This window comes from Melopsittacus undulatus, chromosome 5, assembly GCF_012275295.1.
Source record: "Melopsittacus undulatus isolate bMelUnd1 chromosome 5, bMelUnd1.mat.Z, whole genome shotgun sequence".
NCBI lineage: Eukaryota > Metazoa > Chordata > Aves > Psittaciformes > Psittaculidae > Melopsittacus > Melopsittacus undulatus.
In genome coordinates, this window is record NC_047531.1 from 45,990,988 (window position 1) to 46,112,883 (window position 121,896).

The 121,896-nt window shown below is 49.4% G+C and overlaps 7 protein-coding genes across 10 annotated transcripts; 5 read left to right on the top strand and 2 right to left on the bottom strand.

The window, feature by feature from the left end:
* The first annotated feature begins 3,016 nt into the window (after nucleotides 1-3,016).
* Nucleotides 3,017-25,304, top strand: CSNK1E (casein kinase 1 epsilon). The gene is made up of 11 exons (XM_034062758.1): nucleotides 3,017-3,218; nucleotides 7,285-7,372; nucleotides 13,305-13,415; nucleotides 13,569-13,717; nucleotides 14,410-14,638; nucleotides 20,910-21,080; nucleotides 23,161-23,309; nucleotides 23,821-24,013; nucleotides 24,107-24,246; nucleotides 24,628-24,693; nucleotides 25,246-25,304. Exons 2-10 carry the CDS (start codon nucleotides 7,297-7,299, stop codon nucleotides 24,658-24,660), a joined length of 1,251 nt encoding a protein of 416 aa, XP_033918649.1. The 5' UTR covers nucleotides 3,017-3,218; nucleotides 7,285-7,296; the 3' UTR covers nucleotides 24,661-24,693; nucleotides 25,246-25,304.
* Nucleotides 25,305-28,248: 2,944 nt separating this feature from the next.
* Nucleotides 28,249-58,717, top strand: TMEM184B (transmembrane protein 184B). The gene is made up of 9 exons (XM_034062973.1): nucleotides 28,249-28,389; nucleotides 41,667-41,926; nucleotides 44,365-44,530; nucleotides 48,101-48,191; nucleotides 48,716-48,791; nucleotides 51,596-51,687; nucleotides 51,987-52,156; nucleotides 53,321-53,515; nucleotides 55,437-58,717. The coding sequence occupies exons 2-9, from the start codon at nucleotides 41,726-41,728 to the stop codon at nucleotides 55,676-55,678; spliced, it is 1,233 nt and encodes a 410-aa protein (XP_033918864.1). The 5' UTR covers nucleotides 28,249-28,389; nucleotides 41,667-41,725; the 3' UTR covers nucleotides 55,679-58,717.
* Nucleotides 58,718-60,023: 1,306 nt separating this feature from the next.
* On the bottom strand, nucleotides 60,024-63,570 carry MAFF (MAF bZIP transcription factor F). 3 transcript variants are annotated; one of them, XM_034062753.1, is made up of 3 exons: nucleotides 63,260-63,570; nucleotides 62,065-62,118; nucleotides 60,024-61,983 (listed from the first exon to the last, which is right to left on the bottom strand). In XM_034062753.1, exons 1-3 carry the CDS (start codon nucleotides 63,278-63,280, stop codon nucleotides 61,570-61,572), a joined length of 489 nt encoding a protein of 162 aa, XP_033918644.1. In that variant the 5' UTR covers nucleotides 63,281-63,570; the 3' UTR covers nucleotides 60,024-61,569. The 3 variants fall into 3 exon arrangements, with proteins under 3 accessions (XP_033918644.1, XP_033918645.1, XP_030906033.1); XM_034062754.1 differs by having other exon boundaries at nucleotides 63,174-63,272; XM_031050173.2 differs by lacking the exon at nucleotides 63,260-63,570 and adding an exon at nucleotides 62,545-63,068.
* A 78-nt stretch (nucleotides 63,571-63,648) lies between these two features.
* On the top strand, nucleotides 63,649-78,740 carry PLA2G6 (phospholipase A2 group VI). 2 transcript variants are annotated; one of them, XM_031049997.2, is made up of 17 exons: nucleotides 63,649-64,231; nucleotides 64,594-64,809; nucleotides 65,597-65,777; nucleotides 67,249-67,436; nucleotides 68,597-68,693; nucleotides 69,648-69,830; nucleotides 70,041-70,149; nucleotides 70,730-70,882; nucleotides 72,527-72,617; nucleotides 72,813-72,845; nucleotides 73,320-73,483; nucleotides 73,954-74,104; nucleotides 74,284-74,420; nucleotides 74,948-75,102; nucleotides 75,324-75,491; nucleotides 76,581-76,654; nucleotides 77,484-78,740. In XM_031049997.2, the coding sequence occupies exons 1-17, from the start codon at nucleotides 64,023-64,025 to the stop codon at nucleotides 77,623-77,625; spliced, it is 2,451 nt and encodes an 816-aa protein (XP_030905857.1). In that variant the 5' UTR covers nucleotides 63,649-64,022; the 3' UTR covers nucleotides 77,626-78,740. The 2 variants fall into 2 exon arrangements, with proteins under 2 accessions (XP_030905857.1, XP_005150582.1); XM_005150525.3 differs by lacking the exon at nucleotides 72,813-72,845 and having other exon boundaries at nucleotides 63,651-64,231.
* A 1,387-nt stretch (nucleotides 78,741-80,127) lies between these two features.
* Nucleotides 80,128-91,467, top strand: BAIAP2L2 (BAR/IMD domain containing adaptor protein 2 like 2). The gene is made up of 14 exons (XM_031050203.2): nucleotides 80,128-80,166; nucleotides 81,066-81,177; nucleotides 81,472-81,558; nucleotides 82,642-82,703; nucleotides 83,291-83,362; nucleotides 83,926-84,042; nucleotides 84,449-84,595; nucleotides 84,993-85,145; nucleotides 85,617-85,755; nucleotides 86,517-86,745; nucleotides 87,636-87,707; nucleotides 88,050-88,230; nucleotides 89,900-89,940; nucleotides 90,742-91,467. Exons 1-14 carry the CDS (start codon nucleotides 80,128-80,130, stop codon nucleotides 90,815-90,817), a joined length of 1,527 nt encoding a protein of 508 aa, XP_030906063.1. The 3' UTR covers nucleotides 90,818-91,467.
* Nucleotides 91,468-92,668: 1,201 nt separating this feature from the next.
* SLC16A8 (solute carrier family 16 member 8) lies at nucleotides 92,669-100,918 on the top strand. Its single transcript, XM_005150357.4, has 5 exons — nucleotides 92,669-92,800; nucleotides 96,069-96,305; nucleotides 96,797-96,940; nucleotides 97,436-98,299; nucleotides 100,070-100,918. Exons 2-5 carry the CDS (start codon nucleotides 96,077-96,079, stop codon nucleotides 100,462-100,464), a joined length of 1,632 nt encoding a protein of 543 aa, XP_005150414.1. The 5' UTR covers nucleotides 92,669-92,800; nucleotides 96,069-96,076; the 3' UTR covers nucleotides 100,465-100,918.
* A 2,143-nt stretch (nucleotides 100,919-103,061) lies between these two features.
* PICK1 (protein interacting with PRKCA 1) lies at nucleotides 103,062-118,204 on the bottom strand. Its single transcript, XM_034063182.1, has 13 exons — nucleotides 118,145-118,204; nucleotides 116,837-116,928; nucleotides 111,749-111,860; nucleotides 111,151-111,279; nucleotides 110,961-111,027; nucleotides 109,584-109,673; nucleotides 109,109-109,162; nucleotides 108,946-109,008; nucleotides 108,549-108,682; nucleotides 107,677-107,769; nucleotides 106,880-106,930; nucleotides 105,131-105,275; nucleotides 103,062-104,862 (listed from the first exon to the last, which is right to left on the bottom strand). Exons 2-13 carry the CDS (start codon nucleotides 116,875-116,877, stop codon nucleotides 104,618-104,620), a joined length of 1,224 nt encoding a protein of 407 aa, XP_033919073.1. The 5' UTR covers nucleotides 116,878-116,928; nucleotides 118,145-118,204; the 3' UTR covers nucleotides 103,062-104,617.
* Nucleotides 118,205-121,896: the final 3,692 nt, after the last annotated feature.

The following is a 121,896-nucleotide window of genomic DNA, read 5'->3' on the forward strand; positions in this document are numbered from 1 at the left end:
TGAAAGGCCACCCCCCCAGCAGAGACACTGTGAATAAACAGGGCAATTCCAGCCCTTCTTTTCCTTTCCTACCCACGAAATGACAGGGCGGGCAGCAGTGAGGGTGGCTGGGTGTCCAGTGAGATACAGCCCCCTTGGATACACCAGCACACAAGACTCAGCTGAAGACACATTGCCGCAGGTTCCCTCTACAGGGCTGCAGTGTGAGCACTGCCCAAGGATCTTCCACACAAACAGGAGCCAAAGATCCTGCAGGCAGGGCCGCTCCATGTAACCCATCTTCTGCTTTCCTGGCTTCAGCAGCAGCACTCAATGGATAATCTAGGGATGCCTTGGCCACGTCTGAGCCGCATGAAAGGTAAATATGAGGTGTCCCAGCTTCAGGTCCCCCGGTTGTTCAGCTAACGGGCTTGGCTGGAACCTCGACTCCCATGCTCTGCATCCAGAGATCCTTTCCAGCCAAAACAGGGCAAAGAGATGAGGTGAGGCCTCCTGGGGTTTCAATCTGGCATGGGGTTAGGGGTGCAGCTGTGGCTCAGTGCTGGGTCTGGGAGGTTAGACAGCCTTCTAGATGTTTAAACAAAGTTTTAGTGGGTCTTTGTTATTGTATTCTGGTGCCTAATGCACGGCTAGACTGGAGGGAATGTTCATTTTTGAAGGTACACAGAAAGGAAAAGAAGCTTGTGGCTACTGTTGCACACCAGTTTGGTAACTGGAAAGGCATGGAGATGACCCAGACTGTGAGCGTGGATTTGGCCTGTCCTTCAAGTATCTTCCGTTCTCTTTCCAACCTAACCCCAAATCCTCTCTGGTCGGGGTCCTGCTGCTTGTGTAACATGTAGCACTTAGCTTTTTTAGACACTGCGTCAGGAGTTACTTGTTTACCACTGGAGCACAGACAGTCCTGATGGAGGTGGGGTCCCTGCAGTACTGGCTGCTACACAGCAGCCCCTGGCTCAGGTTCCCTAATATAAATCACTCCATTGGAAGAGGTGTAACTAGGCAGTGCTTGGAGAGAAGGAGGTGGGTGTTATTGGATCACATGACTAGCCAGGCTAACAGCACTAAAAGCTTGATTACAATTCAATTAAGGAAATGTTTCTAATTAAAGAGTTCTTATTTTAAGTTCTAAATGATTAAAATAAAGGTAGCTGAAGTGTCCGTACACACATTTCGATTTCATCCCCAAGGGCTGTGTCTACATTCAGGATTTCTTCAGTTCTGTCCTGCTGCCTCAGCCAGCATCATGGGGAGAGCTGATGTGACCACCATCCCCACAGACCCTGCACCCTCCTGCCATGCAGCATCACCTCAACCCTGCTCCCACCAGCCAGGCCAAGAGCTGCCTCTCCTGGGATGTGATTCAGATCCATCCTTCCGGGAGCCCTCTCTGCCAGATCTGCCCTGCTCGGTGCCTGTACAGGCCTGCCGCTCACAGCCAAGTCATGAGCTGTGTTGGGCTCTAGCAAATTCCCTCTTGGCTGATGTGCACCCTGCACCCAGGGCAGGGGGTCAAGCCCTCCGCTAGATTCAGCAGCGGCTGCGTATTGCACTACCTACCTTCCCATCTCTTCACCTTTACATAAGCTGTTAATGACAGAGGTTCAATGGAGCATGTGTAAGGAAATGTCATTACTGCGAAAAACTCAATTAAAATTTAACTTCTTAAAACGGAGACAAAGTCCAGCAATGAAACTGGCCCAGTAGTGAGAAAGGGAAACAGTGCTGGTTCCCAAAGGCTTGCATAAAACAGGAACTATTCCCAGGTCTCAGTAGCCCATCAGCTCAGTGTGGGCGCTGACTGGCAGTGCCATGGCTCACCATCTTGGTACAACCTGAAGCAGTGATGGCTTTCTGCACTGCACAGTGCCTGCCTCTTGGTGTCAACGCTCTGCTCTTATGTTGTGTATGTGGAAGCTGACATATGGGTCCCGGGCTAGATGCACTCTGGGACTGGCCTGGTATGGGGGCTCTTGAGCTCACCCCCATCACACTTATCTCCTCTAGCCTCAGCCCAAATGCATGAACTGCAGGTCTTGGTTTTGGGATGACTGTGCCAAAGCAGCTCCTCCCTGATGAAGCATCGAGGTGCAGGTGAAGCTTGTCAGTGTCTTGTTTTTGCTCCGCAGGACCTCCTGCTGTTCCCTTCCCTCTCACCTTAGGCTGGTCCTCATCACCCCCCATGCTCCCGCTCCCAGAGTTCACAGTGGCACCTCCATCCTCCTCTGCCCATCCAGCCTCATCTCCCACCTCCTAAGATCTCCAAAACACCTCCCCAAGCCTGGGCTTTGCTCCCTCACTGTCATGAGGGTCTGATACACCCTGGCGATCTCCCCTGACCCAGCTGGCTCTCTCTGAGCTGTGCCTGGGCTTGCATGGTGGCCTTCTGGCCCTCAAGCACCCCAGAGTGTTCAAGGTACCCCTGGCTCTGCTGGTGGGTGGCCCATGGACCTCTGTCTGTCCACATTACAGTTCATGTGTGCATGACGATCCTCATGTTGATTTACAGCTGCTTCACCCAAGGGGTCCCCCTGCTCCCAAGGGATGCGGGGTGGGGAGACCTCTGAGGGCTTGAAGCAGCTATGATGCCTCATCAGCCTTCCTGCTTGGCATCTGCCACCACCACGATGGGACCCATTGCCCTTGTGTGAGGATCCCCATAGAACACCTGGGGCCCATGACCCTGCTGTGGTGGCAATAGCACCATAGTGGGGCTGCCCCACCGCAGTAGGGTGCCACGGGTGCGTTGTTGCCCCATTCTCCCCCTCAGTGCCCTGCTGAGGAGAAACCTTCAACGGGGGGCCGCTGTGGAGAAGCGTCCCCCCAAACCCACCTCCTGTACAGCGTAAGCCTCCCCCTCGCCGGCGCTAAGGGAAGGCAGCGGGAACGGCGGCGGGCTGTTGCGCCTTTAACGACGGGCGGAGGAGGAGGAGGGCCGGGGCTGCGCTGGGTGACATCAGTGGGTTTGGCTCCGGGGCTCAATGGAAACTGGGTGAGCGCCGGGCTGTGCCGAGCACACGCCGGCTGGAGGGACGGCGAGCGGGCGGGAGGCGGCAGGCAGCGCCGCGCCGAGCCGAGCCGAGCCGAGCGAAGGAGGGACGCGCCGGGCACAGCCGCCAGCCGCCCTCCCCAATCCTCCGTCATCCTCCCCGCCGCGGCCGCCTGGCCCCCTGACAGCCGGCGGAGCAGCAGCCCCACACGGCCCCCTTCCCGTCAGGGTGGGTATGGGGGGCGCCCGCCTCCATCTTGGGGCGCAAACCCCGGGGGAAAGGCGGCCCCTCCGGCTCTTTGTGTGCGCGGAGGGAGGGGGAGGGGGCGGGGAGCGGAGGGCAGGGCGCGATGCGCTGGGCTCGGGGGGGGGGGGCAGCGGGGGACAAAAGCCCCTTTGTGGGGACGTGGGGAGTGGGTAACCCCCTCCGGTAGCGGCGAATTTGGGGAGGGGGTTCCCCCTTTCTCCCCTTTCTTCCTGTGCTCCCCCTGCCGGGGCCCTGCCGGCGGGGCCGGGATGAGCAGGGAGGGGGTTCGGTGCCGTTCTCTGCTGGGGACAGTGGGGGTCCCCGTGGGGGGCTGCCCCATGGGTGGTTTAATCCCCCCACCCTCCTGCTCACTGATGCTCCTTGTCTCCCTCCCCAGTGCCTCTCAACGCCTGTTTCGGGGGGTGGGATGGTCCCTTTGTGCTGGGGGTCGGGGGTCGGTGGCCGCGGGGTGGGGGGAGCACGGCGAGAAGTTCAGCGCCGTTCCCTGGGGTGGCTGCTTTTTGTTACCTACCCGGAAAAATAACAGCCCGGGTAAGGCTGCCTTCGCGTAGTGTTTTGCCTGTAGGGGGTGGGGGTGTAAGGGATATATTTATTATCGTGATCATCTTTTTGTCCCCTTCTCCTGTTTTCCTGTTGTGGCTCTTTCTCCCGCGGATGTAGTGGTCCAAATGCCCTGTACATAGGGTTTGCACCCCCTCTTCTCCTCTCCTCACCATCTAATTTGCTGCTCTCCTTTTTGTAAGTGGGAAAGGATCTGGAGGGGTTTGGGGTTTTGCCCTGCAATCAAAACGTATTTTTTCTTCTTTTCCTTCCCGTTTTTTATTTTGGCCGGTTAAAATTATTGCTTTGCCAGCCTCTTCCTTTATTCCCTTCGCACACATACACACACACACAAAAAGCCATGTAAAGTCTTTATGGTCTATGAGCAAAGCAGCCCCCACTCCCCACACTTCCACTGAACGCTGGAGAGGTGCTGGGCTCGGCAGCCTCCATTATGGAGCTGTGGGTTTGGTTTTGTGTAGCTTTTGCTAGCCAGGGCATCTTCTCACTCCTGACCCCCTCAAATGGCATTGAGGTGGCCCTCCTGTCGTGTATGTGTCCCCTGTACCCCCATCTCCTCCGATGGTCCCTGTGTCTTTGGTCGCCATCAGCGCTGGCACAGCAGTGCGAGATCAACTCTTACCGTGTGTTTATATAATGGCCTTTGTGCCTGTATGTGGGTATTTTATGTTATATAAAAGGGGATTGGTGCAAAATGGTGTGTGTGGGGAAGCAGTGCTGGTGGCTGGATAGTAGGGTTGGTTTTTTTGTGGGTTTTTTTGAGGCTGTGTAGTATATTGTAGGTGTCTGTGTAATGTTGGCTATTCACGTATGCAAACGCTCATGCAGAGCACACACTCGCTTTGAGGTTGTATGTGTGTTAATCCCATATGGAAAACTAAATGGTTTAACTAAATGATTGCCCTGAAGCCCCTGGGAATACTGCTTTGGCTGGAGAGTGCAGGAAGGGTGGCAGGTCAGGGGGGGTTAAACCTGCGGGGGGAGGGAGAGCTTGAGCGAGGGATGACTTTATTTTACAAGTATAAATAATGTAGGAAGAGTACTGTAAATTTTATATATAATAATATAAATTTTAGATGTAAATTTTTCTTCTCGTAATAGTAGACCTGAAGATCAGATGATAAGGGCGGAAGCTGTAGCTGGTGGGTGTATCTCCGCCAAGTAAAAGCAAGTGTGATCGATGTTTGAACTCATGGAGCAGTTGTGGGGGGGTGGGATGTGTGCCCTGCCCCCTTACCATAAATCCAGGCTGTTGCTCTCTGTCCTACTCCACCCTGGTTTTCTAAGCACACTTGTGTGTTGGGGGGGGAGATAAGGCAAAATGACAGCTGTGCTCGACCACGATTTTTCACTCCATTATCCTGCTTCCCACTTCTACCACCTCACCCCGGAGCATTTTTTAGATTCCCATTTGGAGCCTGTTGCTTAATCAGCTAGAATTCTGGGCTGCTGCCTCCTTGCGCCAGTAACCCTTCCTAACCTGCCTCCTGCCTGTCCCAGAAGGGTGGGACCAGCTTTAGGCTTGGGACTGTGGTGTTGCAGGGCAGTAATTGCTGTGCCTTGGTGCGCAGAAGGCCCCACCAGGGCTTACTGCCTGGTCTCCTGGGTCTCTGCAGCTTGTAGAGACTCACCCGGCTGGGAATTGGACTGGAGTGGAAGCGCTCAGGGTTCACAGGCCATGACGGAAGGAGATTGGAGAGCTGTCTTCCTGACAGTGGTGTGACGGGTTCCTGGGGACACAGACCTTTGATCGTTTATTGGAGCAGGAGTGTAAGCAAGTCATATGGATGTTAATGTGGTTATACAGAACAGCAGGCAGCGGATAAAAATCATGTCTGTTTGCTGCACCCTCACCCAGGTACGCCTGCCTCCTGGTTTGGTTCCCAAGGTTCTGCCTACATTCCTTGTAGTAAGAAAGTCAGAAATAGCCACAGGGTTTTGTAGACTTTAGGCGCACAGAAACCCACATGCATAAGTAAATACTAGGTGAAGGGACTCCACCTCTTAAGTGTTTTGTGTGTGGTTTCTGGTGACTGGAGCTCTGCTTTCAGGGTTCACAATGTCCCCTGAATGCCTTGATAGGATTATTTCCCTGTATGTCTCTGCAGCCTGTCCATTCCTCTTTCTGTAATCCCATCTCCTGGGGCAGGAGAAGCAGCTCTGGGTTTACAGTGTGTCCAGAATCCTATAGCTGGGATTATTTTTTTTGTGCTTGTGTCTCACAAGGCTGTTCCTCCCTCCCTTCTTTCTTTCCTTCCTTCCTTCCTTCCCACCAGCTCCAGCAAGGGAAAGTTCCTCTCACCTACTTGTGAAAACATGAATCATTCCTCACCTTTCCTGTCCCCAACAGGCTCTGTGTCTGCATTTTGTACGCTAATAATGTGGCATTGCATAAATTAGGAGTGTAGCAAATCCCTCTAAGAGGAGACGTGTTTGCTGTCTTGGGAAGAGCTGTGGTTCCTAGAACAAGCTGGTGGCCATGGAAGGCATGAGGGAATGGGGGCTGTTATGGGGGAAACTGCTGGACCTGTTTGGCTGAGGTGGTGCAGCAGAAGTTGAGGTTGGCAGGGAGAACTCTGTGGCTGTTGTCCTTCCTCCTAGTTGGTTTTACGTGGAAGGTGAGTAAACTAAGCCTGGGCATGTTGATGGGGTATAGGAGGTCAAAGGGTTAGCTAATCACCTTGGGTGAAGGGATGAGGAAAGGCCTGAGCTGCTGAAAACAAACTGCTAGCAGACCTAGGTAGGCAACAGAGATGGAGCAGCTCAGGTAGACCAAAGGAGGCAGCGATCCCATCAGCAGAAGTGTTTGGAGATAAGCAAGTGACATTCTTAGTCAGTGCATGCCTCGAAGGGTTCAGTTCAGTGAGATGTCTCCTCCCTGTCCCATGTGCTGGCTCCCACCTAAGAGCAATGGAGTCGCTTGCTCCTGGCAGTCTGTCTCATAGCCCTTGGATCCTGTGCTTCACTACCACCGAGGTGCTGATCTGGGGCTGGGCCAGAGAGCACTCCTTCTCATAGGGTTTATTATGCCTGTTCGTTTTGGTGTCTCAGGAGGTTAACACTGTCCTGGTGCCAGGTACTGTAGATTACAAGGAGCATCTCTCTTCACAGTTGTATCACCTGCTGAAACCTTCTTAGGAGGGATTTCCTGGGCCCTCCCTTTCCCCTTCCCCCAAGTCTCTGAACAAAATGGTGGGGAAGAGATTCAACCCTCCTTTATTCCCATAATGAGAACATGGAAAACATGCTTGAAGGGAGCATGTTCCTATAGCATTTCTAGCTCATGCTGTCCCTGGACATACAGGAGGTCAGGAGAGGTGATAGAGGCCATGTAGAAGGTGAAGTATTTCAAGATTAAAAACCGTACCCAGCCTCTGGGTGAAGTGGGGAGGTCTCTTCTCTAGTCTTACATGATTCACTTCCTGTTTCTGCTCTGACACCGCAATTTCTGTGCTTCTTTTCTCAGCACGACCAAACCATGGAGCTTCGAGTGGGGAACAAATACCGGCTGGGCAGAAAGATTGGCAGCGGCTCCTTTGGGGACATTTACCTAGGTGAGTGTGAGTGAGTCTGTCCGTCCACCTGCAAGGTTGTTTTTCTCAACTACATCATTGTTTAGGGGTTGTTTTTCTTGCCTGTTGGTATTTGTGGGCACCATGTAAGGTTGGAGGTGGTGCAGAGTAAAATAGCTTCCAGGAATACCTGCTAGTTGCTGCTGGTTTCTGGTGGCAAGGAAAGTGGGATGAGCTCAGCTTTGCCTTGCAAGTACTGGATACACTGTGGTGTTTGGTCAGACTGATTTAGATTTGAACTATTCAGGGCATATTTGTCATACACCCAATTTCAGCTCTCTTCCTTTTCTTGAGCTTCGGTGTGTGCGAATATAAACTCTGTAAAGAGTGGGTGGTGGAAGGGGAGGAGATGGCTGTTCTTTCAGGGTAAAAGGGGTAAAATTTTGGGAACACTGGTAGTGGAAGAGGTGGTCCAGCACCTGTGAGAAAATGGTTTGAGACCAGGAGGTACAAAACAGGTCAGAGAGGCTGGCCTGGTTAAAGTGCTGAGGTCCAGATCAGTTGTGTCTGTAATGGGATTTAGTTAATGTCTGGAATGACTTGAGCTGGGAGCTCCATGGACGGAGCCCAGGAGGTGCTGGGTTTCCTGTTACAATGGCAGGTCACTTGGGGAGAAGTTCTCCCAAGCCAGCATGCTGATGTGTATATATGTGCCCTGATGCTTTGCCTACTTGTGTTTCTATTGGCTCAGACCATGTGGGGCCAGACTGGAGAGACTACCCGATAGCCTGATCAATCACTTAATGAGAGGTGGTGTGGCTCTATCTGTCACTAGTTCTCACCACTACCTGTTCAGCTGTAGTCCTGCAGGCCAGCAGAGTGATGGCCCTCTTCCTTCTTGGTGTTTGCACCCTTTGAGTACTTACAGGTGCTCGTTGTGTGCTCCTTGACGAATAATTTCTCAGTTAAGTTGTATTTTGCTTCCCAGTACATCCACTCCTCCTCACTCTTGCTGGTCCTTCAATTTTTCCCTATTTATTCATCTGCTGAGCAGCTTGGAGCCTAGACAGCATTTGAAGTGTAGCATTCCCAGTGCCTGGCATTGAAGGGCTACCCTTGGGTGATCTGTAATGTGATGCTTCTGTATAGACTGCTTTGGGTCTCCTTGGCTTCCCCCATCACCAACACTGTATCAGGTTGCAGAATTGGCCTTAGTGCACTGTCAGCTGTATTGTAGGACGTCTCTTCCAGTATCTGCAACATTTTCCCAACCTTCCCCAAGTTCCTTTCACTGAATACCTCTAGATCATATTACTTTTCCCTGTGTTTGTAAATCACCTTCTGTTTTCTACCTCTGGCTTTTATCTCCAGCTCCCTCTTGTTTTATTATTCTCTCTTGATTGGTGTTGGCAGCCTCTCTTGATTAAGTATCCTGTGGGAATCATCAGTAATGGGCTTTGTTGCCACCTTTATCCGGAGTGTGAACAAAGATGATAAATAATGGATCCGAGATCCCAATTCCACTGTGTGCTGCTTTTGCTGCAGCCTACTCCTGTATGCCACTCCTCTGTGGCCCTCCAGCCAGTCAGTGACTTGGGTGACAGTGCTTTTAATAACCAAAGGGCTAGGGATTGAGGAATGATAGCCCAGACACAGCATTTTCCACCTATGCTAATGCTTGAAGCCTTCCAGACCCTTTAGGGACCTAGGAGTCTCCCAGGCCCTGTACTGTCCTATACTAGAACAGTGGATCTTGCCAAAACCTCTGGGATACATGTGGAGAAAAAAGAGGTATTAAATGAGGCCTGAGATTGTATTCCTTTCTATCATGTAACAGATCTTCCACCTGTGCAGAGGGGGGCATGGAAATGAAGTGGAAGGGGTTGTGCCTGCCTTGCTTGTAACCAAACAACATGAGAGGCAGAGGAAGCCCCAGTGCTTTCCTGGCTTGGTGAGCACAGTGGGATGCCTCCAACTGCCAAGTTCAACCAAGTTACTTAAATGCAGTATCAAAGCCCTTGTGATCTTCATTGAGGTGCAAGCCACTGTGTTTTGAAGCAGTGATAGCGAGACTTGTTGGAGCCTGGGTGACTCCCCAGCCTGGAGGGATCGCGCATGGAGTCTCTGATGGTGTGTCTGGAGGACGCTTGTGCTCTTGCTATCCTCTCACGGTCTGCTCTGAGACAGAGGGACTCATTCATGAGGACTTCTCTCCCACACCAAATACACCTCACAGTTGTCTCAGTATTAGTGCAGTGTCAGAGCAGGGATAGACAAGCCTTGTCCCTGTAGATGAGCGTGGGCTGTGCAGTTAATCCCCAGCTTCTTTCTTTCAGGATGTTAGTACCTTCACCTCTGTGACCAGTGGGTACTGTTTGCTATGTTCTTTGGCATTTGTTTTGGGGTTTCCTGACAGAAGAAAATGTGAAATTCTGCATGGGCAGACACAAAGGATGGGCTCCTGCTGATTCTCAGCTTGGGCTTAAAGCACAGTGCTTTACTTCCATGCCCTACCTTGTGGGGATGGATGTGCTGGGGGGATATCCTCCCCATGCTGGTGTGAGAAGGTGGGAAATGAGATTGGCCCTTGGCTAGCCCATTTGTCTGTAAAAATGCTCATTTGGAAGAGCAAAACCCGATTTGCAGAGGAATTGCTGAGACCTTTGGGCCATCAGAGAAGTGCTTTGTTGGAGGTATTGGCCATGAGGCAGGGGAGGGTTGCTGGACATGGTGAGAATTGTCAGGTCAGGATGCACTGGTGGTGGAGAAAAGCTGGGCAGACAAAGCATGCTGGGACCTGCGCTGACTGGGGACAGTTCCTGGTGGCAGGCTCCTCCCTTGCTGGGAGGGGAGTGCCTTCCCTTTGTTTCCTGGCCTGTTAACTCTCTCTTGCCCTATCTGACTTCTTCCATCTGTTCCCAGCCCTCCATTCTTCCTTCTCAGAGCTGTAGGGAGTAGAGGGAGCAATGGGGAGAGCAGAGGGGCTGTGCCTTTTGGCTCGCCGGATGTGCGGGGAGGGCGGTGTTTATTGTATCAGACATGCAGCAAGGCTTCCACGCTGAAAAGATCCTGTTTAGCCGGTGACATCCTCTGTCCCCGGGGCTCCGTTTCAAACAGCTTGTGATGAATGAGTTGAATTTGTGCAGCCCCCACAGCGGAGCGAGACTGGGGGTGGATGTAAGGAATTATCCCCAATCCTACATGCGTCTCTCGAGTGGCTGAAGCTAGGCAGGCTCTGCTGCATTTGTCTGAAACGTGATGCTTGCCACTCTGGAAAGGGAACAGAGAACTGTTGCTTTTGTACTTGTATCTTTAAAAAAGATGGTGGTTAGAGCATGGAACAAAGGATCTGAGAGACTCCTTCACTTGAATTCCCTCCTCACTTGTGGCAGCCTCTGTCTGGGTAGATCTCTAGCCAAGAAATGATAGAGGGAGCAACCTGAAGCCATAGTGGGGTTCCAGTGTTCATTTAGTGACCCCCTCAGCAAAGAACAGTTCCTCATTGGTCCTGCTTTCGCCATTCCTGGTCATGGGGTTGTTGTTTTTCTTCCTAGGACACTAACACCTGTGTTTGGGCTATGGGGAGTGTGGGGCTGAAGGCCATGTTGATCATTTGAATGGCATATTCACATTTTGTAGAATCTTAAGGTGATGCTTACCCCTCCTGTCCCTTTTCCTGCTTTACATGCTCACAGATAACACTCCCCACCTGCAGACAACCTAGTAGATGGATGTATCATCATCTTCCTAAACACACAGGATAATGTGGAGATGAGAACTCATTCATCTTTCTACTGTTCACCTTCTGGGGTGGGGTACGGTTCATTCAAAATGCTAATGCTACTGCTCTTGAAAGACTCATCATTGCTTGTGTGTCAGCAGATGGATTAGGAGAGGGAAGAATCCCTTCAGGGAGTGGACAAGGGAGCTGCTGCAGGGGATTTGGAGGAAAGTCTTCACAAAGTCAGGGGAAAGAGAGATGTGAAGGAAGTGCTATTATTTTTTATATCTTGGCTATTGCCATGTTGAATGAGGACTGGTGACTGAACACTGATTTTAAAGGTAGATACTAGTGCAGGGTAACATTCTTACTGTGATCTGAGACCCTTTTTCTGCTCTTTTCCTCCTTGCACTCCTGATGCTTGTAAGAAGGGTCCTGTGATGGAGTGAAGGGAATGTACAGACTTGTTTTGCTGGCCAGCAGTTTCTAAGTGGGAAATGCCAGCATCTTTCCTAAAGTTGTAATTGGAAAAATGGCTCTATCTCTCAGGATGGCCTTTTCCCTTTCCCTGCTTCTGGATCTTGAGAAAAAAAAACCTTTATTAAATTCATCCCATTGCTTCTCCTTCCCTCCCTCAGAACACCCTAAATAATTCCTCTCCCTCCTTAGTGTTTACAGCCTTCAAATATTTGTAGACTGTTGTCATGTCCCATTCTTCCTCCCCACCCTTCTTAGTTGTATGTCTTGTCTATGTTACATATTTAGCTCTTTTAATCTTTCTTAGTAAATCAATCCCTCTAGGCCCTGATGGTTTTTGTTCCTCTCTTACAAATTCCTAACAGCTTGTCTGTCTCGACCCGGCGCTGTACTATCTAGATGACGTCTTTTTTGCTAGCAGGCAGCTCTTGGCTAACTTTGTTTACAAGCCAGAACAGTTTAACAGGTGATGGATCTCCTTAGGATCCAGAGGGGAAAATGGATCCAGTTGTATGAACATTCCCTTTTTCGCTTTGGTCCCTGGCTCGAGGCAATGGGTGGAGAGATCTATCTGCAGCTGTCCTTGTGTACTGCGAAAGTCTTTATCACAGGGATCAGGAGCACATATTAACCCGACCTACTAAACTAGCTATGGGTTATCTGCAAAACATCACCTTTAACTCCATCTTGTGTTTGGCATGTATGTTCTGGAATAGTTTATTTCATGAGTGTTCATAAGCTCATCGTGATCAGAGGTGCTCTCTGATTTGTGTTTGAGTGCAACTTTCACCAGTTCCAGGTAGGAGGAAAGGCTTCTCTGTGTGTTCGAGGCAAGCATGGAGAGGGAGAGAGAAGCAAGTCCTGAGTATCATTCCTGTGACCCATGTACAGATCTTCATTCTTTCCATTTTAGGATGATGTGAAACATCTGGGATACTCTCAGCTACTACAAGAGAAAGACCAGCCTGTTCCTCCTTTGACAGTGCACTTTGGGACTAGAGTGCTAGTTTTCATGGCTGACAGCTCAGTTCTTTTCAGAAAGACAGTGGTTTTGTGTCATTGCAAACTATTTAGCAGATGTCTTCAACAAAGGTGTCTGAGTAGCTTGATTTGGTATCAGATTCAGTTTACTTTTCATGCTTCTAACTTAAGGTATAGCAAATGTGTCTGTGTTGGCAAAGGATAAAGTTAATATTAAAGCCCTCGGGAGAGGGAAGAAGCTGGAGGTACAGGAATTGTTTGTATTGATCAAGTCAGGGCTGTGGGAAAAAAAGAGGTAGCTGGGAATATTAGCAGTGTTTCCTGAACTAATTGTGTCTGTTGACATGATGTACCTAAGGAAACCAGTAATTTTGGTGGGCAAAAGGTATTCCATATCACTGCCTGGGGGCTTGCTTGGATTCAGGTGATAGGTATGTGATCAAAGACAGCTAAAACTTCCACTCAGTTGAGGTACTGCTGACATGTAGAGACTGACCTCCCAAAGCCTGGCACTTTTTGAGACAGTGAGGCAGTTAACACATTGCAGGACATTGTTCTAGCCCGGCTGCAGGATCAGAACTGGTTTCTCATTCATGTGCCATCCTCTGGGCTTGCCTTTGCAAATGGCAGTGCTGAAAACACTGTATGAAGCTGAAGAGGCTGATTCTCATTTCTGTCACAGAATAAATTTCAGGGCAAGTCTTAAGATTTTTGGCATCTGTACAGGCCTTGTTAAAAGTGTTTAGCTTCAGTGGAAGCTTGCACAATCTTTATTTTACCCTCATTTCTATGCAGGAGCCAATATTGCAACTGGTGAAGAGGTGGCCATCAAACTGGAATGTGTCAAAACCAAGCATCCCCAGCTCCACATTGAAAGCAAGTTCTACAAGATGATGCAGGGAGGAGGTGAGATGGGGAGAAAAGGATGGAGCTGGGGGAGTGGTTGAAGAAGGAAATTATTCTGGAGGGTCTTGGAAAGGAAATGATTCGGTGTTACATACAATGTTCTTAGCAGGGGATGCAGCAGTTCTGTGGGCTTAATATTCCTCTTTTCCCCAGTGGGTATCCCCTCCATTAAGTGGTGTGGAGCAGAGGGGGACTATAATGTGATGGTGATGGAGCTCTTGGGGCCCAGCCTGGAAGATCTCTTCAACTTCTGTTCCCGCAAATTTAGTCTCAAGACAGTTCTGCTCCTGGCAGACCAGATGGTGAGTTTCCTCTGAAGCATTTGTGCCTACTCTCCTTTTCCATGCCTTTTTGTTTTTTTCTCCTCCCATCCCCTCTGCTCAAGAACTGCTATATCCTAGGCTTTTTTCATTTAGCAGTAACCAGCTGCCAGGTTTTTATTTCTTGATGAAGCTGGGGGCATGGAACCTAGAGACTGCTGGCTTTTCCTGATCTCCATCCCTCCTTCCATCCCCTGCTGCTCACCCTGTGTTAGCTTTGAATGCATAGATGCTTTTCTCTGGGTGATGAATGATTGGCATTGCTACCTACCTCAACTCAACTGCCTATGGCCTGGGCTTAAGACTCTTAACTGTTTGGACCCTCTCCCTTTCCTGTTGTTTGAAAGTTGACTGGTGTCAGTGTTGAAGCTTAGAGTTTTTGTCCATACAGACCTGCTTCCCATCCTTCCTTGTGGTGCTAATGGTGACCTCCCCAGGTTGAGGACTGGTGTGCAGGGTTGAATTCTGTCTCCATTTCCAGATCCTTCTGCCCCAGAGGGTGTCTTCTCCTGGGCTATCATCTCTGATATTCTCTGCAAAGTATCCCTTTTCCTGCTCTGACAGGCCAGTATCCTGGACCTGGACAGGGTGCTGCTTTTAACAGACACAGTTATGATATAAGTTTCCTTCTTGCTTGTCTCATTATTTAAATATTTCTTTATTCTCCCCTCCAGATCAGCCGTATTGAGTACATTCATTCCAAGAACTTCATCCATCGGGATGTAAAGCCAGACAACTTCCTTATGGGCCTCGGCAAAAAAGGCAACCTAGTATACATCATTGATTTTGGTTTGGCCAAGAAGTACCGAGATGCCCGGACCCACCAGCACATCCCTTACCGGGAAAACAAGAATCTGACTGGCACAGCCCGTTATGCCTCTATCAACACCCACCTGGGAATTGGTGAGCCTGCTGTTGCCTCATGTGGGGCTCTTTGTGGGAGGTAGTGTGTCCCCAGAAGGAGGGGGTTTTGTTCTATGCCTGGCTCTGCTGCTGACCTGATTTGAGATGGTGGCCAAATAATTTGGCTGTCAGGCCTGTGTTACCTCTCCTGCCTTTTTTGGCACTCTGAGCTCTTGAAGACAGAAATTGTCTCCTGGTATGTGTCTATGCACAGCTTAGTACAGTGGGGTCCTATTTAGAATCAAGACTCTGACCTCCCCAGCTCTGTTGCTCCTAACTCTGCCTTGCACAAGTCCTGCAGGCTGATTAGGTATGTGAAAGAGACATTCACAGGCACCAAGTCTTTAGGGATATTTGCAATTGAAACCTTTCTTGTTGACTCCAAAGTGCCTTCATCAGTGATTGTTCTGTAGCTGTCAGTTGGAAGAATTCAGCCCCACTATAATATCCTGCTACCCACCACTGAGTATGGGGTAGCCATGTGCTGGAAATGTACAAGAAGTTGAAACAAGGAAGGGCTTCCTACTGCCTGGACATGCAGGTTTTGTGATTATTGAGGCTTGGCTGTCACAGGCCTTCAAAATACGGCTGTGTCTGTGAACCACACTGACCTGTTCACCACAAGAATGAGTGAGGCAGCTTTAGGGAGGTGGGGGTAGGGTTCTGCTTTTAGTGTCTATGATTAGTACTGAGGAGATAAAACTAGGCTGAGGAAAGTGCTGAGAGTTGAAACAGGTCTTACATTGGCAGTGGCTGTTGTCTCAGGTGCAGGTTAGTACCCACTGCCCTTAAATTTCCTGAAGTAGTCCAAACTCTTTTCTTGTGAATGAGCCCTTGATGCATAACACTTGGTAGCTGTGAGGAGCAGAGGTGAGAACCTGATGCAGTTTTCTCTTCTGTTCCCTGGCCAGAAACTTCTCTCTGGGGTGTGATGTCTTCCTTCTGCTAAACTTTATCCAAAGTGTGAGACTTTCATAGTTAACTGTAGGGCCTGTTCTGAGCAGGCTGACTTGGTTCTGCTACTGACTGGCAAATCCATAGAGCAGAAACACGGAAGCTGCCCTGCCTGTGGACCCAGGAAAGTAGCTACTGTGCTTGCAGCTCATTTTGCATCTTTGGGAGACCTTCTGAGATGAATAAGCTGGGAATTTCAAAAACAGAGCAAGAAACTCAAACCTTTTAAACTATCAGCTTCCACAAGATTCCATGTTCTCATTCTTCCTAGGGAAAACTCCCCTCGTGCAGATGGTTTCTTGGGAATCTGGAGTCAAGACTTGCCGTGTAGAAAATAAAGCAGTTTCTCAATCCCTTCCTTGCTTCGTCCTGTATGACTATAGACTGAAAATGCTTTATTTATATCGAAATGAGGAGTGTTGTGCATTGAGAGTGGGCTGTGATCCTGACCTCTTCCATATGGTAAAAATAGTTCTTGTAGAGCTTTTTGAGTTGGTCTTCTGTATTCTGGCTTGACCTGCTTATATATAACTGACTCTCCATTGAATTCTCAGTCAAAATTTCCACAGCCATAGTAACTGCCAAAGGAGACATGCACAAAATAAGTCTCACTACTATGTCTGTCGATTCTTTTGTGTGTGCCTGCTGTGTCTGAACTGATCACAGGAGGCTCAATGTCTGGTTGTGGGGTTGGGTTTTTTGGTTATTCCTTTTTTGTTTTTTAAGGACTTTTGTTATTCATTCCACCCCGACTTAGCCCTTTATTGCTGGTGCTTGGCTTGAACAAACAATGTCTGAACACTAATCCAAGGGCAAGTTCTATACACCACCAGTCTGAGCACAGGCATTGCTCTCTTCATGGCCTTTGCTTCAGGAAGGTCTGAGTGCGAGCTACTCCACGCAACAAGTCTTGGGTATATTGTCTGCATGTTGTAGATAGTTCCCCTGAAGGGCATAAAGGTCACATGGCTTGCCTGGAGGAAAGGGGATGGGGTGTTGGGGTTGCAGCTGGAGTTCCTGTTTCTCAAGACCTTGGCACAGGGTGTGTGACAAGCACGTTTGTGAGTTAGCAGCATTGCCATGGAAACCATCACTCTGAATTTTTTGACTTTTCAGAGACTAAATTCTCTGTCTTAATGCTACATTAACGTGGTTTAGGGAGAAGGAAGGAACCAGGTGCCAGGCTATTCATGTGACTGGAATAGCAAATGAATAAATGCCTTTATTTGAATGTGCAAGCTAAGGGTTGGGCATTCCGATGTCTGGAGGAAACGCATTCTTTTCGCAGTGACCAGGGGGAAAAGTAGGAGGCGAATCTGGGGAGGGCTTCCACAGCTGGAGACTTGCTGTGGTGGGAGTCATTAGACTGTACAGGCTTTGGTTCACGCATTCCAGTCAATTTTCACATGCTCTGGGGATGAGAGTCCCTTGCACCCTTTGGAGCTTGTAAAATCTGAAATAGATGCCCAGGGGTGCCTAGGAGACAGCCTTGAAAGAAGCCTGGTGGGCTCTGTCTGGATAACAGGGGATTGGGGGTGGGAAGTTTCTGCCCAAATGCAATCCTGCATGGTTTCAGTGTAGGCTGTGCAGATCATCAAGTTCTGCTCATCTTGCCCTGTGTCTCCCATTTTGGATTCTTGTGTGTTCTTAAAGGCTGTTGCCATGCCTGGGGAGAGAAAAGGGAAGTGTAGTTCCAGCCAGCATTTGCAAAATCAGATCTAAGTATATAGTCAGGAAAACATTGTTTGGTTAAGATGGCTTGCATTGGGCTGTCTCCAGCAAAGACAGCTAATTTCTAGGGAGTCCTGCATGGGTGGAACAGAATCCTTTTGGGTAGGATCAGAATGGAGGGAAGCATTGCCCTGGGGGACCAGGAGGCACTTTTGGCTGCAACAAAACAAGTTTTGTCATGAACTTTCTGTCCATGGCAGCCAGTCCTCAGTGTTCTGTCTTTGCCTAATCGCGCCTTTCTCAGGTATCTTGCTGTCTTGCTATTCACTCCTGATTCAGCTCTTTCTGAGGACCCTGCTTTGGGAAGGGAGTGAGGGTGTGGGCTGGCTGGGAACCTCCCTGGGAGTGGGAGGGAACTGGCAGGAGATGGCTTGTAGAGTGGGTTGGGTTTGAGGTTATGCTGGGTTGTGTGGAAAGGCAACCTCCTGTTTTTTATTGGAAGAGGTTTTGGGAGGGAGGGAGGAAAGCGTCTTATAAATGTAGCAGTTCCTCATGTACTGCAGGAGAACCAAGAAGCTGAACTAAAATGGAGAGAGGTGTGATGTGGAGTCACAGGTCAGGACTGTAATTATGCTTTTGGACTGACTTGCTCTGGGCAGGCATTCATGTCACTCGTGTTTTGCTTTCTCTTTTCAAACTGTAAAGTGAGATAGATAACTTCCCTGATCCCACCGCATCCCAGGGATGCTGTAAGGGTTAGTGAACGATTCTCAAGCCTTCTAAAAGTAGAAAACAGTGATATTAAATAATGTTTCTTTGGTGTGTAAAGGTTAAATTTTTTTGCTAACTTTAATTACTCCACTCTAATTACTCCACTTTTGCTGTCTAATGCTACCTAGTGTCTTGAAGATGTTCCCGTATGAGGCCAAGCCTATAAAAAATAAAAATGGAGTTGTGTAATAGTAACTGAAGATGAAACAAAAAAAAAAGGGGGTGTAATTCAGGATGTGGTAGTGTGGGTTACAGGTGAAAGATGGCTACAATGTTTTGAGGTAGCTTGACAACTGTAACCCATGAGCCCTGTGCTTCAGGTTCCTCATAGGTTTAATCTCACTGAAATTGTTTAAGTGGGCTACAGTGACCACATATACCTGAGGTATTGGACATTGGGGATGCAATTCAATCAGGCATTTATCATTCAGCGTTTTAATAATGAGATGTGCTTGCAGTTGTTTCCTCTCTATCATATTGCTGTGTTAAGTCACAGCTGGGGTGTGTTTGCATGCATGTAACAGATACTAGTAAGCCACCCAATTTGGTTTTGTAACCCCTCTCGTTGCATCTGGTAAGAGCTTGTAGTATCCCCCACTGACTTCAGGCTGCCTAACCTCAAGTCTCTGGTTCTAGCATTCCCCAAATCACTAGGACTGTGCCTAGGCATATATTTGCAGAACATATCCTGTTCTGGATGGGTTGGCAGCTGTGCTCAAAGCTGCTGTGATCCACACAAGTGAAGGTGTGTGGTCCAGCCTGCCCTAAGCAGTGGGGAGTTCAAGCACGATTTTGGAGGCAAGATCCTGTTTTATTCCTAAAAAGCTGATTTGCTTGTTCAATATGTTTCTTTGGTTCCTGCCCTGCCTTTCTCTGCTCCTGAGGGGCACAACCATGTGCTAGACAGGGAACCCATAGTTACAGGCTTTAAAGCTACAGCATGTATGTCAGGGGATGGCAAATGGCAAGATTGAGGTTACCTTCATCTCCTCTGCTTTCAGGCCCTGGGTGTGCATGCTGACTCCATTTCCACATGCCTTCTGTCTCAGAATGTAGGTTATTATCAAGTGTTGCCTAGTTTTATTTATTTGATATACATGGTGTGTAATTGCAGCCCTCTGAGACTACACATATCCCAGCCTTTGGCCAAATGCAAACCTGGGTTTCTTTTTCTCTGCTCCATCCATAGCATCTAAGCATTTCCCAGCCAGTCATGTAGTTATCTTTGGCAGCAGCCTGATAAGATTATGAAGTATTAGCCCCTTTAAAGTGGGTAACTTGAGGCAGTAAGGTCAAAAAATGCTGTTAGTTTGAGCATGCAGAAGTAAGACACTTCTTGGGCATCTGCAAGGCTGCTTTCTCCCCTACTCCTGTCTTGGAACGTGGCATTTTTATGGCATTTCATGTGCTTTGACCCAAAGCCCACAGAGTGATGAGCCCAGTTCTCAAAATTACTAGGAGATTGAGAGATGCAGGAGGAAGAAAGGCCCAAGGTGAGCCACAGCTTGTGTTGGTACACCTGGACATCTAGATCTGTGACATGATACAGCTACTCCTTCATTAGGGTTCAGCTCAGCTAGCAGAGTAAGGGGTAGCTGGAATAATCTACTGGCCTTTGAATGGGGAGGGTGGTGGCATGTAACTAATACTGACAACCCACAGACTAATACATAATCTGCAGCATCTTCCAGGCCATGGCACTGAATCCAGCAAAATGGGCTGTAGTAGTAAATTAATATAATAGATGCATCTCTCTAGTCTTTCCTCTCCCTCAAGCCACATTTTGCCTCTCTGTTACCTATGGAAGTTGTTGTTCTCCTTAAGATGTAAAGGACTTTCTCCAAAGTGGGTTTTCTTTTGGGCGGTGGGGGTGTGAGGAGAGAGGGGAAGAAGGGCAAAGAGCTTCTTGCTCCTTTTTATAGATGAATTTGTAAGCATGTTGGTGTTGCTGGGAGAAGTTTCACTAGTTAACCGGTCAACATTTCCAGTTGGTGAGGTTCTGCATCCACTCCGTCTTGAGCTAACTTGAAACTTAAAATGGCTTGGTCATTCCAGAGAATAAGTTCAATGTGCAGTGTTTTTGTTTACGAAATAAAACTGTTGTTTCCCAAATAAGTGTCTAAAAGTGGGCCCATAAAATGGTGTATTAAGGGCAACCCTTGCTCTAAGTAGAGTTGGCAGTGAAGGCAGTTAAAGTCATTCCTCACTTGGAGGGGAACCTTTGAAAATATACTTCTGTATTCATACCTGTTTCCTCCACAGCTTGAAAAATGCCATCTGTCTGGAAAAATCATTGCACAGGATTGCATGTTAGGCTTCTCTAAACTATCAACAGTTACTTACCACAAGAAGGGGTCATTAGTTCCCTATTTCTTCCCAGTGTAAAGAGTATCAGCAGGTTAATTAAAAGATGTCTTTGAAAGGGTTGTGTTGGGCTTACCTCTATTAGCTTTGGTTTTCTGTGACTACTTCAGTTGTGACTAATCCCCAGGGTGAAGTGGTGTAGTGTCATTCTGGGTGGAGAAGTGTAGATGCCCTTCCTCTGAGACTGGGAAGAGCAAAGCAGGCAGTGTTGCTGCAGTACTCCTTAAGCTGTTGAATTCTTGTGTGAATTAAGGCTTCTCTGAGGAGGTAGTCAGAGTAATTATTTATTTATGAAATGGGTTGGGCTCTATGGGGAGAGGAGCTCTTTAACTCTTGCAGGATGAACATTCTCACAGGAATTTGTACTGGAATGTCTTCTACAAATTTGTCTATAGGAATCTACCAGAGAAAAGGAGGCTGTTTCTTTTGTTCTGTGTTCACCTCCAAAGCTGTGATTGCCAAAGCAGTTTTGGTTGCTGCTCACTCCTTGCTCCTTTGTAACTTCTCGCAGAACAAAGTCGCCGCGATGACCTGGAGAGCCTGGGCTATGTGCTCATGTATTTCAACCTGGGCTCCCTGCCTTGGCAGGGCCTCAAGGCTGCCACCAAGCGCCAAAAGTACGAGAGGATCAGCGAGAAAAAGATGTCAACGCCCATAGAGGTGCTCTGCAAAGGGTACCCTTGTAAGTGCTCTGATCTTGATGGCTGTCTTGTCTGATGTATGGCTTGCTCTCCTGGTGAAACCCCTTAGAGTCTTGTACCTAGTAGAGCCTAGTACCCCAAGATCAGGATGTGCTGCTTACACCAGTGATGAGAAGAAGAGGTCAGTAGTGATACAATTCTGTTTCAGAAGTGGGAAACGTATTTTTGTGGAGACTCAAGCCTTGTGATATTAAGTGCAGAGAGTGATGAGAGGGATCTTTAGGTCCTTACCAAACGTTTGGAAGGGGGATGGACAGTGAAGTGAGAAGGTGTGCTAATGGTCCTCAGTTTTTACTGGGTAATGAGAATGAGGGCCAACTGATGAACCCCAGAAATAATCAGGCAATGAAGTGGCAAGGGAAGTTCTTTGTAGTTAAAAGTGGAGTGATACCTTGAGAGGCAAGAGAAGGCTTGGTCCTGATGTCATATGCAGAATAGTAGGCTCTGCGCTGACCAGTGCCCTCACCAGTGAGCTGTTGAAGTCAAAATAGGTGGTTCTGTGAAAGCGGTGACTCTGTACCTTGTGACTACTGGGTGCTAGGAATTACTTGGGAAGAGAAGGGACCTGAATAGTGTGTATAAACCCATGATCCACTTGCACCTTGAGTGCACTGTGCAGCTCTGAAAGGGTGCAATAGAACACACTTGGGGAAGAGGCTTGAAAGCTGCCTAGCAGAAAAGGCTTGTACCAGAAATAGCATAGCCAGCAGAGCCAGGGCAGTGATCGTCTCCCTGTGCTCTGCATTGGTGAGGCTGCCCCTCAAATCCTGTGTTCAGTTCTGGGCACCTCACTACAAGAGGGGTATTGAAGTGCTGGAGCGGATCCAGAGAAGAGCAGTGGAGCTGGTGAAGGGTCTGGAGCACAGGTGTGATGGGGAATGACTGAGGGACCTGGGGTGTTTAGTTTGGAGAAGAGAAGGCTCAAGGGGAACATTATCACTCTGCAGCTACCTGAAAGGAGGATGGAGACAGAAGGTGGCTGGTCTTTTCTCCCAAGTAACAAGTGACAAAGACAAGAGCTAACAGCCTCAAGCTGCACGAGGGCAGGTTTAGACTGGATATTGGGAACAATTTCTTCACCAAGAGGGTGCTCAGGCATTGGAACAGGCTGCCCAGGGCAGTGGTGTAATCACCATCCCTGGAAGTGTTCAGGAACTATAGATAAGGCCTTCAGTGATACAGTTTAGTGGTGGCCTTGGCAGTCCTGGGGTAAAGGTTGGACTTTATGGTCTTAAAGATCTTTTCCAACCTGGTTGATTCTATAATTCTAAGGTCTGGGAAGGGGCCAAAAGGGTGATCAGAGGTGAAGTGATTTTTGTACAAGCAGTGAGTTTGCTGGAACCTGGAGAACATGTGATTAGAGAGATGATAAAGTCTACACTCTTGCTATGCCTCCAGAAGTTTGGATGAGAGCTGATTATTTGGGGTGCCTGAGTTTTTGTATTGGACGAGAAATGGAGACCCTGCTAGCTTCAAAACAAAGCAGTGTGGTTCTTCATACAGCCAGTAATAGACCTGTGGAACTCTTTCCCAGAACATATTGTGGATACTTAAACCTTACAGGAATTCAGGGAGAGATTGGACAACCATGTGGAAGAGGGATCCACTGAGGGTTACTAAATCATTAATTAGAAACTGCATCCAGATGAGGAAGTTCCCTGAGCTGAAAGTAGATAGACATTGGGCTAATGTCAATGGAAGTGTCAGATGTGCTTGCCCATCCTAGCTGTCTACTGCTGGCCACTGCTTCAGACAGGCTACTGAACTAGAAGCTTTCCAAGCACACCTCCAACTATTCTTCAAGCCTGCATTCTTATTCTCCTTCAGCAGAGAGCAAGACTTGCTACCACTCGCTTGCAGAAGCAGCCAGAAAAAGAGAAGTGTGAGAATTTCTTCTGGTAAAAATAGGCATGGGGTCTTCTCAGTGGCCAAAGCACTGCAGTCAGCAGGTTCTGTGTTTATGTGGTTGCATATCACTTCTGAAAGGCTGCAGCAGCTCTGCAGTGGTACAAGGGGGGGCTGGATGGTGTTCGCGAACAAACTGTTCTCTGCTCCCTCCAGCTGAGTTCTCAACATACCTCAACTTCTGCCGTTCACTGAGGTTTGATGATAAACCTGACTACTCCTACCTGCGGCAGCTCTTCCGCAACCTCTTCCACCGCCAAGGCTTCTCCTATGACTATGTCTTTGACTGGAACATGCTTAAATTTGTAAGTGTGTGTGGTGAAAGGGCTGGAGGGACAGGGGTTGGTTTCTGTATCATGAAGATGAGGGAGGAAAGTTGGAAACTACCTGCCATTTGTACTTTACCCCTGGTGAGCAACTTGAGAAAGGGGATCAGGTAGAGTGAGAAGAGGCAGAGCTGTTTGGTGGTGCCAACTAGAGGGATACTGCTACTGTTGTATTAGTAAGCGTGTCTCATGGAGCACGTGTGTCAGTAGATCTATAACTGTAGGTAGGTAGAGATGATTTTCAGGAGAGAACTCTAGTTGGAGGTGGGACACAGGGGGATTGCAGTAACAGCTGAAGTACTATATGCTGTCTTCCCTGTTTCTTCATGGAAGAGAATGAGTCCCTCTCTTGGTGGACTGGAAGATGTGCTTTGGGGATGGAGCTCTGCTTTCTTGGTGTGATGGAGCACCATGTGTGTTCTGTCCAGGGCTGCAGCTATCTCTCCCAGGTGATAGCCCTGTGTGATGTGTGGGTTTCCCCTCTCCTCAGGGAGCAGCCCGGAACCCTGAGGACATGGATCGGGAGCGGCGAGAACACGAGCGCGAGGAGAGGATGGGTCAGCTCCGGGGGTCAGCCACACGAGCACTGCCTCCTGGCCCGCCTGCTGGAGCCACTGCCAACCGTCTTCGCAATGTCACTGAGCCCATGGCCTCCACCCCCACCTCCCGAATCCAGCAGTCTGGTGAGTGGGGTGGGAGAGCTGGGGAGGAAGTTGTTGGTTGGATACCAAAACTATTGAGCAATAACCTTGTCTCGCATCTCTTTGCCCCAACAGGAAACACATCCCCCAGAGCGATCTCAAGAGTGGACAGGGAGCGGAAGGTCAGTATGAGGTTACACCGAGGAGCTCCTGCCAATGTCTCTTCATCTGACCTCACAGGGCGGCAAGAAGTGTCACGGATTTCAGCGTCACAGGTGAGTCCCTGCTGCCATGTTTGTGACCCTGGTCTGCGTGTCCCAGAAAGACTGTGGGTCCACAGTGGTTTTCACCTGATTGATGGACCTGACGTGGGCCTGAAGCTTCTAGAGTGGCAAGGGGAGTGGTACTAAGTTATGCCTTCACTCTTCAGTTACCTATTTTCTGGAGGCCATGCTCATTACTGTCATCTTAGGTCTACATGGCTTGGAGTAAACCTTCATCTGGTTGTCTTCCAGCCTGCAGTGGCTGGGAGAACTGGAATCGTAAACTCTTGGGAGGGAGGATCTCCTGAAGGAAGTGTGCAGCCTCTGTTTTGGTGTCTTTGGTGCTTTTTCTTTCTCTTCATCCTTTCACCTGCTTTTCCTTTTCTCTTGTAGACAAGTGTGCCATTTGATCACCTTGGGAAGTGAAAAGCAATTGCCACTGGACCAGTGTTTGCTTAGGTGAGCCTGGCCTTGTGCCTGGGGACCCTCAAGGATGGAATTGATGACATAAAGGATTAAATCGAGGCTGTAATGTTGGTGCGGGAGGGTTGGTACATTTCCTTTTCCTCTGCCTTAGTTTGAGATCCCTCTTGGCTTCAGAGGGAAGAGTAAGGTTGGCTGCCAAGAACTTGAGGGGCTGGATTATCTTTGAGTGTAAAGATCATTTTTGTTTCTCCAGGGAGGGTAAAGGAGGGTGAAGAAGGTGCTGGGCCAGGAAGTGATTTCATTAGCTCCTAATGAAGGCTTTTCTAAGCAGTGTGATAGTGTTGGGGAGGAGGGTGCTGAGCATGTAATCAAGTGTGTGAGGCTTTGAGCGGCTCCTTGTAAAGGAAACAGCAGTAAGTGGACAAGGTAACTCCGAGGGGTGGCAGGAGTGTAGAAGAAAGGGCTGATTTGATTAGTTACACTCCAGCGGGCATTGGAAGTGCTGAGAAAAACCTTTTCATCTAATATCTCTTCCATTTTTCTCTTTTTCTTTTTTTATTTTTTTTAATTTTATTCCCTTTCTAGTGTCTTCTCTGTATTTTTCTTTTAAAAAACAAAAAAAACCCCAGAAAACAAACAAAAAAAATTAAAGACAAAAAAAAAACAAACAAAAAAATTAACCCAAAACCACCTGACAGAATTTCTTTTTTGCCAACGAGGAGGAGTCGAGCTGTGCCCCCTGCGCTGATGTGAGCCGCTTCCGAGGGGGCTGCCTCTGTCCCCCCAGCACCAGCGCCTCGAGGAGCTGACGACGTGGGAGCCGTGCCGGAATACCTCTGCTCCCACCCCAGCCCTGCAGGGCCCTATCCCCAATACCTTCTCCTGACCCTCTGCTCCTGGGTTTGGTTCCTCTCTTTTGTTTTATTATTTGTTTTGTCCTTCTTGGGGTGTCTTCTCATAATTTTTTAATTATCATTATTTTAAAATCATATGGTTTCTAGCCATATAAATTTTAACTTTGCTCTCCTGTTTTTCTGAGGGCAGGGGCTGGTGGGGGGTGTGGGGTTTTTTGTTTTGTTGTTCTGTTTTGTTTTGTTTTTTTTTCCCAGGAGCTTTGTGGGCCAGGAGGGAATCAGATTCCAGCCACACTTGATGGCAGAAGTCTGATTTTTATTATTATTATTTTTTAATTATTATTATAACAGAATTTATTTTCTCAAGCATTAAATGAATTTTAAGCTGTGAGGGGAATTGTGGCAACAGCCTAATCATTGACTTGGGCTTCCTTACCTTGGGTGGCTTCTCTGCGTCTTTGTTTCTTCGTCTCTTGGGAGAAGTGCCGGACTTCCCTGATCCGAGCGGTCCTCGTGCACCGAGGGATCTCGATGGAGAGGCACCTGGTCCCATGGAGGATGAGAAGGCTGGAGCTGAGATACAGGGAGAAACACACTTCCCATCCCTGCAGTGGGGTCTCTTTTTTTTTCTTTATTTTTTTTTCTTGTCTGGCTGTGTGTGGTTTTTCTATTTTATTTTTTATTTTTAATTAAAACCTGGTTTAATTCCCGCGGAAAGAGCGCGGGACTCGAGGAGAAGAGAGGGGCGCACAGAAACTGGAGTTGGGTGTTCTTTCAGAGCCGTGGCTCTTGCTCTCTCCTTCCCTCATGCGACCCCAAGTAAGATCCACCATACATGCACAATCCCTACCTGCCCTCTTCCACCCGTCTCCCTTTCCCTCTTCCCCCCCCACTTTAGTTGTTTTTTAAATATAATTTAGGAATATTCAAGCTGCTTTGTGGCACTTGGGGCTTTGAAACACAATGATCACCACTGCGACCTATGGCCTGTAGCAGACACACTGTCACTGTAGTGTGGAGCCGATGGGTTGTTGGCAGGGCGGGGAGGGAGGGGTTAGTCTTTGTTTTGTTTGTTTTTATCCTTTCTATTTAACACTTTATTTTTCCTCCCTATTTTTTTCCTAATTTATTTACCCCTCTTACTGTCTTTTTTTTTTAATTAAAGAGCAAAACTTTTTATTACTTTGTAATTTAAAAAAACAAAAAAAAACCTGAAGAACTTTGGGGGGGATTTTGTACTTTTTTCCTGTGTAAATATTGGACTTTTTTGAGCTTTATCGTGGTTGTTAATTTGAAGTAATAAAGTAGAAAATGATAAAGTGATGCCAGCATCTGTCATTTCTTCCTTCCCTGGCCTCCTTGCTGGGAGTGACATCTTACATGCAGGAAGTGCTGTCTTGGAGCTGAACCTGAGTTCCTGATTTCCAGGAACAAGTTTGATCATAATTACTGGAAAAAAGACACAGGGCTGGAAGTGCCTAAAAATAAATCTGGGCAGATCTCTGCCGCTGCAGCCTTGGAACAGTGAGAGCTATGTGAAACCTGATTCAGGATCTCTTGGTTCCTGGATTTGAGCCTCTGCCATCCCATGCGCCTGGCCTTCCGGAGGAGAGGGATGGGACCTTTCCATGCTGTTGACTTTCCATGTGCACCGAGTTTGACAGAGATGGATCCTGCATTTTGTGTTTCCTTGCTTCTTGGTATCCTCAGACTTGAATCATGGAGGAAGGGGAAAGGAGAAGGGTTGGAGCAGAAGCCCCAAGCACCAGACATCAACAGTGTAAAGTGGCAGGTGCTGCTTTGGTGTCTGCAGTGATGTGCTTTGGGTTTCTCTTCCTTTGGTTCCTTGATCTGTCTGGTAGTAAATTACTAAGTTTTAATACTGATTTATTTCTAATGTGCTGCCCCTGTTGTGCTTCCCTGGGGTACTGAGACAGGAGTCCTATTTCTTGTAGGCTAGATAACACTTGCATTGGGTTTTGATGTTTTTTCTCTAGAAACAGCTGCTGTGAATATATGATTGGATCTTGGTGACTCTGTGAGCTCTTCCAAGTCAGCTTGAGAGGAAGAGCTGGTCCTTTGGTTGCCTGCTGGAGATGGGAGAAGGAGGGTAGCTCAGGGCAGTGCAGGGTGTTGTCCTGTTGCCTCTAGTCCTGCCTCCATTTTGAGTGTGTTTTTGAGGGATCGAAAGTAAACGGGACTGGTTTGAGGCAGGAGGGAAGCGCACCCCCATTTTGGGTGCATCTCTTCGAAAAGAAGGGCAGCAGAAAGTCGGATCCTGCATGTTTTGGGTGGGATATTATTCTCTTGCTATCACAGTCCTCCATGCAAGCAATGTGCTTGTGTACTAAAGGTGTTAGAGCTTGTGTTTGGGGTTCTATTATTCATTTATGTTGAAACTCCCCTGTTCTGGTTTGAGCAAAGGTACACCTTTGGTTTCTAGCACCTACATGTATGTTTTTCCTTGGTACTTTGGGAAAAACGGTTCTGATGTAGAGGTAGAAAAGTCCTGTGTTGCTCTTTCTGAGGGCTGCGCTGCTCGTAGCCGGCCTGGAGGAGAACATCGCTGCTGGAGCGCTGGGCATCCCGAGAGAAGCTCTGCTCACGTTGAACAACAACTACTTCCCACTGCGGACTGCGAGGAGCTGCCCCTTTAAGAGCTGGGCGATTACGTCACCCTGTTCGGGGAGTGGGCGTGGCGCTCCGTGCGCAGGCGCGGAGGGCCGGGGTGGGCCCGGCGTCGCCATGGGCTCCTGAGGCCCGCAGCGCCCCCGCGCCGGTGCCGGCGCCCGCCCGCCCGCGGGGCAGCGGGGCAGGGCCCGACCCTACCCGACCCGACCGTTCCTCACCCCAGCGGGCTGGGACCCGCCGGCAGGTAAGATGTGGCGGGGGCTGAGGGACCGCGATGGCGGGGAGGGGTGCTCGGTAAGGCGCCCACAAACTCACCTCCCGCCCCGCATCGCCCGCTGCGGTCGCGACCTCCGCTCCCCACCACCCCACAGGCCCTCTTCCCTTTCCCCGGCGTGGCCCGCACGGTCCCCCCGATGCTGTCTCGCAGCCCCGTGCCCTCCCGGTGCGGCCCCCCCTCAGCCCTTCTCCCCATTCCTCCGGGCAGCCCGCGCACGTTCCCCTGTGCGTGTGCCCCGTCCCCTCCTCTTTCCCATGTGCGGTCCCCGATGTTCCCTCTCCATGTACACGGCCCCCACAGCCTGCCCCCGCCACGCACATTCCCCCTGTGTGGCCTTCATGCATACACACGTACGTCCCGTGCCTCCCCACAAGGTCCCAGTGCAGACCCTACAACACCCATCCCCTCATGTAGCCCACACAGTTCCCACTTCTCCCCAGCATGTCCCTGCTGCAGTACATCCCGTCTCCCCATGCATACACACGCTTACGGTGCTGACACTCTTCACAGCGGCATTAAGTGGGTGTCACTGTCTGCAAGAGTCGGGTTGGCTCCAGTGGGGTGCTGGGCACCAGGTTTGTGTTTGCTGTGCCTCTGCTGGTTCAGGCTGTATGGGGTGATGGACACCATGGGTAGGTGTGTGAGGAGGCTGTTACTGTGCTTGTGTATCGGCGCTGAATTATGATGGGTCTTGTTTGGATGATCATGGTGGCTTGAAATGTCAGTGGCTCCATGAGGACTAATTCAGTTTTGGCAACTGCAGCATGTAGTGGAAGGAGGGCTTTGGAAGAACATGTGTGTGCCTGGGTTCTGGTGAATTGTGATCCAGGAAAGGGACTGGAGTGGTTTCAGGCTATGAAAGCTGCCTGAAACACCACGAAGCTGTCAAGAGGAGGAGGAGGAGTGGGAGATCTAGAGGAAGTAGTGAAAATGGTTCCTGCTTACAGAAAGTTTGCAACTGTTCTTGCCACATAAGGAGCTTGAACAGGAGTAATTATTGAAGACCTAGACAGGCTTCCCCAGAGAGAAGACTGTTTACCTCCGCTGAAGAAAGAAATAGAAGGCATTGATCAATACTAGAGCGAAGAGTAATAGGATGAATAGAAAAACCTATTTCCTGTCCTGCGAGACAAAGACAACAATCGATGAAAATGTAATAAAGCATATCCCGCTAATAAATCCTTGTTTTTTTTCAACACAAGACTTAGCTGTTCCTTTGAACTTCTGCTGCTGGAAGTTACCCTTGAGTCAAAGAGCTTAGCAACCTCCCTAAAAGGGACCAGAGATTTCTCTAGAAACGATCATGTTACTCATGTTTCTAATACGGAAGGTTTGTATTTGGGTGTTACTTTGGGGAAAAAAAAAAAGTAAGCTCGCAGGCTTTTAGGATGTTGGCTAAGTACTAAACAATAGGGCTTCAGGGACAGCTTTTCTTATGGTGAAGGCGTTCCAGAAAGGCCTCCTTCAGGCTCATTTTTTCACCATTGTCCACAAGGAAATGCACTTTGAATCTGCTCTGGTCTAGTGGAGCAGTTTAAAAGTCCTGAATATAATCATTTTTATGGTTGTGCTGTAAACCTGAAGTGGCACGTATGCAGCAGGTGGCTCCCCCTGCATCTGGAGCAGGAGTGACTGCTGTAAAATGTTCTACTTGGGTCTCTACAATCAGCTCAGAGTGCTGAATGCGTTGTTTTGGAAACGTGGGGCAAGGGGAGGGATACCTCCCAGTCACTCGGGCATCTTTTGTACTACTCTTTGCCTGTCTCCTTGGGACAGGTGGCAGTTAGAAGGGGAAGGTTCTTAGACATGCACAAGCTGGTCAGAAAATAAAGTTCAGTGTGATTAGGTGGTGTGATGTAATGAAAGCGTTCTGAGCTGGCTGGTTTCTAATGGTGCAGCAGAATCCAGCTAGAAGTCTGCCTTGTTCTCTGTCAGCTTGCTGGCAGCAGGCTGGGAGATGAGCATTTGCAGCTGTGGGATTAAGGTTCTGTTCTCGTGAATAAAGGAAGGGTGGGTTGGATTTTTTCTTGATTTATAATTAAAATAACTTTTAAAACACTTCGCCTTCCCCCCGCCCCCTAATGTCAGTCCCTTTCTCTACCCAGTTCTACTGCTGAGTTAACTAAAACATCTAATAATCATATGTGACTGAAGACAGCAACCTTTTAATTTCCATGTGATGGAACTTACCTTTCATCCTTCTTTCACCTCATGTTTTGGGTCTGTATTTAATTGGCTTATGTTTGCAGTGATGGAGATGAGCTCTTGCCTGTTTCTCCTAGCAGAAGTGCCTGTTTCATTTTCCAGCAGCTCAAAGGGTATATGAACTCTTGCAGCTATGGCTGGTGGAGCAGTGAGTTCTTCAGATGTTATTTGGACCTAGCTGCTTCAAGAGCCCAGTCTTGCATTGTTCAAAGTATCAAAGGTAAAATATGGAAGTTGCAAATCATGGAATCACAGAATGGCTTGGATTGGAAGGGACCTTCAAGATCATCCAGTTCCAACCCCTCTGCTATGATCAGGGACACCTTCCGCTAGTCCAGCCTGAGCCACATCAACCTGGCTTTGACACTTCCAGGGATGGGGGCTCCCTGACTTGTTGATTCCGAAGAGCCAGTGCTATGACTAGTTTTCATGGGGTTTTCAGGCTAAAATTGAAGAACCCAAGGTTATAAAGCTGTGGTGAATGTACAGCTTGGATTATCTGCAGTATCAAGAGAATAGTACAGCCTCAGAGAAACTGCACTTAACCTTTGTACAGTAGAGCTTTCCTACTGCACACTGCTGCTCACTATCCGCATAACAAAGCTGCTGCTGTTATTGAGCATCCAGAGCTGTGGGCAGAAGCTTGTCTCTGTTTTAGAACTTGTGATTGATTGTGCTTGCCGAGGCCCTAGAAAATTGAGGTGTTGTGGACAACAGTGTCGGGTTTGAGTTTTGTGTGCTGACTTGCCCATCTGTTGGCTTGAAGCGGTGTGTGTGTTGTGTGCTGTTCTCACTTCTTCCCAAACTCTATGGGCTTTGCTTTCTTGTGGAAGGGTGGTTTCCTGCCAAGACATTACACCCTATCAGAACACTCGGGGCTCTGAAAGCGGTTTGAAACAGTGATAAGATGGATTAAAACACTTAGCTAAAATGACTGTAAAACATGATAGTACTTGGACTGGAAGCACCCTTTTGAAAATTATTTTGGTGTTGGTGGGTTTTTTTTATTTCTTTCCCTTCCCCTCCCCACCCCCCCTTTTAATTTTCCTCCCTTATGGACTACTGTGGAAGAGAGCAAGTGGATGTGTTGTTAGAGCAGCAATTCCCCAGGAAGGTTGTGGAGGTGAAATCATGCCAGCTGAAGCAGTGAGTTGCAGCCATCCTCCAGGAATCTTGCTTCAGAGTCTTCCTCCTCTAGGAAGAGGCAGGTGACTGGAGTACTTGCTGATAGCCAGATTCTCTCTAGTCTTTAAAAATCAGCCTAGCCTCCATGGGGTTTTTGTTTGTGATGGGGTAAGTACCATGTCTGGGATGGCAACATGAACAAGCTGTGTCCAGGGAAAATGCAGTGTATAGGCAAGCTGCCCAGGAACTGTGCTGTATCTGGGTGTGACCAGGTCTTGTAGCCCTCAAGAGGCATAATTTACAGGAAATCTGAAAAGGGAAATAACTTATGTGCTCTACCTGTAGCATTTAATAACTTTTAAGCCATGAAGTATGTGGATATTTGCCTCCCCACCCTCAAGTATGTCTCTGAATTTAAAGGATGGGAATACTGCTATTATTATCTTACAGTCACAGTGCCTGGGAGTCTGATGATACTGAAAGGATCAGCTATTTCAGGATATTGTATAATGGAGAGTGACCAAGAGCATAGAGAGATGGTGTCACAGCCTCAGTTTTTTGTGTGTAACCCAAAAACATTGCTCTCTGCCTGGGTATGTTGTACATCTGGCCCCCGATCAATTCTGTGGCAATAAGGTAAAAAAGGTCTCTCTGGTTAAGCAAAGAAAATGACTGCAACATGTTGTCTAGCACAGCGGTGAGGTTTATGAAAAGGAGAGGAGATGAAGTCATACCTTAAAAGCTGACCTTGCTGGCCCATTGTTCCTTTTGCAGGCTGTGAAACATGACATGGATGATACTGGATGCTGCTGAGCCAATTGCTTGAGAGCCTGCAGTTGCCTGGCTGTCTCCAGCACAGGCACAGCCCAGGCAGCAGGAGTGTAAGTAGCTGTGCCTCTCTCTGGCCAGGTTACTTAAAATGAACCTGGCCAAGCCAGTCACCTGAGGAGGCAGATTAGAGGAGAGTCAGTTTCTTTTCATGGCCCACCACATCTTGTCTCCTTCATGCCAGCTGTGCCAGGAAAGGTTGATTAGTGCTGTGTGTAGCTATTTGCAGCTGGTTGTCCCATGAGAGCTGGGGTGATCTCTCTCCTCCTCCAAACTCTCCTGACTTGAAGGCTTTCTTTCCCCTGTCCCAATGGCTTTATGATGGCACTGATTTCACAGCAGAGTTTTCAGCTTGAAGTTATTCATATAAATTCCCATTTAGGCAACTTCATTCACCTGAATAGTTTAATGACACAGTGTCTGGAGAAACTGGGTTGAAGTTTCATCTTTTTTTTAAGCACACCCCCTCTCATGTGGATGCTTAGCGTGCTCCTGTCTGTATAGAGAAAAGGCATTGCTGTTGCTGACTTCTGGGAAAGAGAGAGGAGATTCAGAATTGCCTCAATGGGGAGTTAGTAGTTGTTAGCATCTGTCAGCTTCTGACAGTATTGGTGACTTCTCTGCAAACGTCTGTGGTCAGCTTCAGTGTTGAGTCGGGAAAAGGTGAGCAACTTCCAGCCACTGCTGTGGTGTAAGTAGCCTTCAGGAGAGCATGCTGGGTACTGTTTTCCCCTCTGATGCTGTGCTTTAGCCAGCAAGTGTGAGAATGGTTTCCTCCCCCAGGCATTGCTCTCTGCCAGTGAGCTTCCAGAGAGCTTTTCTGTAAGGGAAGTGCTGTGTTTGGGCTCACTCTTTAACTAGCAAAGCTGTAATGTTGATGTATCTAGGGCTTGGCATTTTTTGTGTGGGGAGGAACTCTCCTCTCCCAGCAGTACTAGGCCAGGTTGGATGGGGCTTTGAGCAACCTGCTCTAGTGGAAAGTGTCCCTTGGCATGGGGTTGGAACTGGATGAGCTTTAAGGTGCCTTCAACTCAAGCTATGACTCTGTGAGTCCAGGAAAAGCAACAACCCACGAACAAAAGAAGTCCATATCAGATGTTATTTTAGCAATTTCGAATGGCGTCATAGTGAGTGCTTTGGGTGCTTTGTTGAGAATCACCATTTTTATTTCTGCAGTGCTCATCACTGATACATATTTACATCAGAGAATGATTGCCGGGGAAGTCAGATGTGCTATCTTCCTCATATGCATTGCTGCACAGCTCCCTAGGCTTATGATGTCTGGCTTCTTCCACCACATTTACTTGCTAAATTTACGTCTGGATCTGATCTGATAGATACTTTTCCACACAGAATATAACAGAGAGTATGCTCCGATATAAAAAAAAACCTCCCTTCATGTGTGACTGCTGGAAGTTCAGTGGCTTTCGATCCTGCTGTAGAGTTTGACTTCTGATTATTCCTTGAGTAACTATACCCTGTGGCAACTTCAAAACTGTTGCTTCCACTCGAAGGAGGGGAAGGATGTATGAGACGGTAGTGAAATAAGTCTTGATTTGACTTTGTTCTTGAGAATTTGGAAAATGAAATTAAGCTTCCTCTGTCCTGCCAGACACAAGTGTTTGCAACACATCCTTTTTCTTGAGTCTCATTCCCCTCTGCCAGTTGCAGAATGTCTTTGTAGTCTTTCTGTGTTTCTCCCCTGGGAGCAGAGGACTTGACTGGTTTGTATGGAGTGGGGCTGCTGGGAATATGGGAAAGGGACACAGCGCATAACCCAAGTGTGCTTGATCCTCCTCTCAAAGGAGCAGTTGGAAGGTTGGGGAACATCCTTTTCCTCCTCTTCTCTCTCCCCCTGTCTGTCTTTTTCCTGTCCTCTTCCAGAAAAGGGACTGGATTTTGGATGTTGACCTATCACAATGTGAGTCAGTCCACAAAGTAAAAAAAAAAAAGAGGAGGATGAGGAGGGCTGTGTGAGTACAGCGAGACAACAGAAATTAATAGAGCAGAAAAATGCTCTGGAAAAAAGATTGCATGGCTCAGGGTAAAAAGGTTTTATTGTTGATTTGGAGTTTTCAGATGGGTGCCTGGGGAGGGTAAGCTGCCCTCTCTTTGGATCACTGTGTGCATTAGCAAAATGAGTGGGGGCTCTGTGAACTGGAAGTGGAGATGGTTGTTTTGGTAGTCTCAGAGTTTAATTTCCTTAAAACGAGAAAAGAAATTGCATGGCCTTGTTGAAGGTTAAATTGTTTGTGTGTATGGTATGCTCTTAGGTGTGTGTACCTAGGCATCAGATCATGTCTTGAAAATGGCTTAGTGGGTGCGTACCATGCCCTGTGCTTTGGTCCTCCTGGGTGCTTGACTCCTCTGCCTTCTGCTTCTGAGGCTACTGGTCTTCCTGCTCCAATGATGCTGACACTGCTGGTTTTATGTCTCAGTGATACTTCTCTCATTTCACTGCCTGTTCTGACAGCTGCTTTGGAAATCGTGACTGGGCAAAACCTCTTCAGTGTTCAGCCTGCTCACTCCTCTGGAGAAACAACCCTGCATTTGCATCTGAATTTGGTGTGCAGAGGGAGAAGTGCATTACGCTGGTACAAAATGCAGTAACTGTAGATTCAACTGCTGTTCTGGTAAATCTTGACGAATGCCCATCTTCTAGCCGAGTGCAGTATTGCTCATGTGTGTCTGGAGTTTTGTGTATGTGCCTATGTATGAAATGTGTGCTATGGGGTGACTTTCACCCACATAACATCAAGAATGCTTTGCCCAGCATAAATAATAAAATGGAAATGAGTTACACTAGCAAAATTTGCATGCCAGGTCACATACTTAACTCACTGATTGTTTTGGGAGTGCTGCTGGAGAGCTTAAAAATGCACTGTTGGGACCTTTTTATATTTCATAGCTAAGTAAACTGGATGCCACTCCAGGGAGCAAAAGCAATTTAATAAGTAATAAATTTAAAAGCCTTTTATTTTCTTTTATTGCTACTACTGATTTGAGCTGCATCAGTGACTGTCTTACTGTGTAGTGTTATATTGTTTTGCCCTGGGTCTCTACCTCCTTCTTTTCCCACCTCCTGTCAGATCAGCTGGTGATGCCATCCCTTTGAGGGTTGAAAAGACCTTAAATCAATTACAAATTTGCAGTATATATCTAGCACAAAGGAAAGAGCTGATCCCAGTTGGCAAGTCTAGGCATTCTTATAGTTAAAATAGTCTAAAATCTGGAACCATTTTGTCCTGTGTTTTTGTAGTCCTTGTAAGTCTAGGGGACATTCTGAAAAACCATAAAGCTCCTCCTTTCACTAATGTAAAGCTCTTACTTGTGTCCTAATAGATGTAGAAAATTTAAACTTGAAATCATTCACTGCATGGTTCTTCTGCATTGGTCATTTTGTGTCCAGAGAGGAAAATTTAATGGAACAGCTCTTGGAGAAGTAAGAATTAAAGAGGGGAGTGGAAAATGGTTTTGTGGTGTCTTAATGGAAACTAAGTTCAGCGTGGTGGATATTTAAAACTCCAGGAAGTATGGAGTAGGTTTTAAGGACTTTTCTTGCCTTGTAGCTTTCCAGGAGAACCTTGCAGCCAGGTCATGCATGTGTTGTTGGATCGTGTCTTATACAGCAGAAGGAGGCTTAGCTGTTAAGACTCTTTCATGGGATAGCTTTGTGTATCATTCTTTGCTCTCTCAGCAGTTTAGAAATGAAATACTTTCAGCCTCAGAGGAGATGATCTATTTTAAAAACACAGATTGTGTTTGCAGATGGCAGAGAACGGCATCAGAGTCACGTCGTTTGGGGTTCTTTTCCTACTGACACCAGGGCAAAGCGAGTGCGCTGCTGCCAGCAGCATGACGGGTCAGGTCTTGCTCAGAGCAGTCAGCCCACTCCTCCTGTACTGCACTCTAGGGTTGAATATGTGTTCAGAAGTGCCCTGAAGAACTGAAGGGCTAAGCTTGAACATTTCTTCCCTCCTCTTGTTCTGCTTTTGTTGCATCAGAAATGGGGTTTGCATATTTATGTTTGTTTGTCCTTATGGAGAAATAGCTCCTCCTTTGTGGTTACATTTTCCATGCCTTTACGCAAGCCAAAAATGAAGGTTTTTTTTTGTTTTCACTTGTGCCACGTCCCATCTGTTTACTGTGCCGAGTTTATTTTTGGTGGAAGAAGCTGCCATGTTAATGTTAAAGACAGAAGACCTTGGTTTCCAGAAGACACAAGAATGGCAGTCTGCTCCTGATCAAGACTTAGTGTGCTGCTGGTTTGCTGTAGATGCAGGCTCTGTGGACATATCCCTGCTAGCTTTACGTAGGTGTGTTGTCTCTACCAGAACTGGTCCCCATGCAGGCTGGAGCCCCTTCCTTGTCAGGAATCTCAGTAACAGTGTTCTGTGTCTCTAGTTTTTCATCAGGATAGTTATCTTGATATAAATCTCCGATGGAGACAGGCTGAGAGAGCTGTGCTTGTTCAGCCTGGAAGAAAGAAGACTCCAGGGAGACTTTATAACAGCCTTCCAGTAACTAAAGGGGGCCTATAAGAAATCTGGAGGGGGACTTTTTGCAAGGGGAGGTAGTGTCAGGACAAGGGGGAATGGCTTTAAACTGAAGGAGGGTAGATTTAGATTGGATGTTAGGAAGAAGTTCTTCCTTGAGAAGGTGGTGAGGCACTGGCACAGGTTGCCCGGAGAAGCTGTGGCTGCTCCATCCCTGGCAGTGCTCAAGGCCAGGTTGGATGGGGCTTGGAGCAACCTGCAATAGTGGAAGGTGTCCCTGCCCATGGCAGGGGGTTGGAACTGGATGAGCTTTAAGGTCCCTTCCAACCCAAACTAGTCAGTAATTCTGTGAAGCAGCACACACTTGGCTTCATTTTCTTTTCTCCTTGCATTGAGAGCAGGCCCTAATACTGCTAAAGTGCTTTCAGAAAATCTGTTAGGTAAGTTTAAGCTATTGCCATGTAGCAGTACAGAGTCTTATCTTATCTAACATGCATAACTTGTAGTGGCATCTGGGTGAGAACACATAACATCTCATTGGGGATGGAGGTGTCATCTCTGCCCTCCAGGTTTGGGGTCGTTGGTATAGACCTCACACAGGCCTAAGCATTGCCTGAAGCTCATGTAGCCCACATAGAGGAATTGTACGAGCTGATCCGGGTTCCTCTAGCCATCTTGAAATACACCTAAGCCTGTATGTGAAAGCCCTGTGTGTTTACCCAGATGTGCTTTTCTGTACGCATGTTTCCAGTTTCCAGCTTGGTGCTTTTCCTGGCTATCCTTTCTCCTGGTCCCAGGTTACCTCCAGGGCCAACAAGGTCCTCAGTTGGAGATAAGAGTGATGTTGAAATGTTTTCATTTGATATATTTAGGCGAGCCCTCCAGAGAGGGAGACTAAGCGTGCAGGTAACTTTACTGTCCCTTGAAATGGAAGCAGTGAGATGGAGGTGAAAGTGATGGGTGGAGAAAACAGGATATGGCAAAAGAGTAAAGAACTCTTCAGAATTTGTTATGCATTACATTGTTTTGTATTGCATTGATAATTCAGGTTTCTAAATGCCCCTAATTTTCCATATGGTAATGTCAAGTGCCTTCCTCATGGTTTGGTGCCTCGCAGTGCTGGGAACTGTACGGGCAGAGAACAAAAAGATGGTTGTCCCGAGGAGCTTAAAATGTGCAAGAAACAGAGAAATACAGGCAGCTGGGGGGAGTACACAGAGAAGAGCTGACAGCTGTAACTGTTGTCAGGTTGTTGCACAGCTGGAGTAGCAAAATGGGAAAATGGAGAAAATTGAGGTGAATATGAAATAGCTTTGTGGCTGTTGGAAAGGACCCATTTTCCCAGGCATGAGAGGAAGCAGGAAGGTATGTGTTGACACTGACAGGGATTGTGATGCTGGTAGGTGTCCAAGAAACAAGCATCAAGAGACATTTGCTGTGTCAGGTAAGAAGGAACCTGCTTACACTGGGATGCTCAGTATGTAGCTTGTCAAGGCAGCATGTTAACTGTGACGTGCTTCCAGGCACCACCTCTGCTGGAAGCCTGTTCTAATGATGTGTTGGGCTTGTGTCCTGTGGGGAGGAGGCATCTTGGAAACAAGGCCTAATACGACAGTTGCCATAGTCTTCCTTTATGATGGTCTTTTTGAAAAGGAAAAAGAGGAGCAAGCAAACTCTGAGCTGCTGGTGGTGAATGGGTCAAAATCCACCCACCTGGTTAAGGCTCCAGGCATCTGCGCTATTGCCCGTTTTTGAAATATACTACAGAATTGCTCTTACAGCTTCAGCATCTTCCATTCAGTAATATTTCATAATAGCTTTGAGCACTGCCTATCCTTGTCACTGTAGCAATGGTGTGTGGGACTTTAGGAGATTAGAAGGGATAATTTGGAAGGTGTATGTTATTTTGCAGATTTGGGAGTTCAGTGTTCCTTCATGTTTCACTAGCAAGGAAAATGAACTGCAAGCTGATTCTTACAACCAGTAAAAAGTATCAAGCCATTAAAAACTTGTCCTCAGGGACAGCCCTGAGGAGTAGGGGCTGCTCATGGATGTGGTGGATTGGGGTTTGCGGTATGAGAAGTGGAGCCCTGGTTAACAGAGGTTGTATATTTTCTTTCAGAGCACAGTGCTGGAAAGAGTAACTGGTTTCAGTGACTGTGAGCAGGCAAAGAAAGATGCATAGTCATGGAATTGGTGACAGTCGATGTCTAATCACAAGGGGGCAGTGTTAAGGTTACACTTGTAAGTGTCCTTGCTTCTGAAAACAACCCTTGTCACATCAGAATGCTTGTTGATCACTTCTTGTTGTTTCAGCCTCTTTTAACATGAGTGCAGAGAAGCAGAGGAATTCAATTTCAGATCTTCAGCTCTGCTGATGTTACCAACCCTGCATTTGAGTCTGTGCTGTTGGTGTGGTTTGATTAGCTGGACCATGGAGCTTCAGGTCTGGTCCCTCCTGCCACTGGTGGGCTGCAGCAGTGATCCTCTCTGCTATGGGCTTTAGAAAGGGCATAGCAGCTTTCTGGCTTGCATAGCTCCCAAAGTGTAGTGGGATATGCAGGACTGCAGCTGGCTGGACTCTGATTAGAGCTAGGTTAACCACATGTGCATCAGCTCTGATTTCATTTTAAATGTGCCCTTTGTGAGGTCAGTGGGAGCACTCTCCACACTGTGAGTGTTCAGCCTCTTCAGAAGTGACTTGGGTAGAAATCTCGTTCTTCTCAAAGCAGTAAAACCCTTGCTACCTTGCAACATCTCCATCCATCCTTGAGCTTTCCGAATTTTTACATATAGTATGTAATGTATGTGCCTGTGCTTTGAAACTCAAAACTTAACAGTTACATTTCCTGTACTGATTAGGACTGTAACTGAATTACCCTTCAGTACGTGCAGTTATGGAAAGCTGTAACTGTGAGCAGAGATATTTTGGAAAAACAATGACTGGAAAGAACAAAGAAAAGCCAAGTTTGATTTTTTTTTGTAAATTAAAGCATAACAGTTGTGCAGCTCCCTCTATAGTAAGATAGTATCTGCTTAAGCAAATCTGGGTAATTCAGGGGATTTGTATTTGTTCTCTTTCCCCTGTGGGAGAAAGCAGAAATGAGATGGAACGTGGCCTAAGTAAAATCAGAATGCTGTGCACTGCTGGTGCAAGTGTGTGGCTTGGGACATGCTCTGGACGAGCATGTGCTGGAGGGGCCATTTGCACACCGTAGTGCACATGTGGAAATTATTTGCTCCTGGCCCTCTGCTTTTACTGGGTGTGTGTTCCCTGATTTGTGCTTTGGCTTCAGGTGAAGCGAGGCTGTGGCAGTTCATCTGTGCATGTATGTTTTCTTCCATGTTCTGATGAGACCTGTCAGTAAATGACAGACATGTCCTTCCCCATTGCAGCTGTAAACTGTGGCGATGGATCGTTGGCCTTTCTAAAACCCTTTCCATCTGCAGATCTGAAAGCCCTGTGTAAGAGCTACGTCTTGCACTTCTACAGAAAGGCTATCCCAAAAACTATTAGGAGGTTATCAGAAGGAGGCAATATTGCACTGTTCCCCTTGATAGCCATGTATTTACTAGAACTGAATCAGAAGCAGCTCTTCCAGTGGCTAGAACCAATGACTGCCTGCTTGTGATCTTGGTTTAAATGGATTATCTTCCTCCAGTCCAGAGGTCACATTAGAGCCTGCTTACAACCAAATTGAAAAGCATGGCTGCTTTAGATCTTAGGCCTTCAAGAATTTGTTCAATTGAAAGAAAATAGCTTTTCATCCAGGAAATGACCAAGGGTCATGTTACTTTGAAATCTTGTGTATCTTTGTGTTCTGGCTGTGTTTTCATGGGTCAGATGGCTTTTAAAGGCCAATCAGGTTAAATTCATTTCATGTAGAAAACCATGCTAAGTTAATAGAATTACTGACAGGCTGGCTAAGTTTACCATGCCGTACAGCGTTTGGTAAAAACATCACCTTTCATGTTCTTTTTTCTAGTGAGAAGAGCTTTCAGTACCTATCGTTCCAATGAAGGTGCTTTGGGCCAAGTTGGGTTTAAAAATGGCAGTAGGAGAGGTGGGGATTCCTTGCTGGAGGAATAAGGAGGTTCTTCTTTCCTCCTTGCTGCACAGTAACACTTTGTGGTGCCTGTTCTTATTGCCTGCTGCTGCTATTGCCTTCCAAATGAAGCTGTAAGACTGGCAGACTAACTAAACTAGAACACAGCAGAACAGCTAGTGCTTCTGTGGGAAGTAGAGCTGCTAAGTTAGGTGTGCCTGTCATCTTCCAGTACGGATGATTTAGATATTTCCTTCTGATCTTAGGTTAATGCTGTATTCATCTCTTTCTTAAATATTCTTATTGCAGAAGGGTGGTGGCAGTGTTCTATGGTCTTGGGGAAGCTGTGTTGTGAGAGATTTCTGAGGACCACATGATTTGTTGTATCACGAGGGGTGGCACTGGCAGACTTACCCAGGTCCTGTTTGTAAAGCATGTGAGCAGCCTGGTGAAAGGCATGTGAGAGATGCAAAGTACTGTTACTGTGAAGCTCCTGAGTCCTTTCAGCTGTGTTCAATTGCTTTTTGGTTCTCTTCCTTGACAGATCTTGGCTCGTGGGTGGCTTTTAGCAATCCCAACTGGAACCTCACACCAAAAAGCACCATGATAGTGATGACTGACGTCACTGCAGCCCCCAGATTGGGGTCAACTGCCACCACTCCAGCCGTGGCTCCCAACTTCTCCTGGATGCCGGAGGATGGCAGCCCCACAGCTGTGGAGCAGCCAGTATTCCTCATGACCACTGCTGCTCAGGCTATCTCAGGTTTCTTTGTATGGACAGCTTTGCTCATCACCTGCCATCAGGTAAAAGCCTGTCACTCATGCTTCTCATCCTTTTCCCCACACATATTGAAGAACACATATGATCCCATGGCATATCCCTCCCACATGCAGCTGTGTGATGGCGGTTTTCAGTCTCTGGAGTGGTACCAGGACCTCTTCTTTTGGGTCTAATATATTATCTGTGCTGATCAAGGTGGCAACTTTTATATGGGCCTTTTTCTGTCCAGGTTCAGACAGTTTGCTTCCTCTCCATGGTGTAAATAGAGAGGAAGCAAACTCTTTAAAACTAGTAAAACATTTGGCCATCTTTTGAGTGTTTGCAGAAAGGCGCATTATCTCAAGCCATCCTTTCCCAGGTCTGGTAGCTGAATCTAGCCATTTTGTTATTGTGTCAGCTGCTAGGTAAATGACTGTGGTCATCTGTTGTTTGACATACCTCCTTTGATCTCCTGTGCCAGTGGATTCCACAGGCTGAACTCTGCTGTGGAAAGGAGTAGCAGGAAATGTTTCATTTAACTTTTCTCCCCTCCCCTCTTTCTGGGGCAGGTGTCCTGGGAGCCAGAGCAAGTCAAACCCTGTATCCTGTTCCATACCACTCTTTTATGCAGTCGTCATGTGAACCGAAAAACACAGTGGGGAAATGCGAACCCTGTTATTTATCAACCTGTGTTTTGTACCTGTTGGTCCATAGATTCCAAAGTGATGACTAGAGTCTAGAAAACTACAGCTTATTCATGGAATACAGGGGCTAGTGAAGTTCAAAAATGAATTAGTCACTGATGAATAAGACACCTGCAGTTTCACCAGCTTGGGTACCAATTACAAGTACCATGTATCCTCCTGTCAAATCGACCACCTGCTGAGGGTAGGAAGAAATCTTTCCTCTGTGGTATAGCATTGCACAGTTAGGCATTAATGCCCTTCTCTGCAGAAACCAATGCAGGTCAGTGCCAGAGAGACACTGTTGATTGAAACGCACTGTTGTCCTCTTCCAAGGCAGCAATTCCTGTGCTTTCATAGGCACATGGATGACAGGGCTCTTGTGACATCCCAAGGGCAAAGCTCGGAGTCATCTGAACTCCGGTGTCAGCTATCCTTGTGCTGGGTCAGATGTGTCACTGGGATTGTCACAAGGAAAAAATACCCCTAAGGTCTGTTTATTTTCAACCTGTTATCCTCAGGAAACGAGACTTTTTTGAGCTCCTCGCGGGTTGGGGAGAGGAAACAGATGTATTTTGAGCCCTTCAGTTGATTTTGACCAAATCTGCCCAAGAAGCAAGGAGAGATGAGCAACAAGTAGCTAGGGAGAGAGAACTCCCTCTCCCTTTCCAAGGAAAGGTGAGATCATTAGTGTATGCTTTGTTTTAGACCCTGGAGAATCCTCACAGCACCCCCAGATGCAGGGTGAAGCTTCAAGCAAATGCTTATGCTTCTTCAGGCAGCGAAGTCAGTCAGTCATGAGGCACGTATGTCATACACTGGCTGTCGTTAAGTCCAGCAGTTGGGGCAGCAGCTTGGTGACAGTTGCATACGGAGGCCTTGCCTCTGGAGAACATGCACTCTGCTTCACTCTGTGATAGACAGAGTGTACCCACAACTCTGGCCACGTTACTAGGCCAGAGTAATGCTCATCTTCAGGTTATGCTTGTGGTCGATACCTTTTCCAGGAGGTGGGTAGTCTGTGAGAAAGCACCTTAGGTGTGGGTTTAATGATGGCTAACAAACTGTGAGCAGTGGTAGGGTGGGGACAGTGTGCTCCCCACAGCCAGTGACTTACAGGGATTGGCATGTATGCAGACTGTGGGACAGAACAAGCGGTGTGTCTGCATGGTTCTGTTGAGCACGCTGAGTGAGCTCGGTGCTCCTTTGTTGGCTGACACTTTGTGGCTGTGCTGTCACCAATGTGCAGAATGGCACTTTTGGAGCCAAGATGGGTTGTGGCTTATCAGCTCTTGGCAGTGCTGGGAAGGGCTCTCTTAGGCTGTTTCAGGTGAAAGTCTTGAAAGCATCCAAAGCTGCCAAGAGAGTGAGAGTGCTTAGAATGAGCATGCGCTTAAGTGCATGCAGCTTCCCTCTTCAGGGAAAACCAGCCTGCAGTGGTATCAATCTTTAGGTACTTCAAACAGATTAGCAGGAATATAGGCCTGATAACTGAGGAAAAAAAAGGTACAAACAAAAAAATATGGGCAAGCTGATGATAATAACCGTAAATTAATTCTGTATAAGTAACTAGATTAGAAATGCCTCCACTTCCTTTTCTTCTCTTTGCAAACTAAGGGATGCTGTATTAATATAATATGATAACAGTGATTTGTTTTTAATTTTATATTACTACTTTGAGGCCATCAAGAGGTGAGTTATTGAGTTCCTTTTTCCTTGCCCAGTTGACTCTGCAGTTTTACTTTCTGCTCTCTACTCCATATCCTGCTGATCCTGGTCTCCCCTCTCCCTTCTCTCAGATCTACATGCACCTTCGCTGCTACAGCTGCCCAAATGAACAGCGCTACATTGTTCGGATCCTCTTCATTGTGCCCATTTACGCCTTTGACTCATGGCTCAGTCTCCTGTTCTTCACCAATGACCAGTACTATGTTTACTTCGGCACAGTGCGGGACTGCTATGAAGGTAAAAAGACAGAAAATGGGGGAGGCAGGAAGTCTCTGCCCTGAGAGAATTTTGCTTCTGGTTGGGAACATTTAGAAGCATCACTGTCACCTATTGAGACAAAGTTTTACTGTGTGCCTCACTAGATGACCACGTCTTGCTCAGTGCCTGAAAGTCACAGAACCATAGGATGCTTTGGGTTGGGAAGGACCTTGAAAGATCATCTTAGTGCAACCCCCCTGCCATGGGCTGGGACATCTTTCACTAGACCAGGTTGTTCAAATCCCCATCTAACCTCATCTTCTCACTAGCCTATGAGCATTATAAGATGCATTGAGCCTTCTCTCCAGTGTTCTGTAGAGACAAAGTTTATGATTTTCCTTTTCTTCAGAAAGGTATAAAGCCAAAAATCTGATTCTTCATGCTATAAAGCAATTTATCAGTTAGCTTCTTCTAACAGCACTTATTCAGCAGTCAGACACTTCCTATCTTCTGTTTTCTTGGTGCAGTTTGTTAGCAATGTATTCTTCTGGTCCCATCCTGTGGCTGCTTGTGTGCTCATACAGGGTATCACAGCCACCACATGCTGGGGTTTGTGAGGTGTAAGGTGCTCTTGAGTCCTTCAGGAGAGAGGGTGCCATGTTCAGGATGAGTTACCAATTGCTCTGGTTTTGGTTATCTGCAGCAGATAATACAACTATTGTATGCAAGGGAAACGATTACTCTCCAATAAATGCTGTCTACATTTCCTTCCTGACGTCATCCAGAAAGAAGCCTCTGCCTACCCAGGAGGAGAAACTGTACTCTGGCAGTGTATTTTTGAGGACAGTTCATCACCCTACCCTCATTAAATCATGTCTCATTGGTGCAGTTGTTGTGGTGAGATCTGCATTGCAGAGAGGTGCCCCAGCCACGTGAACAAGTTAATCAGCTGAAGGGACCAGCAGGCCTTCCTTCACATCCATGACAGGGCTCTGAGATGCAGCAGCAGATGGCAAATGCACACACGTGATCCAGAAGACATCTTTGTTTGGCCCTGTGTTTTTTCTTTCCCTGGTCTGTGTGCATGTGCAGGTCTAGCAGGAAGCTGCTGCTCTGCCAAACTCCTCTCCTAGCAACAGCGAGTATCCCTCTCTGCCTCAGGGAGTTTGCAAACATCCAAGCATCTGCTCAGGAAGCAGCCGTTGTTCTGGAGTTCCCCTCAGCATGTTGGGCTGTGCAAGAAGGCTACAGGTGGAGGCAAAAGCACCTTTGGTCAGCAGGTTCTCTCCCTTCCTTTTTCTGGGGATTGCTTTAAAAGAGACTCTTTGTTCTCTTTCCTGTTTTGCCATCCACCTCATCCTTTCTTTTGTGGGGAAGATTTTAGGTTGTGAAGCGGGGAGAAGCTCTGTTAGGGAATGGGGCAGAAGACCCTACTAATACATTTTAAAACCTATCTTGAGCCATTTAGGGGCATTTCATAGCATGTATTAGGAGGAGCAGACTTTGGTGGTGTTCTTTCACATGACTGCTTCTGTACAAATGTGGGTGTCGGTAACACCAACACAAGTAGATTGGTTTTTTCTTATGTTGATGTCATGAACGCCATCTGATGAATGTGGATCATGAACTGGAGAAGAGTTCTTTTGCTGATGGGGTGAGCTTTGATAGTTAGCACTCATTTCTCTTGAAGATGAACGGACAAATAATTCTCCCTTTTTTTATGGAATGATATCTTCCTCTGATGTCATGTATTCCGTAGTGCTTGTGAAATGGGCAGCTGGTATTGTAGTGACTACATCAGAGGGCAGGGGTCACTGGAGGACAATAAGAAAAGCTCAGCTTTTCTTGCTCTGGGTACTGGGAGCTGTCAGCTAAGTTGCAGGAAAATGGCAGGCAAAAGGAGTTATCACAGTTATTTCAATGAGTTTTCCATGATTGGTGTTTTCTCTTCTAATTAGGGCTTTCACAAAATCATTGCTGTGTGAACATACCTAACTTTGTTCAATCACAAGGATTACAGATGCGTAACAATATCCCAATTACATAGACAGAAGCAGGTATACCACTGGCTTTTATGTGCTGTAGCATTCCTGCCAGCTGGGCACGTGTACAAGCTGTAAATACAAGAGTTTGAGATGATGAGTGTTTTGGGGAGTGTTGAGTACTTCTTTTCCAGGGCATAGTTTGGATGCTTGTAGAAGAATTAAAGTTGATGTCTGTCTCTGACTTTGGAAGTCCATCCACATGGGAAAATTTACCTTGGGTCTTATAACTTGGTGAGGTCAGCTTCTCAGCACTGTAATTTATTAGGCTTTTGTTCTTATATCCAAGTTCCTCGAGACTTCTGTTTCCATCCCAAGTTATTTTCTCTTTGTATTATGTCAGTGCTGGGGGGTAAACCCAGGAAGTTTAGACTGGAAATAAGGAAGAAATACTTTACTGTTAGGGTGGTGAGGTACTGGAATGGGTTGCCCAGGGAAGTTGTGAATGCTCCATCCCTGGTAGTGTTCAAGGCCAGGTTGGACAGAGCCCTGGGTGACATGGTTTAGTGTGAGGTGTCCCTGCCCATCTTAAGGTCCTTTCCAACCCTAACTATTCTATGATTCTATGATTTGGGTGTTGGCATTCCAGGGAATGTCCAGATACAGGCTGTCATAGAAAATTATGTTGAAAGAAGGCTCACCTGCTCTGCCGTTTTGGCCCAAGGCTGTATGTGGCAAACGTAAAGAGTACAGTCCTCGCCCTAAAAATCTCATGACTTTATGGTAGTCCAACAGCAATTATAGCAAATCAAGAGAGTGGCAGATGGGGCATGTACAATTACGTACAATTAAGTGGGTTTGGATCCTGTGAAATGAAAGCCTGTCTGTAGTTCTGATGAGAGTCCTCCCCGCTGTGTCTTCACCTCAATTTATATATATCAACAAAATTGAGCCTTGAAGAGAATTGAAATGGGGCAGGGTATTAGCAGTCAGTCTGAAAAGTCCTTCTTCATCTGTACCAGCTTGCTGGGGAAGGCAGAAAGGAGGTGGCCTGGAAGCCTGTTCAGTGCAAGGAATTTCAGTTTTCTGAGGAAATGAAGCATAGAGCCTGGTTTTCATGTCTCTGCCAGCCATAAACACAGTTTCACTGGTTGGTAGAACCCCTCTGTTTCTCCAGCTCTTAACGTCTACAGTCTGGTTACTTCAGAGAGAGAAACTATGTTCCTTGCCTAACAGGTTAAATATAGGAGATAAGGTCTGGCTGATGAATCAGAGAGAACTTTTCCACATTATTCAGTACCCATGTAATATCCTGGAATGGTGCACAGGAACCCTGTGAAGAATGGCATCTTACAGATGCCAAGTAAAACAGAGACTGACCAAAGTGTTAAATGGTCCTGTGACCCTTTTGCCATGAGTCATGGAACTGGCCTGGGACCTTGGCCACACTCCAGTTCAAATAGCCTTGTGAGTGCTGAGGTAGGGTGATAAATGAATCTGGAGTGCTTTGAAGGGAAAGATGCTGCATAAGCAGTCCCTGCTAAAGTTTGGTCTGTTGCCTGTACTCTTGGTCCTTGCACCTGTTTTGAAGTTGGTTGTCATTTTGCTCTGATTGATGTCTTTGCAGCCTTTGTAATATACAACTTTCTCAGCCTCTGCTATGAGTACTTGGGAGGGGAGAGCTCCATCATGTCTGAGATCAGAGGGAAACCAATTGAGTGAGTATTTATTGTGCTTTCAGTATGACACTCTCCTCCTTCTGTGCCTATCTAGCATGCCTCTCTCTCCTGAAAAACTGTGTCAGGTGGCAAATGTCTGCTGGGACTGGGCAGCATGGATGGTGATGATTTACCAGTGCCCTGGTCTGAAACAGATCAGGCTCATCACATCCTCTTAGGCAAGCTGAACTGATTCACAGCTTTTCTGGGCACCTGCCTACTCCTTTGTTTCTTTTCTTATGCCTGTCTCCTCCTTTAAATAGTTCTGTCTTCAGCTGGTTGTGTGTGCTTCCTCTAGGATCTGTAGTTAAATAAATAAATAAAATAGATTGGAGTGTGGAATTGGGATGTTGTTTTAAATTTGTTTCGGAAAGAGGGTATGGCTATAACTGTAATAATGGTTGGAGAAAGCACTAGTCCTGCAACTCCATTACAGGGTGGTAGACAAAGAGGGTAGGAGTCTTGCACTCTAGCCCAAATCTTGCTTCTGTATGTACCCTGTCATCTTGTGTTGGTCCTTTCAGGTCCAGCTGTGTATATGGGACTTGCTGCCTGTGGGGAAAGACCTATTCTATTGGATTCCTGAGGTTCTGCAAACAGGTATGGGCAGGAAGAACTGTGCCATCTTCCAGGAGTGAATGAAGTTTGGGGGTGGCAATGGTGCCTTTTGCTGCTGAACTTTTGAGATGAGTACTCCTTTGAGGGGAGTTGTAATAGCATTTTGAGAGACAGCTGAGGAGAGGTGCTGCTTTGTGGATGGATTTGTTTTGAATGATAATACTATTTTCTACTGAATCCTGCATCAGGAAGGCCTCAGTAAAAGACACAATTTATCTTCTGTATCTGATATTAGCCCTGGGAAGAAAATGTGATTTCCTCTTCCTTTACTGGATTGCAGAGGTCCCAACTTTGAGAAATAGATGGCTGTGTTGTGTTGCAGACACCCCACAGTTGTGTAACAGCCTCCTGAATTCCCAGTGCTGCTCTTGTGGTTTGGAGTTGAGGAGGGGGGGAGGTTAAGTGTGACACAGAGCTTTGTAGGAGGAACTGAGTATTGTTCACCATGTGTGTCTGCCTGTGCTGAATTGGGTATGTTGAGGAGGAGGGAATGGGGGAGATCTAAACCTCGATACAGCCCTTGTCTGCTCATCCCAGGTCAGTCACCTCTGTCTGCCATGAAACAGCAGGTGAGTTTCAAGGCTTTGCTCGCTTGCTGGAGTGAACACATGAGGTTTCTCTTGAGACAGCATGAAGCAGGTCTGGTTCTTTGAAAGGGCTCAGGTCATTGTAATTCCAGTCACTGGGTCTAGAGATCTGCCCTGGCTTCTCCTCCACATCAAGACCCTTCTTTTGTGTTTTAGCAATATGCAGGAACATCAAAGGTACAATGCAGCCTCACAGTAATACCTAGTGTTAACCTCTGCAGCACAATTGGCCTTTTTCAAAGGACCATATCTTTATTTTCCCTCTTCTGTTTGTCTTTGTCCCATCCTCTGTCTTCATGGCTTTCCTGTTTTCTTCCTTGATAATATTTTCTAATCTGCTTCCACTGTGCTGTTTCACCTGTTTCTCCTGGGCTTCACTTGTACACCCTTTGTTTGATTCAATGCATTTACCTGTTCTTTTTGCTTCTAATGTTAACTTTTGCCTTTTAAATATGTCATAAGCAGATCAAGGTTGAATGAGTGCTGGAGAAACGATTTCCCCAAGGCCTCTTCTTTCCCATTTCCCTCTGGCAGTTAACTCCACTGGGGTTGCACTGGCTGTGTTTGGAAAGTTTTTCTCACAACAGAGACTAGAAGCACCTGTGTCTTTGGTGAGGGGAGGTTCTGTTGGCCACCTGCAGTTCCTCAGCTTGTTTGGTAACTTGCTCAGGTGGATGTTTTGCTTTTCTTTTGCTGCTGTCTAGCAGCAATTCTTATTGTCAGGCCTGCCCTTTGCAAACTGCTGAGGAGGCTGTGAGGGAGGTGTCTTGCAAAGGGATGTTTAAATACTTCTGTCCTTCTTGACTCAAGCTTAAATATTACCTTGGTGAGAAATTTTTGACACCAAGACTCACTTTTCTAGTACTCCCAGAATTGCTGAGTAAGACCTATCAAGGCAAATTCCTGGCAAGGAGGGCAACAGAGCACATCTCGGTGTTGATGTGTGCAGTATCCCACCATCACTGTGGTCAGGCAGCAAAATGTACTGGAAGGAGCACCTTCCCCATTTTAACCATCCTCGGCATCTTCAGGACTCTTGTTGCCTCCGACTGCCACCTGCTCATTTTCTGCTCTTTCCAGCCCCTTTCATCCTGAAAGAATCTGTTATAACCATTCCTTCTTTCCACTTTCACTGTTACCCCAAGCTGTTCTGAGCTGTGGGTCAGAGTCTGGCTGCGTTGCCTGTGGCCCTCCAGCAGCTGGGTGGTGTAAAATTTGGACAGCTTGTGTCCTTCAAGATGTCTCTATCAAGATTCTTTGCTGGGCCTGTGTCTGGTGACCCGCACAGATGGGTCACGCACCATCCATGTGCTTCCTGCATGCTGTAGCATCTTCTAGGGAAGCAACTAAAAATAGGATGTAGTGGTTTGAATTACAGGGAAATGGTTAAAACATCCCCAGATTGGAAGGAGGGGAAGCTCAGAGGACAGAGTTGTTTACCAATTAGCTTGACCTTTTCCAGTTCACATATTTACAGTGACTCACTAACTGGCATGTGCTGGGGTTTTTAATCTCCTTGAAGTCTTATGACCACTAACAAATTGCATCGTATCCAAAGCAATTATTCCTGCTTGGTTTTGCCTTCTTTCCATGCACAGCCCTCCCCACATGTGCACAGGTCAGCACCTGCCCAGGCTGTCCAGCCTCCTTCAGGGAGATACAGGTGACATTTTTAGGGTCATAACTCTCTGCTCTCTTAGGACCTTGAAGTTCAATGTCTCCAGAAAGGTGAAGAATGGGGTGACTTTGGGAGAGGAGTCATCCCATTAGGAGCACTGATTTATACTGGCAGAATGGATAGAGCTGATCCCAAGTGCCATGGAGTCTTTGGGGAGATTCAGTAAAGGTTGTATTGGTGACAACAGAATAGCTCTTAACTTCTGTTGGCAACACATGTTGCTGTGTGTACAAATTCCTTAATATGGTAGCAGCTGTCAAAGTGCCTCCTCAAGAGAGCTGGATTCCCCTCCCTCCCATTCAGGGGACCTTTTTGCCTAGCTTTATGGCAGCTATGGATTGGAGTTTGCTTCCCTTCCCAGTATCCCATCAATCAGCAAGTGGTGGGATCAGACTCCTTGGTGAGGCTGGATTGTGTTGCCTTGCTGAGTTGTCCCAGTGGACACTCCATTGTGGTGCTGGCTTGGGAACTTTGCTTCTTGCACCTTCTGCTTTCTCATTTTTTCTCTCTCATTCCTGTAGGCTACCCTGCAGTTCTGTGTGGTGAAGCCCCTCATGGCAATCAGCACAGTCATCCTTCAGGCCTTTGGCAAGTACCAGGATGGTGACTTTGAGTAAGTTTGTTTGTCTAGCATGCAAGCCTTGGCTGGACCTCCTCTGTCTAGCTGGGCTTATTGTCCATGTGTGTGCTGGGCTCTGGGAAAAGACAGAGGGACAATACAGGCTGAATATTCACATGAGAAAAGAGGGCAGAAGTTAGCCTGTTGGCTTCAGGTTTTTCTTACCTGTGTTTGGGGAGGGAGTGGGACAGGGAAGCAGGAAGGAAATGGGAGTCTTAGAACTCCCCAGTGACAGTGGCATGGGGGAAAGCTCAGGCTGAAATCTCAGGAATTTGTCTGTCTTGTCTTTTCAGTGTAACCAGCGGCTACCTCTATGTGACGATCATCTACAACATCTCTGTCAGCCTGGCACTGTATGCCCTCTTCCTTTTCTACTTCGCCACACGTGAACTGCTTAGTCCCTATAGCCCAGTCCTCAAATTCTTCATGGTGAAGTCTGTAATCTTCCTGTCCTTCTGGCAAGGTGAGCTGCTTTTCCCTTCCTGTGGTAGGCACAAAGAGTTCTCTGCAGGAGCTCGGACACTAGGGTTGATAGAGCAGATGGTGATTAATAGCCAGAATGTCTTTCTGGTATTATTATTATGTTATTGTCTTTCATTGCTTTTCTCTGGGAAACCTGTTTTGCTCATTTTCCTCTTTGTTTCTGAATCTTCACTATCTCTGTGCATGTGCACACTTGTATCTGCCTGGCAAAATCAGCTGTTTGGATGAAGAGTCCTTTCCGTTCCTGGAACAATCATAAAACGCAAGCTGCTAGTGTTTTATCTGCATGGTGCCATTTGATTGATTAAAGTGGCACATCTAAAAATTTTTAGTACTTTTAGTCTCTAGAAATAAAATTTGAATGGTATGTCTGTGATTCATGGAAGTGCAGTGTGTGCTGCCACAGAACCATCACCGAGTGGAAGGGCATTCAGAATATATATGCGTGATGCAGAGGCACATTCAGAAAGCTGAAATTCCACCTGGGCTTAGTGCTTCCTACTAATTGGCTCTAAGCATTTCCCTGTTGAGTGCCCTACTTTGGTTTACTCAGTTGTACTTCAAAGACTAATTGAGTAGGAAATTAGGTGGAATTTAGGCTGTTGGAATATAGCCCATCATCCCTGTTTACAGAGAAACTAATAAGCTGTCTAGTTTATCATCTTGAGCTTTCTGGTCGCATGCTTTCTGCCTTCTCTGGAATTCTTCAGCCAGCTGGCTTATGGACAGGGAGAAACATCCTTCTTGCAGTGGTGTATCAAAAATGCTTATGCTTAGATGAAAAGCTCAGTCATTTTTCCACTCTAACTAGTGGAAGTGCTGAGATCACAGAAACATCTGACCATTTCTTACCCTTTTGGACTTGATTACATCCTGCTAATTCCACAGATCATGCGTCAGTTGAGAATAGTGTTTGAACATTCTTTACATGGAGCATCTGAACGTGCTTAAATATATTTGTCTCATTTATTCCTCCTTTCTCTGTTGTACAACTGAGTGCAGGTGGGAGTATCTAACATGCTTTGTAGCTCCTGTGTTAAATGGGTTTGATCTAGGGCATACAGCACAGACAGCTATTCCAATTCCTTACAGTTAGTATGCAGTCACATTTTCTGCATTTACATGAGCTTGTCGCTTTATTTAGGGATGCTGTTGGCCATCTTGGAAAAGTGTGGTGCCATCCCCAAAATCCACTCTGCCAATGTGTCTGTGGGTGAAGGCACAGTAGCTGCTGGATATCAGGACTTCATCATTTGCGTAGAGATGTTCTTTGCAGCCATTGCCCTGCGCCATGCCTTCACGTACAAGGTGTACGTGGACAAGAGACTTGATGCCCAAGGTAAGAAGTATGCCAGTGCATATGGCATGTCTGTTTGGTAGTAATACTGGGTGGAGACTGGTCTCTCTGACAGCCAACACACTGATATGACTCCCAACCTGAATGCTTGGAAAACATCACATCCTCTTCTATGGTGTCTGAACAGATTCATTGTGCAACAGCTCTGCAGGGCAGAAACCTTGTCTGAATTGCACTGTTCCCTTTTCAGTTCCCCAGTATGCCACCCACGACAGCTTGTTGCAGACCTGAGGGCTGCAAGAAGTTGCATCGTTTTCATAGAGTGTGCTTGTCCTTCTTCCTGTCTTCCCAAAGGGGAACTCCATTGCTTCAGATTGTGCAACAGACTGAAAGCAGGAGGGACAGGGCCTGAAACAGCCTCTGTTTTGAATCCGGCTCAGGAAGATGAGGCTGTGCTTTGGCAACATGTTTGGCTCAGAGGAGGAGGATGTTCCTGTAATGACTTTGTCTGGGCTGGGCTGCTGGAAGTCGTATTCTGGGGAACAGGGAGATATCTCTGGGAAAAGGGGGCTTGCATGCCCAGTGGTACAAGTACATTCAGTATTCTCTAAATAAAGGGATTCCATCCTGCTGGTAAGACTCTGCACTGAGCTGTGTGGAAACAGCAGCCCTTGAGCGGTGTTAATGTAGATGATCTCTTCATCCCAGCCAGCCCCAGAGGTTTTGGAAGGACAGTGGTCGCAGCTGTGGGAGATGATTTATGGGTGATGAAAGGGTAAAGTGCTGGACAGTAAAGTGGGAGATGTTTGATGGTGGGTCTTGTTCAGTTCTTGTTATTGCCTCTCTCTCTCTCTTTCTCTGTTTCTCCTCTCCCTTTTCTCTTTCCTTTGCTTTGGCTACTGGTCCCTGATGCAGCTGTTCCATCATATGGACCATACGGTAGGTACAGCATGCTCTATGTGTTTGTCTCTGTTGGTTTTTAACTGGATCCTGTTCTGCCCTGATTCCCAGCCTGCCTACTGCCTGCTCTGCCCCTTGTTTACCCTTCCTTGTAGGTCTGTAACTTGACTGTCTCACACAGCTGCTTCAGGGTTGTCTGGGCAGTGGCATAATGCCTGTTGAAAGCATTTCTGTCAGGACTGTGTGATTGTCTCTCCAGAGAGTCGCATGGGCTGTGAAGGGAGCTGGTTTGCTCTCTCACCCTGGCCTCCCTTCACTTTCATAATTGCCACGGATGATCAGCATGCTTTGGTCATCTGGGAAGCTCATTCCCAGCATGAGCAGAGCCAAAAGCCCGTGCTGGAAATGGAACCTAGAAGCCAAGAGAAATGGCAGCTCTTAGAAGGACACACAGCCTTCCTCTGTGCTCAGCACTTGGGTGGGACAGTCTCCAAGTGTTGGTTCCTTCATGGAACCCCTGTGACACCTTACACCTGTGGAGTGCCCCTAGTACTGCCTGTTCCCCTCCTTTCCCTCCTCCCTCCACTGTTTTCCACTTTCATGGTCAATTTCCTGTGGGCATCTCAAAACTGCCTATCAGTCTAATTTCCAGTGAGTGGGAATGGTGAATGCCATTTCTCCTTTGTTTGTAGAATTTCCTTAGTTTTTGTCTTCTGAAACTTTACATGAGCACCTCCCTACCTGACTGTCTTCACCCAAGCCAGCACAGGTAGTGTGCAGTGGAGGTTGTTGCTGTGGGTATATCCCATTCTCATGGCATGACCCCCATGTGGTTCTGAGGCAGATTCACTTGGCTAAAAGGGGCTGGATTTAGGAGCACTACTGGTAAAACTTGACAATTTGTGTGGCATTTCCTCAGCAGCTGCTTTAAGGAAGTCCAAAAAGTCTGGAAGTCTCCAGGATGTAGGATTGCATGTTCCCTGTTCTCCTCACCTTTATGTTACGGGGTGTGGGGGAAGGCAGCAGTGTTCTTCACTTGTCCCTCCCCATCTTGCCCCAACAGGTCGCTGTGCTCCCATGAAGAGCATCTCCAGCAGCCTCAAGGAGACCATGAACCCCCACGACATTGTCCAGGATGCGATCCACAACTTCTCCCCAGCCTACCAGCAGTACACCCAGCAGTCAACACTGGAGCATGGTCCCCCCTGGCGCAATAGCAGCCACGTTATCTCACGTTCCCACAGCTGCTCGGGTGCCCGTGACAACGAGAAGACCCTCTTGCTGAGCTCTGATGATGAATTCTAGGAGGGGAAGTTGCCAGCACAGGCTGTCATTTTCCTTCTTCTGTTGCTTTTGTGATTCCTTTTTAATTTATTGAAGCAGAAACACACAATTCATATCACTTCCTAGAGAATGCAGATTGCAGAAATGGGCACTTCCCATTAGCTTTTGTGGGCATGGACATGATGAGTGGTGCAGAGGTGGGGGAATGGCCATTCCTTGCATCAGCAATTGACTGGAATCTATTGAAGCAAAGCTCCAGGGTTTAGGGCTCTGGCGTCCCACACCTGCCCAGGTTGGTGTGGACTGTGACTGGCCAGAGCCTGGAGTTGTGGCCAAAAATGTTTTTGTGTTTTTTTCCAACTGGATAACCTGACTTGTATTCCTCTTCCTGAATGGTTGGTATAGGCACAGTTTTCTCCCCCACCTCTCTGGTACTAACATCTCTGTGATCTTTGGGAAATGGGATGAGTGATAAGCATTCCTGAGGACCAGACCAGAGACTGGTCTCTCTATAGCCATTTCCTTGAATGCTTAGAAAGGAACATCTGCCCTCACCCTCTACTCACCGAGTTGTGCAGTCCTGTACTTGAGTGAGCGGGGGGGGGAAATGGACTTTTGTCCTGTTCCTCTGCACCCTGCATCCCCCATGCTCCCTGTCAAAGCTGATGCTTGTTGAAGCTCAGCAGGGATGGAATTGCTTTCTCACAATGGCAGGGTTTTCTAATCACCAGGTGTCTGAGCTTTCCATCTCACCTGCATTCTATGATTCTGGTGGCAAGAAGCCTCCCTGGAGCATCTGTCTTCTACTGACAAGACTGAGGGTTGGCTGTGATAATTGGTGGAAGTTTGTAGAGCTCTGTCCCTTCCATCCCTCTTCAGGAAAGGAAGATATGTAAACACTAGAACCCTTTTTCTTCTTGTTTCCTGTCCCCCACTGACATAGCTGCCCCTCTTAAAGGTGTGGGTTGCACCAGGTAGCTGCCCAAGCAGGTCCTGGTCTTGCAAGTAGCTCTCCCTGCACTGGTCATCACTGACTTCCCCTTCGAGCTCCACAGGTTTTGCCCTTAGGCTGGAAGGGATGTTGTACGCTCATTTGCTTTTTATCTCCATAGCTGTTCCAGGCCAAACTGGAGCGGATGTGAAAACTGACATGGTCTGTCTGGTTCAAGTTGTCCCTCTTAAGTTTTCCAAGCAGCAGTTTCTACTTTTCTCCTGCACATCTCACAGGCCCTTCAGCATCTGCATTGTTACCAAGGATGGAGCCAGAATCCATGAGAGTGGGAAAAGAAGCTTCCCCTTGCTTCTGTTGGGTTTTTGGATTGGCCCCTAGGTATTTAGTGGAGCCAAAATAAAAATGATCCCTCTGTAGATCTGTCCAGGGACCAGGAAATGCCTCTTGCTTGCTTAAAATTGTCTAGGGTAGGAGCAGGGAAGCATGCTCAAGTACTGCGGATCAGATGTCTCGTACTCCCATGCAGGAAGCAAATGGAGGGGTTGGAGCAAGCTTCTGTGTTCTTGGCTGCAGTTTCTCTGTTCCTCTGCTGCTTGATGCCTACCGTGCTGTCAGCAGACCTGTGCATTCCCAGATTGCCCGTCATTGCTCTACTGAGAGAACAGGGGTCTGGAGTTCACCTTTCCTCTTGTATCCTAATCTATGTGCTTGATTGACTTTCTCAGAAGCAATTGTGAGCAAAGAGCACCTTGTTTCTTCAGTACTCCTGCCAGAAGCCTGTGATCAGGAGCGGGAGGAAAGAGGCTTGAGAGGCAGGTTTGCTCCCTGCCATGAGGGTAGGATAGTGGAAGGCTTAAGGACAGTGTCAGGGCAGTGCCCTGCACTCATGTCTGGGAGGGTGGTGAAGCAGGTGGGGGCAGCGGTGCTGACTCTTGAGGCAGGACCAGTGGATCCAGCAGCTTCTCTGCTGCTGGAGTTTGCCATTTGTGCACCTCCCTGTGATGCCATGCAGTTTGTTACTGCGTTTCCTAAACCTGTCACTGGTTTAATGGGCACACAAATGCTGGCTGCCAGGCTCCACGTTGGCTTGGTGTAAAACTCCCTTCTCCTCACACCTGGAAAGCAGAACTGAAGATTGAATGGGCTTGCCTTATATCTTCCATGGCTGTGATTAACAGTCCTTTAGGGTGAGTCTCTCTTAGGAAAGCAGGGCATGGGACACGATCCCTTCCTCCCTTTGCCTTGCATTTGCAGGCCTTGATGTCCCAGTGTCACTTCATTGGTGATTGTTCCCAGTCTTTGTTGCATGAGGTGGCTGAGTTCTGAACTCTCTGGGGTTACCCCTTTGAGTTTGAAGGTGATCCAGGCTTGGGGAAGCTTTTTATTGCTATTCTTTTTAGTGATTTTGAACTGTATGCTGCATACACATGCTGCGCAGAGGATCTGGGTATTTTCGAAGCTTCCTTTGTGTAGTGGTTTCAAGTAGAACCCTTTTGCACTAGCTGCCTTTGGAGAGACCTGATGAAAAACTAGTGCCCAAACAACAGCCAGCTGCCATGTGTTATAGTTTTATATACATAGGTATTTTTTGACACCACACAAAATCATCTCTGAGCTTCCTGCTCTTCCTCATCACAGGCACGTGCCAGAGCAAGGACTGTCTCCGATGCTGCTCTGACTTGGAGGAACAAGTAGAAGACCAAGAGCTTGAGACCATGGTGGCCAAGGCATCCATGGTCTTGCAGGTCTGCTTGCAGTAGCTCAGGGCCCCAACAAATCTGTTGGTTCCAGGAATAGGCCCTTGGAGCTGCTTTCCCTCACCTGCTTCCCCTCTCCTTCTTTCCTTCCTTTTTTGTTTACCATGTAACATAGCCATGGGATTTGTTTATTATTTTTCCATATAGAGTAGTTCTTTGTATATAAATGACTGAAAAAAAAAGAAGTATGATAAATAAGACAGAGTCACCTAGTTTTGTACCTATCGTGTTTAACTGATGTGAGCTCAGCGACAAGCCGCTCTCTCTATTTTGGTCTTTGTGACATTATACTCTGCAGAAATGAGCAAATATGATGACAAATAAAAATATAGAGATAATATAGATTGTACTTAAGCTGCCTCTGCGTGATGCTGTCTGGGTGGCTTCTCTGAAGTGAGCTTGAGCTTTTGCTTATTGCAGAGGCTGAGGCTCAATGGGTCTTGTCCTTTTAGTCTTCTTTTGAGGAGGGAACCTTCATGCCATGAGAAGCAGCACTCACACCAGCCTGGGGCTGGGATATCACTGATGGCCTAAGGCAGGAGCAAAACACATTTGTCAAAACCCTGGATGAAATACAGACAGATCCTGATCTTGGGATGCTCAGTGTGAAACACCTCTAGAAGAAAGGGGGCTGCTGTCTCTGACATAGGTTCCAGCAGGCAGCAGTGCTGTGTTCTATTTCTGTGAGCAGTGGTGGGCTGGGGCAGTTTGCAGTGGCAGAAGGAATGTGAACATAAAACCTGGAGCCACTGTGTGAGCACTCCAAGATGCTGGCAGGCTGGGACCCAGCATCAGGGAACATGCTCATCACTTCCACCTCAGTTCCAAGGAAAGGTGGGTTTTCCCCATGGGAGGATGTCACTCTTCACCTCAGGGTAAGGCACCTACCACACTTCCTTCCCATTCTCCTACCACCCACAGACATGAGCTCTCTGCTTTCCTCCTTGCTGTTGGGGTCATGCTGCAGGGGAGGTTTTGGGTAGAGCTGCCCTGATGTCACCTGCCTCTCCCCCTGCAGCAGGTACGAGGGCAGCCTGAAAGAATTTTTCTAATGAAGAGTATTATCTTTCTTAGGAAACAAGATTCAGTGCAGCCAAGCTGCTCCTGAGAGCAAAAGCTTTGGGGGATGATGGTCAATGTTCAGCTGGCTGCCTGAGCCGTTCCAGAGACTGTAAACTTGGAGAAAAGGCTCATGTGAGACCTTATAACAACCTTCCAAGACCTAAAGGGAGCCTATGAGAAACCTGGAGAGGGGCTTTTTACAAGGGCATGTAATGACAGGACAAGGGAGATTTAGGTTAGAAATTCTTCCCTGTGAGGGTGCTGAGGCCCTGGCACAGGGTGCCCAGAGAAGCCGTGGCTGCCCCATCCCTGGCAGTGTTCAAGGCCAGGTTGGATGGGGCTTGGAGCAACCTGGTCTGGTGAAAGGTGTCCCTGCCCATGGCAGGAGTTGGAACTGGGTGAGCTTTAAGGTCTCTTCCAACCCAATCCAGTCTGTGACTCTAATCTGTGTTTGCTCTAAAAAGTCACAAGCTGCCCCCCAGCCCCATCTTCTTTCAGGTGCGTTCTTGAGCACATCCCGCAGCAAAGCTAGAGGGAGCCAGAAAGCCGGGCTCAGAGACAGCTCTGTCAAGTTTCAGAATGACCAAACACACTCTTGCTGTGGAAAAAAAACCCAACGACAAAGAACTTGCTTTATTTGTAAAGTCTACAAAATACAGAGGAGTCGGGTAGGACACGTACTGTAAGTCAGAAAATAAATAAGTATATTTTTTTCTCTATATAAGATAAAATGTGATTTGTATATATAAAATATAAAGTACGGCTCTGTACCAACATCCTGGCTGTGCCGAGAGGCGGAATGGCAAAGAGGACGTGAAAATAACTTATGTTCGTGCAATAAATAAACCCAAGAGGAGTCGGGGTGGGGGGATGTGAACCACAGTGCCCCCTCCACCAGTGGTGGGCACCTCTCTCTGGGGAGGGGATGGAGGCTGCAGCCAAGGACTGCTGGCGTCAGCAGGACAGAAAGGGGGGGATCATCTACAGCAGCAGATGCCATCGAGGGTCTGCCTCCCCTGTGCTGCCTGTATTTAGCAAACCCAACTCTTCCACAGCATTTCAGCCTGTAGAAGAAGCTGGTTGTCCCGTACGGGTGTCCAAGCTGGAGGAAAACCAAGGGGAGGAGCCTACCTGCCTGCCAGGCAGCTCCCAGGAACATGGATGCTCTCCATGCCTGCTTCCTACCTCCTGTACCTCCACCTCCACAGCTCTGGCTCTCAGAGGCCAGGAGCACCTCTGCATGGGCTTTGTAGGCAGTGGGGCACTGGGGAGCGCTTGGTGGGGCAGTGCAAGCTGGCTTGTGCTGAGCAAAACAGTGTTTATCTCTGCTCCACCTGCCTCCACTTCCTTCCTGCCAGTGCTGCTGCATTTTGGAGACACCCAGCTGGGCTGAGCAACCCATAGGCAGGAAGAGGCATGAAGGATGATGGAGAAAGATAAACCAGTACCACTGCTTCTCCCACTCACGTCTCCCAGCCTTCCCCTGCCTTCCTTCATCACCATCACCTCTGCAGCACCTCAGGCTGCCACAGCACTTTCCTATCCTGCTTACCCTTACCAGCCACCAACCTGCAGCTACTTTCTCTCACGCTCTGACCTGCCACTTTCTCTCACTACCTCCATCCTTAGAGATTCCAACCATGTTGCCACCTCTAACCCTGCTCCAGCCATGGTCCAAATTCTGGGGCTAATGCTGATATCCTTTCTCCATCCTACTCCTTCTATCCCTTGCTCCCTCCTCTCCTTTCCCATCCTGGCACATGGTCCTGGGAGTTCCTGGCCCATGCTCAGCTTTCCCATGCCTTCCCCAAAGAAACGAGGCGCTTGGTGTTTTCCTGCCAGCTTGGAGCTGTGGGATGCTTCCCCACTGCTGCCTGCACAAGCTCACACTCTCCTGCGTGTGCCCCCAGAGGGGAAAGGGCTGCAGGGCTTTGGGGGTCACCGATGGGGTCCTGTCCTCCACCCTAGCACCCAAACTGTAGTAGCCCTCCCTGCATGGGGAGCTGGAGGTCAAGGGATGGGAAAAGGAGTATTTCAGGCACAGGTCCTGGCAAGGAGGAGGTTGGGGAAGGGGTGGGAGGCAATTGGTGTGGGAAGGCACCCCAGGAGGACTGTGCCAGGCTGGGGAATGGAGGCCAGCACTAGGAGTAGGCGGCCTGGTTGGCACCAGACTTGACGATGGTGATGACACTGGCGGTGGCCACCTTGGCAGAGGGACCATGGGCAGCCACAGTGCGGGCAAAGCCCTGCAGGGCCTCGTACTTGCCACGGAGGGTGTCGAGCTCCAGACGCATGGCAGCATTCTCCCTGGCCAGCTTGTCCACCTCCCACTCCAGCTCCATCTTCTGCTTCTGCAGCTCTTCCTTCTGACACACACGCTTCACCCGGCAGCTGGCGGCGTAACCCCGGTTCTTCAGTGTCCGCCGGCGCTGCTTCAGCCTCGCCACCTCCTCCTTGGAGAGGCCCCGCAGGTGGTGGTTGAGCTCCCGCACCGACAGCCCCATGAGCTCCTCATCTGACAGCAGCGGTGTGTTCTCCCCCAGCTCCCGCTTCACCTGCCAGAGAGAGGGGTGATCACCTGAGACTCCCAAAACCAACCCTCTTGTCCCTGAACCCTTCATTCCACTAGCGCTCACCTTTAGGGCCTTGCTGGCGAGTCCCTCTGCAGCCATCCTTGCCTCACACTGGCCCTGCAGAGCAAGCAGGAGAAAAGCCAGTTACTGCCAGCCCTGTGCCACTCACCTCGGCACAGAGGACACCAGCTCTGCTGCCCCCTGCCCGTGTCCCCACTGCCGGCCACGGAACTCATCCCTATTCCTTTAAAAGTACTTAACAATAACAATGATGATAGCAATAATGACTGCAAAACATAACAGTCACGGGGGAAGGGTGAACTATTCATCCCACCCCGAGGCAGTCGGGATGCTGCTTTGCCCGGGGGACCCGAAATGCCCCGGCCGGCTGTCGGGGGAAGGGGAGCGCCTGAGGCTTCCTCCCGGGGAGGAAATCCGGGTGAGATCCGCCCGGGGCTGAAAGGAAAGTAAAAGCAGCAGCCCCACGGTGCAAAACACTGGCTAAGGCACGCAGCCAGAGCCTGAGCCGAGGTGCCTCCCCACCTGCCGCGGGCTCTGTGGGCGCCGGCACTTCGGCTCCCACTCCCCATCCCAGTGGGCTCGGGGGGAGGCAAGGGGGGACCGCGGCCTCCCCGTGATTCAGCAGCCTGGGAGGGGGAAAATCAAGGAAGCGGCGCTTGTCCCCTCTCCGGCCGCCGGTCCCTCCGCTCCCTGGGTTTAGGAGAGCGGGGAGCGGGCCGGGAGCCCACGCTGCAGCCCGGCAGCCGCTCCCCGTCGCGGGGCGCCCCCTCCACGCTAGCAGACCCCCGGAGGGGCGATGGGGGCCGGGCCGGGGAGATGAGGGGCTGGAGGGGGCGGCGGGGAAGGTGGAGCCGGGCGGGCTGGAAGCTGATGCAATCCGGGCCGAGGAGCCACCGCCGGAGCCGCGGGAGCCGCGTCGGCTCCCTGCGGGGCGGTGGCCGGGAAGCGGGAGGGAAGCGCGGACGGACCCGAGCGCGGACACCCCTCATCCCATCCGATCCCATCCCTCCCCGTCCCGATGTGGGCGGCGGGGCAGCGGCCTCCAGCCGGTGCCAGACCCCGCGCGGTGGGAGGGGGGGGGGGGGGTGCAGCGGGACGCGGAGGGAGCGCCCTGGGGGTGTTTCTCCCCTCCGATCCCGTCCCGCAATTACCGAGGGGCTGCGCTGAGTGCCGCGGGGCCGCTGCCGGGTCGTGCCGTCGGGCGGCACCTCCAACCCCGCTCCCCACGATTACTCACCCGCGGATTCTTTTCATTCATAAAAACACAGTCATGCGGTGACGTCACCGACGCCCCACCCCTCCGCTCCCACCGCCCCGCTGCTCTTAAAGCGGCCGCCACTCCTTATAGCTCCCGTGGGTGCCACCAGCGTCTCGCACTCCGCCGGTGGGTCAGACACACCGGAGCACACGCAGACACGCACAAAAGTTCCTGTTTCTTCCCCATATTTAACGATGTCTTCCACCCGCCGAACTCCACAACCCAACCGCTGCGGAATGGGGCGCCGGCGCTTTAAGAAGAGCGCCCCCTGCCCCACACAAAGATGGAGTCCCCAGCCTTTCCGCCCATCTCCGGGTGTGACGCAGCCGCGGCCCCGCCCGGTCGCCCCTCCCCGGCCGTGGCGCCGCTGATTGGCCCGTCTCGAGGAGCGGGGCGGTGATTGGCTGGCTGCCGGCAGAGCGGGCGCCGCCGGGGGCCCGTCGTGCTTTGCGGGCGTCGCCGTGCTCCGGTTCTGCGCTGCCCCTTGCTGTGAGGTCGTGGGTTCGAGCCCAGTGCCGGGAGCCGGGCGGTTCCCGCCGGGGCGGAGCCGTAACGATCCTGAGAGAGGGAGTCGGGGGCCGTGGGGGGACGGAGGAAGGAAGGTGCCGGGGTCCCCTCACGCCAGCGGTTCTCGTTTCGCGTTCCCAGCTGTGTGTCGCTAGGTTGAGGCGAGGTCCGGGCGGAGCCTGTGGCCCGGTTTCCCTCAGGCCGCGGCCGGGAAGCCGCCTGAGGCTCTATAAAAATGCAGTTCTTTGGCCGGCTGGTGGATACCATCAACAGCGTCACGCAGATATTCACTAACCCGTACCGGGTGAAGGAGGTGCCGGCTGCGGAGTACGCGGCGCACACCTGCCTCCGGGAGGAAGGAAGGGTGGCTCTGTACAGGAACAACCTCGCTCGCTCCTGGGATTGCCTGCTGGTGAACCCCCAGAGCCCACAGGTCGCTTTCCGGTAAGTGATGGACCGGTATCAGCCACTGCTCAAGAGCGAAACTAAAGACATGAGCTCAGGACCATGGTGCTTGGTGGCTGTGGGGTGGTGGCTTCCATCAGGGGGGCTCCTGAGGAGGGGGAGGCCATCCAAAGTTGTCGTCGGAACAACTTGTGGAAGCAGCTCAGGAAGAATAGATGCTTTCTGCTAATGAAGTAGGCTCCTTTCTTTGCTTGGAAGAAGCGTAACACCACATGAGGAGGAAGGCACACTGCATGAGAAGGAATGCGGAAAGTCCCCAGCGCTAATGTTCGGAGACTAGCTGTTTGCGATGGAGGCTGTTTCTCTGAGCAGGACCAGCGCTGTGTTTACCTTTCCTCCAGGCTCTTCCAGCTCGACAACGAAGCAGATGCCCTGGTGCGTTTTGAGCAGTACTCCCGGCTGCTGCGCCCTTTCTATGAGACCTCGCGCCAGCCCCTGTCGCTGGAGGAGCTCCAGCAGCTCAGTGACTGCATCCGCAACCATCCCACCTGGTCCGCGGCACACGTCGCAGTGGAGATCGGCCATCGTGAGACCTTCCGGCACAACCATGTCATGAGGCAAGGGGCAGGAGGGGCCTCCGGTGGGCCTGGTGCTGGGAATGAGCTCGGGATGATGGGCTGGGCCTGATTAGGGTATCCCCACTTGATGTGCTAAAGCAATGGGAGCTCTTTCATGGAGGAGCTTAACATACCTGTGGTTACTGCAGAGGTCAAGTTTAAAAGCGTCAGTTTTGCTGTGTCTTGCTTGAGTGACGGATGTGGCACCAAGGGAATCCAGGGCTCACTGTATAAGGTTATAGGAGGGTTTTCAATGGACATTAAAGCCCAGAGCTCTGGTGTTTGAGATAAAGGATCACAGTGTTTGACCAGAAACACTGATTAGATTTTGCAACCCTTGTGGAACTGCTTTTTGGAGGGGATGGTGGCTAACTGTGAACCACGAGAGAGGAGGTGCAGTATAAGTGTCTTTCTGCAAATGGGTTTTGGCCACAAGCCCTTGGTCTCTTTCCATAGGAAAGTTCACTGAGGATAAAGGAGATTAGTGAAGAGTTAGGAGTCGGAGGCAGCACCAGATTGCTGACTGTAACCTGTCCCCTGCCTTCCTTTGGGCAGGGGGAGTTGCTCCCATGTAGGGGGCAGAGGAAGGAACAAAGATCAGGGTTTGTGACAAGGCTTTTTGGTTGCCCTTCCTGTGCTCCTTCCATGGCAGGAGGCCTGGCTTTTGGGAACCTTGTGGTTCACACCAGCTGGGCCTGTCGCAGACATGGGAGGTACCTTTGTATCAGCTTCCAGGGCAGCTGCACATCCTCCTCTCCTAGGCCTCACATTGACTCCTCTCTTGCAGCTGCGTGAACAGCGTAGACAGTGAGGATGGCTGCACCCCGCTGCACTTGGCATGCCGCAAGGGAGACATGGAGTGCCTGCTGGAGCTGCTGGAGTGCCACGCACGGGTGGACATCACTGACATACATGGGGAGACTGTGTTCCACTATGCTGTGCGAGGGAACAGCCCCCACATCATCGAGGTGTGAATGATTTCAAAGCTGGGAGGGAGCAAGTGGGAATAGAATGAGTCCTCTCTATTGTGGGGAGGGAGACAGGGAAATAGCTGCAGAATGTAGGAGAAATCAGCTCTCTTTGCTGCAGATCGAATTAATGCTTGAGGGTGATTTCAGCTCCTTTTTTCCCCTCCCTTTACTGGTGCTGTTTCCCATAAGCATGCTCCAGTTTCCACCCTGCAGTGAAAAGAAACAAGTTCCCTTAGAAGGTGTCCTTCACTGCTCTTTGCATCAGGCCTTGATCCTGCCTTTCTTCAGGTCCTTGCCTTTCCTTCTCCATCTCCTCAAAGCAGGGGGAGCATTAGTTTAGGCTACTGTGGGTGAGCATGTGTTGCTCACAGACTGAAGGACAGTTTGGAGCTGCCAGCGGCTCTCCTGAGCTGCAGAACCTGTTGTCTGAACTGAGTGGCTTTGCATGAGGTACAGCAATCAGAGCCTCGAGGCAGAGACAGTCTGAAGCCAGAGAGTTTGCAATTGCTGAGAAGCTTGGGCAGAGTGACAGTGTTCATAAGATGTGGGTGGCTTTCCATGTCTGTTCTCTGGGTCTATCAGCTCCCCAGCACCCAGTGGGAGTGTGAGATGGGCTTGCCCCTATGGAAGCACCCCCCATTTGCCCAATACCTATTGTGACAGCTCTCCCTCTGCCTGCCAGACTGCTGGGGTTTCCTAATTCGTGATGGGAGAGGGATGACAATCAGGGCTTGACATGTTGTGGAGCAGGATAGTTAAGACCTTTGTACTAAAAAGATAGCTTCTTCCTTTATTCTCTGATGGCAGCAGCTTGACTTGTTACCGAAATACTTCCAGGTCTGATCTGTCTCCTGTTAGTATTTTTCTCTTTCTTGCTAAACCAAAGAAAAGAAACTAACTTCTTGCCACAAGGGCTTGCAGGGTTCCACCAGAATGGCTGTGGGATATTTTTGGGTAACAGCTATAAAATTCAGGGGGAGAATAGGAAAATTCCTTGAAGTATGTTCTCACATGGCTATTTCAAACAGAATCCTGTTTGTGTCTGAAAGCAGTGGTAGAGTTGCAGGGGAGGTTGAGCTTCTGCCTGCTAAGTGGCTGTGGTAACGGATGGGGCTGCAGCAGGGGAGGAAACTACTGATTTCAGTTAGTGCTTCCATGTTGTTGGACTGAACTTGGCTCACATAGTGGGAGATGGTGGGAGTCTGCTCGGCTGCATCATTCAAGGTGGTGTGAGCCCTTTTTGGCTGAGAGCAACCAGGCCAGAGGAGAAGGGCATGGGCAGCTGCAATAAACCCTCTAGGGAGACAGAACAAGAAGCATTTCCATAGTTGCTCTGTTGGAAGCAGGGGTGGACGGGACAAATTGTAGCATCACGAGGAACCCAGCATTCCAGAGTCTGTCCTTAAGCAGTCAGGAAGAGATGGTATCTTCCATGTCTGTCTATTTATTTATTGTCTCCTGTTCCCAGCTTCTGGGCAAAACCCCAACTACTGGGTTGGACCACCTGAGCAATGAAGGGCTGACTGCTCTGCATCTCGCTTGTCAGCTGGGCAAAGAGGACATGGTTCGATCCCTGCTGAAATGCCGTGCTAGCTGCAGCATCATGGGCACACTGGGCTACCCCATCCACACAGCACTGAAGTTCTCCCACAAAGGGTAAGTAACTACTTGGGATGCCAGAACAGGGTTCTTTCTCCAGCCTGGGGACCTGTCTGCTTGCTCAGGGTTGTCCAAGAGTTGACCCTTTCAGGGAAGTGCTCAGTAGGAAGAGGTTTGTGAAATGCCTTTTCTCAGAATGACATGTGAGAGGATTATTTACTGATGCTTAAGTAGTGTTCCTAATTGCTCTACCTCTATTTTTGAGTGCTCTCATCCTAATAAGCTTTCATTTCAAAGCCTGGCTATTCCTGTCTCCTGTAGGCCAAAGGTACGCTTTACTCTTAATCGCAGAATCATAGAATGGTTTGGGTTGGAAAGGACCTTAAGGTCATCTAATTCCAACCCCTCTGCCTGGGCAGGGAAATAATAAACACATTGGAACTGAATTATAAAAGACACGATATTTACTCTCTGTTTTGTTTTCTCTGGACGAATTTGATTCTCTTTCGATGTGCCTTATAGTACTTAATTGTCACAGTGTCCAAGCTCTACAAATAGGGCTCTCAAGTCAACACTAGCTGCTGCTAGACAATTTTTCAGCAGTTTGAAAGTGCTTTCCAGCATCAGAGATACATTTACAGGGCAAAAATATGGTTAGGTCCCTTAGTTTGCAGTGGGGCTTCGTCTCGTCTACATGGTTTACTTGGTGTTCTTTCAAAGCAGAGAGCATAAGTCTACATACCCACGTTTTCTAGGTACTAGATACTGATCATGAGTGATGTGATTTTTCACTTATAGGGAAGTACACAGGTCCTTAATTTCAGCATTTAACTATTTCAGTTTTACCCTCACATTTCCATGGAGAGAGAGGGAGAAGAGAAAAATTTCCTGTTGGGTCTTGAGAGTTTCCAGAAACGCCATATTCCTGTATTGGAGAAGCAGATGTTGCTCCACAGCTTGGAGCTGGGAAAGGATTCTCCCACTTCCTCCAAACACTGTGCTGTTTTTGTGCTTCCTGTTGTGCCCTCTCTTTCTTTCTACAAAGAGCAGGCCAAAACTGCAGCTGAGAAACTTGCAGGTGTTGCAGAGAGCCTGCTGCTGCTGAAGGATTTCCTGAGAGGCTCTGAGTGGGAGGCTGGTGCTGATGTGAGTGGAGGTCTTGTGTCAAGGCAGCAGCCATTCACCCATCCATCCCTTCATCTTCTTGCCTTTGCCAGCTGTGCCCAGGCTATCCTGGAGGTGGATGCCAGCCAGGTTCGCTCCAAGGACCTGCGCCATGAAGCCACTCCGCTGCACTGGGCAAAGAAAGCAGAGGTAAATGGAGCCTGTGGTGAGAGCCTGTGCTGCCACCCAGCACCTGGTTAATTCCTCCTGCTGCTAACCTGACCCTTTCTGAGTGCACAGGCAGAGCCCTCAGGGTATCAGAGCCCAGCCAGCAGCCTGATGTGTGATTCTCTTTGCCTTGTGCTGATCAGTGCTGTTTGCTGTGAGGGACAGGACAGTGGGGCCTTGCAATGAAATCAGCTGGTGGGCTTGTCCCTAGTGTTTCATCCATGGCTGTGAAATTGCCAACTTCCTGGTCCCGTTTGCTGGAAAAACTGAGCACTGTCACTGAAGCCCAGTTGCCCGTGGGGGGAGCTCTCTTCTCATTACCTGCCATGGAGTTTCATGGGAGGAAACAGACTGATGCCTTAAAAACTGCAGGGGAAGAGTTGAAATAACACAGGAAGGTGGCACGTAGTTTATGATCTGTCTTCTGCCATGTGTGATATGCCATGCTCGAGCACCTGAATGGTGCTTGTTGCAAAGAAAGAACATTCCAATGATTGATTTGTTTCCCTCCTGTAGTATCATGTTCCTTTCAGAAATGTCCTGTGGAGTTTCAGAGCAGACATAAGTCTGCTTGGGAGAAGATGAAAAAGAAAACATTTTCCCTCCAGTCTGTAAGGATTTTGGCTTGAGTAGGAACTTTTTTCCCTCTGTTGATCTCAGCCAGACATTACACTTGTGCACAACTCCCAGACATTTGGAATCTCTAGCCAGATTGTAAAACCACCAGTTAGTTCTGTGGTAGAAGGCAGAGAAACCCCATCTCCAGTGCTTGGAACAATGCAGCTGGCATCTGACAACCGGCTGCGTCCGGACTAAGGCTCCTTACTCTTCCTCTGCTTTGCTTGCCATGAGACCTGGATCATTTGAGCATCCAGGCAGTTGTTCTCACGATGCTTTTCTCTCTTCTTGACCTGGCACATGCACACTTGGGCACAGATGACACGGCTGCTGCTTGAGTATGGCTCTGAGGTGAATGTGCCCAGCCGGACGGCTGACATGGCTTTGCACATTGCCGTCAAGAGGGGACGCTTTGACTGTGCCATGGTCCTGCTGACGCATGGGGCCAACACCAATGCCAGGGGTCAGGATGGTAACACACCGCTGCACCTGGCCATGAAGGTGAGTTTTTTGCAGAGGCTGCTGGGAAAAAGAAATGGGATTTTCTTGAAGGATTGTGGCAGGGACAGGCTCCTGTGAAATTCTGGCTGTTGTCTTTTATGGGGTGATCCCTTGTGGCTGCTTTGACTAATGAAAAGAGGAGGGAGGGAATGAGAAGTCAAGTAGCTAAGGGGAGCATGGCTCTTAACTGAGCTTTCTCTTGTGCCCTAGCATGACCACCTGGATATGATCAAAGCGATCATCGTGTTTGGAGGAGATATTGAGATCCCTAATGATTTCGGGGAGACACCAGGGTTGTTGGCAGCCAGGAGCAGCAAAGGTGAGGAGCACGTCAGCAACTTTACAGGTCGAACCCAGCCAGCAACTTGTCTCTCTTGGTGCCTGAAACAGTGTCTTGGGGAGAGGTGCAAGCATGTCAAGAGTGGGTGATGCTTCTCCAGCATGCTTTCCCAGCTTCTAGTTGCTCATAGGGTAGACACTTCCTGAGCTAACGGTGTAGGCTTTGTATTCATAGCCCTTGATGAATTTTTCTTCTATGAGACAGAGATGCAAGAGGACAAGCTGGCACGTACTCCCCCTCTTTCAAGCCATGATATCAGGCACTGCAGGCTCAAAACAGGATGACGCAGTGCTTCTGGAACTGCTCAGGCATAAGCAGATATGGGCAGTTCTTCCGTGGCAAGAAGTGTGTGGCACACACCCTCAAAGTACCCCTACTGTGCACAAATCCTGCTACCTTATGCTACAGGACAGATACCTGGGATGTGCTTTCCTCTCCCCCTGGGTCATCCCAGAAGCTGTATGAGGGTCAGGGCTGCTGTGAATTTGGCAGAGACCCCACCAGTGTGTGTGTGCACTGATTCTCTTTCTGATCTGTGACTTCCCCTTCGTCACCTAAGGTGCGAACCGGAAAGTGCTCTTAGACCTGCTGCAAACTGTAGGGACCGAGCGCTGCCACCCACCCAACCCCGACTCCCCAAGCCTGGCACCAGCTGCCACCTCCTTCTTCCTGGAAGGCCAACCTTCCTCGCGGAGCAGCTTCAAAAGCTTAGGTAAAGCCTTCCCTGGCTCTTCTGCGCTTTTCTCCCTTCTTTCTTCACAGCACTCTCGGACCTGTCCTTCAGATGGGCTGCACTCTGGGGACTGTCTCCTGTGTCTCAGTTTTTGGTCACTGTTCTCATTCAGCTATTGCAAGATCCTGTCTCTTTTCTCTGTTTTTCCTCTGTGTGTACTCTGAACTCTTGTAATCTAAACTTCTGTTTCATAGACCTGACACAATACATCTCTGTAAAAAGGAAAGGGAAGACTCACTCCCCCAGCCCTCTGGAAGAGCTGTAGGACTTAATTACCTGCATGTACTTTATACACTGGGTCGTGTATAGAAGGGGAGCTACTTGCCAGTATGCCTTGAGGGCCTACCAGTGTTGTGCTGGGCACAAAGGAAATTAGAATCATTGGTCATTCAGATCCTGGAGGCCAGCTGCTGGGAGAGAGAAGGGATGAAGCCCAAGGATAAGTGACACTGGTTGCAGGGTTTATGTTATGTGTAGGAAAAGCCTACCTAAGGACATGTGATTGTGTCATGTCTTGTGCTCTTTACTGCCCAGACTGTGTGAATAAGACCTTAGGTCTATTCTAGATGCCAGACTCTCCTCCTCTGGGGAGCTCCAGAGCTCAGGCAGAGGCAGTGGGAGGGGTTAAAGAGTGGGCTTTGGGTGAGTTGGCTTGGAGCAAGGCTTGACCCTCATGAAGGGCATGCAGGCAAACAGCAGCTGCTTGTGGTCCTCTTCCCTGCTCAGGTTGGTGTTTTCCTTTGTAAAGTCCCTCCTGTGGGGCTAGAGGACAACCCCCTGCCAGGCTCTGGGGTGCATCTGTGTCACCACAAATGTCTCACTGGCTGGTGGCACCAGGACTTTCTTCTTGCCATGACCTGTTTCAGCTCTCATGCAGTGGCAGAGCAAGGCCCTTTTTCATCATGGACTCTGGCCCTTGAAGAAACTCCTCACCACATTCACTGTCGTCCACAACCACCTTCCAGCCTGGGCACTGGCAGGAGTGTTTTAACTTCTCTCCCCCTGTTCTTTCTTCTTTTGATTTCACAGGCTGGCTTCTCACCTAGCTTGGATTGGTGCCCTGCACCCAGGATGGCCTGGGTGTACGTCAGCTGAGGGGTAATGACAAGCCACCCTGTCCCCACAGCTCTCCTGCCTAGGTTACCTTGCAGGAGTAGATTTAGGTTTCATTTCACTCCTTAGTGGGCACGCTGCTAGGCTCTGCCTTCTCTCTTGCTTACTGTGCTCATCATCTGCTTCTACAAATCCTCTGTCTTCACCAATGCATCTCCAGCTGCCTGCTCTAAAGGATGGGTTTTCTTCTCCTTGATGTGGAGTTTGATCTAGGGGGGTACCTAGTGGCTATGGGTAAGATGGCTATGTCTCCTGCAGGGAGCTTTATTCAATTGGCAAGGGAACTGGATGTTCTCTGTGATGGTGGTGGAAATCATTTACTGCACTGGTGGGAGGTTTGGGTACTCTGGCTGAGCTTTCTGGGGGCAAACTAGGAAGAGTAATTGAAGGTTCTGTAATTGATTAAGTATAATTTGGTTGGCTGCTGTCTTGGAGGCACATAGCGGGGGCCTCGGGTAGCAAAGTGGTCTCTAATTACTGTTTTCTTCCTGCATGTTCATGGCCCTATAGGGTACAAGGACCTTCTGTATGCTTCTGCAGCGCTTGGGCAGTTGTTGAAGGCACCAGATGTTGTGGACTCATCCAGTGAGGGTAGAAGACAGTAAGTAAGGAACAGCTTCTGTCCAGGCCACCATACAACTTGAAGGTGAAATCTGTGTGTGTGAAGTTTCCCCACAAACACTTGCGTGTGGCATCCTCAGAGCTGACATTATTTTATGTCCATTGATGCAGTTTTTGCCAGAACCTTGTGATAAATCTGTTCCCATAAATGACCATGGCCTGTTTCTTCCTGCAGGCCTGGAGCTGCAGTGGAGCCAGAGCTCAGCAGGTGAAAACCCTGCTCTGTCCCCTTTGCCACTAAGCACCAAACACTGTTTTGGCTTTGAGATGTCCCTATCTCTACACGCTGCCATGATCCTCACCCAGCTCCTTTGACAGGCTGTGCACTTCCTCGACAATGCCTGCACCTCGCCTGGCATGGATCAGGGGGAGGGTTGGTACTGAAAGAATGTAGGGCTGTCTGCTTTTTATTTATGACACAATACTCAAGGGACTTGGGAACATTTTCAGCTTGTGAGTGTCTCTCTGGTGCAGAGGTTAGAGATGGCTAAAAGAGCAAGTGGTGTTTGCATCTTGCATCTGAAGAAGCACCTCTTGATTTACTTGTTCACTGATTACACTGTCCACAGCAGCCTTCTAGTTACTGGCATAGTTTCCCATCCCCAGGGCTGTGTTCCCACATGGCATGCTGTGATTTGTATGCTGTCCCACAGCTCCGAGTCATCTGTGCCTCTCTCCACAGTCATGACCGCCTCCTGTGCCTGGATGGAGGGGGCATCCGGGGCCTGGTGCTCATCCAGCTCCTCCTGGCTATCGAAAAGGCTGTGGGCCGTCCCATTCGTGAGATTTTTGACTGGATCGCCGGGACCAGCACTGGGGGGATCTTGGCCTTGGCTATTGTGCATGGTGAGCACAGTGCAAATAATGGGCTCCTTCTCGCTCCTGTGGGTTGGGAGTTGCCTCTCTGAGTCCCAACTGAGATTTGCTGTCCCTGCCAAAAGAGGGAAGGGATGTTCGTTAATGAAGGAAAGCCTTCTTGCTCTCTTCTCTCTTACTTCTCACATCAGCTGGCCTTGAGTGGCTTTCTGGGTTTAGGAAGTACGTGCTGGCAGAGTGCAATGTCCTGTTCTTCCTGCCCTTTCCATGGGGGTTTTACAAGAATGTGGTCAACACTTTCTGTTAGTGGGAAACTATGCTCTGAGCTTACCCTTCCTCTTTAATCCTTCCCAATCAAGCTGTTGAGCTCTGAGCATATGACAGCTTGGGAAGGGAATGGGATTGGGAGTGACTCCTCCCATCTCCCACTGATGTGCTGTTTGTTCTGCCTGCCCTTCCTCCCTGCTCTTTGCTCCTGCCAACGCTGTTGCCTGTCTCAGGGAAATCCATGGACTACATGCGCTGCCTGTACTTCCGCATGAAGGACATGGTGTTCCGGGGGTCTCGGCCTTATGAGTCGGAGCCCCTGGATGAGTTCTTGAAGAAGGAATTTGGGGAAAACACCAAAATGACAGATGTCCAAAGACCCAAGTAAGTCCTCCATGGGGCTGCTCTGGTCAGTGCCCTCTTGGGTGTGCACTAAACCATTCTTAGCAGAGATGCTCAGCTTCTTCTTAGAGCAGATCTGAACAAGTGTGATGTGCAGACTGTTGAAGCCATAAGTACGTTTTATTTCCCTCATTTTACTCTTACTCTGCTATGTCCTCCAGGGTTATGGTGACAGGGACATTGTGTGACCGCCAGCCAGCTGAACTCCACCTTTTCCGGAATTACCCCGTGCCAGAGACAAAAACCTCCACTGAATACAAGACAAGTGCATCATTCAGACCACTCACTCAGCCACAAGGTACATGCTGGCACACAGCAGTCCAGTTGGTTGGCAGGGGACAAAGCCATCTCTCAGAGATGCAAGATTTCCTGTGCTTCCTCCCATTGCTCTGAAAATCAGGCTGTTCAGCAATGGCTCATCCTTGTAGCTTGAGCCTAGCAATGGTTGCCTTTTCTTCAGTCTCCTCCTCCCTTCGCTTCTCTTGTACCAGGGGCTGGCCAGAGAGGTTCATGAGGAAGGGATATGCTAGAGGAGTCATGCATACAGTCAGTACCTTTCCCTGGGCTCTCAGGAGCAGCAGTGAAGCTGGTAGTGAGTGAATTTGACCCACAGTACATAGAAAGTGGTGAGAATATCTTTTAAAGCACCCCCAAATAATCCTGTGCATCCAAGCAGAGTCCCTGCTGTTGGGAGAAGGAGGTACAACAATGTAGGGCAGGGTCTTCTGGGGTTGCAAGCCCCCCTGCTTTGTGCGGGTGAAGGTGGGGTGTTTCTTGCACCCAGGAAAGTTGCTGCAAGAGGCCATATGCTTTCTCTCTCTCCAGACCAGCTTGTGTGGCGCGCTGCCCGCTGCAGTGGTGCAGCTCCCACTTATTTCCGGCCCATAGGCCGCTTTCTGGATGGTGGGCTGCTAGCCAACAACCCGACCCTCGATGCCCTGACAGAGATCCATGAGTACAACAAGACACTCATCAAGAAGGTGAGGGAAATCCTGGCTCTGACTGGTAACTGGGGCTTTATTGGCTCCACGGAGCCTCCTTTGAAGGGGAAGGAAGGTTTGGGAATGGATGGATGCCTCTCTGGTGGATAAACAAGTTAGCCATGCAGCACCCTAGAAGCGAGTGTATGGAGGGGGTGTGTGTTGGGAATGCTCTGCATTAACTGTTGGTCCTTGCAAACAAGTCTTTTGTTTGTCCACAGGGTCAGAAGCAGGAAGTAAAAAAACTGGGGTTGGTGGTCTCCCTGGGGACGGGGAAGCCTCCGCAGGTACCAGTGAGCTCCGTGGATGTTTTCCGTCCCTCTAACCCTTGGGAGCTGGCAAAGACTGTCTTTGGAGCCAGGGAGCTCGGCAAGATGGTGGTGGATTGTGTGAGTACTGGGAGGAGGGATGGGGGAAGACCCCTGGGGCTGCTTGCAGAGAGGGAGCAAAGGTTTCCGATCTTCAGCTGCTTCCTTTTGGAAGAAAATTGTATTTCCTTGGAACTGTTCTGATCAGTTCAAGGGATGGACATAGTGGGTAACTTAAGAATTGTGGGTGCACATCAGGTCTGAAGCCCTGTCTTCCTCTTTGGGGATTTGACTGCCAAGGGAAGTTCTTGCAGCTGAAAGGAGCTGAGGACAGGATGGTGGTTATGACCCTTAGGGACATTTTCAGGTGTGAATTCATGAAGCTCAGTATCTTTTAGAGAGCATCTGAGCAAGCTGGACCAGAAACAAACCCCACATCTTGGAAAACACCAGTTCATTTTTATTTAGAAAAGCTGTGTTATCCCTACTGGGGAAATTAGTAAATGCTGGAGAAGTGGGAGCATCACTAATAGAAAGCAGTAGTTCAGAGCAGTGGTTAGGAGTATGTAATAGGCCTATGTCCTTGCATGCTTTAGAAAGATCATTACATGAAAACTTTCCGAATGAATAACAGCCAGAAAGATCAGAACACAGGTTCTGACTGTAATCTTGCTTCTGTTGCTTTCTGTCCTTTTAGCTTCCTAAAGTCAGGAAATAGCCAGAGAGATCCCTCTGCTTCCCTTGTCTTTTATTTCAGAGGTCCCATGGAAAGTGTTTCAGAAAGCCTTTAGTAATCACAGGCTCTGCTGGTACTGGGCTGGGACAGAAATGGATAGAGATTAAATCCCAAGGAGGCTGCAATTCAGATCATCCTGGGGGTATCCTTAAGGGAATCCACTTGGTGGTGTGATGGATGGAGGATCTGTAGTGTGCAATTCCTTGTGTCCCAAGGATTGGGAGCACTGTTCTTATATTAAAACAAATAAAAAGCCACCCCTCTCTTGGTGGTGACCGGTGCCATCCAGCATGCACTTGCTCCTGGTTTTCCCTTTCCCTCTGTGGCTTGTGCAGTTTGACTTAGTAAATGCTAGAGAAGCTGGGAGCCTCTTGCAGGCAGGGGAAGAGCAGTGTGGCAGTCAGGCTCTAACTGTGGGCCTGGTTCTCCTGCAGTGTACTGACGCAGATGGCCCAGCTGTGGATCGTGCCAGGGCCTGGTGCGAGATGACGGATGTCCCGTATTTCCGGTAGGAGCTTCCTTTCCACTCTCCGCACCAACCTATTTTTATCCCTCTCGCTTCAGACCTGCCTGAGGCATGTGTCATCCCAAATAGCATCCCCTCAAGAGGCATGCCTGCCCAGACCTGTCCTCCTGCTCCCTCTCCTCGTGACTCAGTGGCATAACGGAGGATGCCACGGCTCACTGTATGACCTGATGCCCCAAGCATACCTTGTCTGGGATCAGTTAGTGGGGTCTCAGGGGATGCTGGCTGACAGCATCCTTTGAGACCTGCCCTATTCCACCATGCCACAGGCTGGTTTAGAGCTGTGCCTTAAGTGGTGCAGGTGCTGAACTGTGCCTCAGCCTTGAGCATAAGTTTGCCTTAAAGGAGGGGGAAGGCCTCTGCTCTGCAAGCCTGCTGGATGTCCAGTGTCTGAAGGGGACCTGCAAGGATGCTGGAGAGGGACTCTTTGTTAGGGACTGTAGTGATAGGACATGGGGTGATGGATTTGAACTGAAACAGGGGAAGTTCGGGTTAGATATAAGAAAGAAGTTCTTCACTGTGCGGGTGGTGAGGCACTGGAACAGGCTGCCCAAAGAAGTGATAAATGATCCTTCCCTGGCAGTGTTCAAGGCCAGGTTGGAGAGGGCCTTGGGTGACATGGACTAGTGTGAGGCATTCCTGCCCATGGCAGGGGGGTTGGAACTGGATGATTTTAAGGTCCTTTCCAACCCAAACCATTCTGTGATTCTGTGTTGGGAGCCACTTGGCACAAATCTTGTGCTTGGCAGGCTCACTGCCTTCCTGTGTTCATGTCTGGGCTCAGCTGGTGATGCTGTCTTGCTGTATGCAGGCTGAGCCCACAGCTGCGGACGGAGGTGATGTTGGATGAGGTGAATGACTCTGTGCTGGTGGATGCTCTCTGGGACACCCAGCTTTACATCTACCAGCAGCGGGAGCAGTTTGAGCAACTGGTGCGACATCTCTCCCGATGACTGACCTGGAGGTTCCTGTTCTGCATCCCAATGGCAAGGAGCAGCAAGCACTGGAGTGGCATGGATTTTCCCTTGGGCTGAGGTGTTGAGGTGGGGGAGGGACTACTACTACCACTACTAATGAGGAATTAATGGTGTTTAATAGACAACAGTGCACATACACATGTATTCTAGGGCACACCTATGTATTCCCAGAGTGAATGCTGACAGTTATCTTTGTACTGTAGCCCCATCTCTGCTGCTATGCTTGGTTTTGCTGCCTGATGTCTGATGGTACCTCCCAGAACCCAGAGCCCCTACCTACCTGTCTTGAGCTGGAGGCTGTCTCCTGTCTGTGCAGCACCTCCACTGACAAAGCACCGTGCACCTTCCTGCAATACAGAATAGGTCATGGCTAGAGAAAGCTTCAGGGATTACTTGGCCCACTGAGGCCAAGATGTTTTTGAGTGTACTGTGTAGGGAAAAGAGATTATTCTTCCCTTAACATATCCAGTTTTAAGGGCAACAGAAGTGCTGCAACTTTACACAGTAGGTACAACACAGAATGTTGTGACTGGCCTTGGGAGAAGGGGGATCTTTTCTGAGGCTGTTGTCTTCTGTAGTACTTCCCCCTTTCCCCTCTGAGATGGGCTGGCAACAGGTACTGACTGCCCAGGGTGGGAGCAGGCCCCTCAGTGACCATTTTGTGCCACCCAGGTTGCCGTCCTACTCCGCTGAAGGGCTGAGATGTGAAAGCCTGTCTTTACTGACAGCAAACTCGAGATGAGGGTCTGTAGCCTTGGCTTGGGAGAGAGACTGTTTATTCTTGATGTGAAACTGAAATACTCTGAGTTCAGTTCCCACCAAAGAAACTGACCTTGTGACAATTTGGATTTACTTTTTTTAACTGCTGGAAACCTATTGTGACTGCTGCACTGCTCGATGGTTCTGCAGTACATTTTTTGTATTTATAAATAATTTATGTATCTGTTTGGAGGTGTTTTGAAGAGTAACCTGAAAAACTGGATTCTTAATCATTTGCTTCTGACTGAAGGGACCGCTGTTGTGAACAGTGCTTCTGTGCAAAACTAACCCCACTTGAAATAAAGAAAGGTTTGCATTTGGTTCCACTGTTACACAGTCCGTGCTTGTCTCTCAGTCCTGAGCTTGCAGCCTCTGAATTTCATCCAGGTAGAAAATCAGGTGTTGGGCTCCATGAGGCACAGGATTCTACCTTTGTGGGGGCTGTAGAGGTGAATTGGCCTGCCCCTGCAGCCAGCCCTGGGAGCAGGTGAGTGGTGTGAGTGTTGGCTGTCCCATGAAGCACATCACGTGCTGGACTTAACAGTTGCAGCCAGGGGAGATGCTTTAGGCCAGCTGCCATATAAAAATCCTCTTGGAGCTGGCCACCCTAAAAAGAGGAACACTGAGATCCCTTTGGGATACAAATGACTGTAGACAGGGCTTTAGGTTTTGTATCCCCAGGTGGTTCCTGGGCAAGTTAACTGTTGCAAGCCTGCTGGACCTGGTTCCTAAGGGACACCACCATAGGAGTGGGCACTAGGCATGAATAGGGCTAAAAACTGATTACCGGCTTTCTGATCTTCAGTTTCACAAATGAGATTGTGGAATCAAGTGGCTTCTATTGTGGAGTAAATGGTTTTATTTTTCTACATAAAAAGGGGCTTACCTTCCCATGGAAAACCAAAACTCCACATCTTGAAACTGAGAGAATATGAACTCCTTTCTGGTTTTTGCCCCTGGCTTGCACTCCACCCCTCTGTAAGCCTGCACTGTCTGCAGGGACTTCACAGAGTGATGCTGAGTTGGAGCTGCTTGCATATGGGCAGGGAGAGCAGGAGGGTTCAGGCACAAGGTTATGCATGCCATTACGGAGTCTTACTGGGTGTGGGACAGAGAGCCAGTGGGCTCATGGCTGGGGCAGGGGAATAGTGGGCAGGGAAGAGGTGGAGCCCATTCTGAGCTTTCCTTACCTGTCCCTCTGCCTGATGCTATTTGTTACCTGCAAGCCAACAGGGATCTCCTGACTCATGAGGTGTCTGTGTGAGAGACCGAGGATGCTCCTCTAGCACAGCGAGCTGAGCAAAGCCACCTTGAACAGTGGCAGTGAGAGAGGCAGTGAGCCATAAGGCGGTTTCTCTGGCAGGTGGCTGGCTCCGCAGGTGTCAGGGCAGGCAGAGCTGGGTACCAGCCCAGCCATCAATAATGCAGGGAGGGGCTCACATGCCCTTGCTGGCTGTCGCAGGATTCCTCTCTCCCCAGGAGTCCAGTTACTTCCAGAGATCAAGTTCCAGCCTCTGTGCTGGTGAATTATTAAACTCCAGCAGTGCTCCGTTCCCTTTGTACTCTGGCTGTGTCTTCCTGCTGTCCTTCCTTCCTTGCCAGCAACGGCTTCTTTCCATCCAGCCGGCTGTGGGGAAGCAGAGTCCTCCAGGCCAGGATAGCACCTTGTGCTGTTCTTTATTCCTTCGTCCTCTCTGGGAGAGGGGAAACGCTCCAGAGATGGACCTGTCCTACAGATCCACCATCTCCATCTATAAGGTGAGTGCTGCCACCAAAGGCTGCTCCTCTCTGCCTAGGGGAGATGCATGGGTGGGAGGAAAAGAGCTGTTTTCTCTCTTGGATGAATAGCCAAGGGCTTTATCCCTTCCCCAGGGAAACCAGCTCTTGTGGGCTCTGCACTGTGCTTGAGAGCAGATGGCTGGCAGGAGGGGAAGGTGGTGTGGGTCTTAAGGCAGATCTGGGAAGGAATTGGGTAACCAGTGTGGTTCAGACATGGACAATTCGTGGTATTCTTCAGGGTAACACACTTTGGTTGCTGGTAGGCAGGAGGAGTTCAGTCGGCTGTTTTCCTGCTTGCTGGAAAGAGCAGCCCAATCTCACAAATCCTTCCCTGTGCCCATTGGTGCTGTACCAAGGTGGTGAGGACTGGGAGAAAGAAAAGAAAGAATCTCTGCTGTGGGCAATAAACACCTTTGATAAATACAGCAGGCAAGAGCAGAGAGGCTGGTCTGATGCAGTCCGTCCCTTGTCTTATTAAGCTGCTGAGTCTGGCAGTGCACCACATCCTGGCCAGGAAAAAGTCATGTTCATGCCTGGATAATAAACATTGAGGTGATGGAGTGAGGGGAAAAGGCTGCTCGGATCCCCTCGAATTATCCCCCCACCTGCAGTGGCTGTGGGGCCCTGGGAGAAAGCCATCTTCAGGTCACCACTTGGCTGTGCAGCAGGCTGCCTTGCCTTCTGGTATTGCTCCTCTCCTGGCTGGCTGGAGAGGACTCCGGGCACCTGAAGGTCCCTCTGGTGCAGGGAGCTGACTTTGTGCAGGGCTGCACATCACTGCTGCTATCCAGGCTGTGGCTGTGGGAAGGAACTGTGTCGCTGCTGCATGCAACTGAGCCACAGTAGGACACTGACCTGCTGAGGTCTCTGGAGCATAGCTCAGACTGGTGTTAACGTGCTTCTGCCTGGCACAGAGTATCCTGGAGCAGTTCAACCCCGCGCTGGAGAACCTGGTGTACCTGGGAAACAACTACCTGCGTGCCTTCCATGGTGAGTGGGGTCCCACAGAAGCCAGATCAAGCTGCTGCCTTCATCCCAGGTGTCCACTGTGCCATCACCCAGGACAAAGTTGCTGGTCCTCCTACTCTTTAATGTCCTGTGCTGCACTTAAGTACTCTTCTGCTCCAGGACCCACTGCTATTATTAGGCACAGACTGGGAGAAATGGAGTTCCCTTGCCTATAGTTGAGGCACCAGGGGGTGGCTGTCCTCTGCACTGCTTCCTGGGGCTGGTGATGGTGGGAAGGCAGGCCAGATCCTTACTGCTCCTCTCCTCTCCTCACAGCATTATCCAAAGCAGCTGAAGTGTATTTTAAGGCAATTGAAAAGATTGGGGAGCAAGCACTGCAGAGTTCCACCTCACACATGCTGGGTAAGGCTCTCCTGTTTGTGATCCTCTGTCCTGTGATGAGTCACAGTTACATGCTTTTGGCCTTCCCCCTTACCTGGTCCCTTTCTAGGCCCTGGGGGGAAGGAAGACAGCTCCTCTAAATGGTGTTTCCCAGCGCCAGGCCCTGTCTAGGTGATTAGAGTCACATTTATTTTATGCCCTTGAACAACCCAAGGCCCCACCCCTCTCTCCTGTATCCCTCTGAGATCAATGACTGAGCTGTTGGGATGGACCTTCAGCAATGGACCTCTCATGGAAACCAGTCCTTGCTGCCCTAAGAGCTGGAGGAACCAATTTTCTCCTCCTTGCAGGTATGAGGTAAAAGCTGGAGAGCATGGATTGACAATAGCCAATGGGATGTTGTCCCCCTGAGCCTACAGCAAGATGAAATGGCAGCTCAGAGCTGAAGGGCAAATAATTCTGTAGCCTAATGATGGCTGCTGAAAATATGCTCAGGAAATTGCTCTATTGAAAATCATTTTAATGAGCTTCTATAGGGACTCCTATAGTCATCTGCATCATCCAGCTAGTTCTGTGCTTCCTGTCATCAGTCTCTTCCTTTTCCAGTTTCATGATACCAACACCAGTGAATCAGGACCACACACAGCACCACAGAATCATAGAATAGCTAGGACTGGAGAGGACCTTAAGCTCATCTAGTTCCAACCAGCAGCAAGTGCTGTAGTTGCCTTCCTGTAGGACACCCAGAGCCATGCACTGCAGCAGGGGTGCCACTGGGGTTAGAAATGGGACCCACAGGGGCTGTGACAGAGCAGAAACCCAGCACGCTGCCAGCACATGGAGCTGTAACAGAGCACTGGTCTGGCAGCTTCATGGGCTGGAGCAACCCCTCTCCGATGGTGCCTAGGGAGTGGTGGTGGAGCTGAGCCCTGGGGAGGAAGGCTACCAGCCTCCTGCAGGGTGCGGAGAGCAGTACTTTGTGATAGCTGTTGGACTTTCGCCCCCGTGTATCATCAGCCTGAGTGGCACACTGCTGGTCTGCCTCCTTGGGCACACAAGGAAATGGCTGCTGGATTTCCTCACCTTCTGGCTCTTTGCTTGCAGGTGAAATTCTGATGCAGATGTCCAACACGCAGAGAGTCCTGAGCTCTGATTTGGAAGTGGTGGTGAGTGGTTTTCCTGAGGGCTGGTGCAGGTGGGGAATCAAGGGACTTCCTTAACAACAGCGTTTGCCCAGTTCACCCCATCTTCTGCCGTCTCACCTGCCTGTTGGCAGGTCCCCCTGCTCTCCCTGCTGCATGTGATGGAGGTGTGTTGCAGAGCAGCATGCCCAGAGCCCAGCTGGTGTTCAGTGTTCGGTGCCGTTGACGGACTATCACTGCTGCTCCATAAGTGTGGTGGTGGATGTGTGTCAGATTGAGCGATGCCTGGCTCTGAAGTTGCAGCATTCCCATCCTCTCTTTCCCTGGGTCACAGTGGTGGGAAGGAGCAGAGGGGATGCTAACCCTTCCAGACACTGCTGTTTGTGCCCATGTCAAAGCTCGAGGGTGACCCATGGTTAGGAGGGTGCTGGGTGCTGACCCTAAGGCTGCTTCAGGGTAGCCTTGATGTGCCCATTTCTGGCTCCTATATGGAGTCCAGGGGGCAAGAGAGTCATCAGCTCTGCAGGTTTTACGAGCCACCCTTCACCACAGCGCTTGTAACACCCTTTATGGTGAAGGGATTAGGGTGATAGCTCCTTCACCTCTTCCAGGCTCAGACCTTCCATGTGGACCTGCTGCAGCACATGGAGAAGAACACCAAAATGGATGTACAGTTCATCAGTGTGAGTGGTTACCTCCCTTCTCAATTCTTCTCATTTCCCTCTCCCCTCTCCCAAAGGCTTTTGGTGTTTGAGGTGTTTCCTTGACTTTCCTCAGCAGCAGTTAGGAGGGCTTGTCTTCTCCAGTCATGGACCAAACCTCTCCCTAGTTTGGTTGATAATGGAGTGATGCAGGCTCTTTTGCAGTGGGACAAATGCTTCAGTGGGGCTGAGAGACTCAGCATCCCGAAAGCAGTTTCCAGCTTCCCCAGACCACAGCCTCTGCATGGTTGTGTGTCCTGTGCCACTGTGGCCCAGCTGGACATGCTGTTGGGTCATGTCACAGAGGCTGTGGCTTTGCTCCCAGTGCTGCAGGAGCTGGGTGCCTGTTCTTGAGGTTCATCAGTATTCTGGGACTGTTCAAAGCAAAGAAAAAGGTAAAGAAAGATGTTTCTTATGAGAGGTTCAGGAAAAGCCTGATTGCAGAGGGACTCAGGTGTTCAACTGCCTGTCAGAGCAGGACCCTTGCTGCATCACAGTGTGCCTGGGTCTCTGTTTTCTCACCCAGCCTGGTTTCTCCCTGACAGGAGAGCCAGAAGCAGTATGAACTGGAGTACCAGCGCAGAGCCACTAACCTGGATAAGTGCATGGCAGAGCTGTGGAGAATGGAGAGGGCCCGTGATAAGAATGCCCGTGAGATGAAGGTGAGCAGTGATTGCAGGGAGGAGAGGGGCAAAAAGAACTGGGTGATTTTTCCAGACTCAGGGCCGATTTCTCAGGAACTTTGTCCTTCCTTAAAAGCCAAGGGGTTTGCCCCAGCATTCAAAAGGCAGCAGGCTTACCTGGAAAGGAGGAAACTCCTTTTCCACAGGGTGCTGCTCACCTGTGGTGCTCATTCTTGCCAAGCCCTTTCTTCATTTAGTGAGCATTAGTGTGGGAGGGCTCCATCCCTGGCACTCTGCTCTAGCTCCTCTGTGCTGCTCCAGCACTGCAAGCAGAGTGGGAAGCTGGTAGACACGATGACCCGTTTCAACCCTTCCCCTGCCGTGTATGATCCCACTCTGCTGGATTTATGCTGATCCCTTCTTCCCTCTTTCCCCTGTGGCCCAGGAGAATGTGATGCAGCTGCGCTCGGAGATGCAGGCGTTTGTATCTGAGAGCCAGAGGGAGGCTGAGCTGGAGGAGAAACGCCGCTACCGCTTCCTGGCTGAGAAGCATCAGATGCTCTACAACACCCTCCTCCAGTTCTACAGCAGGGTATGGCCTGGCAAGCTGGGGAGCAGAGCTGGAGGGGAGCAGGCAGCAGGAGGGAGCCAGTGCTGAGCTGCCCCTGGGGTGAAAGCAATGTCCATGCATGCACTGGGCAGGAGACCCAATTTCACCTCTTGCTGTGCGGTCCAGGCTGACTGTGCTAGGCTGGGAAAGCACGGCTGGGGCTAAGGATGGTGCTGAAACAGGGTTAGCTGGGTGCGTGAGTGATGGGAGAGGGAATGGGGATGTAGGTGTTTATAGCAGGGTCTTTGGGACCTTTTGAGGGGCTCCCACAAACCTAACTGTGGGAGGACCTGGTCCCTAATCTAATGTATGTGGCAGCCTTGGCTCCCTCTGTAGCTCTTCTGCCCTGGCCACCACCTCCTCTTCTCCCCCTCCTCAGGCTCGGGCCATGATCCAGACCAAGGCACCGCAGTGGAAGGAGCAGCTGGAGGCCACCCGCAACCCATCCAACAGCCACTCACAGGGTCTTCTCGGAGCCTCTCATGGCCAAGGGTATCCATCAGGCCGGCTCACCCCCACCCACCTAGAGATGGTGAGGAACCCATGGACAGCCTCCACCTTGTTTGGTGAAACCCTGGAACAGGTTGCCTGGAGAGGGGAGAGGTGCCCCATCCCTGGAATTGTTCAAGGCCAGGTTGGATGAGGCTCTGAGCATCCTGGTCTAGTTGAAGATGTCCCCGCTCATTGCAGGGGGTTGGGACTGGATGAGCTTTGAAGGTCCTTTCCAACCTGAACCATCCTATGATTCTATGATTGATTTTGTGGTGGTGAAGCTGTTACTGCTTCTTTCAGATTGCAGTGCAAGGCCAGTCCTTGGCCAGCCATGGTACTTGCTGGCTTGTCCAGCTTCCATGGCTGCTCCTGACCAAGATGAAGGGAAAAGTGTGCATGGGCAGCAATGAGGGAACATGCTGGGTTTGGCTTCCTGAGAGGGACTGTGTATGTCTCAGAGCATCTCCCACTGAACTGTGGATGTGTATTCAACCTCTTTTCCTTCCAACAGTCCCAGAGACCCCTTGGGGACTTTACTTCCTCCATGACTGGGAGTAGATCCAGCATCTTCTCTCCGGAGCCTTCAGATATGAGACTGTCTCCTCAACCAGAGCCCCCCAGGCAGCCACTGCGGAGGACACCATCAGCCAGTATGACCCATGTCCAGCAGTGGCTGGACCTCTCTGGGAAGAGAGATGGGGCTGGGGAGGGACCACCACTCTATCAGACTAATGGTCTTCAGCCACATTCCTTGGCACGGTGGGAAGACCGTGGGTATGGGAGCTCGGAGGGTAAGGCTGAATGAAGCACAGGGTGAGCTCAACCAGAGAGTGAGCAGGGCCCATTGAAGACAAGGCCAGGACTCCTGGGGGTGTGAGGTGGGGAACCCACAGATGTGCAATTTCCAGTTTCCCTTGAACCATGAGGGCTGGTTCTTACTGGAGTTCCCATTTGAGTAAAGCACCTTCCCTCGTGCTGCTATGTTAAATATTAGCCTGCCTCCCAACCCAGCCACTTACCTCATGTCTCACCTGCTTATTCTTCATAAGAAATTCCAGCTTAAGATGTTTAAAGAACCACCAGAAAAGGACAGGGGGAGAGAAAGCTTACCCAAACAGTTGTTCTAACAGGGTCAGGAAGAGGGCCATCAGCCAGAGCATCAGCTAGGGCATGCAGTGTGTATGTTCTAGACATTTGGCCAAAGGAAACATAATGCAAAGCTTGATTTTTCAGCTTGAGTTGATTTTCCTCCTGCAAGATGAATGTTTTCCCATGCTTTTCCCATGCTGTGCCCTGCTCTCTCCCTGCAGAGAAAGGCCATCTACTCCTCCTCTAGAGTCCCTCTGAGGCAGCGTGGGTCTTGCAGGAGGATGCCGGGCTCCAGGCAGACCCCTCTGGTGCCTCCCTGCAGGTTTGCTCCCAACTGGCCGCACTTCCCGGTCGGGTTCCTTTGGTGAGGCCAGAAGCAGCGGCAGTGAAGGCAGGAGGACGAGCAGCATGGTGAGAGTGCAGGCTATCGTGCCCCACACGACCGGCATCAACCGGACCCTGCTACGGTTTGACCCTGGGGACGTCATCACGGTGCTGATGCCGGAGGCGCAGAACGGTTGGCTCTATGGCAAGCTGGAGGGCTCATCCATGTATGTGGCTTTGGTGCTGTACATTGGGCTGATGCAGGCTTGTTGGGTATGGAACTGGGAGGTTTAAACCCAAAATCATCTCCCCCCTCCCCTCCTCGTGTGGTCTGTGTTGCCTCATACACTGTATGTGTGGGACTTTGCTATGTCCTCAGTCATGGGGACTCCCCAAGCCAAAGGGATGCAGTGGGACAGGGATGAGCTGCCTGAGGAAGCCCCAGGGGCTCTGTGTGCAAGAGCCAGGGGCACAGTGACCCCCTCCTGGTCTGCAAGGCTGAGCGACTCCTGTCATGGGATCCAGCCCAGGGCCATGAGCTGCTGGAGTTACCTGAGAGCCCTGGCATTTCTCAGCTCACACTGCAACTGCTGCACACTCAGGGCATGGAAACTGCTGCACCTGCACTTACTGAATTACTGCCTGCGGCACTGCCAGCCAGCACCTGGAACAAGCCTGTTCCACATGGGGTCCCGGGTACAGGGGTACTGCACTCTGCAGGGAAGCTCACACTCAGATAAGAGATCAACAAGAGCAGTGCCCTTCTCTGAGGGGGTGCTGGTTTTTCCCTGAGAAGGGATTTCCACAGCTTCCTTGTGCTCTGGCCTTGACTACCTCGTGACTGTGCTCAGACAGAGTCTCTTCCTGCATTGCACCAGCACTGCTCTCAGGGGCACAGATTGTGCACAGCCTCTGAGATAAGCGGGTCCTTTGCCAAGCCTGGTGATTACCCCACGCCCCATCTAGGGGTGAAGGATATGCAGCAGCACTGTCACACGCGGTAGCAGCAGCAGTGGCCTGGGTGATGTGTGTAGATCAGCAGTGCTGGGCAGCTGGGTCTGAAGAACCACAAATCGCGGCTATCTAGACTTCATTTGTCTCTGTTCCTGTGTCCCAGGTGTGGCTGGTTCCCTGAAGCTTATGTCAAGCCTCTGGAGGATGCGAGAGAGATGGAGGAGCCAGCTACCAGGTAACTGGAGAGCAATTGGCCAGGCAGGAGCTGGAGTGGCTCCTGGTAGGTCACTGACTCCAGTGGGTACCTGTTTGGGATGTGCCTTGCGGAGAGCTGCAGTGCTCCTGTGCTGGAGCATCTGCTGAGCACCTCGCTGTGCCCTGAGACCTCACAGGCTTACCCTAGATGGCTCCTCTAACACATGCAGTATCTTCTCAAAGGCCCTTGTGAGTGTGCCAGTCCAAGCCATATGCATTTTCCCCAGAGGCATCCCACAGATAGATGTTGTGGCTAGCAGCCGTGCTGCTCCCTATTCCTTGCTCTTCGACTCTCACCCCACTGTCTTCTTCTCTTGCTCAGGTCCTTCCCACTGCGAAGCAGTCACAGTATGGATGATATCCTGGATCGTCCCAGCACTCCTTCCTCTAGCAGTTACTGGCCTGCCACTGCCCAGCCCCATTTGCCGAGCCCACCTCCCCTCTCAATGGGTGCCAGCAGTCACCAGAGTGGGGTGGTCGCCCCAGTCAGTTCTGGCTCCAAGGTGAGTGAGTGCAGGAGGAGTGACTGGTGGGGGTGTGTGTCTGTATGGAGTGGGCCACAGTCCACATCTGACTTCCATCCTCCAACATGCACCTTCTCTGCATTAGCCTGTTGAGAAAGGAAAACACCTTCCAGATGTTGGTGTGTGACCTCCTCCCTTCCTGAGTTAAGGAGTTTTGTTAGCACTGGCCTTTCTCACCCAGTCTGTTCGCATGCCACCATACCTGTGCCAGCCAGACCTGTGTGTGCAGATCCTCAGTACCTCGCTTTGCCCCCACAAGAGACTGCTTTTGTACCCCTGCCCTTCTCATTTCTCTCTCTTTTTGCTCAGCAGGGATCCTTCAGTTCAGCCCTTTTCTCCATGACCCCCCAGCCTGATTTCTGGTGGCTCCAGGGCAGCACCTCTTTCTGCTAATAGTAGGACCATGGAGTGATCAGGCTGGGCTGGGAGTGGGTGACCAGCTAACAGAGATGCCATCCTTCTTCTCCCTTCAGAGTTTCATGTGTCTCCCCTTCTAAATTCAAGCAGAGGCTGGGTTAAAATCACAGCTGGGCTAAGGGAAAAGCTAGGGGCAAAGGCTGAGGGCACAGTCACTTTGGAGAGCCTTAGAACAAGTTGTGTCAACCTATGCCTTATGCATGGTGTACTGAGGAGGAAACCCTCGATTCATCAGTGCTTCCAGCTGCAGGGAATCGACTGGTGAGGACACAGTTAAAGTTGAGGACAGCTAAAGGTGAGGACCTGGGAGAGGAAAGAACACTGCTGCCCATGGGGCATTACTCGCTCAGTCTCATAGAAGGCTGGGAAACCTCATCTCTGGTTGCTGCAAAGGCAAGTAAAGGCATGGCTTAAAGGACTGAAAAATGCAACATTTAGTTACTCTTTATTCCTTTCATGTTCTGTTCTGTGGTTTTAGGGAGCCTCAGGCAGCACAGCACAGAGGGGAACAGGATCTGCAGCCTATTACCCCCTGTGGATCATGGGTGCTCATCCATCCTCAGGGCTAGGGTGTAGGGATAGACCTGGGATTGAGCAATGAAGTGTGTGGAACATTTGGAGTACCATGGCAAAGTAACTGAGCCTCATTGGAAGTTTGGAAAGGCTCAGCCATACTCTAAACTTATGCCCAAGGCATCCTCCAGTGGAGCCAGGAGCAAATGGGTGTGTGTTTGAATTCCCAGCTGGAACACAGATAGTCACATGTGACTTTCCTGTCTGGCACAAGCTGCAGAAGCTGGCATGCTTTAGCAGGTCACTTGTCACTGATCCTTCACTACTAGCCAAGAATAAGGGCTACAGGACCTAGGTCCACCTTTCTCCATCAGGCTGGTCCACATTCAAGCAGTACGTGGTGTAGGGTAGCTCTTGAGTTCTCTGTGGATACAGGAAGCATGTAATGAACTCTTTGCCAGAGTGTGTGAGTAACACGAGGGGGGCATCTCTGGCTGTGCTGGCAGGGTGAAATGTAGCTCAGACTGTCACTGTGTGCTGTGCTTTTCAGACACGACACTTCGGGGAGGTGAGGCATCTTTCCCAAGACAAAGAGAGGTGTCCTAAGGGAGCAGTGTTGTGTGAAACCTTCCTCAGTGTGTGTGGTGTCTCCTGCCCCACTCGTGTCTCTCCATTCCCTACCCCAGATCACTCACTGCTGCCTTTCTCTTCACTGCAGAAATCAGGAATATTTGAGCAGCCCCCTGAACTCTTCCCACGGTAAGTGAGGTGTGAAATTCCACTCTGGAATCATCAGACAGGGGAGGCTTTATTGCAGTTTTATAATAGTTTGATCTTTTGGATTATCAAATATGGGAGGAGCAGGAAAGTGTCTGGAGGAAAGCAATGCACAACCCACCTTCTAGGACAGGAGGGAGAGGTGGGACATTCTGGTCTTTGCTGACTGGGAAGGCTCCCTCCTGTCTTTGGTAATATGAGGTAGGACTTGAGCACTCTGAGCATATGGGTCCTCCATGCTCCTTCCCATCCATTCTGGGAGAGCCACAAGAGCAGCTGAGTGTGGAGCTATGTTATTTATGCAGCTCTGCCTGCTTCGAAAAGCCTTGAGGCATAAGGGATGTGGCTTTTAACTATGGTGACTCAGGTCTGTGGAGATGAGACTTGCCACAAATCCCTGCTTTCCTTCCCTTTGTGGTTGGGTTGGTGTCTCCTTGTTTCTGGATGGTGCTGTAGCCTCTTTCTGCTCCCTGACCCCTTGCTTAGATGGTCAGGGGTCACAGGTGTAGAGTGCTACTGCAAGGGATGGCCTTTGCTAGTGTACCTCCTACGTCCCATGGAAGAGGGAGCCCTGAGGCAAGCCCAGGGGGAACCCCATGGGAACCTGCAGCAGAATGTGTGTTAAGAAGGAAGAAAGCATCCTCAGAAGCCAGCTTCACCACGCTCCTCCTCAGCATGGAGGTGGCTCCCCAACAGGACTAAGTACCTTTTGCTTGGTCAGTGGGAAACCTGCATGGTTTTTGCAGATTTCCTGATGGTTGCCTGTTTCCTTTCCCGTTCCAGAGGTACCAACCCCTTTGCTACAGTGAAGCTGCGTCCCACAGTCACCAATGACCGCTCAGCACCCATCATCCGATGAAGCCAGGCTGCAGACCACGGACAATGTCAGCAGGGAAGGAGGAGGCATACAAGATCTGGACTATGCCTCCCAGCTAGGCAGCAACCTAGTGCTACCACTCATGGAGTAACTTCTCTTTTCCCCTCCCTTACCTCTGGGACATCAAGACATCACTGGGCTGCCTGGCATGCTTTAGACAGCAGCAGATCCCTTCTGTCCCCCCTCCATGTGTGATGTTACTGTACTTGAATGGGAGAAGTGTGGTGTTACTCGTGCTGGTGGCCTGGGAGAGGGGATGCTGCTGTTCTGCGAGGTGGAGGGAAGGGTGTGTAAGGTCATCTGCAGCATGGGGTAGTGCTAGCAGGATGACAAAGGTGAAGCTTTGCTGGTCTGCTGTGGGCAGAGAAGCGCTCTCATCGAACAGTCCCTTTGCTACCAGAAGAATGAACCCCAGAGGGAGGAGGCCACAGGAGGTCTCCCAGCGCTGTGGACCAGCTGCCAGGGTCTGCACCATGCAGCGCTCTACTCTTGGCCCTTCTGTAGCAGCATCTGCCCCTTCTTGCCCCCAGCACAGCCGCTTCCCTCACTGCACAGCCCTGGGGCAAGGCAGGAGCAGAGGCAGTGCTGCTGCCCTGCTCCTCTGCCCGTTGTCCTGGGGAAAATATTGGGGTTTTTAAATAAAACAGAGAACGATGCTTCAGTGGCCATCCCAGTGGTTGGGATCTGTGGGAACCTCACCAGCCTGGAATGCCCTGTATGTGCTGAGGCCTCAAGGGAGAGGCGACGTGGGAGAGGGAAGGAGCACAAGTGATAGCCAGGCCTTTAGCTGATTAGCCTTATTAATAGAAATTAAATCCTGGCTGGGAGCCCTGCAAAGCCTCCACAGCCCCCCCCACTGCCAGGAGCCTGAGGGCCTTTGGGTGTTTAGAGCCTTGGTCTTTGCCTCCCCCAAACCCCACCTGAGGTGAGCTCCAGCCCTCTCCCTGGAAAAAAAATGGGTTCCCAGTTGTGTGGCCAGAGGCTTGTCCCCAGTGCCTGCCAGACCTCCTTATAGGTGGCAGCCTCCGAGGGCATTTGGGATTTTATGAGGATGGATACGGTGGTGGACTGGATCTGGCACTTCAAGCCATGGCTGGCAGAGTTTCCTCAGCTGGTCCATCCTTGTCTTCCTTGTCTGCTGGACACCTGCAAAACCCCACCAGTGCTTCTCCATCCTTCTGGCTGGCAGCTGAGGAAGAGGTGGAGGGCTTTGAGGCAGCCCCTTCACCTATTTTACCCCTTAATGAAGGGTGGGCTACTGCCCTCCTCCTCTACTGCCCCCTCCCTGTCACCCTCTGTCCTGGCTGGGTCCATCACCAGCATCCCCCATCCCCACCCTGCTTCCTCCTGCCTCAGCCCCAGTGATTCTGCCCCCACCAGCCTGCCCCACTCTGCTGGGAAGGGGAGGAGCCCCTGGGCAGCGGGATTATGGGGGGATTCGGGCCGCGGCAGGCAGCCACCTCCTCCCCATTGGCTCGAAAAGCCTCTTAAAAGTGGAGGAGTGCTTTCTGCCCGCTCAGCACCCGCCAGTCTCTGCCGACCTGGAACCATAAGCGGCTGCTGACCCACATCGATGCCGAGAGTGCCGTGAGGCACTACCTGCACACATAGCAGGCAAGGGGGTCCCGCACGCTGGGCATCCCCCTGGATCGGCCACGGGCATCATCGGAGCCAGAGGGGAGCAGGCTGAGAGCGGGCTTAGCTCTCTAGGGAGGACATAGTTGCCCCAAAAGGAGTGGGGCACAAGAGACCTCTGGACAGGATCTGGATTCCTGCAGGCATCACCCTGTGCCCGGCTGACAGTTTACTCACCATGGAGCAAAGAGCCAGCAGGGCCATCTAACCGTGTGCCCTAGTCCAGCTCTGGGAAGTGCCAGCCGGAGGGAGAAGGGAAGTGCTGCTGACCCATCTGCTCAGCCCTCAGAGGCTCAGCCCTGCTCAGCAGGTTGTCGCTTCGTTGCACAGGTCAGTGGTGTGGAGGGATGCTTGAATCCTGGCGCTGGCTGCCAACGGGAAAGTTCATTTACTTTAAGCCTGCACACATTTAATTCTCTAACAAAAGCTTTGTGTTGTCTGTGGGCTGGGGAGGCTGGTGGCAGGAATCATTGCCCTTGCATTTAATAAACAGACCCCTCAGCCACGCCTGTACTGTGTGGAGGCACTAGGAGCCATCCTAGCATTTATGTGGACCCTCCTGGCTGCTGCTTGCCTGCCACAGCGGGGCTTTGCTGGGCATCATCCAGCACCAGCTACTTTATGTTCTGTGTGTGTCTAGGGACTGGCAGCTGTGGCTGAGCCTGCTGTGGTCCTTGCCTTCCCACCCTGGGCTTGTGACTTCTCGTGCCAGCACGTCTCCTCCTGCCACACATCCACAGGTAGCTCTGCAGCTCTGAGCCACCTGCCTGCAGTGCACGGGGAAGGACAGGTGCCCATGCTGATGAGCTTTCAGGTGCATGTGAACTTACTCGTGGTATTTTTACCTGTGACTAAAGCTCCTTAACTGCGGAGAAGAGAATAGCAAGCTGTAGAGTGTGAAAAAGCAGGCGCAAGGTAAACAGTGCTGGGGTAGTGGTTGGATTTGATGATCTTAAAGGTCTTTTCCAACCTGGTTCATTCTGTGATTCCATGTGCAGCCACGAACAGAAGAGCTAACGCGTGTTCTGCAGTGTTAGGAACAAAGCAGCTCTGGACCGCCCAGGTCAGAGCTGGGATAAACGTGTTACGGAGGTGAGCTCCTCTGGTGAACCTCATCTTTTTTCAGCCAATATTTACCTGCAGGCAAGTAAAAGCTGTTTCATGCCTTTAATGTACAGTTCTGTAACACTGAACAGGTAGCTGTTGCAGAGGTGCCCATCCAGCTCCCAACTCTTAACAGTACTGATGGATATTTGTCTAATGGGTTCTGCAAAACCAGTTGTTGTGGACTTATTGGCAGGTGATGCTGCAGAAATCTCTGAAGAGGATACCACAGGTGGACAAGTATGTTTTTGCTAGGAAGCTGGGGAAAAAAACCCCATAACCAAAAGCCAGATGAATTGCAATGGTTTGATTCATTTCATTTGTGATGCAGGACAAGAGCAAGAAGAGTGAGGCTGGGAGAGGGGCTTGGATGAGAAGGCTCAGGGTATGTTTGGTGGCAGTCACTCCTATTCGAAGTAGCTATGTGCAGTGGTGAAGCACCAGCACTGATGGAGGAATCACTGCCCTTTTGCAGCAGGTCACCTTTTGTACAGCCATAGCTGGCTGTGAGTCAGGTGGAGCTAGGAGGGGAGGGTAATGGCAGAAGCTGAGTAAGACCGTTCAGCCTGGCTGTCCATGTGCCAGTGATCCAGACAACACCAGAAAGGGGGGGGGGGGGGGTATGGGTGTCTGGAGAGTGAACAATTCATCTTTTCTTCCTTGCCATCATTCTTTGCCTTGAAAATGTCTTTATAGCACCCTGCTCCCACTTTGTGCCCCTGTCCCTTGCCCCAGTTTCTGAGAACTGGGACGTGGGGGACAGACTGGAGTAGCCTGCACTGGCCCCTGTGGTTCAGCCTGAGAGCTGTCAGGATATGGCTGCCCCAGTCTGTGCTCAGAGTCAGATCCTGCTCCCTCTTCCTCCTTGTCCCGGGTTCATGGGTTCACCTAGTTGTCTTTTTTTCCTTGTTCCCCTAAACAGCAGCTTCAGACCCTCTCATAGCAATTCCCAGCCCCATTATCAATCTTGGCTTCGTATCCTGAGTCTCCTGCTACCTGAGAAAGGCAGTTGTTCTCCTTTTCTGTGAGACACAGTGGTGTCATGGGGTAGTACCACCTCTTGCCAAGCAGGGGCCCTTTACCTGGGCTCTCCTGCAGCTTCGGCCATCCATGACTTTGCCTAAGGGATTTGCACTTTTCTAACATGCTGAGCAACAGCAGCTATGGGAATCAGGTCAAGTGATGCCCATTGCTCGGAGAGCATGAAGAAGAAGGAAGTCCTTGAGAAACATACACAGACCCAAACCTCCCAGATCTAGCCCTGTATGTCCTATCCATAGGAGTGTCCTTGCTCCCTCAGCAGTCTCAGGATATGACTGCTGGCATTTCCCATGACCGTCAGTGTCAAGGGATGTGGACCTTGTCACCATCTCACAGTCCTTCAGCTGAGGGATCTGGGGAGGAGACAGAACCCACGTTGGGATTGTACTGCCAGCAGGATGGTAACAATGCAAACCAGCTGACAAAGCCTAGCTCAAGCATGGAGAAAGCCCCTCTGCTTTCTAATGTCTGTCTGAGCCTACTTGGGAGCATCTATAATTGAAGTGCAGTGACAGTTTTACATAGAGGTGTGAAAATAAGCCTGGCTGACCAACAAACTGGGGCCAGTGGTGCTGGAAGGGATATGGGAGAGACCTGGGGCCTAGGGGAGAAATGGGAAAAACATACCCATAGCAGCCAAGTGAAACAAAATTCCTGGGCAGCTTAAGAGCCCCAAGAGCTATTCACAAGACATACCCTCTAATTCCCTCCTTCTCCCCCCTTTAGGCTTTGTTCAGGTCCTTATGTGTAGGTACAGAGCCCTAATCTCTCTGGCATGCAAATAACCACCGGTTTGCAGTGCTTTTCCCCTTCACCCATTTCCCAAATCTGGCCCCTCACAGCACAGAAGGGAGGGTGAGAGAGGGCAGAGCCTCCCAGAGGAAAGCACAACGGGGCTTAAAGGATCTCCTGTGCCTCACTGATAGGAACTTCTGTAGCAGAGAAAGTCCTGGAGGTCTCCCAGGACTGAGATGGGAGATGCTTGAGGGAAGATCTTGGGAGTCAAAAGGGATCCATGTTGCTGGCTTTCACCCTGCACCAGCCTGCAGGCAGGGCTGGATATGGAGCAAGTGGGGTGCTGCAGATGCTGGTGCCCCACCACATCAGATGCAGCTCTCCAGTGACCCTGCTTGGCTGTGTCTGACCAGGAGTTAGTTACAGAGCTGTAGGATGCCCAAGCTCAGGGGGCAAGCTTCCTACCTTGGCTCAGTTGTGGCTTGACCTCAGAGCCTGAAGCAATCCTGCCCTTCCTGGCAGGAGGAAGGTCCAGAGAGCTGGTGTGGTACCCCAGGGAGGCTCTTGGAGCTTGGGGATGGCCGGCATGGAGAGAAACCTTGTGGTAGATGTTTGCCTGCCCTGTTCTTCTCTTCTTGCCGTGCCTGGAGATTTCTCTCTTTCTTTTTCCCTTCCTTCTGTTGCCCTGCCTCCTCCCACCCTGTCTTTCCTCTCTTAGGCTAGACAATGGGGAGACGTGACCCAGAGGAAGGGCATCTCCCAGCTCCCGTGAAGCCCCCAGATGGTGGTTGGGGCTGGATCGTGCTCCTCGGCTGCTTTGTGATTACCGGCTTCTCCTATGCCTTCCCAAAAGCCGTCAGTGTCTACTTCAAGGAGCTCATGAAAGATTTCCATGTGGGCTACAGTGACACAGCCTGGATCTCCTCCATCATGCTGGCCATGCTGTATGGGACAGGTGATGTTTGGACACACTCCCTCCTTCCCAGCTTGTACCTTCCCTGCCCTGCTACAGACCAAGACCCATGTCCCCATGGGCCTTCCTCATGCTCACTGACCTGGTGACATGCAGAATACAACTGTCCCACCACTTCTCTTCTAGAAGTGTGCTGCATGGCTGTCATGTCCCCTTCTTCCTCTGCTCCAGGAGACCTGAGGTGTGCCCCACCTGTCTCTCACACAGTTAACATGGGGTTTGCTCCCACTGCTCAAGTGCTGCCCCTATCACTCCAAGCCCTTCTTGTTCCCAGGCACTGGGGGGCCGAAGGCAAGGCAAAGCAGTCTCCACATCCCTTGGCTGGGCCCAACGGATGTGTATCTGAGCAGGCAAACAGTGATCTCTGTCAATAATGTTTCATCTTCTTGAGTGCCCTCTTTGGGCTGGCTGTCCCTTCCCAGTTGTCCCATCTCCTCCTGGTCTCCTACTCTGTCCCCTCTGCTTCCTCCCAGGACCGGTATGCAGCATCATGGTGAACCAGTTTGGCTGCCGGCCTGTGATGCTCATCGGAGGGCTGCTGGCTTCCTCTGGGATGATCCTGGCATCTTTCACCACCAATATCATTGAGCTTTATCTGACAGCTGGCGTGCTGACAGGTGAGAGCCCCAGGAGTTGGGAAGGGGATGCAGACTTACCTGCAGAAGAGCCAAGATCATGCTGTATCTCCCTTTAGCATTATGTCTAACATTAGGTCTTCCCTAATCTATTTGCATCTGCTCATAGGAGGCATCTAGTCCTGAACATTGTGTCTGTGGGAGATGCATCTGCTGGATCTAAAATGGTGCTCTGTGACCATGGCAACTTGGGTGGTATATAGTGGTAGAGGAGAGAGGCAAAGTTCCTGCTTAAGGCACAGGTCCTCTTAAACACGGCCATGTTTACCTGGTTCAGATACACCTCAGGCAGACAGCTTAGCCCATCTTCTCCAGGGCAGCCCACCAACAGGGGAGCAGAAGGAGCAGAGACTTGTTAGGGACACATGAATCCCATCATGGGACCCATGACACACTGAAGGGAGTTTTCAGCCTGTTGCAAACCACATCTCATGTTCTTATACTTCCTGTTCCTTCCTGGCCCTCACCCTCCTGTAGGTCTGGGTATGGCGCTGAACTTCCAGCCCTCACTGATCATGCTGGGCACATACTTTGACAAGCGTCGGCCTCTTGCCAATGGACTGGCTGCTGCTGGGAGCCCTGTTTTCCTTTCCTCCCTCTCTCCACTGGGGCAAGTGCTGCTGGAGAAGTTTGGCTGGCGAGGAGGGTTCCTCATCATGGGTGGCCTCCTGCTTAACTGCTGCACTTGTGGGGCAGTCATGAGACCCCTGGATATGGGCATGAAGCGGAAGACGGAGAAAACTCAGGACAAATATGAAGCCAAGGAGATGCTGCCCATAGGAGGGAAATCAGAGGAGGGAATCAGCACCACTGATAGAACCATGAAAGCCAAGAAAGCCAAGAAGAAGCCCAGGAAAGGAAAGAAGCTTCTGGATTTTAGTATCTTTTCCAACCGAGGGTTTATCATTTACACTATTTCCAAGTTCATCCTGGTCCTGGGTCTCTTTGTGCCTCCCATCTTGCTGGTCAACTATGCCAAGGACACAGGTGTACCAGACACAGAGGCTGCATTCTTGCTCTCTATCATTGGTTTCATAGACATCTTTGCCCGCCCAGCCTGCGGCATGGTGGCAGGGTTGAAGTGGGTCCGTCCTCATGTGGCATACCTGTTCAGCTTCTCTATGCTCTTCAATGGCCTGACAGACATCTGCAGTGCCAGGGCTAGCAATTACACGGGGCTGGTCATCTTCTGCGTGTTTTTTGGCATCTCCTACGGCATGGTGGGGGCACTGCAGTTCGAGGTGCTCATGGCCATCGTGGGCTCCCAGAAGTTCTCCAGCGCCATCGGGCTGGTCCTGCTTATCGAGGCCTTCGCTGTGCTCATCGGGCCACCCTCTGCAGGTAGGTCTCTTGCTGCAAAACACAGGTGATTCGTTTGGCTGCCATTCCATGGTACTGCAGGTGCTGGGCATGGGATTTGATGAAAGACCCTATTCCTCAACTTTGGATTTCCTCTGGAAACAGATCTTAAGTAAGAGCTCTCAGGCTCACTCCATGCACCATAATTGAATCTAAGCAGGGCACAAGACAGCAAGTGGTATTTCTCTCTCTGCTTTGCTCAGAGACCTGAGTGGTGGCAGGCAGACAGAGCTATCCAGAGATGTGCATGACTTCCAGTGTCCTTCAATCCTGAGCAATGGTACTTCCCTCACTTTCATGCTGGGATCCAGGACTCTGCCTTCACTGTGAATGATGCATAAAATCATGTTATGGGTAGGGTCAGGCACATGCTGCAGGCAAATCTTTGAGAGTCTTCATTAGGACAAGGCAAAGATCTTCCAGGTTCTCCTTGGTGTCCATGGCCTTTTGATTGGCACTGTGAGTAATGGTCTCAACTTGTGTTGGCCCCAATCCAAAGGCACAGGCATTTTGGTGTCAATCAAGTCAAAACAGCTCATAGAGCCACCTGAGGCATTTGCTGTTACTTCCTTTTAGGAGGATTAAGGAACTCACAGTTTCTCAACCAGTCTTGTCTAGGCCACAGTAAGGTCCATGCCCCACAGACAGTCCATCAATGAGCTGCTGAATGGGGAGATACCCTTCACCCAAGAAACTGGTGTAGGTTACTGTTAAGTGTCAGAGAAAGTCAGATCATGCCAAAGGCTTACTTACAAATGAAGTGAGTTCTCTGCATGTGTGTTTTGTGAGGAAGTGTCAGGGACAGACCATGGACCACTTTGGTGCTTCCTACATGCCCTTCCTTCAGCTGCAGTACATGAGATAAAACCCATCAATGAAGACCTCTAATGATCTGTTCCCTGGCACATACCACCAGCTATGGATAAAACCCACACTCAGAAGCTCCACCCAGCCCTCAGGTCAAAACTGGTGTCCAAGAGAAGACCCTCTTTATGATAACAGTAATTCATGTCTTGTCTTAAAAGCAGTCCTAGGCCAGGGAGGGTCAAGGAATACGTGATGTGAAGGTAGATGCAGATAGATCATGGGGATGAGGGCGATTGAACATCACCTTGCTCTTTGGAGCAAGACACACCAGGGGGTAGTGATGGGGGACATCCTTCAGCGCTCCTGCCTCAGCTCAGCTGTGCCTTGACACTGTGCATTCACAGCAGGATGCAGACAGTGCAAAGCCACTGAAGAACAGTGCTGGGGGTGGTCAAGTCATGGTGCCCTCCTTCCCCACAACAGCACCTGTAGGCCCCCCCGATCCAGGGAGCCTGGGTGTGCTGGCAAACCTGATGGCTCAGGCCTGCGGAGCAGTGCTCGGCTGGAAGAAGGGGGTTGAACAAAGTAGCTTTGTTTGGTGTAATCCTCCTGAGCTGCTTCCTGCCCCATGGGTGCTGAGGGAGTTTGGCACAGGATAAGCTGCACACATGCATGCAGGCATGCGCGCAGGCTCCTTGCTCACCATTCAGCTTGGATGGACAGGGCACATACATTCACCTGGAGATGAATTTACCATATTTACTGACAGTGAGATGAGAAGATACCTTGAGAGCATCTCTTTGGCAGAGAAATCATCAGGTGTGGGCCAACCAAAGGGACTTCTCTACCAAAAAGAGAAATGAGTCCTCAGACAAACACAGGTGCTGGTGTGTCAATGCAGAGACATGTAGGCTGAAACTAACTCATTTCTTCTGCAACCATCAGGCCGCTTGGTTGACGCTCTCAAGAACTACGAGGTGATCTTCTACCTGGCAGGCTCAGAGGTGGTGCTCTCTGCTCTCTTCCTGGCCATGGCCACCTACTGCTGCTTGAACAGAGGCAAGAAGAAGGAAGGTTCCCCGGAGAAGAACCCTGCCGCAGGTGGTGGGAGCGACACTGAGGAAGCAGAGTCCGACGTGCAGGAGGCTGAGGAGCACAGCAGCGACAACCACCAGCCAGCCCACAGCACCGACAATGCCGTGGTAGCAGCCAGCGAGGAGGCCAACCATGTGGCAGAGGAGCAGGGCAGGGAGGGAGGCGAGTGTCCCGCCGGGGATGGGGAGGTGTTGGCACGAGATGGCTGCGATGCTGACCAGACAGTGGAGAGGGACAGCTTTTAGCCAGGGCAGGGGAACAGGGATGTATAAATCTGGCCTTGTTTGCATGCACCTCAGCCTGGGAGGGTAGGTGGGAGATGAGGAGGAGAAAGTGGAGACAAACACAGATGTAAGAGGGAGAGGTATAAGAATAGCTGGTCCATATGTACATATGTCCACATACCTACCGGTGATATGTCTGCCTGCATCCTGCACCCATGCTGGTGCAACTCAGGCTCAGAGCAGCCCAAACACCAAAAAGAAAACAAAAAATCATCTTATTCCCTCACTTCCAAACCAGCCCCAGAGAAAGTCTTTTGAAGAGGCTGTCAAGGACCCTCCTTCTCCTTCTGCATTGTCATAATACAGAACACAATTAGAGACTCTGTAATCAGATCTGGTACGCTTTGGTTTGGTGTCAGTGTTTCCTCCGCTTCACTTCCGCATTCGGGATAGTGCCAGGCCAGCTGGAACTAGATTTAGGAGGTGGTGTAATTCATAGTTATCATATGGGCCACCTCCAGCTGCAGCCAGCATGAGCACAGACACTGCATTGCCTGCAGTGCCTCCCTTGGGCACTGCCAAAGCAGTGGGATACCTCCCTCTGGAGCATCATTTGTGGGTGATAAAGCTGAGGCAGTGACACATGATCCTGCTTTTCCAAGTGGGGAAGTGCTGGGTAGAGGCTGCTGCTGCAGTGCAAGAAGAAGGCATCTAAAAAGATTAATGCCATTGGGTGAGCAGCCACGAGACAAAGCCTCGCCAACAGGAATAGCAGCGAGCTATTAGTGTCTAGCCTGAAGTGAGTGCTGTTGACGTGTGAAGGAACAACTTGGCCTCTATGGGAGGTGGGGGTTACAGGGCAGGTCCCAGGCAATTATCCACTCACCAGGAATGGCACCAGGCCCATGTGTGTTTTCCTTTCAGAGAAAAACCCCTTACGTAAAAGAATCAAAGGTAAGGCAGAAGGACAGTCCAGAGCCCCCAGTGCCATTGACGAGGGTGTTGGAGCACGTGGTAAGGCAGGCATGCCTCCCTCACCCCTGCTGCAGCAGTGGATTTCCAGATTGAGAGAACAACCTTCCCTGGCATGCTTAAACCACTCCTAATCTGCTTTAGGACTGGATCTTTTATAAACAACCCTGGACAAAGCCCTTTCTTCTGGTTTCCTGAACTGTTTCACCTCAGAGGCCCTGGGGGAAGCTGTGACTATAGAGAGGGATCAAAAACTAAGCAGAGGGATACACGGAAGGCAGTTCATGGGACCATCAAAATAGGTGTTTCGTTCCAGACCAGACTGCCTACAAGTTAACAGGTAGTGGGTGAAGCCTGCAGCACCCACAAAGCCATTTGAACCATCAGGGGAGCAGGGGCATGAAGGAAAAGGTTCCATTCTAGATGTTACTAAGCAAAGAGCAGTAAGTGACAAGCAAAAATAAAGCTGCTGAAGAATGTCAGTTTAAAGAGACATAAGAACTGGACACTGGAACTAGATTATCTGTAAGGTCCCTTCCAACCCAAACCATTCAATGATTCTATGCAATTGGAAGGGAGAAGGCAAACCCCATGGTTCTGTACCTTGTCTCACCACTATTGTCAGCTCTGACAGTGGGTCAGTTACAGTCATGACTTTGGGCTTCTTCCTATTCAAATCCACTTAGAAACATCCCAAATCAGACTAAGCCTCATGACAAAGGCCAGCTGCAAAGCTCTGGGAGAAAGAGAAGGAGCAGCAAGCGTGATGGAGCACTGCAGGCATTCATTCACTGCTCCACAAGCTTATTCTCCCCTCCCCACAAGGTAACATCACTGTCAACTCTGCTCAACCAAGTTGCTCTGCAGCGCTTTCCCAGCAACCCCAGACCCCTGTCCCCCAGGCCAGGTTTCCCTTGGTCACCAGTACCCCCTCCAAGTGGCAGCTCACATCTTCCCAATGGTCCAAGGCCCTTGTCAGCCAGGCAGGTCATGGGAACGAGGTCCCCTCTGTTTCCTTGTCACCAGTCAACGTTCCCCACTAAGCCCCCTGCTCTGAAATCTTTCCACAAACCACATAAAAGCCCTCAGGGTACAAGATGTTGCTGCAGACAGTGCTGTGAGATCCCCAGACCTCTTCCTCCACCAGTCAGACTGCAAAAAACATGGCCAAGCTGCCTTCCACTCCACATTGTCAGCTTTCAAGCCGGTTTTCTCTGTCCCTCTGAACTGCCCTGTATTATGGCATAACAAACAGCTCTGAAAGAGGATCAGGGTCTTAAGCATCAGCTCAAGCTTGTGATGCAACAGCTGAGCTGTGTGGAGAACCTGGCCCTGGATAGGTATGCAAGGATGCTACCTGGCAGAACTGAGGCAACTGGTGATTTTACAAGGCTGGTGCTCCCCTGGGAAGCCACGCTGGTCTGACATGGAGGACTGGCCTTGCTACAGCATTTGTAAGCTTTCTCCTCTGCAAACATGTGCTGCAATGACAACCACAGCTTGGCACAGAGGTTATTCACCAGTATGAGCAAGAAAAATAAATGGCCAGCACATGACACCCATCTTCTCATCACTATATTTTAAGATTAAAACCAATAGGGGACGTGCAAATAAACCTCTAAAGAAAATTCATAAAGGACAGGAAATGAAATGTCACATTTTTCTTTATTAGAGACAACAGTCAGTACAACAGAATCCATTGAAATCTTCCAGAGCAGCTTAACCACGGATGGCTTTCTTCCAGGCACCCACAGAGATGACAAAGCTCCAAAGACAAATCGAAGAGAAAAAAACAAAGAAACACAAACATCTCCATCATAAATTAATGCCCTCGAATAACTTCTCTCACTACCACTAGATTGCAGTGAAAGAAGTCAAAAGCCATGCCTCTGAGAAGCACACTGCTCCTAGCAGTTGTGCTGCCTGCCAAAAGAGAAAGTGCCATCTGCAACTGGGATCAGCCCACAGGGACAAAGCGAGAAAAGAAAGGAGGAAAGATGCAGCCTCACTTACCTCAATTTTCCTTCCCTTCCTTCCCTTGTGCTGGGAATGGGATGTCAGCCACTGGTGCTGGCTGGCCCAGGGCAGCACAAACGGCTGTGCAGACAGGAGAGCAGGGAGCAGCATGCTATTCATGCTTTGCACTAGAAAATCTCAAAGCCTCTGCCTACAGGTCATGCCTTCCTCTCTCCACAAGGCTTCCTGTCTCTCCTCTCTAGCTGAAGAGCCATACAATAATGAAGGAGAGATGGAAAAGAGAATGATGGAAAGGAAACGGCTGCAGCTTTGTTGTCATTCCCCGGAACCTGTCTGCCACAGACAAGCACTCTTACCTCAGCATCCTTGCTGACTAGGGGGGCTCCTTCTTGAGCCAGGTCCCTCCTTCCCACAGGAAAGGCCAGAGTCACATCCTACAGGATTCTAGCCCTGGGCTGTAGCTATGGAGTGTGCAGACAGTGCCAGCTGTGCAGGAGCTCAGTGACTTTGAAGAGGACGGAAGCCAGGGGAAAAGATTTTCTACATCTGCAGCTCTGCATACCAGACACATATACTCCCGTCAGCCCCTGCTTTGAGGGCTTTCCCCAGCTCCTTGGATGGACGGTGATCCGACCACATGTACCACCACCACTTCTAGACATCAGTTTGGACTTCTATTTCTTAAAAACAGTGATCATCCTATAGAAATCAGTCCTGCAGCCCATGGGGATGGACAGAAGAGACAGAAGTAGCTCAAAATAGGCCAGAGAATGGGAAGATTGGAGACAGTGAGCAGTGGGATGAAGAAAACAATGCTGGTGCAAACAGCTTCCCTTAGCACAAGGAGAGGACAGAAATGGGCTCTTTGTGCCATTTGTAACCATCTCCAGATGTTTAAGTGGCCTCCATGTGCCAGAGGGGAATGGTTGCTGCCCTATATGCTCAGCAATGTCCTGCCTGTACACATGGTGGTGCGGGAGGGGATTTTCCTCCCCACACCTCAGTATTCAAGCTGGGCAGCAGGAATCTCTAGGAGTAAAAGGAATATCCAGGCAAACTAGCAAAGGAAGAGAGGAGAAAGCAGAGGTTGGTCCCAATCCAACCAGCTACCCCCACCCAAAGCAGAGGAGGAATTCCAGGCTGGACACACACAGAAATCACAGAGGATGAACCACTATGTGAAACAGACATTTATAACAGTCTGCAAAGTCTTTCCTCTGGCCACTCAGGCATCATCAATGAGCTTTTCACCATTTGCCTGTTCCTTCCCACTACCCTCTCTCTCACTTTCTCCTCCTTCTTCTTCTGCACCATCCGTGTATGTGTCCTTCTGCCCATAGCTGAGAGTAGTGCGGGCAAGGTCCACCTCAATGGGAAAGACATCCGCATCTCGGAGCACGGCATAGCAGTCATCGTAGTACTTGGACATGGTGGAGACAAAACGCTGGAGTTGGAACACGATGTCCTGCACTGTAGTGGTGACATGTTGGGAACAAGTCAGGTGTGTGAAAGCCCCCCTTCCCAGACAGAGAGAAGGCTGCGACCAAGCTTCCCTCACAGCATTAGATACAGTCTCCTAAACATTAACCCCTTTTGTCCCCTGAGGGCAGATGTCTCAGGCACAGCCACAAAAGAGTTCTTCAGTAAAGATTTTCGAGCTGAGATGAAGGAGAGGCATGAAGGCCAAAGCCATGTTTGCCTGATCTTTTCAGGGGGTGGCCATAGCAGTGATACTCACCATGTTTCTGGTCCAGGAGCTCTATTTTCTCTAGCACATCCTTTCTCATCTTGGCAAAGCGTGTGCGAGCCTCCTGCCGGCAGCGCAGGATAAGGCGGTATTCATAGTTCCCAGTGCTGACTCGGTAGAGGGGTTCACCCAGAGCCTGCCAAAAACACAGCACCATTTTAGAGACTCCCACAACAGTGCCTGTATCATAAAATCATAGAATGGTTTGGGTTGGAAGGGACTTTAGAGATCATCTAGTTCCAACCCCCCTGCCATGGGCAGAGACACCTTGCATGCAAAGTTTGTTGGCTGTTGTGGATTTACAGTGCTTTTGGGTTATTACAGCCCTCTCAGGATCACTGCAACTGCAGTCAGGAAGCATGAAACATGAGGAACATTGAGCCACATCAACAACTGGCAGTCAGTGGGGCCACTCTGAAGGCCAAATACACACCAGCCACAGTAAAGAAAAACATCACTACTACACAAAGCAAAAAGGACCAGCACATTTCAATTCAGCCTGGAAAAGTGGGATGGCTTCTTATCTGAACTATTAAGACAAGCACTGTGAACAAAAGAGTCTAAGAGCTGAGGAATATATTAATTTATATCAGTCAGACATAAAATTCTGCTCTCCTCCGCAAGCTTCCCCTGCTCAGTGCAGAGGAGTTGGACTAGATGATCTTTGAAGGCTCCTTCTACCCCAAACTATTCTATGATTCTATATGGATTGTGAACCCTGTGGTATCTACAAACATCCAGACACAACACTAGGAAACAGCAGGAAGGGTCCAATACATTGTCCTGCAAAATATTTTTGTGAGAAAGGGGTTAGGTCTGTCAGCAGAACAGCATTCTTCTCTTGCACCAGTAAACGTAACTACATAAAAATCCACGTTACAGACTATGGCTTGATAATGCATGCTGCATGCTTCAAAACCCAAAGAAGTTACTCTGCTGGGCAAAACTGGGCTTCTTTCCTTTCCATTTACAAGGAAAGACAGAATTAAATGTTATCTTGGGAAAGTTTCATTCCTTCATGGCACTGGGAACTAGGCATTCCAAACAATCATATCCCTGCTCTGAGATCAATACCTAGGATAAAACAAGATCGTACTTTAATGCAGGGTATCTGGATATAGCATCATACAATCACAGAATCATAGAAAGGTTAGGGTTGAACAACCTTAAGATCATCTAGTTCCAAACCCCCTTCATGCAGCAGATACCTTTAGCCATCTTAAACAGAGCTGTTAAGGATTACAGTCATAAGCCCCCAAATCCCGTATTGTTAAGAGAGATCATTTAAATAAATTTTCTTCAACTATAAATGCAGTATTCACATGCACTTTGCTGCAAAGAAGCTCAACCTCCATTTCTCTGAAACAAGTCCAGAATTAATTATAAGGTGTACACTACACACAAACAGAATCTGTGAAGATAACACCTTAATCCTTCTTACATACGCTGATATTGCTTAAACACTGAGATAGGCAACCACTGAGCAAACAAGCTGCAGAGAAGATGTCTGGTCCCTCCACTATTCCACAGCACTAGTGATTCATGACAGTGCTTCCCAGATAGCATTTAAGGATCTCCAGTTTCTAAAATGTTAAGAACAAATGTGTGTAATTCTTAGGATGCATTCACTAGTTCCATGCAAACAGGCACAGGAGCTATTTTACAATTACAGGGCAGTGTGTATAGGGAAGCTGCAGAAAGAGAGTATGCAGTTGTCACTGCCACAGTGGTGGTACTCACAATGCAGCTGTACTCCTCATCATCCATCTCTTTGACTTTCAGGCAGTAAGACTTCACAGAATGTAAAACAGAAGGAAATATTAAAAATTAGAAGTGATTTCATCATCACCCATAGCCATACAGTTGTACCATTTCAAGCCTTCCTTCAATGCTACAGCTAGGGGCACTGGGGAAAGCACAGTGGGATCAGAGTATATTAAACATCCCTAATGGAAAGAAAATCTCTTTGGAGAAAGATGAGAGAAAAGGGTGGGGGAGAAAGAAGGTGCTTAATATTTATATTACAGGAGCAAATATTTTAGATAAGTATACCCTAGTAAGAAGAGAGAAAAACCTGTGTTCATCTACTGTTTGGGAAAACACAATACCAGAAAAATATGAGGAGGGAATAAATAAGGAGGGAAAAAGGAAAAAAAAAAGATGAACTGTGGGAAGGACTGATGTGGGAAGAGATGCTGCCATATTCACTTGCCTTAGGGCTGCAGCTCCAAATACTTCTCTCAACTGGTAAGAGAAAATAGATTCCTACAGTTATAGAACAGATGCACTTAAAAACCCCATGCTTTTAGGGTGCAGAAAACAAGGGGCAAGTACAAGAGAAGAGAAAAAAATAAAAGGCATGCTCTAAATAAAAGCAATTATGCCTTGACAGTTACTTACTTTAGCTAATGAAAACCAGTCTAAAACTATCTGAAAAATGTAGGCTGGAGAGCTTTTTTGGGGAGTCCAAGAGGTCAGGCTATGATTCCACAAAACTTAATTTCGACCAGCATTTAAAAAGCAAGCAAATGGCTCACCAAATATTCAAACTTGACATCCAGGTATTTTTTGATAGTCAGCCTTGTGTCAGGAATGGCTTTATTCAGATACGTATTCAAGTCAGTAAGCATCTGCAAGGGAAATATCCTGGTGCTGAATGTATGACCAAAAAGCATGACTACATTTTATCAAGCACAACCTTCTAATCAGCACAGGTCATGAGACTGCCTCGAGTTAACTCTTTTTTGAACTAGAGCACATCTGAAAGAAAATGTTTGATCTTGACTCAGAACTATCACAGTTAGAGCATCCATTTCTGTCATGGGCAAGTAGTTCAAGTCCCAGAAATGCATGCCTCACTTCCAGCCTGAATTCACCTTCTTTCAACTCATCTTGTTTCAACTTGTTTCACCCTCCCTGATTCAAAGGCCCACTACCCAGTGCTGTCCATTCAATACGGCACTGAAAATGGTGCTCAAATCAACATCTAATCCTCTCTTTGCTAAAATAAGTAGACAGATCTCCTGGAGACTCTAAATTACATATACTATTTGAAGTCCTTAAGTTGTTCCTGGACTGTTTATCTAAACTCTTTTACATTTAGTGACATCTTTTAGGTATGGGTACCAATATCAGGGAAAGGGCTCTAGAGACTACACTGATCAAACAAACTATCCCATCATCCTCAAAAGGAGAGGAATATACTCATGTGCAAAAGTCAAAGGGACAAGATTGATATATTCACTACACTACCTCTTAGGTTCTTTATGAAGAGAGTTCCTTGAAGGAAAGCAAAGAGAGCTTTTCCCACAATATATGATCTTTAAGATCACACCTTCAAAGACAGGCTTCTGTCTTACTAGGTTCCCCTCTTCTCCAGATGCTGTACTCCTATAGTTAAATTCTTTACCGGCTTAATTGTTTTTAGAAGGTGAATCCCAAACTTCTCAATGTTGCGATGGGCATCAGCAAATTTCACAAAGGCTTCACTGGCAGCTGGTTGCGGCTCCCGCACACCAATGACAGAGAAAACATCTCCAAATGCTGGAAGAGGGTAATAAATAAAAACACATGACAGAAGAAGCTGACGCTGGAGAAGAATGTTGCCTCCTGAAGACCAGAGGTCTGCAAGGCATTATTTCCATGTCCCATGTGTAAGACCACCAATGCCAAGAAAGCAGCCCTTCCCAGCTCATTTCCACAACACTTAGTTTAATTTGAGCAAGTGAATCATACATCTAAGTACTGGCTAAAACTCCTGAAACTAAAGGCAAAGACTTCTGCTCCTTTCACTCGAGATTCTTTACCTCTGTGCGTCTGTGATAGTTCAAAGAAAGCCCTGAGAAGACTCTTGGTGTGCTCTGTCAAGCCTGTGATAGAAGCCAGAAAAAAGCATCTGAGTTATTTCACTGCAACATAATGGAGGCATCCTTCTCCCCCCTCTGGTGTCTGATGGAAGACGTAGTTTACCTTTGTACAACTCTGCAGTCCTCTCCAGCTCCTCTAACCTCTTCACTAGTCCATCTAATTCGAAACAAGAATCAGAAAATAGAACAGTCAAATGCATTGCACGGTTAAGACCTGATCAACTGGAAAAACAGTTTCATGCCTCTGGTTCAAATTTCCCTCACCATTTAATGCCTGGCTCCTGGCCCAGCACGGGAAGCTTTTAAAACAACTGCAAACTTATTTTACAGTGTGGGGTCACCACTTATTGGCAATCACTAAGTGGTTCCCCACTTTAAATTAATTGGACCCTAGCTAGCATAAATGGCCCCAGTGACAGGATATATCAGGATGGGCAGAGGCAATCACAACAGTAAGGCAAAACAGAAGGGCAGAATTACGAAGCAATCATGTGGACTACGCAAGTAACAATAAGGAGCAGGTAAGCACAAGAGAGTAAGTGTTTTCTTAGGAAAATGTCCTTCTGGACAATACTTACCATTGCAAAGTATGGCTCGGCTTAAGCCCAGGGCATCCGCTGTCCCTGAGCTCATGTTCTCTACCAGTCGGTGCTTTACCTTCTTCAATACTAAAGGCCAAAAGAGAGTTGCAAACCAGGATCAGGGTCATTTCTATGGGCATGAAAAGCTCACAAACATACTTCACTGGTTTCTCAGTCATTGAGTAAACTGAACTTAACTTACTATTGAGGTTGCAAACAAAAAAACCCAACCAACCCACCTACACAGAAACTAGATTTTCAATCCAGCTGTGTATAGCACATCTGCTATCTTGTCTATCTGTTCTGCTCTCACATAATATATACTCCAATCAATAAAGCTCCGGCACCTCTTCTGGAAGATTATTCCAGTCAATAACTTTACCATAAATCACCTATCATGATACTTGGAACTAAACTTTGCTTATGCTACTTGCTGGTTTACTTAACTGAAGTCAGGAGATAAGGCTGAAAGCAAGACAAACAGAATTTATGGATCAAAGTTATCCCCTTGTTTGCTTTTATCGTTTGGATCTCAGTTAAACCCTTTTGTCACCTCCTGATGGAATAAATTTCTGTCCCGGGTGGTTGGTTATACTATGCAAATTACTAGAGACAGTTACAACCTCTTCAGAATCAGATGACTTAGCTATATTTATTTAGAGGCAAACTTGCAGGGGTGCCAAGTGCCTGCAGCTCCCAGGAGTTCAGCTGAAGCATCTCTGGAAAATGATACATTTTCACCACACTTCTGTTTCCCCAGAAATCCATCTCACTCCTCACCATTTTCCTGAACCTTAAATTAGCACCTTAATCACCATAAAAATAAATGAAAGCAAAAAGGAGAGATACATTTCTTTTAGGAGAGCCAGAAAGGTGACCATATAAAGGAGACAAAAGTGTAGACTTAGTTCAAAACACACACTTTGTTTTAGAAATAAGCTTCTCTCCTCTCCTACAAAGTTTATGGTTGTACAACTCAGTGCAGACAGGTGTGTTTCATCACTGTCTCCCAAGGCGAGAAACTGCAACCAGTACTTTCTGACAGACAAATTTCTGTGAAAATCTAAATAGTCAGCATGACTTACAGGTGTTAAAAATAAATAAAATTATTACCTAGTTGAGTTTCAACATCCATGCTAAGCACAAAGAAACAAACCTCCTGCTACAAGTCACACCTCACCTTTCAAGACTATTCCAAGAAGCAAGGCAAGGATTTTTTTTCTAAACCTGTAATTCTCTTTGACAGCATCCACTTGAAAATGACTGATTTAAGAGGAAGAATGGAAGCAAAGTTTTACTCTGGTTTTATCTTGGACCAGTCTTTCACCCATCCATGTAATTGTAACACTATAAGGAGAAAGAAACCAGTCTTACCAATATCCAAAGACTTGCCCTGCTTTGGGTCTGCCTGAAGTTTGTTGTAGTGTATTGTCACTTCTCCCTGTAGAAAGAGCAAATCCCAAACTGCTGTGCTGGAAGCAAGCAGCAGTGGATTCCTTTACCAATGGACAATAAACTGTAAACTATGACCCAGAAGCTCCCTTGGCCCCCTCCTACCTCTCACCTTTACCATCTGTATCATCTTGGCCACCTCCACCTTGGTTTTCCCCTTGACGGACTTCCCATTCACTCCTGTGATTTCATCACCAGCTGCTACAGTGCCATCTAAGGCCGCAGGAGTGTTATCAAATACCTGGTGGAGAGGAGAAAGAGCACAGGTAGTCTGGAATCAAGAGGAAGGTGAATACAGGGCTAGTGAATAAAAACCCAGACAATTATATTCCTCCTATTTAACTCAGTTGTATTCTGTGCATGGTGAAGCTGCATTTTTTCCTCTTTTATAGTGAAGAGGCAGGCTGATAATATAGTTCCCTTGGGAAGTTCTTGCCTCCAAGACATACATTGTCAATCATACGATTTCTTCACGTTGAGAAAGTCACACTGTTCCCCTGTGAATTCTAACATGCTCTCCAAGAAGGATAATTTCAGAACTCTCTTACATACCCATTAGGTACTAGGGCAAGGAAATCTTATTCACTGGAAAGTGAGATGATGTCTCCCACTTTGAGGAAAACAAGTACTATGGGACTCTCCACGCTTTCCGTCTCTGAGATGGAAACTGTTTTACACAGATGGTTTATTCTTCCTCCCTGAGTGCCCACCTGGACAATGTAGAGACAGGGGCAGTACTGTGCTCCTCCCCCAATACTGATCCCAATCAGGTTCTGAGAGTCCTTCTTCAGGGTCACTGTCCCAGGTACAGTGGGAATCCCCCTGTAATGAGAGACAGGGAAATGAATAACTGAACATGGCAGGCAGAGCTGCATGTGTATGAAACACTTGCTGAGGGGGGTGGCTTGAGAAAGGACGCCTGTGGCACCGGAGCGGAGCCGGGGGAGATCAGCGTTCAGAAGCCTCACCACAGAGTGACAAGAGCCACTGAGGAGGGAGCCTCAAGTCCTCGACAGGACTTGCAAAGAGCTCAGCTACCGCGAGGAGGTGACTCACCGGGGGCAGAGACAGGAGGAGTGGCACCAACTGTGAGTGGTTAAAAATCTACCCAGGGAGCGCGGTGACCACGAGCGCAGCGAACAGAGCGGGCAAACAGAGCGGATCGAGTCAGTTTGCGTGGCAGTTCGCGTGGGCAGGCGAGCAGGATGGTGAGCACTCGCTGTATGACCAGGGCCCGGTCTGGGAGCTCTGCCCCGGCCGCCCCAGTGGTGGCCAGCGTAGGCACCCAGACAGAGCCGGTAAGTGGGGAGGTTGCGGTGCAGAGCTTGGAATGTAGAGAGTGCCTGCACTGGTCTTGTGAGGGAAAGGTGCAGAATGGGCAGGGCTGTGCTCGCTGCTCCCTGATGGAGGTCCTCCTCCAGCAGGTGGCTGAGCTATCGGATGCTGTCAGTAAGCTGCAAGATGGCAGGGAAGCTGAGAGGAAGCAGGACTGCTTGCTCCAGGCCCAAACAGCACAGGGGCATCAAGATTCCCCTCTAACTCATGGAGGAAAGAAGGAGGCTGTTGATCAGGGAAGCTGGGAGTTAGTAACAAAAAAAAAACAACCAAAGGAGGAACAGAGCAATTAAAAGCAAGGGGCTTCGTCCTAAATCTGCTGTACCCACCCAGAACCGCTTTGCCGTCCTGCAGGGGGCTGATGAGGAAATGCACTTGCATCAGAAACAGTCGGCTGGTGCACTGGTACAGAAGATCTGTACCTGGTGCTGCCAGGAAAAAGCGGTGGGTTGTAGTAGTAGGGGACTCTGCCTTGAAAGGGACAGAAGCGCTCATCTGTTGGCCTGACCCGGTCGCAAGGGAGGTGTGTTGCCTACCTGGGCACGGATCAGGGATGTTGCGGAGAGGCTGCCTGCTCTAGTAAGTCCCACGGACTATTACCCGCTTCTAGTGATACATGTGGGTGCTAGGGATATAGATAGTAGTAGCCTGAGGAGTATAAAGAAGGACTACAGAGCTCTGGGAGAGGTGGTCAGGGGTTCTGGAGCTCAGATAGTCTTTTTGACAATTCTCCAAGACACAGGGGAGCACCTTCCAAAGGCAAGGAGGATTGGACAGGTTAATAAATGGTTAAAAGGGTGGTGTCATAGTCAAGGGTTTGGGTGTCTTGGACATGGGGCCCACATTTGTAGGCCAGGCCTACTGGGGTCTGGTGGAACTGCTCTGATAAAGAAAGGGAAGAGTGGCTTTGCTGGGAGGCTTGCCAGACTTGTCAAGGATGCTTTAAACTAGTAGTGTTGGGGGAGGGGAGCATCATTCCATCCCAACGCACCCAGTCAGTTGCCAGCACCTATAATAAATACTCTGAGCAATGTAGTAATATTCTAGCCGCTCCAGCCACTGAGCTGGCTTCATTTGGAGCTCGGATCAGATGCCTCTATACAAATGCCCGTAGCGTGGGGAATAAACAAGAGGAATTAGAGATGTGGGCACATATACAAAGCTATAATAAGCATCACTGAAACATGGTGGGATGGCTCCTTTGACTGGAGTGTTGGAATGGAAGGTTACAGGCTTTTTAGAAAAGACAGGCCCAGTAGGAGGGGAGGGGGAGTTGCCCTTTATGTTAGGGATAGGCTGGAGAGTATGGAACTCTGTCTGGGGACAGGTGATCAGTTAACAGAAAGTCTGTGGGTCAGGGTTAAGGGGAAATTGGTGATGGGACACATTACTGTGGGGATATGTTACAGACCGCCTGATCAAGAGGAACCTGTGGATGAAGAACTCTACAGACAAATAGGAAAAGCCTCACACTCACAGGCCCTTGTTCTCATGGGGGACTTCAACCACCCTGACATCTGTTGGGGCGACGGTACGGCCCAGCACAAGCAATCCAGGAGGTTTCTCGATTGTGTGGAAGACAACTTCCTTCTGCAAGCAATAAAGGAGCTGACGAGGAGAGGTGCCCTGCTTGACCTCGTGCTCACCAACAGGGAAGGGCTCGTTGGAAATGTGACTCTCGAGGGAAGTCTTGGATGCAGTGATCATGAGATGGTCGAATTTGAGGTCCTCAGGACAGTGAGAAGAGCATGCAGTAAGCTCACTGCCCTGGACTTCAAGAGAGCAGACTTTGGCCTCTGCTTAGCAAGGTTCCATGGGATATAGCCCTAGAGGGCAAGGGGGCCCAAGACTCTTGGTTAACATTCAAGGATCACCTGCTACAAGCTCAGGATGTTGCATCCCGACTAGAAGGAAGTGCAGCAGGAAGGCCAGGAGACCTCCTTGGATGGATAAGGAACTGCTGAGAAAAATTCACAGGAAAAAAGAGGCTTATAAAAGGTGGAAACAAGGACAGGTGGCCTGGGATGAATACAGGGATGTTGTCAGGGTAGTTAGGGACCAAGTTAGGAAAGCTAAGGCCCAACTGGAGCTAAGCTTGGCAAGGGATGTTAAAGATAATAGGAAGGTATTTTATAGGTATGTAGCGGCTAAAAAGCAGACTAAGGACAATGTAGGCCCCCTCCGGAAACTTTCAGGAGAACTGGCTACACAGGACTTGGAGAAGGCTGAGGTTCTGAATGGCTTCTTTGACTCAGTCTTCACTGGCAAAGGCTCTGACCGCAGCACCCGAGTCTTGGAAGGCGGATGCAGGGACTGTGAAAACCTAGACCTTGGGCCCACTGTACATGAGGCTCTGGGTCGAGACCATCTTAAGAACCTGAATGCACACAAGTCCACGGGGCCTGATGAAATCCATCCGCGGGTCCTGAAGGAGCTGGCAAATGAAGTTGCAAAGCCACTGGCCATCATATTTGAAAAATCATGGCAGTCAGGTGAAGTTCCTGATGACTGGAAAAAGGGAAATATAACCCCCATTTTCAAGAAGGGGAAAATGGATGGCCTGGGGAACTACAGACCAGTGAGTCTCATCTCTGTGCCCGGCAAAGTCTGGGAGCAGATTCTCTTGGAAGGCATGCTAGGGCACATGAAAAAGAGAAATGTGCTTGGTGACAGCCAGCATGGCTTTACTAGGGGAAAATTCTGCCTGACCAATTTGGTGGCCTTCTATGACGGGGCTACGGAAACAATGGACAGGGGAGGAGCAGTTGATGTCATCTACCAGGACTTGTGCAAAGTGTTCGACACTGTCCCACTTGACATCCTTGTCTCTAAATTGGAGTGTCATCAATTTGATAGGTGGACCACTTGGTGGATAAAGAACTGGCTGGATGGTCGCACTCAAAGAGTTGTGGTCAACGGTTCAATGTCCGGCTGGAGACCAGTAACGAGTGGTGTCCCTCAGGGATCGGTGTTGGGACCGGTCTTGTTTAATATCATTGTCGGTGACATGGACAATGGAATTGAGTGCACCCTCAGCAAGTTTGCCGATGACACCAAGCTGTGTGGTTCTGTTGATACGCTGGAGGGAAGGAATGCCATTCAGAGGGACCTTGACACACTTGTGAGGTGGGCTGATGCCAACCTCACGAAGTTTAACCATGCCAAGTGTAAGGTCCTACACCTGGGTGGGAGCAATCCCAGGCACAGCTACAGGTTGGGCAAAAAGGAAATTCATGGTAGTCCTGCGGAGAAGGACTTGGGGGTGTTGGTCAATGAGAAAATGAACATGAGCCAGCTTCAGTGTGCTCTCACAGCCCAGAAAGCCAACCGTATCCTGGGCTGCATTAAAAGGAGTGACCAGCAGGTCGAAGGAGGTGATCTTGCCCCTCTACTCTACTCTTGTGAGACCTCACTTGGAGTATTGTGTGCAGTTCTGGTGTCCTCAACATAAAAAGGACATGGAACTGTTGGAACAAGTCCAGAGGAGGGCCACAAGGATGATCAGGGGACTGGAGCACCTCCCATATGAAGACAGGCTGAGAAAGTTGGGGCTGTTCAGCCTGGAGAAGAGAAGGCTGCGTGGAGACCTCATAGCAGCCTTCCAGTATCTGAAGGGGGCTTATAGGAATGACGGGGAGGGACTATTCATTAGGGACTGTAGTGATAGGACAAGGGGTAACGGGTTGAAACTTAAACAGCAGATGTTTAGACAGGATCTAAGGAAGAAATTCTTTACTGTTAGGGTGGTGAGGTACTGGAATGGGTTGCCCAGGGAGGCAGTGAATGCTCCATCCCTGGCAGTGTTCAAGACCAGGTTGGATGAAGCCTTGGGTGGCATGGTTTAGTGTGAGGTGTCCCTGCCCATGGCAGGGGGGTTGGAACTAGACGATCTTGAGGTCCTTTCCAATCCTAACTATTCTATGATTCTATGAAACAGCTCTGGTTGATACAAACTGAAAACTTTATCTCTGCCGTAAAGTCTATCAGCATGGGCCATAGTGCTGGAGTGAGAGGAAAGCTTGCACAGCAGGAATGAAACGCAAGACAAGTGCTACACATTAAATTCATTGCTGATCTCATCAAAACTTGCTCAGGGAATGCCAGTGGTGTTCTCTTTACAGACCTAAGAATTCCTGAGTTTTCATCCATTTCTTGCCTCATATCCTCCATTATAAACATTTTTTCCTCTGGCTAAGGTCACTAATTTCCAGATGATTTTCCTGCACTGCTTTGCAATCAGGAACGCGGAATAGTTACCCCAGAGCAACAGAACACGCTCAGCAGCACAGCAATGCCCATCCCCAGTCTCCAGGGGAAGCAAGAAATGGGGACTGAACAGCAAATCTGACTCTCCAGCACACAGCATTAGGAGCAGGTAAATTTATCCACTCCCATAAGGTCTTGGCTGCAAAGACTATTTATAGTGTTAACAAAGAACAGGGAAAGATAAGCAAAATACTCACAGCTTATCTTCCTCAATATCATAGTCCAAATCTGCAAACATTGTTTCGGTTAAGCAGACCCTCTTTGTCTGAAACTGCTTATTCCAAACTCTCTGGGAAGAAAGAACAGAATAAACCCCAGTAAACCAGTGACCTCAATAGAAAACTGCAGAGAATCAACCATCATCCTTGCCAGCGCCCTTCTTTGTTTTTCTTTTTTCCAGTGTCACACCATGACCTCTGTTCTTGTACCAAAGCTGAAAAACATGTCAAGTGTCTCTGATTCTCTGCTCTGAACGAGACAGGAGAACGTCCTCAAGTTTGAATGACAACTGGTTCAAAACCCACGTATGTGCCTTCCACACAGTGTTTCCAAAGCACAGCACAAAATGTGGTCCCTTCTTGAAGCTGCTTCTCCACATACTCTACCTGCACCACAACTGCTAAAGATATTTACAGTTTTATCCCCTTCATCATTACACATCTCCAGTTTATTCTTGATTTCATATCAAGTTATGAAGCCTATTTGCCATTCTACTTTTTGGCATTCTCCTCTTATCTCAGGAGACTACACAAGCTTTTCCCAAATTGTTTTCACAAAAAGCCTCACGTGTAAGTGGCTGTGCTTAAAACCCATCTGCCATCCCATTCAGATGGGTATGTCTGTGTGTCTTAGCGGCACCATTATGGAGACGTTTTCCTCATGGGCTTTTTGGTAGTGTGAGTGGGATGTTGGTGCCAACAAGCAATGGTGGATGGGGCTTGGAGCAACCTGGTCTAGTGTGAGGTGAACATACCCAGGGCAGGGGCTGGAACTGGATGAGCTTTAAAGTCCCTTCCAACCCAAACTATTCTATGACTCTATGACGCTATACTCTATACCCTCCCCCCAAGCCCCCATCTCATTTCCTATCTAATTTGGGCAGTAATTAGCAGACACGCTTTGCTTCCGCTCATCCTTCGGCAGCACCAAGCCCCGGTGCCGCTGCAGCGGCCCCCAAAGGCAGTTACCACCGCATCCAACCCCATCAGCCGCCAACGGGCGAGGGCTTCACCGACACCACCCCGCCACACCGCACCCCTCCTGCCAGCGGCCTCGCACCTCCCAGCGGGCCGGGCCGGCGGGCAGCAGCGGAGTCTCCCGGAGACCCGATACCTCAGCCCTCGGAGCCGGGGGGAGGGTACTCCCGGCACTGACGCTACCATTTAGGGAGTGTTTCCCCCACAGGGCCCGGTGTGGGGAAGAGGATCACCGACACCGCCGCCGGTACAATGGCGGGGCTCGGCCCTGAGGGGGGGCTTGTGATGGGCTGGGGTCCCCGTGCTCACCGGAAGTGGCCGCCCGGCGCACGGCCCCCGCCGCCACCTGCCGCCCGGCGCTGTCACCCCGCCGACACGTCACCGCCGGGGCCAGCCCGGAAGAGCCCGGTGTAACCCCACCCCCTGCGCTTGCGCCGCGTTGCCATGGAGACGAGACCCGCGGGGGCGGGGCCAGCCCTCTCCTGCCGCCATCTTGGGAGCGGCGAGGAATGGCGGTGGTGTCACTGTGGCGTGAGGGAAGGCGGTACGGGGAAGGGGACAAGGGAAGGAAGGGGCTGGCCTCTCCCCTGCCGACATCCCCCTCTGGTGCGGCTGGTTCAGGGAGATGCTCCTCGGAGGAAGTGTCCTCCGGGTATGTCTTGTGTCCCGTCGGGGCCACGACAGTGCAGAGAGGGAAGGCTGGGCACTATGGTGGAGCCGAGCCTGCAGCCGCCACCTCAGGTTTTGTGCTACGTCCAACTCCGCTTTAGGTTTCTGAGGTACTTACAGAATCACGGAATGGTTTGGGTTGGAAAGAACCTTAAGAGCATCCAGTTCCACCTCCAACCCCCCTCCCTGCCATGAGCATGGACAACTCACTAGACCATGACAACCTCTGTCCAGCCTGGCCTTGAACACTGTTAGGGATGGAGCATTCAGAACTTCCTTGGGCAACCCCTTCCAGTGCCTCACCACCCTCACAGTCAAGAACTTGTGTCAGTAGGTGGCAGAGGAGGAGCTGCAACGGTGGCAGCAGCTGAAAATGCAGATGGGAAGTGCTGACTTGAACAGGTTTTGTGGCACAGCATGAAACAGGAGTGCCATGGCTTGTCCTGCAGCTCTTATTAGGAGATCTTGGTGAGCTGTCAGCTGTTCAGTCACCAGGAGGGGCATACAAAGTGTGCCCACCTCAAGGAAAAGAGGTTCTGTTGCACTTGGTGCTTGGAAGAAAATGGAGCTGTTGCTTAGGGAAGGTGATGTACCCTGCACAAATATGCCCAATACCCATGGAAGGGAGCATTTATTCATAAAGACATTTGTGAATGTGAACACATCCCAGACTGATGATTCAGTTGACAGTGGGGACACAAAGAGCTTTGAAACTGGTTGGCACAATCGCCTCTACTGCTGGCATGCCAGTGATGACCTGTGGAAGCAATGAATTGGAAGCCAGTCAGCACAGCTGTATGCAAACCCCCTGTGCTGTGATGTGTATGGCAGGATCACCAAGCTTGTGTGTGGTTTTCTCCTTTGCAGTGTGTGTGATGGGGTTGTGGTTAGGTGTTCGGATGAATTGTATTTTCCATCAACACAGCACCATCACTGGGAGAATGCTTTGATTTCCCAGAAGAATGTGATCGCATGTTGCATTATGTATCATCTCTTGAGCTGCTGCTTCTGAGTGATTACCCAGCTGCCAAGTCTGGCTTACTGACATAGATATAAAAAAAAGGAAAAAAGAAAGAAAATTGTACTCTTTGAACTGAAAACTCCTTCGTGACCAGGAATAAGGACTGGAGATGACAATGACTTCACTTGCTGACTGAGAGGGTGGTTAGTGTTTGCAGCATGCAGTTCCGTGAACTGTATACATCAAAACACCGACTGAAGCTACCAACAGTGCTGGAGTACAAGGGCAAGAGCGTGTTGTTAATAACTGCTTTGAAGTGCTGGATCTAAGAGGTTATTTATTTATGAAGGGAAGCCAGATGAGAAATGCAGTCCTTCAGGTGGGTGCTCTCTGAAGAGACTGACATCCTGACCCTCGATGCTGACAGGGATTTTACATTGGTGAAGCATTAGAATTGATGATCCAGACCTTGAGCTCTGCATGCGAAGAGCTCACTGGGGCTCAACAGTGCAATGTCACTTGACTGTGATTGAGGGTGATACAGAGAAGACAGAGCCAGGCTCTTCCTGGGACTTTTGCACAGCAAAAGGCAAGCGGCAAGGGTTGCACGTTGCAGCATGAGATTCTGGTGCAATAGAAGGAATAAAACCATCACTCTGAGGGTGGGAAAGCACTGTTACAACAGCCCAGAGAAATGGGGGAATATCCATCCCTAGAGACAGTGAAAATTTAACTGGACAGATTCTATAATGCTATGGTCCTGCAACACCTGGAAACATTTTTCTGTGTAATTCTTGGATCTCTTTCAAATTGTTGGATCAAAACAACTGTCCATAACTTTCTTCTTAGAATACTTACTTTGGAATGCATTTTAAAAAATCTCTCCCCCTGTCCTCCTCAGAGGGTATAACTTTGCCATTGACAACTAGGGGTTAAGATATTTGTGATACAGTTACAGTGCGGCTCCCTCTGAAGTCCAGCCCCTGGCTAGCTGGACACTGCCAAACACTGCGGAAACCCTACAGAACCCTCCCCTAACTGACAGCTGATACAGACAAGAGCTGATAAAGCCAATGTCAAACGGCAGATCTTCAGCAGAGGCAGAAATCGAGCCTGCTGTTTGTCCCGTGCCAGGGCAGGATGCTCCATGTGCTGAGTTAGAGGGCCTGGGAGTCCCACACACAGTCCCTGTGCTGTCTCCTGCTTCGTGCCCACGAGCTTTGCAGGATCACCCCGAGGAGGTGACCACCAGCCCAGTGAGCTGGGCTTCATTTTTAAGGGGCAGCTCCACCGTGTGGACGCTGCTGAGAACTTCTGCTGCAGGAAGGGAGCCTGGATTCAGGTGGACAGGGTTTGCAACGGTGGGATATATCTCCTATTTTACTGCAAGGCGAGGAGGGAAGTTTTCACCATGTCTAGGAGAACACCTGCATAACATAAATCAGCTGGTTGTGCCCAAGGGGATTGCTTATGGCCTTCTGCATGGCTAGATAACATTAAAACAAGCCCCGGGACCTCATTGCTCCTGTGTCCACTTCTGCTACTAGAGCTGCAGGGGAGAACAGGCAGTGAATGAGCCTTTCCTGGCGGCTCCTGCCATTAGAGAGAAAGACAAGAGGCAGAACTGGCCTGAGATGATAAAAAACCCCTGCTGCTGACACTGACAAGGCCCAAATGTATAGGTTTGATGTGCCTTGCATTTGTGCTGCTCCATGTGTGTGTCCTTCAGTATCTTCCCTGAAGCATCAGCCTTTGTATGCATGTGCTGACCCTGCCTTTTCTATAAAGTTGCACTAGCATGTCCCAGATTGATTGGATTCTCTCTGTGTGAGATAGAGAATGAATCTCTGTGTGTGCCCTAAAGCCATGTCTGTCTCAACACTGGAAATCCAGCCAATCACCTCCTCCCAAAGGAAGAAATCACAAATTACTGATGAAAATGGTTATCTAAAATTCAAAAAAATAAGGCTAGCCAACCTGTAAAAAAAATAATAATCCCAGGAAGCTGTTAATTTTCACGAATAGGTCTGATTAATCATTGCATCAACAATTTGAAACACAGCTTTATCCTGGGCTCACTGCTTTCAGTCTACCAACACAGCTTGGATCAAGAGGGCTCAGTCTGCAAGTGCAGACACTTTTCCACTCCCAAAGAGACAACCCCTGCAAAGGCAGCCAAGGCCCTGCAAGTTTAACTGCCTTCTGCTTGTCTTTCATCACATGTAATAAGGAATCTGTGAGCAGATCACACGTTGCATGACTGGTTAGCTTCTTGGCACTCAGGTGCATCTCTCTGTACTGGCTCTCTACTGAATCTTGTGCTCCAAACTGCTTTTCTGCTGCTGTTATCAGACTCAACTAACGCTGAGCTGACAACATTCTCCTTGACTCCTGTCCCTCCAGCCATGTTGTCTGGGTTTGGGAGAACTTT

What these genes read in the sequence shown, in the direction of transcription:
- PLA2G6 (XM_031049997.2), top strand. Translation starts at nt 64,023, where the DNA reads ATGCAGTTCTTTGGCCGGCTGGTGGATACCATCAACAGCGTCACGCAG. An exon ending in TCCAGTGAGGGTAGAAGACA is followed by an intron (nt 72,618 to 72,812) that starts GTAAGTAAGGAA and finishes TTCTTCCTGCAG; the next exon opens with GCCTGGAGCTGCAGTGGAGC. An exon ending in ACGGATGTCCCGTATTTCCG is followed by an intron (nt 76,655 to 77,483) that starts GTAGGAGCTTCC and finishes TGCTGTATGCAG; the next exon opens with GCTGAGCCCACAGCTGCGGA.
- CSNK1E (XM_034062758.1), top strand. Translation starts at nt 7,297, where the DNA reads ATGGAGCTTCGAGTGGGGAACAAATACCGGCTGGGCAGAAAGATTGGC. An exon ending in ACTGGAACATGCTTAAATTT is followed by an intron (nt 23,310 to 23,820) that starts GTAAGTGTGTGT and finishes CCCTCTCCTCAG; the next exon opens with GGAGCAGCCCGGAACCCTGA. An exon ending in CACGGATTTCAGCGTCACAG is followed by an intron (nt 24,247 to 24,627) that starts GTGAGTCCCTGC and finishes TTTCTCTTGTAG; the next exon opens with ACAAGTGTGCCATTTGATCA.
- MAFF (XM_034062753.1), bottom strand. Translation starts at nt 63,280, where the DNA reads ATGAATGAAAAGAATCCGCGG. An exon ending in TGAATGAAAAGAATCCGCGG is followed by an intron (nt 62,119 to 63,259) that starts GTGAGTAATCGT and finishes CTTGCTCTGCAG; the next exon opens with GGCCAGTGTGAGGCAAGGAT. An exon ending in TCGCCAGCAAGGCCCTAAAG is followed by an intron (nt 61,984 to 62,064) that starts GTGAGCGCTAGT and finishes TCTCTCTGGCAG; the next exon opens with GTGAAGCGGGAGCTGGGGGA.
- PICK1 (XM_034063182.1), bottom strand. Translation starts at nt 116,877, where the DNA reads ATGTTTGCAGATTTGGACTATGATATTGAGGAAGATAAGCT. An exon ending in CCTGTCTCTACATTGTCCAG is followed by an intron (nt 111,280 to 111,748) that starts GTGGGCACTCAG and finishes CCTCTCCACCAG; the next exon opens with GTATTTGATAACACTCCTGC. An exon ending in GCTCCTGGACCAGAAACATG is followed by an intron (nt 104,863 to 105,130) that starts GTGAGTATCACT and finishes TCACCACTACAG; the next exon opens with TGCAGGACATCGTGTTCCAA.
- BAIAP2L2 (XM_031050203.2), top strand. Translation starts at nt 80,128, where the DNA reads ATGGACCTGTCCTACAGATCCACCATCTCCATCTATAAG. An exon ending in GCTCTGATTTGGAAGTGGTG is followed by an intron (nt 82,704 to 83,290) that starts GTGAGTGGTTTT and finishes CACCTCTTCCAG; the next exon opens with GCTCAGACCTTCCATGTGGA. An exon ending in AAGCTGGAGGGCTCATCCAT is followed by an intron (nt 86,746 to 87,635) that starts GTATGTGGCTTT and finishes CCTGTGTCCCAG; the next exon opens with GTGTGGCTGGTTCCCTGAAG.
- TMEM184B (XM_034062973.1), top strand. Translation starts at nt 41,726, where the DNA reads ATGATAGTGATGACTGACGTCACTGCAGCCCCCAGATTGGGGTCAACT. An exon ending in AGTGCGGGACTGCTATGAAG is followed by an intron (nt 44,531 to 48,100) that starts GTAAAAAGACAG and finishes ATGTCTTTGCAG; the next exon opens with CCTTTGTAATATACAACTTT. An exon ending in CAAGAGACTTGATGCCCAAG is followed by an intron (nt 53,516 to 55,436) that starts GTAAGAAGTATG and finishes TTGCCCCAACAG; the next exon opens with GTCGCTGTGCTCCCATGAAG.
- SLC16A8 (XM_005150357.4), top strand. Translation starts at nt 96,077, where the DNA reads ATGGGGAGACGTGACCCAGAGGAAGGGCATCTCCCAGCTCCCGTGAAG. An exon ending in GGCCATGCTGTATGGGACAG is followed by an intron (nt 96,306 to 96,796) that starts GTGATGTTTGGA and finishes GCTTCCTCCCAG; the next exon opens with GACCGGTATGCAGCATCATG. An exon ending in CATCGGGCCACCCTCTGCAG is followed by an intron (nt 98,300 to 100,069) that starts GTAGGTCTCTTG and finishes TGCAACCATCAG; the next exon opens with GCCGCTTGGTTGACGCTCTC.